General features: G+C 41.2%; 7 protein-coding genes across 14 annotated transcripts in view; 2 read left to right on the forward strand and 5 right to left on the reverse strand.

Annotated features, from left to right (window-relative positions):
* itpr2 (inositol 1,4,5-trisphosphate receptor, type 2) overlaps positions 1-47,933 on the reverse strand; it is a 55,033-nt gene extending 7,100 nt beyond the window's left edge. The window contains exons 1-55 of the mRNA XM_056386710.1: positions 47,560-47,933; positions 43,069-43,139; positions 42,601-42,719; positions 42,426-42,512; positions 41,245-41,403; positions 40,320-40,418; positions 40,041-40,124; positions 39,766-39,912; positions 38,864-38,959; positions 38,455-38,499; positions 36,415-36,566; positions 35,001-35,100; positions 34,703-34,863; positions 34,467-34,608; positions 34,083-34,241; positions 32,707-32,879; positions 32,099-32,218; positions 31,661-31,843; positions 31,251-31,502; positions 31,021-31,168; positions 30,732-30,879; positions 29,896-30,083; positions 29,673-29,796; positions 29,519-29,576; positions 29,247-29,412; positions 28,748-28,915; positions 28,178-28,264; positions 27,957-28,082; positions 27,702-27,824; positions 27,242-27,442; positions 26,590-26,841; positions 26,285-26,410; positions 25,957-26,085; positions 25,489-25,609; positions 24,987-25,168; positions 24,621-24,763; positions 23,942-24,050; positions 12,951-13,071; positions 12,474-12,661; positions 12,175-12,355; positions 11,143-11,396; positions 10,847-11,047; positions 10,608-10,718; positions 10,235-10,330; positions 9,988-10,107; positions 8,317-8,451; positions 8,019-8,211; positions 7,704-7,829; positions 5,543-5,718; positions 5,281-5,445; positions 4,992-5,175; positions 3,529-3,615; positions 2,269-2,390; positions 1,970-2,135; positions 1,722-1,882 (exon numbers count right to left, since the gene is read on the reverse strand). Coding sequence (XP_056242685.1) covers positions 1,722-1,882; positions 1,970-2,135; positions 2,269-2,390; positions 3,529-3,615; positions 4,992-5,175; positions 5,281-5,445; positions 5,543-5,718; positions 7,704-7,829; positions 8,019-8,211; positions 8,317-8,451; positions 9,988-10,107; positions 10,235-10,330; positions 10,608-10,718; positions 10,847-11,047; positions 11,143-11,396; positions 12,175-12,355; positions 12,474-12,661; positions 12,951-13,071; positions 23,942-24,050; positions 24,621-24,763; positions 24,987-25,168; positions 25,489-25,609; positions 25,957-26,085; positions 26,285-26,410; positions 26,590-26,841; positions 27,242-27,442; positions 27,702-27,824; positions 27,957-28,082; positions 28,178-28,264; positions 28,748-28,915; positions 29,247-29,412; positions 29,519-29,576; positions 29,673-29,796; positions 29,896-30,083; positions 30,732-30,879; positions 31,021-31,168; positions 31,251-31,502; positions 31,661-31,843; positions 32,099-32,218; positions 32,707-32,879; positions 34,083-34,241; positions 34,467-34,608; positions 34,703-34,863; positions 35,001-35,100; positions 36,415-36,566; positions 38,455-38,499; positions 38,864-38,959; positions 39,766-39,912; positions 40,041-40,124; positions 40,320-40,418; positions 41,245-41,403; positions 42,426-42,512; positions 42,601-42,719; positions 43,069-43,139; positions 47,560-47,651 — 7,827 coding nt within the window. The 5' untranslated portion in view covers positions 47,652-47,933. The remainder of the gene's footprint in view (positions 1-1,721; positions 1,883-1,969; positions 2,136-2,268; positions 2,391-3,528; positions 3,616-4,991; positions 5,176-5,280; positions 5,446-5,542; positions 5,719-7,703; positions 7,830-8,018; positions 8,212-8,316; positions 8,452-9,987; positions 10,108-10,234; positions 10,331-10,607; positions 10,719-10,846; positions 11,048-11,142; positions 11,397-12,174; positions 12,356-12,473; positions 12,662-12,950; positions 13,072-23,941; positions 24,051-24,620; positions 24,764-24,986; positions 25,169-25,488; positions 25,610-25,956; positions 26,086-26,284; positions 26,411-26,589; positions 26,842-27,241; positions 27,443-27,701; positions 27,825-27,956; positions 28,083-28,177; positions 28,265-28,747; positions 28,916-29,246; positions 29,413-29,518; positions 29,577-29,672; positions 29,797-29,895; positions 30,084-30,731; positions 30,880-31,020; positions 31,169-31,250; positions 31,503-31,660; positions 31,844-32,098; positions 32,219-32,706; positions 32,880-34,082; positions 34,242-34,466; positions 34,609-34,702; positions 34,864-35,000; positions 35,101-36,414; positions 36,567-38,454; positions 38,500-38,863; positions 38,960-39,765; positions 39,913-40,040; positions 40,125-40,319; positions 40,419-41,244; positions 41,404-42,425; positions 42,513-42,600; positions 42,720-43,068; positions 43,140-47,559) is intronic.
* Positions 47,934-51,058: 3,125 nt separating this feature from the next.
* plekhg7 (pleckstrin homology domain containing, family G (with RhoGef domain) member 7) lies at positions 51,059-63,798 on the forward strand. 5 transcript variants are annotated; one of them, XM_056388372.1, is made up of 18 exons: positions 51,059-51,332; positions 51,548-51,623; positions 51,951-52,741; positions 53,621-53,643; positions 56,070-56,188; positions 56,815-56,855; positions 57,208-57,309; positions 57,790-57,939; positions 58,198-58,293; positions 59,042-59,140; positions 59,864-59,977; positions 60,317-60,539; positions 61,505-61,620; positions 61,922-62,009; positions 62,104-62,183; positions 62,301-62,454; positions 62,730-62,827; positions 63,517-63,798. In XM_056388372.1, exons 3-18 carry the CDS (start codon positions 52,094-52,096, stop codon positions 63,625-63,627), a joined length of 2,262 nt encoding a protein of 753 aa, XP_056244347.1. In that variant the 5' UTR covers positions 51,059-51,332; positions 51,548-51,623; positions 51,951-52,093; the 3' UTR covers positions 63,628-63,798. The 5 variants fall into 5 exon arrangements, with proteins under 5 accessions (XP_056244347.1, XP_056244348.1, XP_056244346.1 ...); XM_056388373.1 differs by having other exon boundaries at positions 51,548-51,618; XM_056388371.1 differs by lacking the exon at positions 51,548-51,623.
* Positions 63,799-64,249: 451 nt separating this feature from the next.
* eea1 (early endosome antigen 1) lies at positions 64,250-82,946 on the reverse strand. Of its 2 annotated transcripts, XM_056386810.1 has the most exons (30): positions 82,793-82,946; positions 79,899-79,976; positions 79,657-79,769; positions 79,478-79,532; positions 79,292-79,357; positions 79,129-79,159; positions 78,942-79,046; positions 78,598-78,719; positions 77,779-77,934; positions 77,193-77,207; positions 76,785-76,901; positions 75,028-75,366; positions 74,361-74,510; positions 73,919-74,038; positions 73,384-73,587; positions 72,965-73,165; positions 72,695-72,808; positions 72,366-72,521; positions 72,063-72,202; positions 71,595-71,925; positions 71,338-71,439; positions 71,053-71,247; positions 70,699-70,881; positions 70,316-70,501; positions 70,097-70,228; positions 69,485-69,670; positions 69,132-69,370; positions 67,549-67,669; positions 67,298-67,396; positions 64,250-67,205 (listed from the first exon to the last, which is right to left on the reverse strand). In XM_056386810.1, exons 1-30 carry the CDS (start codon positions 82,814-82,816, stop codon positions 67,083-67,085), a joined length of 4,203 nt encoding a protein of 1,400 aa, XP_056242785.1. In that variant the 5' UTR covers positions 82,817-82,946; the 3' UTR covers positions 64,250-67,082. The 2 variants fall into 2 exon arrangements, with proteins under 2 accessions (XP_056242785.1, XP_056242786.1); XM_056386811.1 differs by lacking the exon at positions 77,193-77,207.
* A 92-nt stretch (positions 82,947-83,038) lies between these two features.
* Positions 83,039-95,073, reverse strand: nudt4a (nudix (nucleoside diphosphate linked moiety X)-type motif 4a). The gene is made up of 5 exons (XM_056386812.1): positions 94,582-95,073; positions 90,177-90,287; positions 87,859-87,903; positions 87,501-87,588; positions 83,039-84,829 (listed from the first exon to the last, which is right to left on the reverse strand). The coding sequence occupies exons 1-5, from the start codon at positions 94,678-94,680 to the stop codon at positions 84,603-84,605; spliced, it is 570 nt and encodes a 189-aa protein (XP_056242787.1). The 5' UTR covers positions 94,681-95,073; the 3' UTR covers positions 83,039-84,602.
* A 1,799-nt stretch (positions 95,074-96,872) lies between these two features.
* Positions 96,873-102,970, reverse strand: ube2na (ubiquitin-conjugating enzyme E2Na). Of its 2 annotated transcripts, XR_008828907.1 has the most exons (5): positions 102,802-102,970; positions 99,590-99,836; positions 98,961-99,101; positions 97,932-98,173; positions 96,873-97,811 (listed from the first exon to the last, which is right to left on the reverse strand). XR_008828907.1 is itself a non-coding variant. In XM_056387874.1 (4 exons), the coding sequence occupies exons 1-4, from the start codon at positions 102,829-102,831 to the stop codon at positions 98,127-98,129; spliced, it is 465 nt and encodes a 154-aa protein (XP_056243849.1). In that variant the 5' UTR covers positions 102,832-102,970; the 3' UTR covers positions 96,873-98,126. The 2 variants fall into 2 exon arrangements, 1 of the variants encoding a protein (XP_056243849.1); XM_056387874.1 differs by having other exon boundaries at positions 96,873-98,173.
* Positions 102,222-107,482, forward strand: c1qtnf13 (C1q and TNF related 13). 2 transcript variants are annotated; one of them, XM_056387872.1, is made up of 3 exons: positions 102,222-102,751; positions 103,800-104,004; positions 106,010-107,482. In XM_056387872.1, exons 2-3 carry the CDS (start codon positions 103,974-103,976, stop codon positions 107,080-107,082), a joined length of 1,104 nt encoding a protein of 367 aa, XP_056243847.1. In that variant the 5' UTR covers positions 102,222-102,751; positions 103,800-103,973; the 3' UTR covers positions 107,083-107,482. The 2 variants fall into 2 exon arrangements, with proteins under 2 accessions (XP_056243847.1, XP_056243848.1); XM_056387873.1 differs by lacking the exon at positions 102,222-102,751 and adding an exon at positions 102,884-103,020.
* A 167-nt stretch (positions 107,483-107,649) lies between these two features.
* On the reverse strand, positions 107,650-121,240 carry nr1h4 (nuclear receptor subfamily 1, group H, member 4). Its single transcript, XM_056387871.1, has 10 exons — positions 121,093-121,240; positions 120,125-120,300; positions 117,248-117,625; positions 114,250-114,390; positions 112,962-113,104; positions 112,709-112,807; positions 112,249-112,348; positions 111,965-112,111; positions 109,451-109,564; positions 107,650-109,372 (listed from the first exon to the last, which is right to left on the reverse strand). The coding sequence occupies exons 2-10, from the start codon at positions 120,219-120,221 to the stop codon at positions 109,134-109,136; spliced, it is 1,458 nt and encodes a 485-aa protein (XP_056243846.1). The 5' UTR covers positions 120,222-120,300; positions 121,093-121,240; the 3' UTR covers positions 107,650-109,133.
* Positions 121,241-121,896: the final 656 nt, after the last annotated feature.

Raw genomic sequence — 121,896 nt, forward strand, 5'->3', positions numbered from 1 at the left:
GTGGAGCAGACTGCTGCAGAGATCAACATCATGGATTCCTCTACTTTATAATTCAGCTGTTTTTTCCATTGCTGCTTCTGTCCTTGCACCAATGCTGTCTCATCCACTCTAACTTACTGTGTGTGAGCAGGTTGAGGTATTGACTCTAAAGTTCCTTGAAATGTACACTTTTTTTACACATTTATTCATCTTTTGTCACCTTTTATGCAGAGAATGAATAGTTTCTTTTTGCATCTGGAGAGCGTCTTCTGCTTCTTGTCAATGTGGGGTCAATGACTTGTGACTTCCATAAAGTTGGCTGACTAACCAAAGACAGATTAAGAATGCGCTGAAGTCATTTATTTTGCACTTAATTTCCGCTGTGTGCTATTGTTTTGTCTTTATTGCACTGTATGTTGTTTATACTGCATACCACATCACCATGATTTAAATTTTTTTTTTTTTTTTTTTAAACTAAATTCGTGACAGACTGTTCGAAATCACAGGGTTTCTCTTAAGTTTTCTCTATACTTATTTTATTTAAACCTTCTTTGTACTGACTGTGATGAAACCCACAAGCTGAAAAACACACTGGTCTGACAAGAAAGTTATGAATAATACTACGTGTTGTTGGAATTATGACTCTTTTAAGGACTGCTTTCCTTCTCTGTTTACCTTTGAAGTAGGTGAAGTTGATTACAGGACATACCCTTTAATCTTAATGTTGTTGTTGTAATATTGTACCATTTTAAGAGACTCTTGAAAGAATATAGTTTATATGTACCAGCTAGATATTGCATGAGGAAACAAAATTGACATAAAAAAGTTGTTTTAGCTTGAGTCTGTTACCCTCCTGCGTGTGTTTCTGCTCTGCAGCATATTAGGAGGTGTTAATATATATTCCTGACTCATCATTACCTCATCACACAGCAATACCTTGGCCTGGCATCAGAGAGTCGACCTGTTGGAAGACCCGCTGATGCATATTAATTCGATGTCTGTCACCTGTTTGTTATGCAAATTGTTCATTATAATGCAACCATTCTTATGCCGATCACGGCCGAATGTTAATCACAAAATGTGCCATTGTGCTCAGAGGCTTCATATGAATCCATTAACCTAACGGCAACACCTTTGGTTGCCCTTACATCCTTCAGCTTCTTGTCTGTGTGTCAGTGCAGCAAGTTGGTGCATTGATGATAATGGACCTGGATTGGGTTTAATTACTATTTAACCACACTGTGTCCCAGCAGGTTAGGAGCTCAGCAAAGTGAAGACTACCTAGGCACAGAGACCCATCTCTCTCTCCAGCAGTGAGGGGGAAGGAGAATAAATTGGGATGCTTGGCACAGGCCTAGAGGCTCAGTCTCGTCTGCTTCTCTAGCATACTGTGGAAGTCTGCTCACTGAGGAAGGCTGCACATCTCTGAGACTCCAACACTAAGACATCTGTATGCTGACTGGTGTGACTTGCCAGCAAAATATGAATTAGGGTGTGAAATGAATGTGTTTGTTTGTCCATATGTTCCATATGGAATAATGAGCAGAATCCTCCAGGCTGGGGTGTGTTCATGTGCTTGTCAGCCATCTTAAAACAGTTGAGTCCCAATTTCCTAAATTATTACACTGTTGTTGCACACATTGCAAAAACAAAAAGCACTTCATTGTAGCTAAAACTGCTTTACAACAGTTGTGTATGACCATTTCCTGTGTGTGTCCTGTATGTATGTTTGCTCTACTGACCGCGATCATCTGAGCCACGTAGCTCTCCGGGCCGGTGTATTCGGTTGGATCCTTCACCCTCACCAAAACCAGGAAGAAAAGGTAGTGCCACATGCTGTGCTCAGATTTGATGTGCTCCTCAAAGGACACCGTCTTGTTGTCAAATTTGTCCCTTTCCAAGCCTGAAAAACATTAGCTCGATTTATAAACACTGCTCTCTCACTTCCCATGTCCATACAGTACCGTGTGAACCACATGGCTGTACGCACCACAGATGAAACAGGTGGTTTTCAGGATCTCCTCCTTCCTCTGTTTCTCACTCCTCAAGTCAGCGAAGGTGTCGATGATAACACCAAAGATGAGGTTGAGAACGATGATGATGACGATGAAGAAGAACAGAAGGTCGTAAACTACTCGAGCAGCAAACAGAGGCTCCTGGATGATAACATATGGAGAAAATGCATAATTGAAAAAATAAATAAATAAATAAATCAAATATAATTCAAGCCGGATTAAACTGTGAGTGAACACAGTAATTCATTTGTTAATGTTAAGGTTATTTTTTTACCTTTTGGGAGGGTCTCCTGAGAATGTCTCCCACACCTCCTCCATTACGCAGTCCCTGGTTCAACACTGTGATTATACACATGAGCAGAGTGTCGCACACTCGCTCCATCCCATTATCTTCTTCTATAACAAGGCAAACACACACAGAACAACATGTGAGTGGCTAGTGACAAACAATAAAACAGAGAAGTCATTAATAGAAAAATAGAAAAAATACATCAGTAGTATTCAAGATTGTATGGGCAGTAATGGCAGCTTAATATCTTTGTAATGAATCAATGAATCAATATCCAATAAGCCAAAAATTACACAAGATTGGTCTCCACTGTACATCTGAACTTCTTATTTTTCTTCAAGGCCCCTCTGTCCTTTTCATTACTTTGATAACCAAAGAATCGACTAGATTTATATAACTCATAACCAAACCTTCCGATTTGATTTTCCATACCAATGAATCTGAATTTGACTGAAATGAGATAAGTCAAATTGAACTAAATAGGGTGTGGAAGATTTAAAGAAATGTTCAACATTCAAAAAGTTCAAGTTCAGGAAAAACAAACTCTTGTATTATTCAAATACAGTCTGACCTAAGTAAAAAAAAAATGACCACTCAGCTGACTTTTACAGCTGACTGATAATAAAATACTTTTTCATAGGAACAGCTGATAATAGTGTGACGAAAGATCAAATGGATATCTTCATCACAAATGTGAGGATAAAACAGAAAAAAATGAAAAGAATTAAAGCGCTATAACCTATGAGGAAAAGTGATATCATTTATATCACATATGAAATGTACATGTACAGTGCTGTAAATAGGAAAATGACTTGCACAGCATGACTGCTGAGGACAAAGAGGAGTTGAAGGATGTGGATGAGATCACGTGTGTGCCCCTATAGTGCAGGTGATCCATGGAGACGCAAGAGAACAAACAGGAGTGTGAGTCACCCCCTCTGCCTCATCAAGTTTTTTTTTTTTGTGTGCATGCCTCCAAATGTGTATGCGTGAAACAGTATATGGCAGTGTGTGTGAGTGTGTCAGTGTGTGGTGTGTGTGTGTGTGTGTGTGTGTGTGTGTGTGTGTGTTTGTGAGTAACCTTTCAGGAACTGACTACTGCCAGAAAGGTCACTTTCACACCCACAAACCGGAAAATCTTAAATTTTGTCCACTCAACAGTGATTTCCATAACAGGTAGGTTGTAAAGCAAAAACAAAACAAGATAAAATAAATTTGAATAAAATAAAATAAAATAAAACTTACCAGGAACAGAATTGGGTGTTGGAAGAGGACAGCTATCTTTCATACATGTTTCAGTAACTCCACTGTTACTCAGTAAATCCCTTTTTCCTACAAAGAAAATAAGAGAAAAAGTGGAAAAAATTGTGTAATTGATTACTGATAAAAAGCGCTGAGAATTTACAGTTGAAAGGATGTGATTAAATTGTGCTCTTGCATTAAAACTGCTTCCCAAAAATTCTCGTCAGCAGTGATAAAATCAGCAAGAAAGATATAGACAGACATTATGTAAACTGAGGCAGCAGCTGCTGGGTGGGCGGTGAAGTGTTGCTGAAAAAACCTGAACAAATCATTTGCACACCGGCAAAGCCTTGAGCAGCAGAGGAGCTATACTTGAGTGTGATCAGCTCCGGCAGACGGGCAGAGGGAGAACTGTACACATAGGCCACAGTGTCACCAAAAGGGCCTTCCTCCCTGATGGGCCGGGCAACAGAGGGCAGGGCAGGAAATCAAGACGCAGAGGAAGAAGAGGAGGAAGAAGAAGAAGAAGTGTGGTGGGGACAGGAGGGCCGAGGTAGGGCGCAGGGCCCGCAGGCCAGAGGCGGCGGCAGCGTGGACAGGGTGCTCCTCAGCTTTGATGGAGCTCCGGTTGTGTCTCCGCTCACCCCTCAGCTGACAGACAGACAGGCGTGAGCCCAGCTGGTTACATAACCCACCACTGCTCTGCTGTGTCTGCTGTGCTCTATTCAGCAAAACACAGGATGGCGCGGCCACCAGGTTATGCAACAGGTGCACATGTGCTAGCAGGTTGTCTTCCTGACCGTCGGAGCACTGTGCCAGAGCTCATTAACACACCCACACTCTCCACAGTGTTTTCAAAACATGTGCCTGAGTATGTATATATACACTGTACTGTAGTGAGTGTAGTCAACATTTTTATTATTAGGAGACTGTATAGGCAAACATTGATTTTAAAGTTTTTATTTAGAATTTCTTTTATTTGTTTGTAAACAAAATAATTAAGTCATAAAAGTGATTCATTTGGAGCCAAAGGATCTTTTGATCCTTAGCTCCAGAGTTACTGTCCAAAATGTTTAGTTGTTTGATTTATGTAGAGCCACCAACTGCCCTGTCTGCCAGTCTGTATCAGTCATCTTTACTTTCGCTTGAGTTTTAAACTTATTAAGCAGCACGTTCTCTGGGCTATAGATAAGGTTAGGGCAGAAAAAGAACTCACAAACCCCACACTGTAATAGAGAGCATGAGAAGGACATGTTTAGGTTTAATTCAGGAGCAGAGCAGCCACAAGCAGCAACGTTGCAATTACTTGGTCAGTGTCTTAGACCACTTGGACGCCCGAACGACCCGTGATTAATAAAAACTGTTATTTTGCCACAATAGGAGTCCAGCTATACTTCAGGTAAAATCTACTTTACATTAATGATTGTAATGATTAAGAGTCTTTTAATAAATTTAGGAGTTCAGACCTGGTGCAGGAAGGCGGTCCACCTCCATGCGGAAGTCATCCTTGAGGAATAGGAAGCCGATGATAGAGAAGAAGTAGACAAGAAAGATGGCCAGAACGGCGGTCAGAATAATGGAGCGGCCATTCCTCGTCACACTCTTTATCACGTTGAGCAGCGTCTCCTCTCGGATCACCAGGTCAAACAGCTGTGGAGAATCAACAGCCGTGAGTCGTCAGCAAATTGACTTTCTCGCTGCGCTGATCAATCGGTGTCAATGTAACAGGAGTGAAATGTGTAAGAGCTTTGTTACCAAAAAGCTGTAGAAGAACTCGTGCACAAAGAGGCCCAGGACGCAGATGATGGCATAGCCCAAATGGTAGATAAACAGCATGTCCATCACAACTGCTTTGTAGCCACGAGTGAATGTCCCCTGGTTGCCCACAAAACTTACAAGAAATACTATCTTGTTGAACAGCTGAAAGAGAAGGAGAGAAGTAAACAGCTTTGATGTATAAAGAGGCAAGAATGAACATATCTTTCTACAACACTGGATCAAATCTTCCTTTACTCACATTGACGGTACCCAGCAATAAAAGAGCAGGACCGAGGCCCATTGTGTAGATGGCACGCAGAATAAGGGAGACCAGGAAGAACAGGATGCCCCACGGCTTGGGTAAGACGGGAAGTAATGCAGTGAACACCCCCAGCGCCACCCACAGTGAGATATTCCAGAACGAGGACAAGGTGCCTGAACAGAAGAGTAAAATATCAATCAAGGAACCACACATCAATGCTCTATACCATTGTGGCATTCCTCTAATGAATTATTCACCTGAGCTAAGAGCTTAATTTAGCCCAACGCAGTCAGAGGCGACACTTTAAAATGTCAAACAGTCAGTTCACACTGTAGACCACCACACTGAAGCTCTGGATGATTTAGGAGGTGTTTTGATGATTTAATTGATAAAAAAAAGAGGCTTATCAGTATTATCATCACTTATCACTAAGGCAAAAGAACCACATATATATTCCTGTTTATGTCTGAAGTGAGGCTTAAACCATTTGATCACTCCATGACACACCAACAAAACTCATTTTGTTGACATCTGTGTGAGATTTTTTAAGCCCCCTTGATATATTACTGGTAATGGGATTCGTTCAACAAAACCTGAATTCAATCTAGCAACACTAACGAGATTATAAATGTCATGTAAAGAATCAGAGAGGGAGAGATGGAGTCCTGCATGCCCGCACAGGTGTTTTCAATTAACCTGACTGATTAGACCTCAGGGTGAGGATGGGCGGAGCTATGCTGGGTTTACATGACGTTACTAGACTCAATGTACAGTATCAATATCAAACTCCTGCTGACAAACAAACAAACCAACTGACAGACAGGGGTGAAAACAATCAAGTTGTCTCCCCTTGACAGATGCAACTAGAGAGTGAGGGAGATTTCAATGATGCACACCTAAACTATGGGCGAAAAGTTTGGAAGCACCTCCATTTTCCAGCTAGAGGGTTTTTTTTACGTCATCAACAAAAGTTGGGGCACCTGTAGGAATTGTTTGCATTAACTTTCAAGGCTTCATTTACTTCCATCGCTGCAGGAAAGCTGTAAATTAACCAGTTTCTTAATCCCTGACAAAGGTCCATTTCCAATTACATTTACATGATTTCTCAGTTTTTAGTGACCTAAACTTTTCACCGGTGTGGACAATCAGTGTATTTCTGTTTGAATTATTTAATCTAAAGGCAATTAGTTTGTAGAGAGGGCCACACTATCAGGACTGCTCATTACAGTGGAGACTCAGGCCCCTATATTATTAATTCTTTAATTAGTTTGAAAAGTCTCTTTCTTACGTTTGTTTGGAAATAAAATAGCAAGAGTTATTATTGAAGTTGGTGTTAAGCCTCAGTACAAGTCGTGGCTTATTTAGTAGTAGTGTTAGTGTGGCTGTTTTAGACTTACTGTATAGTTGTTTTAGTGCACCTCAACTTAAAATCTGAGGACACACAGAGACCGGACTTTATATGTTTTATTGATTAATTTTTCAGAATGTCTGCCATCAAGCTGGGCTACAGACTCAGTCAGCACAAAACACATCACATTTCTCTCAAATGGTGTAAAATAATGGTGGATAATGAAAACAGGTTTAGAATGTTTATCTTACCCTTATTTGCCAGTCCCTCTTCCTCATTTTTGTTTGTGAGACTCAAATGTCTTTTGGTCTAATAATGCTATTGATTTCACTTTGCATGTAAATTGAAGGTGATAATAGGCGATAAGGTTTTTTTTAATTATATAGCTTTTAATTTTGGTTTTGATTTTCATCTGTGAAGTTTATGATGCCGAACAAAGCACATATCAGTTTGTCTCCACATTGATGTATTGGTTAGTAGATCGTAAATGAATCTAACTTTAATTAGGCAGCTAAATAATTTTGATGGAGTGTTACATTTCACCCACAGGCCACCTAATTTAATCTATAGGCCCATCTATCAGTTTGACAAATTAAAAAAACACATGGGTTTGAGATAGCTAGACTTATCTTGAGAGGAAGCTGCAGCTCTACCTAGCATGAACAATACCCGTCAGTCAGACTAGCTGCAGCCGCACTGCATAACCAGGACACACTTTACACATGCTCACATTTGACATGAAAGGGCATCATGTGGATCAATTTTAGCAGAAAATCAAAAAAAAAAAAATATATATAAATGAGTTCTCACCTTCATCGCCGTCATCACCAAATGGGTAGAATACAGCCACAGCGATGTTGAGCAGGCAGGCCAGGTAGAAGGAGATGCTCCCCCAAAGTGAGATGTGGCGTGAGAACCAAAACATTGCCTTATTTTCTGCACAATCAGAACAGGAGGCTTACAGTAAGGACAGGTACACAAAAACACTGCAGGCCATTCAATTTATTCTGGACACAACAATAACCAGACACTGTGGATGATGATCATGATTTACCATTCAGCAGCCTGCTTCTGCTGCTACTATCATTATTTTCCGAGCGCAGGATTCAGAAAGTAGAGACTTACTGCGGATCTTCTTCTGCCACCTCATTTCATTGTAGAGGTTGTCAAACTGCTGGAAGAAGTCGTTAACCTTGCTGCCCTGGTCGTCTCTCTCAGTGGTGGTGAACACACGCACCTTGGACTCCGCGGTGAGGTACTCGCAGATGTTTGGAACTGGGAACACTATCTGCTCCATGCTGCGGTCATGACGCACAATCTGCCAAATAGATATCCAGTATATCCTTATTACAGGTTGGTGTGTGTTGCATTAAAGATTTTGGAGACTGAGAGGATAAATGGATGAACTGATGACGGGGTTTACCTCTATCTGAGCTGTGTGGTTGGCATAGTAATGAAGGGCGTCATCCTTCTCACTGTCGGGGTCCACCCCTGACCCCTGCCCCAACGCCGAGCCTGGCCTCAGGCTCTGCTGCAGGATCTTGCTGTGTCGAGCCAGCTAGGATCCAAAAAGAAAAACTCATTTATCTTAATCTGAATTTCCAAGGAACCTTGAATCATGAGAATCATGATTTCAGATGAAAAAAAATCCTTCCATAGCTACAAGTAAAGACATATCAAACCACTTCATGAGAGCGTAAACAAGAAAATGCCATTTGACCAGACAATAAAAAGACAAAAGAGCAACAAGAAAAAAAAGCCATGACTCATGAATAACTAAAAACCGCTCTTGATTCATTGTTCGTAGAGTATATACGATATAATTGAATTTAACAACAGGATCAATTTCACATATGCATATTGCCATTCCTGTTCTATATATGTAGTTCTTTTAGGTAATACTAGAAAAGAAAATAGAAGAAAAGAAATATAAAAGAAATACATACGACCTCGATTTTTGTTTTGCTAGATCAGTCTTTCTTTTTCTCTCTTTTGTCTTTACTCTTATGTATTTACATTTGACACGTAAGTTAACAATTCAGGGCATTTTGTATTCCTTTTTTTTCCTGCTTCTTTCTGCAGTTGATCAAAGTTTGCCTTAAATGTGTACCACAGTGCACTGGGAGGAAATTATAACAGAAGCCATACTTTGAGGTTGGATTTTTATTTTTTTTGGTTTTCTTACTCTTTTTTTCACTGTACTTATGTCTCTTGAATATATAATTGCCAAAACAGGGCGAAACATAAATCCTGTAAATCCTATTCGTGCCTGTAAAAAATACACAAAGTACTTCACTGTTTGCATTTTTACAATCTGCTGTTTATCATTCACTCGTCTATTTACTTGTTCATAATTTATTTCCCATCCCACACACTAAATACAATGAATATCTTCATAAACATACTTGTGTGTGTGTGTGTGTGTGTGTGTGTGTGTGTGTGTGTGTGTGTGTGTGTGTGTGTGTGTATGTGTTCAGACTCTGAGGTCAAAAAGAAATCATAAGTGGAACAGTAAAAAAAAATCATTTCCTTGTCATGATGAAACTAGTCTGGTTGTTTGGACAAAAATACCCTGTCTGACTCTTGGCTGTAAAGAAGCAGAAGTGAAAAACCTGGTAGACTCGGCTTGCCCTCTCCAAATGACAAACTGTAAAGGAAGGCAGAGACACACAAGATGCACACACACATTTGCAATACAACTACTTTCTCAGTGGCACAACACGCCCGTCTCATTTCATCACCGCTGTTACCCTGGTAAACCACATTTGTTTAGTAGTACAGTGGCTAACTGCCTCAGTGAACACTCGCAGCCTACCTGTCTGCAGAAACAGTGTCACATCCTGAAAACTAATTTAAGCATACCGGCAGAGCGGTTCACAGAAGAGCAGTCTTCCATCGTTTAGCACAGACAACACACTGTAATAGGAGTATGCATGTGGACACACACACATACACACCCACACACACACCCACACACACACAAACAAGCTCCTGCAGTAGAGGGCCCTGGGGTGAGCAGAAGGTCAGGCAGACGGACAGGAAATGCAGGAATGCCTCAGTTACAGACAAAAACAAGCGCAGGCATTTTCATTACCTGGTGTGCCAGGATGTAAATGTTGTGTCCGACGTCTTTGGGCTTGATCTGGTCTCCAACACTGTCCTCATCCTCTTCACTCTCCAGACCCTGAGTGTAGGCTTCCTTCATCACATCAACCTGAAGCACAAAGGGTATGAAAAGTCACTGCTTCTTAGAGTGGAGTCACTTGAAAACAGATTTTACATGGGACATATCTAGATGTAATCTGCATACATGCTTAACACACAAACATACAGACACTTACCAGTTCAGTGGGCCTCATCTTGTAGAGGATCTTCTCTGCGTTCTCACTGTCATGGCGGCTCTCCATGATAGCCAATAAGAGCTTGGAAGCATTGTTCTACAACAGAAGGCTCCACTAATGAGCTCAGACAACATCACCAGCAATTCAGGAAATAATTATTTCATGGAGGCAATTTTTTCAAAATCACACCACTCGCATGTTCTAATTTGATTAATCTTAACAGTTAAAAGATTGAAAACTTCAGCAGTTAAACTATGAATAGTAAGTACTGTGAGGAAATTCATAAGTAATGCTACAGTATAGTAATGGCTGCTAATGGCTGTGTGTCATAGCGATCAGAAGCTCAGTGCTCTCCGAGACACCTGCTGCTTACCTTGAGCTCCAGCACCAGGTCCAGGCGATGCTTACCCAGGGGGTTGATGGAGTTGACAATCAGTGCTATAATAATGTCAATCCCATTTGACTCATGCTTGGCTATACAGGTCTGGAAATTAAGAGCAGTACAGTTAGAGTCAAAGCACAAAAACTAAAAATTCATCAGAAAAAGACATGTCTGCACAATTTATTACCTTGTTAAATATCCACTAAACTAACCAGTCCCCCCCCCAATACCTGGTTTTCATGGCAGGGTCCCTGGCAGTACTCTGTGATGGTTTCCAGGGTTTGGCGAACCAGATCCACATTACTCTCATTGATATAAAGGCCCAGCAGCCCGAGGCCTCCAGTGGTGCTTCCACAAATGCAGTCCAAGAACTGAAGAGTCTCGCACACCAGATTGTAGTTAGTCTTGTTGTTCTGGTTTCGCAGAAAGTTCTGTACACAGAGTAGAAAAACAAAAGTCAATCAGAAGTCCATTTAACAGTGACTGGACAAGGGTCGTACTCTCAATCACAAAAGGGTGCCAGTACCTGCAGGTCTGTATTGTGGTTCTCACAGAGCAGCTGTAGGTAACGTAGGATGGGTTTCATGATGGTGATGGCTGGGCTCATCTGAGTTTCTTCTATGACCTCCTCGGCCCCAACTATCTCACTGTTCTGGCCGAGGCCCTCAAGGTCGGGATCCAGCTCCTTTCTGAAGGCGCAGAAGGCCTTGGAGGTCACAGAGGAGGCCTCCTTCAGCTGCCCTCGCATGTCCTCCCTCATATGAAGTCCTGAGTCTTTCCCTACAGTGCAGCGTGCAGCGAGAAATAAAGAAGCAAGAGTCAATTAATCAATTCCTGGACAGTACAGTAACATTTGGCAGAAGATTGGTCTCAGTGGATGGATTTTAACAAGTTCGCCTGAATCATGCAGAACCATTTTGCAAGTAATGATCAATGTCAGCCTGCACTGTGACATTCTAAACGTATTAAAAATTGAATTCAGAGACCCCCCTTTAACAAGAGGGCAAATATTGAGTGGGGTTCTGTAGCATGAAAGCATTCAATCTTGATACAATGGTCTTTTGATAGGCTTGTGATGTGGGCCGTCACATGGCCTCTGACATGTGACTGCAGGAGTTGGGAACAACAGTCTGCACAGAGGTCAGCAGAGCAACAACGATCATTTTGGATTTATCCGCCACTATTGTTTAAACTCAAGGCCGAACTGAACTTGAGGACCACACATACTGTAGAGGCAATAAAGATTTCCAAGTTTATATTTGAGCTGAGTTTGTGGCTTTTCACTCACTCCAGGCCCGTTTCTCAGGAAATGCTTAGCTGTGCTCAGGATTTGACTTCTGTGACTCAGTGTATTGCTTATAAATGCTCATCTCTGGGTACCTTTGACATCATTATCCTGTGGGTTAGCTTAAAATAAACCTTAGTCACATGCGTTCACCTCCATTTTGACACAGTGGTTTGCTGCATGTTCCAGACAAGACTCAAGCCATGGGAGCCAGGGTGTGCTTGATATAATTTCGGCACTGACACGTTAAAACGCATCATTAGTTGACTTTACCTTTTTTTAACCTGATGCTACTGACGTCACTGTCATCGTCCCTTTTTCTGCAGCTGAGCTCAAACATGTTGACGGACACGGTGGCTCGGATCTCTTGCTGGGCCGAGCGCATGCGGTCGTAGAAAACCTTGAAGAACCTCTCAGACTTCTTCTGCTTGTACAGTTGTGTGTAGAAGGAGTTCTGAGAGGGAGGCAGAATGGCGATGAGTATCTGAATCTGTGAGTATGTGCGTCGGTGTTCTTGGTTTTGCCGGTAAATGTGGAGAGGAATAAAGAATTTGGGTGTCTGTGTCGCCCACCTGTATCTGTGTGTTTCCACCCTGGAGAAGGGCAATGCCCAACAGGATGCTCTCCTCAAACACCCGGTCATTCTTGGTGTTGACAATGAGATCAATCACCAGCTCTGACGTCCCGACGTTGTCCAAGAGACACTGGATCTCCACCACATTGCTGCCCGGCTTGTCAGACTCCAGCATGGGAGAACCTCCTGCAGAAATATTACCATTTACCATAATTGTGCTCTGAAAACATATTCCTGCAGACATTACTGATATGTTTTGATTCTAATAACTATATTCCACAACTGTTTGGACAGAAATACTGTATATATTTATGTGGTGCTTTAAATCTGGCTAAAGCGATTCCTAAAGTCTGCCAGCGACTGTCAAACAGCACTTCTCCTAAGAAGCAGAGTGCTGTCATGTTAGCTGCTGTTGTTTCTTCTGCAGTGAGTAGTTATTGCAGCGTCTACTGGGTTTATTTGGGGTTCTCAGTACCTCCAGATGACGGCTTGACAAAGCCGCCAGATGAGCTGCTTCCACTCCCAAGCTCTGACTTGGAGAGAAGCTTTTGATTTCCAAAGTAGCGTGTGAGGAGAATCTTTCTTAACTCGTTTCCCTGTGGAGACAGAAATCATAATGTTAAATCCATATCACGGTCTGAGAGAGTACCAGCCTCAAACTAGGAAATTCACATTTTACTACATTTGAAGAAGCAGAATTTTGTGAGACACAATCATAAAGATCACCAAAATGAAGGACACATTAGGAATTGTCCCATGCAAGAGAATATAATATTATATATTATATAATAATATATTTGTGATGAGGGTGAGGTGTATTCACTGGCACGAATCCATCAAATCATCCCATAAGAGGACCGAGCAGATTTCATCTGCCACCTAAAGGGAATGATCACTGTCGTCCTATGATGCTTTTCTTCCTTGATCAGAGCGATGACTTGTAGAATTACAATGCTCTTATCAAAAGAGAAATTGGAGCCTGAAAAAGCATGAGGAGGAACATGAAAATATTAGTTTTATCCAATAACTAGATCCTAACTGAGTTTTTATGAGAGATTTTCAGCTGGCAGCCTAGAAAGATACAAAGCAGTTATATTTAGATTTGTTATAATTAGTCCTGGTCTTTCCTGAAATGCTTAAATATTGATGGTTTCTTTACTCTGTCTTGAAAATGAGACCATAATATTAAACTTTATTCATATTAACTCATTTATAACTTTTTTGGACCAGACCAGACAAGGCGTCTCATGATTTCATAACCTCGTAACCTAACAACTGCACACACTATGAAACATGTTTCTGTCAATTCAAAACACATACATTTAATTAGAGGAAGCTTCACCAACATTGATTTCTGTGATTGTGGAAAACTGCATTCAGCGAGTGGACAAAGAAGAGAGATGGAAATAACAAACTGAAAAAAAAAGAAGGGGAAAAAAAAATTTGAAAAATACACAAACATCATGCTGAAGCTCTGCAGTGAAAAGTGATAAAAGGAGGCTGAATATAGTATTTTTTTATGTGCTTATGTTATATGTATATGCAGGAAATACTGCATCACGAAATTACTGTGCTTTTACTAAACGTCTATTTAAAGACTGCATTTTCTATCTCTTGTGACATTTGACGCAGATGAGTAGAAATGAGATGAGAGGATACATGGAGATAATCTCCCTACTATGGTTGTGTAATCAAAGTGCGAGAGTGATTGACAGGTGGCTGACTTGCACTGTGCTTGTCACCACCTACAGTGTTTTCTATTGTACATCGGGAGAGGAGCAATGGATGGAAGGTAGATGGGATGGCACATAAAGAATGTATGGATACTAAAAGGTGGTCAGCATCAGTTTCTATGGCAACCTGACAACTCAAAATGGCCTTGTCATTATTGATCAACTGAGTGGCAGGATGGATGAATAGATGGATAAACAGACTGATTCAAGGGTGGAGCAAAGGGATTAATGGGCCGTAGGGAGCCACCTATGGTTTCCATGGAAACGTGTTGGTGGGACAATCAGCCTTTGCCTGAGATACTGTACAGGTGGTGGATAAAGTAACAGAAGCACCTGAAAATGATCAAACCTAAACTGTTTGAGGTGTTGAATCAATCCACTGATTATTTTTAGACAGTGGGTAGTGGTGTTATGAAGCAAATTAGTGCTAAGATGATTTTAATAGGTAATTAGTAATTCAAAGAAATAGCCATTTATCGAGCAAAAATGCCAAAATTTTGATTCAGTTCCACAAATGTAAGGATTTGCCGCTTCTTATGTCCTTATAGATTAAACTTGGAATTTGTGATGGGCAGACAGATTTATCAATAATAAAAACAATCTACTATTCCTCTCAATTAATGCATACTTTCTGTGTCTGGCATGCATTGTCATAAGTTTGGATCTTTATTACATTAAATAATGTAGTAATTTAATCAGTTTGTGACTGATGCATCAGGCAGCGATTATCTGGCCCCTTTGTCCGCTGCAAGTTCCCTTATTGTGATTGTCACACCTCTGTTAAAGCTGACGCATACTGCCGATTGGTATTCAGCTTAATATGACTCATTTGTGTAGCTGCCTTTGCAAGTGTTGTTATAGAGTGGTTGCTGCTTACGGTAAATTTTTGGTGCATTGCAAATCTCACAAAACTCTATTGTGGCACGGAAAACTTCTCTGCCCCAGACACCAAAACTGATTTGTCAAAGAGGAACTGGTCACTATTGATGGGTTATTTTCTCCTGCATCCTTCAAAAAAAGAAAAAAAAAAAAAAAAGACCATCAATATTTTCAGACAAATGAAGCTCCTTCACGCCTCATCATGAAGGTGGCCGAGGCACAGTCCAGCTGAAGAGCCTTTAAACTAAGTGCAGAAGAGCCGAAGAGCAGAGATGTGGAGGAGCACGTGTAGCTGATGCTCCCTGTGTCAGTAAACACTCCATCTCATCTGCAGTCAGCGGAGACGCTTGTCTGCCTGCACTGTCTGGCTGAGCTGTCTCACAAACACACACAGACACACACACACGCACGCACACTTCTTGAACTGAAGGTGAGGATCCATTGAGCCAGCCTCTCTCATTTTCACACAGCAATGCACAAACACAAACACATACACACACACACACACACACGCACACACACACACACACACACACACAAATACACAAACACACACACACAGTGTAACTACAAACTCAGCACTACACTCTATAAGGCAGTGCATCCCAGTGGGCGCTCTTTGACTGATTGCAGATTGAATCATGTTTGACTTAACATTTCCCCTTTTCTGACAGAGGACGTGTTGGTTTTGCACTGCTCTCAAACACCAATGAAAGAAACACTCTGGTGGGGGGAAGTCGAACGGGGGTGGTGGGGTGGGGGTGGGGGAGTGACAGGTTTTTGCTCTTGTTCGCCTCCCTTCTGGGCGATGCAGTCTGCTGGCTAGGTCTGCAGAGAGAGAGGAGAGGGGAGGAGAGGGGAGGCAGGATGGCTGTAGAGGAGACTCAGCCCAGCCTGACTCATCTGCTTGCTGCTGCATTGACAAGAAAAACTCCAGTCAGGTGATGTAAGAGCCACGAGAAAGAGAGATAGAAAGGAGGTAGAAGAACTGACAGAAGTAAGAGAAGGAGGAGGAGGAGGAGAATGAGGGGGAGGTGGTGAGGGAGAGGAGGAAAGGAACAAACAAAACCTAGCGAGGAGCAGACAGTCGTGGTGTTTTAAAATGTGCACCGGCACGCCACACTGCGGCTCTGGTGTCCAAGCTGGAGATGAGCTGCCGATCCCCACCTCCGGCATCCTCACACCCCCTCTTCTCCCCTCCCTCCTCCATCCCCCTCGCAGCTCTGCTGTCTGCAGATCTCTCCAGCGCCGGAGAGATGCATGGAGAAAGAGACAAAGACACAGCCTGCCCTATGCTTTTTTAGGTGGTCTGAAGACTCACACAGGCAGCGGAGGGCAGCACTAGCTGTGAGCCAAGACAGGCAGTGCCAGGAACAGGCGGGGGAGGTTTGATCCGCTCAGGTCAGACAAGGTCGATTATAGCAGAGTCTCGAGCCACAGAGGAGGAGAATGTTACCCAAACAAGGTTCTGATCGGTTGGGGGGGGAGGCAAGGCAATAGTTTTCTTTTCAGTGTTACTTTCTCTCACAACAGAAACATGAGAGGACTCTGGGTGTGTGTCTTTTGTAAACAGTGTGGAACACTGATCAAGTACACTGTGAAACAGCACAAGTAGAGTTTCTCCACTGGCCAAGTGAGGGCTGAGCTACATCTGACAACTTCACCACCAGGAAGCAACATTTAGGTCCCGGCAGAAACTTCAGTCAACATTTTATTCAGTACAGAGGTTCAACGTGAAACTCGACCTTCTCAGTATTATTTACCATCATTAGCCCATGATATTAAAAAACTCAGCCTGAAACTCAAACTGATCACATACAGTATAAAAGCATGTGATGCATGTTATCTAATAAAGAATTCAGTTGTCAGTTAGTGAGTTTGGAACTGGAGGGAAAATGAAGTGTGATCCTTATGTAAAATGATACATATCTATTTCACTGTTTGCAAGGTTTCCTTATCAAGGGGGTTATTTCATCTTGTACAGATGCTGAGGAGAATCACAAAACCAAGACCCACACAGTCACATTATCCTGCTGTTTTTGTGCAAACACTGTGGGAATCTGAAGTGAGGGAGAGCAGACAATGACACTGAGGTCATATCATTCGCAACACTGCGGAAGTTTAGATTCTTTAGTTTAAATGATTTTTTTAAGCAGATTCCAGTATTAGATCCAGGAGATTACTGGGACTCTATATTCCTCCACCAGTGTTACTCCTGGCAGCATAAAAAGCTATTTGAAACAGCATTTAGACATTAATATTTGAAAATGAAACAGTAACAGCTTTACTTTTCGGGTCCATCATTTCCAAATAATCCCCTCCTCAAGGAGTTTTTAAGACTCAAGGAAATATGTAATCTGATACCAATCAAAACGTTCTGAGAAAGTTATTACCTCACTCTGCCGAGGAGGTTATGTTTTCACCTGTGTCTGTCTGTTGGTTTGTTTCTTGGTTTATTTGTCAGTAGGATTAGACAAAAACTACTGAACTGATTTGCACTGAACTTGGTGGAGGGACGGGGAAGTCTATGGGAAGATTCAAATCATTTACTAGGAATTTTTTTTTTTTTTTCCTCTTAAGTCACCTATGAAGGTGTATGTTGTTTGATTTTGGCTTCTGTGGCAGTGCCATTATACTTGTAGTTAAAGGTTTATAAGTCACAAGCAGTTTCAGATTTTTTTTGGTTTGGTTTCCTTGGAATTTCTTTTTAGGAGAACTTATGAACTCATGACCATGGGGTTTCTAGAATCCCTGTAAACAGAGTGAGTAAACATGAGTTAGAGTTAGCATTACATGCTGCTATTGCTAATTACATTGTGAATTATTGCCAAGGCACTTTAATGGTGGGCTGTGCTAAGCTATGTTAGGTGATGCTGTTCAGGGAAGTTAGGTTTAGGCAGACAGAACTATTTCTGTTACATCTCTGCTCCTCTTCAACTCTCTTCCCATCTGCAGGATGTGAAACATTTCCTGTCCTATAGTCTCCACAGGCAGCTCTGTACAGAGGGACAAAACTCTGTCGTGATACATGCATCTGATGACATTTTTCAAGAGACACATGTGTGGACGTGAGCATCACGTGCCGCCATTTACAATGTTTTCAGGCTGCAATTCCACAGCACATAAAATGCTTTTACCCAACAAGCAAGCACATCAGCAAAACAAATTAAGCCCACATGTGAGAGCAATTGGTGAGACTGGTTCATGGAAATACAAGACCAGCAGCGTAAACAAGCATTCAGCAAAAGGCCAGCTGTTAGCTGGCGGGTTCACTGTGGAAGCATGCTTAACACTGTTAAGCACTGATTGTGTTTGTTAGGAAGACGAAGTGATGAAGAGGAAGTGATGTAGAGGATAGGCTGGCTGACAAGGTAAAAGTCATGTTTGCTCCTTTCTTCTGCCTCACTTGTGCCTGAGCATGCGAACAAGATGGACAAAATCAGACAAACTTACAACAAAATATCCCTGCAGTAAATAATGTTTTGCTGAGGGCCTGGCTTATAGCCATGCTAGTGTTGGGGCCATATGGATGAAAATGTCAGTCAGCCCATCACTTAGACCTAGACTGAAATAAGTCAACAACTATTAAATGGATTTTGTGTTTACCAAATTTCATGGAAATTCATCAGACGTTCGTGACACCCTGAACTTTCATCCAGCACCAAAAGCAGATGAAAGAAGTCACTTATCTTGTGAAATATCTCAGCGCCTACTATATGGATTGGTGATCATGTATCCAAATGACTTTGGTGATCCTTGACTTTTCTTCTAGTGCCACTATGAGGTTCACATTTTTGGTTCAGAGTTAAATGTCTCTAAAACTATTAAATGAATTGGCATCACATTCCGTATAGACATTCATGTCGCTCTGAATATGAATTGTAATAATGTTGGTGATCCCTTACCTTTAATATAGTGAATCATCAGGGTAAAATGTTCCCACTAGCATTTACCATAGCATCGCAGGGCAGCCTCACAGAACCATTAGTGTGGCTGTAGAAGCTTAGTTTTGATCATTTTAGGTGGAGAACTATCTTTCGTTACTATCGTTCATTTTTGAGTCTGTAGTTAGTGGAGTTTTTTCTGTCAGTGTTGGTGAGAATCTCTATGTTGCCATGATTTGAGACCTTTCCCTTTACTACATCACATAATTTTGCTTGTGAATGATGCATAACCAATTCATCATGATTAAATAGTGTACATAACATTAAATAAGTGAATATAGATTTATTTTAATAGAGGGGTGATCACTAATTGTCATAGGTGAGTTGCCACAGCAACATAAGAGATCTTACAGGAGGACACAATAGCCAGATTACCAATTTACCTATTACTAGCTAAATTGCTGGTGCATTAGTTACAATGTGGCAAAGTGAAAAGACTCCTACTATGATGATATACAGTATCTGCAAAATGCAGATAAACTGTGTAGGAAAAGAGGAAAAGTGGCAACAAGCAGACACTCATGACACTGACTGAAAGGTTCTTCGCAGGATATTTGCTTAATAGCATGACAAACCACAATCCAACAGTGTCAACAAAGATCAAGCAGTATGAACTGCACCAAACTGCTGACTTACTTTGGGGCTATTGTATTGTATTCAAGGGTGTTTCCTGCTCTATGCATTAGCTAAACTGAAAGCTAAAACCAAACAGCATTTTTACAAGTCACCTCTTTCCTCCTAGAGCTAAAGAAATTTCAGCAGGCACCATACTCTTAGTCTGAGGGCATTTCTACACAGGGTACACTGACTTCCTACGCCCAGTCAGGGAAAGACCAGACGGACAAACAACATGTGCTAATCCCTCATCGCTATGGAAACCAAAACATTATATTCAACTAGCAGACACCTGACTGATGGATCTAGGGAAGTGAGGGTGAGAGGAAGGAAAGATAAACTCAGCACAACCTCAGGTAGTAAAGCAGTAAAGCATAAATATTATTATTATTATTCTATGGTATCAGATAAAAAGTTCACAGATTTTTTTTTTTTTTTGATACTAAGTCCAACTTTATGACTTGACCCAGCATGCTGAATCAGCCTGAATACAACCAAAGGTGAAAGTATCCGAGGTATCCATGAGCTCAGCATGCTCTATGCCGGCCTGACCTGCTCACAGTGGATGAATCTAAGCCATGTTCCCCTGCTCTCAACAGCAGACAGATAAACAGGGAAAACCCTGCAGGATGAGCTCACACAGGGACAGCCAGCGTGGCACTGCATGCCTGGGAGTGTGAGAGTGTGTGTGTGTGTGTGTGTGTGTGGTGTGTGTGTGTGTGTGTGTGTGTGTGTGTGTGTGTGTGTGTGTGTGTGTGTGTATGTGTGCGCCTGAGTGAGGCTTTCCGTCTACATGCGTGCATGTGATGCGCTTAGCATCGAGAGAGTGGTAATCTGTAAATCTGCTTTGCTTTGGGCAGGTGGTGTGAAACTTGGCAAGAAAGAAAGGAAGCGAGGGAGAGAGGGACGGGAAGAGAGAGACGGACGGACAGACACACAGACAGCGTGTGAATGACAGGGATGAGTGTGAAAGGGAGCGAGGAAAGAGAAGAGCGTCAGCGTGATTTATATTACATAACTGGCTTTTCCAGTCATCTGTAAACAAGAAGGCATGCTTATGTATACATAGACATGACACGCATGCATACTATGTATGTAATGTGCTGTGTCTACAGAGACCACTAAAATATACACTGGTAAAAAAATTTTTTAATTTCATCTCAAGTTGCTGTCAGTTGCCATTGTGTTAAAGGATGTTTTATACTTTTCGTATTGTCAACAAATGCCATGAAAAACCAACAATGAACAATGAAGTGATCCAGCCAGCAAACAAGCCTTATATATTTTATTCACCTGAACCATAGACCTCCATTGTTGTCCAGCAAGTGTTAAAAACACATAAATGAACCACACTTGCTTCCTTCATTACAATGAATTTGGGCACGGTAGTTTATTTTGGGTCGGTCCAACAGACAGTCCTACAGCTATAAATAATCACTAGCATCAAATTGAAAATGAAATGCTTATATTTACTTCTGTTCGAGTGACATTTCCTAATAGCTATAACGGCAGGTCGTTTTAAAAATCTACTTTTATTTGCTTTTTTTTCAAAAATTTGTGGGTTTTAGGAGGTCGGTGGTTCGATTCCCGGCTCCTGCAGTTTCTATTTTGAAGTGTCGTTGGGCAAGATACTGAACCCCAAATCAGTGTGTGCGTGCCCTGTGCGGTGTGGAAAGAGTGCGTTATGAATGTGTGTGTGAATGGGTCAATGTGGCTTGTAGTGTAAAGTGCTTTGAGTGGTCGATAAGACTAGGAAAGCGCTATATAAGTGCAGTCCATTTACCATTTACATTCTCTGTAGCAACAATTGGCTTTGTAGTTTGAGCGCCACCGTCAATGTGGGGATGTCAGAAGGAAAGGGACTAACACATTGTTGCTTTTGGTCTTGATGGGATTTGTTGACAACAGGAAAATTATAGAATGTCAACCTTATCCTTTAAAGAACAAAGTGCATGAGATGAGATAAAATTGAAAATAAAAGTCTAGCATGCCATTTTATGGTAATTTCTTCAAATGTAATATTTGGATATAGTCTCAGAATACAGAGTCAGTATGCATCAAACATTCTTTCAAGTCTTTCTTCCCCCTAAAACCCTCCCTCACCCAAGACATCTTGAGGGCAAGTGGGAGCCCAAACATTTATAAAGCTTCCCTTATCTGACAGCCAAGACAAGTGAAGTGCAGAAATAAGAGCCAACACATCTCTACAGTATACAGTGACTGCTGCAGATCTTGTCCTCGCTACCCAACCAGCACCCCGGGCATGACCCAGGCAAACAGAGAGCAGGGCTTGGGTGGGACCAGAGGGGAGAGAGATAGAGAAAATAATTCAGGCCCGCAGATAGAATGCGAAAGACTGAGTCAAAGCATTGAGGGGGCAAAGGAGGAAGAGAGAGGCAGCGAGTGGACAGAAGAGTGAGAGTAAGGAAGGGAGGGAGGGAGGGAGGGAGGGAGGGAGGGAGGGAGGGAGGGAGGGAGGGAGGAGGGAGGGAGGGAGGGAAGGGAGAACGTGATGGTCCACGTGACGCTGGCTCAGCCACTGCAGGCTGTTACGTAAGCGCACCCCCTGCCCTGTCTCCTCATGGACTGAGCAGACTCTGCTTCTCTCCAATCCCTCACCCTGCAGCCGCTGCCCACTTTTTTTTCCCTTGCACTCACATGGCTCCTCACATGGCTGCCTCACTACCTCCCTCCTTCCCTCCGTTCCTCCCTCCCTTGATCACTCTCCCTCCATCTCTTTCTCTCACTCTCCTCCACCCACCAATTGCACCCCAGGGGAGCCACCAACCTCTGCTGCCGTTGCTGTCACTCTGTCTCTCTCTCCTTCTGTTTTTGTCTGTCTGCCTCTCCCTCTCTCATTATTTCCATCAATCGTTTTTTCTCTCTCTCTCTCTCTCTCTCTCTCTCTCTCTCTCTCTTTCTCCTGTGCAGTGAGGCTGCAGCTCCACGCTCAGGGCTACAGGGATATGACAAAGACAGGCCACAAATACATGCTTGAGCACACTCACGCACACCTACACAAACTGACATTTCACATATCGTTACCGCACTGTCTGGCTTCTCGAATGTGCCAAGCCGTTTTTAAAAAGTGACTGTTTTTTTCCCCCCCTTTGAATTCCTCTGATCTTCTTCCACACAACTGTTGAATCATTTGCCTTTCGAAAAACATCTTGGCTGACTGACACAAGATGCAAACACAAATAGGGAAAACAACACTCTGACTCCTCAAGCAGCTGTAAGTGTCACTGGCTGGCATGTACTATATTGAGAAGGATGGTCTTGACAGTATTACTAATGCTATTACACTGAGAGAGAGAGTAAAGGCACATACATACATTCTATTTTAATGCATGATGCAACAAAAACAGCCCTTAGTAGGACAGCCATCATCAGCCAAAAATAATCATATATGCATTAAATCCCACATGGTCAGAGGACAGTAACACATGCTTCCTCGCTGCTAACTTTCAGACAATGTTGAGTGCAGTAAATGGAGCTCCGAGCAAAGCCAAACAAGGAACAATACTTTCTTCTGGCTGAGATTTTTTTCTTGACTGGAGTAGCACTTTTTGTGTTGAGTGAAGTGCAGAGCGTCACCTCCTCTCACCACGCAGCTGGAACGAGCTCTCCTAAAACCTTCTAAAGGTGATTACAGACCTGACTTTTTTGTACTTTTTTTTTTGTACCGCGCCCCTCTTGTGCGCACAAACAAACGTACACACACACACACACACACGCAGCCACCACCTTAAGTCTCCTCTACCAACTCTTGTCATTCACTTTCCAGGTCCCTGCCGGAGAAGGGGTGCAGCAGGAGAAGGGCTTCTGCACCCCCAACTCGCTGCAGTATTGATTTGTTTGTTCAGTACTTGTCCCCCACCACCCCACCCTCAACCCCCTCCTCTTCCATCCCTTACTTCCCCCCCCGCCCCTATTCTCCGTCTCAGTGTGAGTGTGTCCTCAAGTGCCTCCCTGCCTTATGTAACATAGAAAGGCCCACAGCATACTGATGAAGGGGAGTCTGGGCTCTGGGCCGACAGACCTGGGAGAAAACAAGGACTGCACTGCACTGCTGATAGGAGCACAGCACTGCTGGCACAAGAAGACAGGGCTAAATCCACGGCAAACTTTTCAGTGATTTCACCTAATTAATGTGTTTTTATGTAACACTGAGAGTTTGAGAGACAAACACTGATTTTCTTGTAAAATCCTGAATTTTTACTTCTAACAGTGACAAATTATTTAATGAAATCATGTTTCAGTGACATCCTCCCCAAGCGGGTTGAAGTACTCACAGCCTCCTGAAAGCATTCCTTCTTGTCCAGCATCTCTCTGAGTGTCTGCAGGATCTTGATACACAGCTTTTCCTCTTTGTCCATAAGCTTCTTGGTGTGTTTGATCAGCCTGGCAGAGTGAGGAGAAGTGCTCTATCATTTACCATGGAGTCCAACTAATGCACTCACTGGCTCACAAGTAAAAACAAAGCAATATTTTATTGATCACCACAGGTGAAATCTCTTTTTCTGCTCTCTGAGGAGGTCAGACAGCTGCTGCAGCAGCAGCAGAGTAACAGCACCCCTGGAGGTTTGATCATGTATCAAATAATTAATACAGTTTGAGTTGTCTACTGAACATAGATGCATTGAACACATTTTTCTTTACTATTATTTCATTAATATATAATATTTTCAAATATGTTTCTTCCCTTTCAGCTCTTTTCCAAACCTTCCTGACTTACTCAATAAGTATAACAGTAAGTGTTGGTAGTAGTTCTGTTTAATGCTAGATTTTCCATCCTGACAAAAAAATACTTGTTCTTTGACATGCCAGTCTTTAATTTAGCACATGTTGAATATCATCAAAAATTAATAACTATCAACCACTACGTCAGGCATGCTGCTAGTGTAGCCAGAGACTTAAGACTTAAGGTGATGTGTTCTTTGCTCTACACACAGGTAAAGGACAGAGACTCACTTGGACATGAACGCTCCGCTCTCACAGCGTAAACGAGCAGCTTCTGGAAACAGCAGCTCGGGGCTGTGAAGAACATCCACCAGCACGGAAAACTCTGCCTGAACCTTCGGGCTGAACTGCTCCTCCAGGCAGGACACAACCCCCTGTATACACACACACAAACACGCACACACACACACACATAAAGGCTCAATCCGGTGCTGTCCTGGATGTATTGATACTGCTAAAGAGCATACATAAAGCCCTCATAAAGTCAACTTGGAAACTCCCGTTCATGTAGGCTAACATTTTAGCCATGCTACAGTACAGCCTGGCAAGAGCCACTTGCATGGCTGCAGATTCTTAGGCTTGTCTTAGTCTGCGCACCTGCAGCTTCTCAATGATGTTCTTGTAGTCAGGGCCACCCAGGGGCTCCTTGCGTGGTCGTGTGCGGGCAGAGATCCTCCAGTCCTTTGCTGCCCGCTGCACCATGTTGCTGTGGACCTTGAGAGACAAAGTGTTGACCTGACTGTCCAGGTCCACTGGGATGGCTATGGCTCGTGCCTTAGCTGGGGAAGAACATGAAGGGTTAAATGTCAGTGTGAGTTTATTTTTCCTGCTCTGACAGCAAACATGGCTCAGGCACCCAACACAAATTGATCCAGTAGAGCTTCTCGGTGGCCAGTGTTACTGTGCAGCTCACACTTACACTGTGACATGAATATGTTAACAAGTGAAATGAAATACAGCAATTCTCTGAATAAACGCTGGTACAAAACCAGTACAACTAATACATTTGCTATTATATTTATTATATTTTTTTACTTTTAATTACATAGTTTAACTGTATTAAAATGCCTCTTTCTCCCAGCAGAGTAGCAGCACTCACCCACGTCAGCCAGTGTTTTGATACAGCTCTCAATATTAGCCTTCTGAGCTGAGTTGATCCAGGTGCAGTTGTAGATCCTGAAAGACGACTGGAGCAGCTTGATGAAGACAGACTGGTTTGTCTGTGAAATGAGACGACAGAGCAGGGGATATTGTTTTTTTTACGGGTATAACTGTTAAGACGGACAGAGATAATCCTTATGGGAACACTTCTATATTGTCTCTGATTGGAGGCATTTATACAGACTTATGCGTGAAACACCTCAAGCAGCTGCTCTATGTACAACTGTCTGCAATGAAACAACATGGTCTCAGGTCAGGGTGCAGTGAAGGAGGCAGTCTGCTGTCAAATATTTATTTTTTTTAACTTTAAAGTAGCTAAAAGTTGGCAAAGGATTTGGATGTGCCATGAATGAGCCTCGCTCTGCGGACACATTTCACCTGCTTGTCAGGGTTGGGAAAACAATACCTGCAGGTTGGAGTGGTTGACAGAGAAAGGTGAACTGAAGAAACCCTTGACAATGGCCATCACTGTCTCTGTCACATACTTCTCCAGGGGCAGATCTGCATGGTTACGGTCTGTGGTCGTGTTGCACACCTTAAATGCAAAAGTCAAACAGGGGGTAATTTCTGAATAAGCAAACCCACACATCACATCTCTATCATTTTCTCTGCATGCACAGTATGTGAGTAGATTTAGCATATAACTAAGCCCTCATGTATCTTGACACATACACTGCCTCATTAGGAAAGGATCAGGCAAACACACGTGACCTTTCAATCTGACAGAGACTTACACTGGACATGTCCACCAGGAAGTTGTCAAATAGCTTCCAGATATGGCTGGAGGTGTAGATCTCCTTCATTTCGACCTCTGTGTCCACATAGCAGTGATTCACAAAGTTCACATAAGCAGTTTTCACCTGGGGCATAAAAAAAAAAGAAAAAAAAGAAAAAAAGAAATGTGATGCCTGTTCACTTTGAAAAAAAGATACAGCTTTAAATTGTTTCCAATTTTTTTTTTTTTAGAAAAGTTTGCATAAATTCTTTATTCATCTTTACCATATAACTCAAGCTATATTATTAGTTTTTAAGAAACTACCTCTGGTATACAGCTGACATCAGTGACAACTTTGACTATGTCATCCAGTGGCAGCAGAGAGTTGCATTTCAGCTCTGTGTAGACGTTCTTGCCCTCGGTGCAGGCAGCCAGTAGCTCCACGAGCGTGTTGTGATAGGCCAGAGCTCCGTCTTCATCTGTGCGCTCCCGCTCTGAGCCCATCATCTGCAGCAACACTGGGAACGAAGAGCGGTCGTTGTAGAACACCAGCACGTCCTCACCTCCGTTCACCAGCTGGTGAACACAAACACAGGTTACATGAGGTAACTGCAAGGTCTACCTGAGGTACTGCCACTGTCACCATTACAGATTAAACATAAACAGTTGCACAGAAGTACAAGTGCTTTTAATATGAAAATATCACTTAATGTAGCGCATGTGCAACATCATAACGAGCTGCATATTTCCAATTTTAAGAATATTGATTCATTGTGATTTAATGCAGCAAAGTCCTCCTGCAACTAAACAGCACTCATACCTTAATGAGTATAAGGTATCTGTGTATCGCATAAGATACCCCATCAGGAAGGTTTTCCATGAATCATATTTAAGAAAACATTTTTTCTTTATCCGTTTCTTTTCAACTTAAACAAACCGTAACCGATATTCATGCAGTGTGCTGTTTTTTGCTCACCTCTGTCATGACTTTGTCCTGACATTTTTTCACATACTTCCCATCAGCTTTCACAATGGTCTGCAGGAACTTGAGGTACTGAACATGCCTTCCATGTGTTTCAATGCAGTGGACGAAATGATGAACCACACGGTCGCTGATCTCATTGCACAGCTGGTAGTTGTTCATAAAGATGTGACGCATCGTCTCAGCTTCCAGCAGCTGGTGAAAAACAGGAGCCACGATTCAGTCTTTGACAGAGATTATTTTCATGCAAATAGAATATTGATTCATTTGTGTAATGAAAAACAAAACAGTCCTTGCATAAAAAAAAAAAAAAAAAAGAAAAAAAAAAAAGGACATCACATCACTTTTTCTACTGTCAGGCTGCTTTTGTTTGGGACCTTAGAGGACATCCCTAAAAGTAATGCATGATAAGTAATGCAACCAGGGACGACTACAGCAGTTCATATCAACATACCCCTGGAGTGAGGAAGAGGTTAAGATGTTTATGCAGCAGAACTTGGTTCTGAGGATTTCCTCTGCAGAAGTTCTGCAGAAACGTATGTGCCAGGGTCATGATCTCATTCATCTTCTCGTCACTCTGTGCAAAACCAGAAACAAACAAATAAACGTAAAGATGATTAGAGAGAAAGTCAGACAGACAGACGTCAAGATTTCACACCAACATCAAGTGGGATGAGCCTTTCAGTTGGCTGTTGTGGTTGTTACTCACCGTCTCATATGGGATCTGAAGCAGGTCCAGCACCACAGTGTGGGCCCCCATGTTCTTCAACAGCCTCTGCTGCTGCACACGACTCTTCTTACTGGGAAAACACAGCTTACTAAGCCGCAGTAAGATCTGCAGAGGACACAGAGAAATGTTTTGCAGATGCACAACAGCAGAAAAAAAGACATCTGATAAGAATTACCTGGAAATAAAGACTTGGACCTCACCTCTTTGACAATGTTGTAGTTGTTTGCCTTGTTACTGTCAATCTGAGGTTTATTATCACCATCTTGAACTGGGCTCAGAACAACCTCCTAGTAAAAGACAAAAAACATCCCTTTAGTGACGTTCACCCACAAAAAGGTTTTATCTTTGGCACAGAACAACCTCTGTATCCCGTCTCTAATTACTGGGCATTTGCAACAGTGTGGTGGGAAAAATGCCTGAACTGATCCTAATCAGTACTTTTCTTAAACAATACAAGCACGAATAATGTTTTAAAAACAAAACAAGTTACAGGTTAATAAAAACTGATTCAGCAGGAGCTTCCTGTTCTGACATAGATTATTATTCATTATTCCTAAGCTCCAACAAAACAGTTTGCACCGTTTCCTTTCCACCAACTTTGATTAACGATAACAACAAACAAAGAAGCCGTTCACCGTGCAGCTGAATGACTGACGGGATGTTTAAGGCAACTACAGCAACTTCCTGCAGAGCTCTAAATGTCACAGTAGAATCTGAAATGTGAAACTTTGCTTTCAAACGCTGGATACCATTAAATGATGGTACAGCACCTCAATGATCTGTTCTTTGCCCTGTCTGACCCCCAGGTCTTCACTGCTGTAGACTCCACTCTTCTCCACCCACAGCTCTGACTTCTCAACGGTCAGACGCAGCTGGTCCAGATCTGTCTTGATCTGCTTGTAGTTCTCGACATCCTGCTCTGACACCAGCAGCTGGACCTGGAAAATACACAGACGCAGACACCGGATGACAAATAAACCAGACATGGAGATATTAATCGAACAAATGTGTGTGAAAGCAAATCTCTGCCAAGAAATCTCAGTGCACCACTTTGAGAAAGCCAGTGTGTTGGTAAAATGGGAGCTTGTGCAGTTCTAGATTCCAGCTGAGGAAGCTCTCTGCTGCTCGGCCCCTCGATAACTCTCATAATCCAAAATGATTACATCAAGCATGACAAAAAAAAAATCACTTCACTCAGGAAGTACCAAATGCCACACTCTGTCAGCTTACCAGGTATCAAATGCTCGAGTGTGACTGCTATGTCGCTACCTGTTTGAAGGCCTGCAGCACTTCAGCTCTCTGGCTGAAGTGTTTGAAGATGAGTTGCAGTGAGCCAGACACCAATGGGGGGTAATCTTGCATGATAAGGTGGATCAGAACCCTCAGAAAGGTCCGACCGCCCTCATCGTCCAGCTCCACCGCACTTAACTCTGAGCTGAAATCACACAAATGCACACTTACATCTTTGAGGTTCCTTTGGCAAGTGCTCCGAGAGTGTATAAAAACACTGCGAGTCAGTAAACAAGCACAACTTCACCCACCTTCCTGCAAACATGCTCTCTGCTTTGGCTGCGATCTCATCTATGTCAGGTTCAGAGGCTATGGGCAAAATATAGTGGTTAATTCAGTATGGTAAGCTGCTAGAATGTAAGAGGATAGCTTCAGTATTTGTATCAAGAGGGAATAAAGTCTCACGTGTCACTAGAGGCATTTCGGCCAATGAGACAGAGCTGTCAATTATGCTCTTCTCCCCAAACTCTTTCTTGTAGATGGACAACAAGTATGTGATCCTGTAATCTAACCTCACGCTCAGGATGAACTAAAAGGGAGGGAAGAAGTCACAGAAACAGTCACTCAGGTATGAGATAGGTGAAAAAATGTGAAATAGCACCGTGAACATCCAGAAGGTGGCGCTTACTTGCAGGATCTCGATGATCTTTAGCTTGGTGTCCATCACCATGACGTCCTCATTGTCCGGCAGGAAGTGTCCTTTACTGTAGCGCAGGGAGGGAGGGGTGTCAGGGAGGCTGTGCAGCACACCTCGACTCATCACCATCTGAGTCATCATTTCTCCAACGCCGTGGATCGTGCGCAGGACATTATTGCCTAAAGGAAACAGTCGTCATATATTTTGCTTTTTGGGTGTGTTTGTGTGTTTAAAGCCTGTCATCATAAAGATATACATCAAGCCTGTGAAAGTATCATACAAGCTAAGACAAATGCTCTGAGGACATCAAATGCCAGATGGGCCAGAACATTTTCTGTTATTCTTTCCAGTCCATTAAATCTAACTACTACTTTTATTCAAACATTCCCAAAGAAAGGTTTTGTCAATCATGATCTGCAGAAAATCATCTTTAGCACCATATCGACATGTCTCTATTTCTGTAACTCCATATTTTAGTTCCACTGATACCTAGACTTCTTTATCCTTCTAACAAGATGTAAAAGCAAAACCTTTTCTACCTATGCTAGCTCCCTATTACTGTCACAGTTGAATTAAAAATCCTAAAGCTTTTCTGTATAGCTTTGCTTCTATCTATATTTTTAACTGCTGCATCCATATTTCCCATCTAAAAACCCAAGGACTCATGTCTGTCCTTCACTCAAAGAATATTATCTGTCCCCTCCTCCCTGTTCAATGATCTTGCTCCCAAAATAACGAAACTGCAAAATACAGTTGTACTCATTAGCTTCAACCTTAGTTGACCAATTCAAAGAGATATTGCACTTATACTGTGTAAGTGCACTGACCAGCCTCTGGGCTCTTGTTGAGCTTGTTCATGAAGGTGAGTGGGTGCTGGACAATATCCAAGATGGCCAGCAGGGTGCGTGTTAAACGCAGCAGCTCACTAAAGCTATAGAAACCAAAGTAAACCAGGTTACGAGCCAGATTCACCACCTGGAAGAGAGAAGTAAATTGAGCACATCGTGATTAGAAAATTTATTGTGGCAAATAAAATGAAGTCCAATTTGAAATAGCTTATGTGATAAAATGAGGATGAATTCTAAAAATAAATACAGCATACTGAATTTATTTTACCTCTAGTGTGAGTTCATTCTTGTCTTTATCCCCAAATGGAAAATGCTGACTGACGACGTCTTTGAGGTATTCTTCCACAAACTCCATCGTGGGGGCAAACTTCCTCTTCATCTCCTCCCTTGAGCTGTCGGTGGACTCGTACTCAAACCTGTAGAAACAAACAATCACCATCTGAATGAGGTCATTCTCAAAGTATCATACAAAGCACAGTCACACGGGCAGACGCTCACTCGTGGATGGTAATCTTGGAGGGGATCTCGGTCCAGAGGCGAGCGTAGCGTACAGGCACCACAGCCTCCTGTGGGTCACGGTCCACATGCATGTGCAGCATGAGGCGGCAGAAGGAGGCTCTGAGGTTGTAGGGCAGGCAGTCGTCGAACATGCAGCGCAGGATCAGATCCACAGGTAACTGACAGGTGATCTGGTTGATGGCTAAGTACTGACGGTCCAGACACATTTTCGCAAACAGGTTCAGTTGGTATCTGCAGAAGAGGTGAAGGACATGGAAGAAAAACACGTGAAGGGATTTTTGTTTTGCAGATTGAACATGGAGGAAAAAGGGGAAAACATTGGCTCCCTCTTGCTTGTTTCAGCTATTTTTGTGTTACTATGGAAAGAAAGTTTAGAGTACCACCATCACCTGTAGTAGGTAATGATGTCTACATCCATCTTGTGGTTGCCCTTAGCATCCTGGGCCAGGTGGCGGATGGATTTGCCGTGAGGCTCCTTGTGGCTGTCGATCCAGTAGAGCCAAACCTCCTCCTCCTCCACCTCCTCCTGCAGCAGGGAGGACTCCAGGGTGGTTTCTGTGTTAGAGATTAGCCTAGGGAGGGGAGAGGGAGAAAGTGTGACATAAAACAGTTACTCGAAAAAAAAAAAAAAAACTACACACATTACACTTTGACGTAGAGCTGCTGCTGAAAATATCTATTTCACAAGAGGCGCACTGGAGGGAACAGCAATCTCTCTTGCTGTGGAGAGCATGTGCATTTTTAAACATGTTTTAAAAATGAACGAGTGAAATATGAAGGGATCAACCAGGATGCTTTAAATATAGATACCACAGGTTGTGACTCACTTGGTCTGGATGAGGATATCTGCGTTGGTGGGGTTCAGCATAAATTTACAGATAAGCTCCTGTGTGACGGGGATGGCAGTCTTGTTGGACACACAGAGATCAGAGAGATAATCCAAGAATCTGGAAGAGCAGATCAAACATGAATCACCAAGTTTCAGCACAGAAACACATGAACTGATTGTACACATGAAAGTGTGTGTGTATAATTGACTGTACATACTTTCACTCTATGCAAGAGTTTTGGGGGAAAAAAATGTGTGATTTGAATAACTGATTTTTTCAAGTTTTCTGTCTCTCACAATAAATTCTGGATTAAAATTTGACATGTAAAGCAGATGGACACAGTGACAGCAACACATTATAATATACTAATCATTCATTCCAATACAACACCCCAAAAATAAAGTTAAGTAGGTATGATTCACAGCTTGTATTGGATTGCATTATACTGCATTATTCCGTGTTCCTGTGAAGTGGTCAGTCCCTTTATTTCAAAAGTAACCAGTCACAACAGAAATCTTATGTATGTTTATTTTGTATTCTGTATTTTCTTTTACTAAATTGTGTCCTTGGGGTCATCTAATCTAAGGGAGGTGTACATGTCTGACCTGGGCTCTCTGTTGCGCCTCAGCAGGCTGACAAAGGTCTCGATCTCCCTGGCTGTGATGTGTTTTTCCAGCAGCTTGCGGTTGTTGTGCAGCAGGGCAGTGATTGTGTCCTCGGCCAGGATCTCATACCCAATCTGAGACTGCATGATTGAGAACTTTTTGGCGATATATTCCTATGTGGGACGGGAAACATATGGCTTTAAACACATGGTAGTGAAGTCAAGAGGAGAAGTCAAAGAGATGCGTAAAAATGTGCTGAATCACTGCATCTAGTTTGCAATTGTTTAACTATTATTCAGAAAGAACTTGTTGAACAGGATAACTTTTGAAAATGCGCCCTGATTCACATTCATGAAGCTCCCCAGTTACACTTGAGAGCTGCCTGTCACATCCACAGCCTTTTAACCACTGAGCAGCTCAACAGGACTTCTTTTGTGGTTAGTGAAAACCTGCTTCTTTTCATCAAGGGTGAGGGGTTTTATCAATTAATCTACTGACTTGACTACTGATTAATCCTTTATAAAATGGCAAAAAATTATGAAAAGCATACATAAAACGTATCAAAAGCCCAGGTGAGGTCATGCAGTGAGTTTGCTTGACAAGTACAAAAGAAAATATTTAATTTGTAATTAAATGAAATCAAGAAAAGTGAGAAAATCTTCAAATGTTTGGCATTTTTACAAGAAGATACAGCAAGTATATATAATTGAATGTCTCCATACAACTTTGAGTTTCTTGAGTTACTACAGGCCTTTTTACAGCAGACTTTTTAGCTCGTCATAGCCAGCGAAAAGCTCATGTATTACTGATAACATGAAGGCTCTGTTCTGTTCAAGTTTCCCAGTAATCCATAACCAACATAAGGACCCTCAAGCAGTTAAATGGAATTCAGCAATCATGTGTGTGTTTACCTCTTGTTATAAAACCAGACAAATGTTTACCTGCTAAAATGCAGCATGGCAGTAGCACAAGTAGAGTAAAGATCTCAGTCAATCAAATGATTCAGTTCAAGCAGTTATCCTGGAGTATCGAGCTATAGTCAGTTTAGGCTAGCTAGCTAATGTCAACCTCTTCATTTGTGACGGAAAAAGTTCTGCGAGCTCATTATTAAACTTGTGAATTATTTCTGTTGATCTACTGATCGATTAAAAGACCATTTGAGCACTACTTAGGTTTTTTGATTAGGCGAATCATTACAGCAGCTGTGGTCGATTTTCCCAGACAGCCTGGAAGAAAATACTGATAAGCTCCCAGTTAAAAGCCACCTCTCTAACCTAAGACTACCCTGCATCCTGTTGATAATGACCATGTCTATCACCCTGATGACTACTCAATGACCAGTCAATATTAGACTCGTGCAGAAGATGGAAACATGCCTGGTTCTTGCGATAGTCCTGTTGGGAATGTCGTAACACCCTATAGCAGAGTCTCAACATGTACTTGAAGTGAGCATAGCGCTGGTCTCCCAAGTCCTCCAACCTCAGCATCGGACCATCACCCTGATCGGTGAACGGTGCCTTCAGGATGCCAAAGATCTGGAGGAACAGAAACCCAGACACAGTGATGAAGAACCAATAGAGGATCGACAAATAGCAATAGCAGGAAAATGCTTCAGTAAGTACACTTCTTGAGGCCAATCTGTAGCTATTGTAAAATTTCTCACTAATGGTCATTCAGTAAGATTTGCTCTGGGATTCACTTCATTTTGTGCCAACATAAGGGACAGACGTGTGTGAGTGTGTGTTTGCACTCGTGCTGACCTGAGCAAGGATGTTCTGTTCCCTCATGAGTTTCTGCCTCTCTCGGTTGGGTGTAGAGGTGACCACAGATAAAACTTCCTGGCCGTTGTTCGGTACCACACACACAAAGAAAACCAGGTCCTCCAGGAGCTTAGTCACAAACCTGTAAACATATATGAAGGCAAAAAATATCATGAAATCATAAAATATGCACAACGCTCTGTGTCACCTCTGTCATCACGCTCATGTCTCTGTACCTCCTTTCATTCTGAGCGATGTTGCCATACTGAAGCTTCCTCACGGTGGACTCCAAGACTTTGCTGGCATCGTTAGCGAAGTCCAAGTCCCTGACCTCCGACAGGGGAACAGACACGATGGCAAAAGCCTCTTTGTCCTCTTTAGTGGGGCAGGTACCAATCTATTGTTACAAAACAAAGACCCCTTCACTTTTTGCACACTTTATTGTGTTGTAGATCTCTGAATTACCCTCTAAAGCCACCGTATATGTGTGTAAGTGTGTGTGTGTGTGTGTGTGTGTGTGTGTTTAGATTAGACCTTAAGCATAACTGGTCGCTCCTCCTCTGCATCAATGGGGACGTTAGTGCTGGTGACCCAGGTGTTGGTGCACAGGTGCCTAAGCCTCACATATGAGTTTCTGAGGAGGGATGGGACAAATTATTTACAGCAAGTATGATTTTTAGTTGCTGTTACTAAACTAAAAAAAGAAGCCATGATGGTAGTAAATTAGCCTCGTATTCAGTATTACAATATGATGTTCTGACTGATTCTCTGCCTTTTCATTTAGCGCCACCACCAGCTTGACATTTTTGTTTTTTTGGAAAATATTTTGACAGCTATAAGACGGATTGCCATGTCTGTACCAAATTGGCACAGACATTCACGGTGCCCAGAGGATGAATCCTATTGACTTTGAAGATCCCCTGACTTTTCCTTTAGCTCCATCATTTGATCAAACTTTGACTTATCTAGTGACATCTACTGGATGAACTGGCACAAAGTTTGGTACAGACATTCAAGCATCCCCTGTGCAGAATCCTAATAACAGTTCCTCTAGTGTGGCCATGAGGGTGACATTTTCAATTGGTTTTTGATTAATTTTAAGTAAAATTTCTCAACAACCACCAGATGAATTGCCATGAAATCTGGACATTCATGTTCACGTCTAGAGAAATTATAACTTTGGTAAACCTCTTATTTTTCATTTAGCCCCATCATTAGGTCAAAATTTCAATTTGTCCAAAATTAGAGTTTATGACTCACTCAAATATGAGAATCAGTTCTGCTTTGCTGGTGTGAATGAACATGCTAAAATAATGTGAGCATGTAAAATCATTATACCTGCTAAATATCAGAACATTAACATTGTCATTATGAGCATTTTAGCATGCTAATGTTAGCATTTAGCTCAAAGCAATGCTGTGCATAAGTGCAGCCTCACTCGCCTGCTGGCATGGCAATAGACTGTTTGTCTTGTTATGTTGATTTTCACTTGTTTGAGAAATGATCCAGTAACAAGTGTAAGTATGTTTCAGACTGCTGTTTTGCCAACAACAAAATGGCACATACTTGGCGTCGAGTAGCTCAGTTGGATGAGCGTCCGCCCCATGTGTAGAGGCTACAGTCCTCGCTGCAGATGGCCCCGGTTCGGGGCCGCATCGGACAAACCCTTACCTGCATGTCATTCCCCCTCTCTCTGCCTCCCCATTTCCTGTCTCTCTCTACTGCACTATCAATAAAAGGCACAAAAAGCCAGAAAAAAAACATACTCAACTCAAAAAACACATTTCTGTTTCAAAGTAAGTGACATTATCTCACCCTAATGGGCGATTTTCTGACAAGAACTAGACCTACTGTGCTCTGCATTGTGAACTCTGGTGAAAAATGCTCCCCGTGGATTCAACCGCAGCAGATGTAACATGTTATTGTTGCCCCCGTGTGAGTGACTGACCTGGGCACGAGACAGTCGGCCCGCTGCAGAGTGGTGGCATCCAGCTCAAACAGAGAGGCAATGTCATTCCCATGGGGAACAGAAACCAGGGTGAAGGCAATCTTCTCTGCTGCTTGATGCTTTCTCTTGGAGAACACAGGATCTGTCTCATTCTGCAGCACAAACACAAGGACACCCGCAGACAGACAAATATGCACACACACACAGAGGCAGTAGACATTAGTGTCTGCTGTTTAAAAGCTTACAAGGCACAGACAGTTCAGCAGTTTATCAATATCTCAGTCTTTTAAAATACCGTACACGGTATTACAGTATGTTATGTATATTCAGTGTATACTGTAGTCTATACAACAAAAATAAACAGATTGGTCACATAACTATTCAAAGCCACTTAGGCCTGCAATTAATTACTACTTTCATTATTGATTATGAACCATTTAGCATGAAATGATTGCAATAATTGTTGGGTCTGTAAAATGTCAGTAATTCCGAGTGTCCTTAAAAAAAGTTATCAGAGCCCAAATAGATGTCTTAATTCATTAATCCATTAACCACCACCACTATTTTCTGATGATTTATAAACAAAAGTGCTTGACTGATTAATGAAGGAAATAGTCCAATATGATAACAACTGTTAGTTGCAGCCCTAGTTGCCCTAAGATACAGAGAAACTGCAACCAACAAATATCTGGTAAATTACTTACATTACTAGATTACACATGGTAGACCAAAAGATATAATTTCCATTGATAATTTTTCGCATCTCTACTTGAATAGTTGACAAGGCACTACGAGCAGTTCACTCAGCAGAAGAGCGCATTCTCTCCTCTTCATCTGCAGCAGCACTCTAACTCACCACAATTTTAAACTGCAATCCCATACTTCACATTTTATAGTCTTCATAAATTATCTCTATCTTGCTGTAGTGTAAAAATTCAGCCTATTTTGAATGAAAAATATTTTTAGTGGGTTAGTAAGTCTTTGTGACCATAAAAATGGTTGCCATATCTTTCCACACATGCTCCTGTAAACACTGATAAACAAGCTCAACTGTTGATAAAATCTAAGAATCCTGAGGGCAGACGGATGTGAGCCAAACTATACTGTCATAGAGTCTGACACTAATGAGGCATCACATTACATAGAGATATAGTCAGAGAGCCATGGTTTCTCTGTGTGCCGTGTCAGACACTGCAGTACATAGGCTGGTACGGTCTGCACTGTGCAGATGCAGCAGATAATGGCGAGGGTTAATTTCTCCCACTGTTCTCTGCATGTCAATGGGAAGCTCCCCAGAGCTGCCTCCACGCCTCAGCTTCTCTATCCTCCCACTCCCTCCCCTCCTCCTTCCCTTCCCCTCCCCTTCCCTCCCCTCCCCTCCGCTGGTGACTCACCCCACCAGCTTAGCACAGGCGAGTAGAGCAGAGCAGACAGCACGTCTGCCTCCCCTCCATCCCCTCTCACAGGGCACCCCCACACCCAGACGTTATGTAAGGAGCCCCCTGTGTGTCTGAAATTCAGCATGTGCATGAGAAAGTGTGTGAGGCTGAGAGAGTTTGTGTGCGTGTTCCTTGCATTGCCAGAATACAAATGTGCAAGGAAGAGCTGAAAGAAATGTCTAGATATAGATTCAGAGTTTGGCAGAGTTTGTGTGTGTCTATGTGTATGTCTCTGTGTGTGTGTGTGTGTGTGTGTGTGTGTGTGTGTGTGTGTGTGTGAGAGAACTGGTGGTATTGCATAACCAAAGGATGAGGAGACAGAGAAGGGCCTGAAGTTGGACAGACAATGTGTAACTGATAAGATAATCGTTCTTTCCACTAAAACATAATTTTATCTCCTGTTCACTAACTCATTTTACCTTTCAGTCAAGTGCAAACTGACTCACCGATGGTGTGAAATGACAAAATATTTCCATTTCTGATATGTTTAACTACATATATCAGCCTTGTATATTAGATGATGTATAATTCTGTCTATAATTCAGTCTGAGGTCAGATGGGTGTGATTATGTAGCTAACTGTTTTTGTTTGACTGACTCACCTCTCCTTTGGTCTCCACCGTGTTCTCTTTGAATTCAGGGTTCACCTGCAGAGATATTGAGCGGTCAGTGGCCTCAGTTCTACAAAAGCTCAGATGATCATCCTGTCATTATCATCCCAATCCCATCACCCAAAACCAAACCATTCAACAGCAGAAGATGGGTGATAGTGGCCATATCAGTGGGAACACTGCCACCTACAGCACATCACCTAAAGTCTCTTCAACTGTGCTCATTCAGACACTGAAATGTAGGTCCTCTCAATTTGGAAAAATTAAGTGACTCAGGCAAATTGATCGTAAAGAGTGAGCTACTTTTCTAAGAGTACCGAGTAGTAAAAACACAACGATGAGCAGCTACAAAAAGAAAACTGAAAGTGAAAACTGACACAAGCTGAACAGTAAAACTCACCTCAGCTGCAAGGTAATTCCCAGTCGCCAGGTGTTTAAAACGGAAGAGACTGTTCCACTGGCCGGCTCCGCCTCTGCAGGGGTCATAGTGCACGACCTACCATGGGAGCACAAAATAATAAATGATACACCTACTGTAGAAGCATCAGTTTTTGTACACTGTTAATCATGTTTTTGTTCGTCAGCTTGTCCCTCAAACTGTTCTAATATAATGCAGAAGGACGTTTTCAGTTTATGTCTGTATAGGTATGACAATGCCAGACACACATTTGGATTGGTTTAAAAATCAGTCTAAGGATTATTTCGGCGTATTGTTCTCTGGTCCTTCAGAGCCAGAATAAGTTCACAAACCAAATGAAACAAAGATGCATGTCTTCATTTGCAGCACTTGGTACAGCGACGTCATGTTAAGCCTATCACTTTGGTGTCAGAGTGAGTGAGAGTCAGCCTATGTGCTTAGTACAACAGGAATTTGTTTGTCACCCTGGCACAACAACATGTCAACAACTGATAGGGTGACATAAGTACACTCTAGCACAAACAGCAGAGGGACAAGAGGAACTTAAATTCAGTACAAGCTGATAAAGAGGAACATCCAGTACAATAGACAGTGGATTACAAAGAACTAACGTTTGAAGTGTCCTTACTTATCACAAAACTTTAGATTTAAGTAAAAAAAAAACAAAAAAAAAAACACATCATGTTTATTTAACTGAGCTGGGCAAAATTTACGATTCCGCCGCCTTCGGTAGGGTCTTTATTTTGTTGACATTACAATTTCACCAGTCATCACATGCTAAATGAGCATCATCTCCTTCTAAAAACAATGATTTAAATAAAGCAGCATCAATCATATTCTGAAAAATTACAGAGAGATACTTATAATTCTTGTCTGTGTTTTACCTCAACCTCCCACAGAGCCTTGGAGCTGGTGGCAGAGGTGGCAGATTGCCTCAGTGTGGTCCTGAGAAAGACGTGCTGCTGCTTCTTGTACTCGTCACAGGTCAGAAACTTCTCCTGCTCAGCGTGAAACAGCCTCACCACATCTCCCTGACAGAGGACACACACAGAACATGGGACTGCTGCTTGCTGCTCTGCTGTAAAAATGTGCAAACTACAAGAAATTCTGCTAAAAGACAGACCGAATAAACAGACCTAAAAGCAATAAAACAACATACCCCCTTAAGAACATCTTCCCTGTAGTCGCTAAACTTCATGAACAAGGTGACCTTCCAGCTGGTGTTACAGTTGACAGCATTGACCTACAGCAAGAAGCAGTTTAGGGGACAAACATTGGCAACGTGATTAAATGCTTCTCTGTGGGCTGAGATGATATATAATTACATCAAAAACTCAAATGAACTACAAGCTAGGAGACAAGCTGTAGGTCTTTCTGGTGAAAAGGAAAGCTACCTGTTTCAAAACTGATAGAAACAACATAAATAAATTAGTCCCACCTCTTTGCAGCCGGGGTTGTCCAGCAGCTCAATGTTACTGGCGTGAAGAGGCTGCCCTGCGTTCACTGGCATTAGCACAACCTTGTCTCCAACCACCACCTTGAACCAAATTAGAGACATTCATATCGCAGCAGGAGTTTACCGAGGTTTCTATGAACTTCCAGCAGTTTTCAAATGGATTAAACAGAAAGAAAGAGTGTATCCATGCAACAGGTTTGTGTCAGGTCTGCAAACATCCACTCATTTTCAAAGGTGCTATGTGCAGCAGCAACAGGCTGAGATTCACATGAGAGAGTGGTTGAGCTGTTGACAGCATACTGGTTTATTTATACTGTGGTGAGTGGACATGAATGCAGCATAGAAAGACATGGTGACTGAAAAGTACACTACCTGTTATTGTATCATTGCTTGCACAATACATGCTCTCTAACACAGTCTAACATCAGTTATATCAGACTGTACACACTCGACTGCGTCTCGTGTTAAGCAGCTATACACAAGCACACAGTGGCGACTGAAGTGGGTGGCTCATCACATTTACTCTGATTCTGTGCTGCAATATTAAAAAAAACATTTTAACTATAATGAAGCAGTATTGATGCCATACAGTGGACAGAAAGTAACAACTGACTTAATACTCTTTAAGCTCAACCTGCAAGTCCACATGCAATGGGAAGACTGGTGCATCCATGCTTTGACTTTTATGATATTCTGTGTCTGACCTAATAATGCACAAACACCATGCACAATCAAGAGCAATACCTTTAACCATAGGATGCTAAAGCCAAAGGGGAAGGACAAAATCAGAAATGTTACTGGAACAGGACAAACAATGAACTGACAGTCTAAACAGAGAGGAATGTCAAGTTGTTGTACAGAACTTTGTATCTATAGTGAGGTGACTCCCGGCGGAGGGGAAACCTACATTATCTCCTTCGCTGCGGAGCTTCCAGAAGGGCTGAATGTAGAACCAAGAGCCCTCGTTCCCGGCCGGGTCCAAAGAAACCCGCATGGCGTTCTTCTCCAGCAAAGCGGGGAGACGCTTGTTGACCGTAAGGTACTTATTACTCTTAATGTGCAGGAGCTGAGAGAGAAGAATCAGGGTGTTTAGGTAGTTCAGCAGCAGTGGTGGAGGAATCATTCAGATCCTAATATGACATGGTAAAGATTTAACTAAAAGGTTTGTTAAAATTCTGAAAATGGATGCTTGTTTTGTCCAACCAATAGTGCAAACCTCAAAATTAATCAAATGAATTGAAATTATTTGAACAATTAAAAGGAAAAGCAGCAAATCCTCATATTTGAAAAGTTGGAAACATAAAATGTTTTTTGCACGAAAAATGACAAACATATATCAAAAGAAACTGATCGTTTCCGATCAACTTGCATACCCTGGGAAGTTTAATCTATAACAAAGCATCATACTCTATAAGTTTTACTGCGTAATGTAACTAGTAGCTAAAGCTGTTTGATTAATTGTAGCAGATTAAAAGGTACAATATTTCCCTCTGACTTATAGTAGGGGTATAAGTAAGTGTTAAGAAAAGTAAAGTACAAGTAGCTCAAATCTGTAGTTCAGGACAGTACTAAAGTAAATGTACTTAGTTACCTTCAACCACTGTACAAGAGTAATAGGAAATCCATTTTTTGGAAAAGAAGCAGAGGTAACTAAGCAAGTAACTTCTTATTTAACTCCAAAGCATTGCTCCACCATTTACAATCTGGCCTCATGGAAGATGTGTGTGTCCTACCACGCAACACATTTCCTGATTCCATTTCACAAACTGGGGGTAAATAAGCTAACCCATAACAAATTGCTTATTGATAGGATGCATTTACTCAAACAGCAGAGCAATGGCAACTGCTGTGAACACATTATCCAAAAGCAGTTAAATATGTAATTTCTTTTTCTCAATTCAACCTCTAAAATAGGAGCTTAGCAATCACTGAAAGGTAATACGACCACTTCAGACTTTTCCAAAACTGCCTGGGGTATCAGGGATTGGATGACAGTAACGCAACCTTGGTAAACAAGAAAACAAAAACAAAGCTCTGGACTGGGGACAGTCTGACGCCACAGGTGTTTGCTGAAGAGACGGGATGTACCTGGATGACATTGCTGTATTTGACGATGTCTCCGAGGAGCTTCTTGTTCTCTGACTCGTTCTGCTTCTGCTCCAGTTCTGCGGCATGCTGAATAATGGAACAGAGGTATGTTATAGCTTTCGTATGCAAATGAAAAATGAAGATGAAGATTCAGATTGCGATAAAAGAGCTCTACCTGTAGCTTCTTGAACAGATCTCCCTGTGTGTTGTTGTTTCCTTGTTTTCCCTGTTTTGCCTTCCAGAACTGCTTCTGGGCTGAGTATCTGTTCATGGGACACACCTTGAAGAGGCAATCTGCGGTGGAGGAGAAGCATTGAGGCACATGGGTGTCACTTTCTGTGAGTCAGGTTAAGTGTCACTCAAGGGTCTCAATGCGGTGAAACTGCATTTTTGAGGTCATTGGTTATTTACCCACCAGGGGCCTGTGGAGTCAGTTAAACCCATAAAAGCATTGTGAAAACCACAATGTTGTGTTAAACAACACTGAGCGCAAAGGCTCTGGTCAGCCTTGGCAGATTAAAAAAAGTGAGGGGTGTGTGTGTGTGTGTGTGTGTGTGTGTGTGTGTGTGTGTGTGTGTGTGTGTGTGTGTGTGTGTGTGTGTGTGTAACCTCGAACCAGTGTGACTTGTATACTCATACACACCTCTGAACTTTTTGGGTGGGTTTGCCAGGTCTCCAGCATCAGGCTGGACCACACACCTGTCATCGACAAGCCTGTAGAGAAGAGCACAAAATGATTTCAAAATAAAATTCACTCACCATAATTTCTTTCATCCATTTTAGTTGTAGCTAATTTCAACCTTTACGTAAACATACTGCATTTCATATGCAATGGCTCTACTGACCAGAAAATCACTTGTCCTCAAAAAGGTTTGCATGACACAAACTGTCTAATTGTTGTGTTACAGACAAATGTCAATACACAAAACAGAGTCTCAGATTACAGAGTCAGATTACTGCTAAAACTGATTATTTGAATACACGGGTCAAAACCACACTTGCTCTACAGTTGTATGGCCACCTGCAGGATGAAAAGCTCAGCTGGCAACACAAGACCGAGCTCTGTTCAGCATCATATCTGTCTCCTTACAGCTCACCCGATATCTGGACTGACGCTCTGAATGTCACTGGACGGAGCTCATTTAGTTGAACGCTGCTTTGATCTCTGCTGCCCGGCCCAGCAGGAGGAGATGTGCTAAGTCTTGTTGTTTGTATTGAGATAGATACAACAGGCTAAAATGACATTCAACTTTCTGTGGTTTTTCACATGGAGTGAAAAAAAGATGGATGGAAAATCTATCAAATATTATCCACAACAAAACCAGATGTCAACGCAGTGTGTGTAAAATGTAAAATGAAGCTCTGAGAAACAACACTGTTTTGGTCATTGAGGTAAAGTCAACTGTAGTCAGTGGGCTGCCATCACCAGAGGAAACCATGTGGCTTCTGTGCAAGGTTGATTAGAGGGCATTCAGAAGGCGACAAACTAGCTAATAACTGCCTTGTTACCCACATCCTTGCCTTTTATTTGCTAGTTGCTGAATGTTTTACACACTACAGAAGTGTCACCAAGAGATTCAGAGACGCACAGCAGGTCACACATTACAAATCTGCAAACTTGACAGTTGAAATTACAACGCTGATGATGACTGATATCCAGAGTAAATGATTCGGTTCACAAGACATGTCGGAGTTAATGTTGCAAAAGAGAATTATGCAATCACTGTATCAAGCACACACGCGGTTGTTATTCATTCACAGGGGCTTATTTTATCTCATTCATGAAACACCGCTTACAACTTGTATTCATCTCTCACATCACATCATGTATCAGTTCGACACATAAAGATGAGGAAGATCTGATGGCTGGAAGTTTTCTCATCATTGGACAGTTTATGAGGAGGGAAATGAAACCAAGAGCAGAATTTATGTAATCTAGAGTATTCAATCCTGGATTAATCTTAGTTTTATTTCAGCCACCTATGTTAGTAGTCAACACTGAGAGGACTGAAGGCGGAATGGCTGAGAGGCCCTCATTCAGTGGAAATGGGCACATTAAACCAGGAAAAACAATGGAGACTGGAAAAAAGAGCGGGTTCATGAACAGAATAACTAAAGCATTAAAGTGATCAGAGCGGGGTGCAGGCTTTTCCTTTTGTGGGACTAAAATGCCAGTCTGGCCACAGCAGTGAAACTGTATGTACTTCATTTTCTTTCTACATGTGAGAAAAGTGAACTGGACGGGTTGAAAATGTCAGTTAATCCTTGCATAGGTGGCGCCATTAATCCATTAATCTAAAGACACGCCTGGACGTTTTATTCAAGATTTCATTTCATCCTGGACTAACTTTAATCCTCCTCCAGGAAATTGGTTTAGTTAAATTTGAGATCATCTGGTGTCAAAGGTCAGCTAAGTCTAAGAACTAGGTGTGGAAAACCAGTTCTCTTAGGACAATTGTCACAGTGTTTTCTTGTCTGTTGTTCAGTGTTTGTCAGGATTCTCACAGCGTTACAGTCATGAATGCAACATAAACCTGCTGAAATATATTCCACATCACCAGCTACCAACTTCTATACAGAGGACTCCATCCCATTCCCTCTATCCCATTTGAACCAAAGGCCGAGGTGCACAAGCACATCCATTCATCCCGTCCACTGAAGAGAAACATAATGCAATGCACAATTCCTCCAATTCATACAAAGCTGGCAGCCCGGCTGAAGTGAGCTGAGCCATTTCCTATTTCTGCCGCAGCACTTGATCAGTGTGTCAATCCACAGGCTGTGTTTTATTTCCTCCAACTCTGTATCAGAGTAAAATCTAAATGAGAAACAATAGAGCCCAACAGGAAACACTATCGAGAGCTAAATGGCACAGGAAGGCTCTCTGGAAAGGTCTCTGGAGCTCATAAATAAGTAATCTTAAGTCCGCAGAGGGCCGGGGCGTAAGTTCAAACAGAGAGGCTTTGACGGTGCCTGACACCCACAGCCAGTGCGAGAGTTTGCTGTGTAACTGAGTTAAACATGAACCAAAGATAAATCTACCAGGCTGGACACAGACAAGCTAATTATAGCTCCTTTGCTTGTGTGGAGTGGACTGAGACAACAACGCAGAAAAACAGAGTAGGTAACACGGAGCAACAGGCCTGATATGTTTCATGTGTGCAACAGAAAATTACCTCATTAGAAAAATGAATATGCGTTTTTTGTTACTGCATGTTTCAACCTGCTGACAACAAAACCCAATAATCTAACTGAGTCATACACTTCCTCGCTAAAAATGCTCCATGATGAATTGTTGGCGAGAGGTGTAAATCCACAGGGAAATCAGCATACAGAAACACTTCAAATGATGGATACAGAATTATTTTTTATCTTAGAAAAATATCATGGATCTCCAAAATAAACCCTCCTGATAACGGGAAATATGGGAAAGCGCAATATCCAAAAGGTCAAGGTCACAAGGGGATATGGATCAGCCAAATGACCTTTACGTTCCTTAAAAAGGTCATTTTGGCTTCTTAGTGTTTACAATGTAAGGTGTGGAAGGAACTCACAGATTCATTGTTATCCTGAGCAAACATGGGCATGGGAGGCCTTATGCAGCCCTCAATAAAATGCTCAGTGCTCCTGTCAGACTGCATGAGTTATTGAATGCTGATAAGAATTTCACTACTTTGCTCCACAACAACAGGAGGTGTGAACAGTTTGCTGCTGTGAACTTTTGCATTTTGAAATTTACAGCCCCTGTGTGTGCTGCGTACATTTGCATTGGCACAGACCTTGACAGAAACGGGAGCTTTTCAGCAACAGAAAGTATGCCGGCTGTGTGCACTCCTGCAGATAGTGAGTCATGGAACACTGCTGTGTACAACCTGGGTGTGAGTCCAGGTACAAACATACTTCAGCTGCCATTTGCTCAAATGCTTGTAATTATTTTTCTAATTCCTTCGCAGTCTAAGGCATTAAAGACGAGGTGTTGACATCAACATCTGCAAGCTGTTGTGAAGTTACCGCTTGCAGGAGGAACTTAAGGCAGGAAAGGGAACAAGAGAGAAAGTGAGAAATAGAAAGTGAGGAAAAGGGAGAGGACACAGGCGGGGCCGGCTCATACTTCAGGGTCAGTCGATCTTTCCACGCTTGTTCTGCAGGATCAGAGGCCAGAGTGCACCTGGAACCACCGAGGTATTTCACCTTGCACTGAAAGCTTTCAGCTCAGGAGGAACTACAGCCAAACAAACTGCTCGTGTCGCTTTTTTTTCTTTTTTTTCTGCTGTGTGGAGAATGACACAGTGAAGAGCAGTTTCCATCACACCTACACACAGCCCTGAAAATGAAATCAGACCGACAACTGATTGGCTATGACATACTTCAAGACTGGTTGTGACCCATTAAAATGAATCATTTCATTTCCCTTGATTAATTATTATTAACAGGAGAGTATTTTACAAGAGAAGGTCTGACAAATTGAATTCAACTTTTGATAGTCCCATCACTCATCTTGTGACCCCTAAGCTTTACTTTATCTACCCCCAGGTTGGTAACCACAGCTTTAAACGAGAGACTAGTGGCTGAATTAAGCAGCAAACTTTTGATTTTGAGCTCCAAATCAAGTGATTCAGACCTTATCAAAACTTGGCTATGACACTATGTTTCACACTATGGACAATCACAAATACACTTAAACGTGTGTGTTACACTCAATGTAGAAATACTGTTGAATACGATTTACACAAGGTCTACATAACCGGATCTCCCACTTTTTGCTGAGGGCACCCCTGACACCCCTTCATGTCACCCTGTGGGTCCCAGGGCACAACTTTAGGGATCACGTCAAAAAGATCCGCTTGTAACCATCAGCACCTGGGCAACACGCTGCTTTGCATTCCTGTTACATTTGCCTAAACGTGAAGAGTTTCCTGAGAAGCAGTAGTTTGCGCGTTGACAGGCCTTGGCCACAAGTCCCGCACTAAGTTCCTCCTTGAGGCAGTTTACAGTGAAGGGTTCGAGATGAAGAAAGCGGCAACTCGTGTCAGACGCAAAGCACATAAGTAGTTAAAATAGTGCATACGTGAGGATCAACCCATCTGGACTCCCCAGTGAGTAACAAAATGAGTAGCAGACAGGAGGAACATACCCCAAAGTACTGATGAAGCCATTCACCGAGCCTTCCGCGTAAAGAGACACAATGTCTCCAATGTGAAGAAAACTGGATCTGTGCTCTGACATGTTTTTTTTAGTGAAGATACGCTTAAGATTTGTCCTGGTTTTCCATTTATGAACGAATGGCACTTCTCTTCGGGTGAAGTACAGTCCACACGTTACAGCGCCTCCAGTTTAACAGCAGTCCTCAGATTCACCTTCATTCTTTCACTTCTGCATTTCAGCAAGTCGACAGAGAAAACGCGAAAGTGCGCGAAAGAAATAAACTGCTGGCGAGTTTAAGGCTAATGCTGTGGGGTTTTAGACTTATTCAACTTCTTCCTGTATGTCAGACAGACTCGAGAGTGCTCTTCTTCACATCCACCTCAGGGGGAGGAGACTGCTGCTGTCAGGGCTATGAGCAAATTCCGTTCAATGACATGTTTTTGTTTTTATTCAGAGCAGGCCCTCTAAAAACAGAAGTCATTAAATTAGTCGAAACTTTACTTCACAATGAATCTTTAGCTGTAAAAGGAGATAACTGGTAAATATATAGAGGTTCTATGGGAGATAGAAAATAGATTATACCATAAAGTCCACTCTAGAGACTACAACACATGAAGCCCACTCGTTTCCATTTGAATACTGCATTACTTATCAATGTATGGACATTTAAACATATTAACACGTCACAGTTATGAAAACTATACTCATTTTTATGAATGTGTGTGTAAATCAAGAAGGGCGGGCCCCCTTGGTTGGGGGAGGGGGGGGTAGAGCCAGTGCAGTGGGGTGGGGGGGGCGTGATATGATTTATGTAGGGAAAATAAACTAGAGCTTTTAACTTTAACCCTAACTTAATCCTGTAAACTATAAAATAGGATTATTTCATAATTATATGGTTTCATCCAACTGAAAGGAAGCAAACCAGCATTTTTGAAGCTAGGAAAGGTAAGCACCTACTATCTCCCTTTAAAATATTTGTGATTAAAAATTACATTAAAGGTAACAGCTGGGCACAAGCCATGAGCAAGCAAGTGAGTGTGGAGGTCATAAATCACACATTAACAGTCTCCCTAAAGGTTTTCACATTACTTGTTTTATCTTCATTAAAATCCTTTCAGGTTGTGTCTGAATATTTCACACACTGACCACAGACATTGTCTCTCCCAATCATTTGGCAGCAAATCAAACGTCCGGCTGCTTTAGACAAAATATCCTGATTGTGCTTAGTTTTGGACAACAACAGTCATACATGGTCACAGTGACTCTGTTTCCCAGTGTGTCCATTACAGGTGTCCACACTGCTACAGGGGCAAGACTGACAGAGAAACAAAAACGTAAATGTCTAATTTTTCTTTCTATCAAAACTAGACATGTTCTCTGTTTTGGTAATTTGTTTTCTTTCACATCAGTATCTTCTAGTCTGGAATACATAATGAGCAGACGTAGAAAACATCAAAATACAGTAATCCAAGTACTGTAGTTATAGTGGCAAGAAAAAGTAAGTGAACACTTTAGAACTACCTGCATTTACACATAAGATAGTCTTAAAATACGGTCAGGTCTTGATCTGAATGAACAAACACAATCTATTTTAACTAATAAAAAACAAACTATTGTATTATTCTTGTTCATATTGAAAACAACATTCAAGGTGTGGAGGTGTGGGTTAGAGCTACTCAATCTGAAAAAATACTTCAACATTTTGAGTTTGCTGTTCACATGAAACATCTGCTGATGTGAACCATGCCTCGCAAAAGAGATCTCAGAAGATGTATAAATGGAGATGATTTTGTTCTGTGGCTTTTCTCCATAGAAGTGGGCGTCCAGCTAAGATGACGACAGAAGCACAAGGCAGAATGATCAGTAATGTTAAAAAGAACTCAGAGTAACAGATAAAGGCTTAAAGGAATCACTGGAGCTGGTTAACATCTCTTTTCATGAGTCTACCATAAACAGATCATGGTGCATGTTTACATGGAGCATGTTGTCCATGGCCAGACACCATGGAGCCGCTTCTCTCCGTATAAAAACATCATAATTTGGGCCTTTGCTGCCTGGACAGCTCGTGAGAGGAATATGAATTCCCAAGTTTGATCACATTTTACGACCAATTAATTCAAAAGTCCCAGTTAATTCCAAAGGGTCCACACCCTTTTTCTTGCCACTATAGTTTTGAGGTATCTGCACTTCAGTTGAATAATTGTAGATTATGTTACTTTATTCTTCTACTTTGCTACATTTTAGAAGGAAATACTGTATTTTTTACAGCTATAGTCACTAATTACTTTTCAGATCATGATTTGATAAACATCCAAAAAATGAACACAAATTTGAGTATCAGAACTTTTTTCTTCTTTTATCTCCCAGTAATCACCTCATGACCCTTGAAATGTATTTGGCGACCACACACTGATGCATCAGTCCTGAGGGAACAGAGTGAGTACTCTCGATACATGAAGTACATTTAGCTGCTAATACTATTGGTTATAGTTGGTCTTTGAATGCAGGACTTTTATTTGTGATAGAGTATATTCACATTGTTGATGGTGGTGGTGGTGTTTCTGTGGAAAAATGTATAGGTTTTTAAAGTTTAAACCATAAAACACACCAACACACCTGATTCATTGGAAAGCTTTGAACAGTATGAAATGGTCTGAATGATTTGCAGTGAGGCTCATATACAACAGGACGGTGGTGGTTTGTACTACATCTCTTGATACACCAGAGGCCGCTAGAGATCAAGACTCAAAGGGTTCAGACCATAGACTGGTTTACGACTCAGCTGCAAATGTCAGACAGGCAATCCCATTATCCGACCTATATCGCCCTCTAGCGTTCACCTTACTGAACTAACAGGTAATTCAGCTGTTCTTTTGGGTTTGCCTGTGTTAAATACAAACAAGTCCACCATAAAAGGTTAATTCATACTGGTTCCAAGGACTGGTTCCTCAGGCTGTACACACAGTCTGCAGGTGAGACAAAGTGAACAAAAAGTAAACTGCTAAATGTAAATTACTACTGACACTTAACTATAACAAAATAATACAGATTTTTTTTATGTTGTAAAATTACAGATTACGACTGACCCAGTAAAATTATTTAATGTTGGCAGACAAACTAGTTTATATCTACGAGGAAGTAAAATGTTTACAGCCTGGACCTGCCGAATAGTCACTCTGATGGAGAGAAATCTCTTACAAAAAATGGGAAGTTAAAGTACAGGACTTTACCGTCACTACTTTTTATTTTATATAGACTTCCACCATGGCCTACAAAACTATACAACTGTATTAATACAACATAGCATACTCAGTGCTAGCTGTGGTAATATATTTCCATCTAAAATGATAGTGTGTGTGTGTGTGTGTGTGTGTGTGTGTGTGTGTGTGTGTGTGTGTGTGTGTGTGTGTGTGTGAGTGTGTGTGTGTGTGTGTTTGAGAGAGAGAGAGAGAGAGAGAGAGAGAGAGAGAGAGAGAGAGAGAGAGAGAGTATTGATGTTCCCATGCAGGCTGAGCAGTCGCACCTTTACACCAGCTCCGGACAATGAACCGCCCCTCTCCTTCCTTCACTCCGCTGTAGCCTTCACTTGTTTTTTTTTCATACAACGAACACACGCCGTCGGGTCGGACGGAGACTTTCTCCTTGTAAACCTGTGAGCTGTGTCTTGAGTCTCCTCGGTTTGCCTCCGACACCAGCAGGACTCTCCCGGTCACCCTTCACTTCACCACCAGTCGTTGAAGACGTCGCGTGGCTTCGGCGGGTGTAAGTAAACCAGACTTCTTAAATTTGAATGAGTATCTAATCAGCTTTCACACAGCTGATGCTCGGTATAGCTGATTATTGCTGTAAACTTTCGGATATATGGTTTGTTCTTTTACCTTTGTTACCTCGTGGAGTTAACAGCTCGTTGAATAAACAATGAAATTAAGCTAATATGGTGGGAAAGCGTCAGTATAACAATATCTGTTGTTGCCTAGGCTACCAAAGGAGAAAATCGATACGAGCAGACAAACAGCAGCAGACACTAGTCTGAGACAGGAGAGCTGAAGTAAGGTGCATGGCCTCCTTTGCTTCTTTGTATCTCACACCACATTGTGAGACTTATAATGTCAAACTGCAGTTACTGTACACTGTAATATGTCTGCTGTAGCATCACTGTACACCCATTGACCAAGTATAGTACACCTGGTTTGTCCTCCTTCACAGGCACATATGTATTCATGTATTATAGTCATACTGTATCTTCATAAGAATTCTACACTGCCAATTTACCATTTCACCCCTAATCAAATCCCCTTTCAGAAGATTAGGGGGTAAGCCTGTGCCCAGCCTGCTTCATTTTACTTGTGTGTATTGATACATTTCTACTTTTTCTCCCAGAGGCTTGAGGAGTGAATGGTGTGAACAGTGTTGGAATGCAACAGGATTATCATCTGACTTTAGCTCAGAGGAGGCGAAGCAACCAGACCATTAGATCACACATTTTCTGATCTTTGCTGCACTACAATGCCTTTGAGGTTACGATGTCTACGCTGAAGCACGTTATTCTGCACGATAAAGACCAGGATGTTGAAAAGAAGCTCGACTGGAGTTACATTGAATGGGCTGAAAATGAAGTTATTACCACAGGTGTGGCGAATGCACAGACACAAACGGACTGGGGGCCCTTTGAGCACAAGGAGAGTCAGACCAGCAACCCGGTCATAATGCACATAGACCTCACACGGACACACTCCAAGCTGAGACACTCGTCTCTGGTGGACACTGATGGCTTGGTAGCACCTCTCTTCCAGTTTGATCGGCAGGCCCCCGCCCGCATCTCCACGTCTCCGACTTTGAGGAGGATGAGGAGCACCCGACGTCCTTTGATAGATTCTCGGGATCCTCTGAGGATGGGGAGCACACAGGAGGAGCCTTCCTCTGCAGGCACACCACCCCCTATAAGACCCCTGTCTCCAGTGCACAGAGTCAAGTCTCCTCTTGCAGCTAGCCCCCTCTCTGATGGAGAGATCTGTCATGATCATCAGCCCATTTCATCCTCTGGCCGACAGAGAACCAGATCATATAGATCAAAGACTTTTGACAGTGGTATCACTTCCACCAGACAAGAATGTCGCAGCGCTCATCCTACTCTTATTAAAGATTTTGGATTTCTTCATGGTGAAGTGCAGGTGAGCTTTTACTGTACTTATAGTGTAAAGCATTATTTTAACCGAGGCATGTCTGCACAAAAGCAGACCATAGTCCAGCAGAAATCATTTGTTTCTCTAATCATCACTCAAACCTCAATGCAAGACCACAAGTCATGTGAGTGGACTAGTGTGGATTTTATCCCAAAGCCTATAAATTAAATGGTTACACATTCCTTCCTTGCGGAAACTTTCTCTCCCTCATTCTGCGTTGCCTCCTGTGGTGGTCACTCACAATGCAGGCTTTTGACAGCAAATGAATCAGCAGTTACATGCACTGACAGCTCTGACCAAACCCACTGCCTGGAGAGCCCTGGGAAGTGCTCTCCTTGGGCCCCTATTCACCGCAGTCAGCAGTCACCCAATAATGGAGGGGTCAGTGAGCGATGGAAAAAGATAATGGGGAGATCTATTCATCAGCTTGTGGTATTCAAGCGAGCACATTCTCAATAGAGTCCCGACATTCTCCTCAGATATCAGAGGCTTTTGAGTCCAAGTGACCACTTAAAACACTGATTCAGATTTGAATGTCTTTGAAAGTGATATAGCGGTGTTGTTAGCAGTAGGAGGTCCCGGCACCCTATATTTAACGCTGAGTGTACAGTGAGACGGTGCTAGTGTGGCATGTAAATAACATAATTAGAGCTTTGGAAACTTGAGGTCAGTAAAAGTGAGTGAGTGTTTTTAGTCTGTAAAATTATCTGATTTGAACTTATTTTGATTTATGCCTGTGTCTTATTTTCAAGTTAATCATCAAGTATATCTACTGTAATTCTGTGTTTTCAGTGAACACTGATGTATAAGTGTGGTTACAATTGAAAGTTTTCCATTGACTGATGCAGTATTTTGGTCTCTTTGCAGGAGAAAGATCACTGCTATACTAGGTAGGTGTACCTTGAACTGCTTTGCATGTTTGCGTGTGTATCTTGTCAGTTACTGCCAAAAAAACACAGGACTTCACTTTCACGTTTGTGAGAACATATTTGCATATCAGGAATGTAGTAAAAACCTTTCCTCTATCTGATAAGCTGAGCTTTAGTGCTCACATTTTTTATTTTTAAGTCCCTCTGATTTGTCTCTAATTTGCATGATGAACGACTTTTTCCAAAATATCAGTCAAATCTTTTAGTTAAGGAAAAAATGTGACGCGTCACTTCAGCATCATGAGTTCCTCAGCCGTCTGTGCTCATGAGCAAGCGAGGATGACTGGGCCTTTGGTTTAGGGAGCCCCATTGTGCATTCATTGTCATTCATATCTTTGTTAATGGAGCATAAGCTTAAGTTTTGAGAGTCCCATGGTTATGTATGGGCTAGACAAACTCTCATTAAGGCTGTTTTCTCTTACTGCCACCCACACCCCTCCTAATGGAGCTGCCGGGCTCTTCCCCTCACTGGATAATTAGGCAGCTATTGTCCCAGTAATTACACCCTGGCACTGTGCCTCTTACAGTGACCGGGCCTTGCGAGCCATTGGTTGGGACAGTTTTGTTTTGGGGGCATCATTATTTCTCTTGTTGTGTGGGAACAAAGCATCCATTTTTACAAGTGCTTTCAGTGGCAGAGAAAGCTTTCTGAACAGTCACAAAGCAACAGGATGTCATTGTGAGGATGCTCTGGACTGCAAGGAGACACTGACCTGCTTTTTAGAGGAGTGCTTCTCTTACTGTCCCATCAGCCATGTATTCTCTTCAGTGCTCAGGTGATGCTCCTGACTATTATCTGTTTTACTGTTCAGCACTGCGTGCCTATAGATTGATATGTAGGGGGGTTGTATCAGTTTACTAGGAAGAACACGACCACGAACAGTTGGTGCTTTCACAGTTCAACAACAGTGTCCTGGAGGAAAAAACCTACAAGGTTACTCCTGTTCGTTTGTAGACTAACAAATACTCTGAGTGTACAGGTTGGACCCTGCAGCCATGTGGCCTACAAGTGCACCCGAGCTGTGCTGCTTCTGCAACTGTGCAGGCCCAGGAGCAGAAATGCAGCCACTGTATGAGGGGTTATGTTATGTGCTGTTAGAGGAAGACAGCCTGATTATTTAGTCAGCCTGATAACAAAGCAGATTTTACATATAATAGTAAACAGAAATTAACCAGTACAAGCATTGTTCCTCTTGCTTGTACTTCTGTTCCAGTTTATTGTATTGTTATCATAAACAGAAATATTAGCCCTCACCTGTAAGCCAGACTTCCTTATGGTTTGATCATGTCCTGATAATCTTTATCAGCCAGGGAGTGTGTTGATCTACCCTGACCTAATGTGGATGTGTTTACAATACACCAATGGTGAAGTGGATTTAATAACAGTGAGTTTTCAGATCCTTTTCAATGGACTTCTGAACTTCTTCTTAACCCTTCTTTTTAAAGCCCAGACCCCTCTAAAAATTTTGGACGTGAAACAGCAGGGCGATGACTTGGGTCACTGACCATCTGACAATCAGTGTCAGCATGCTGAAAGTGAACATTACCTTTGGCAAAACCAGCCTGTCTGGTTGCTGTGGGCCTTATTTGTGCTGACTGCAGCCATGTTAAACAACTGCAAGTCTCTTGTTGGCATTGGCTAAGTTCGGATTGTGATTGTTAGAGTCACACAGTTTCACTTTGTCTTTTTATTCTTGTAACACTTGAAAGCGTTCGTGTGACCGTGCCCTTTCTAGATATTTGGTCTACTTAACATTAGACACATTACATTACATATTAAAGTATTTGATTTTTCATTTCGACATGTGAATGGACTATTTATTTCTTTCAGCTGTAATCCCTAAAGTAAAAGAGCAAAGGATAAGTCACAACACTTGAGAACAGTGGTTGTTTGAGCTTTGCCTAAGGCTAAAAGGCAGGCCTGTGTTTTTCCAGCCACAGCCATGCCTTGGTTACTAACTATGAAAAGGAGACCGAGAGGATTATAACTGGCACACATTGACAGCTCGCCTCCTTCCACATAAATAGGGTGATCCATTAAGTAACAGCTATCCCCCCATAAGCCAGACTCATAAGACTTGTGCTTTATAATTTCCACTACTCATGTTAATCGCCAATTTGCTACACAATGCAGATGGTATTTCAGTGGTATTTCAACCATGTAAAATGACAAAAGGAATTCTGTCATTTCCTGTGGCTTGCACTAAGTCTGTTCTCTTTGTGCTGTATTATGTTGACAGCAGAATAATAATGGCTTTTGTAACAGTGAATCTCAGATGTCCAGTGACGCTGGTTTTAAAATGTCATTAATTACTACCAGTTTTAATGTTGGCATGTTTGGCAGCAGCCTCGCGAAGACATTCACCTGTCTGCCTCTTTTCCCTCAGGCTTCAGGAAAGAAGACGGAGTTCTGTGGTAGTCAGCTTGCCCGGATTGGATGTCTCACCAGGAGATCTTTTTGTATCCAATGGAGCAGCTGGCATATTAAGTGGTATAAACTTCTCTGGTAAAATTATGTGTCATACTATATCTTTATATTTTATGGTACTATTTCTCACACTGTGAACCGGATCTTGCCACATGTCAACATATCACTAACCCTAAAGAGCAAAATGAACTATGATGTTTGTCTGTAACCCATTCTTGCGTGTTGTTATGGCAACATGTATGCATCATAGTTTGGTTTTGGTTGTGGCCCACTTTCCATAATGAACAGAGGCTGTAAGTTGTTGACTGCTTAGGATGTTTCAAAACCCTCAGTCAGTAGTTGAATTACTGTTCTGCACTGAGCTTTTATACTTGACGTCAGAATTTTGAATGCAAATGCAGTTATTCACATTTTAGTTTTCTTCAACCAGTCTGATTAATTTTTAAAAGATAATGTGCAACACGTCCATATTTGAAGCTAATTAGAGACTTTGAGAGACAGATAAATGGAATTGGCATTTAAACACAGTTCAGTTTCTTTTGTGTGTTTAACCAGTCATATTTGTAATTCCTGTAAATTCAAGCAGTTTTTATCCTGTTCCCTGTATCCCTTGTTTGTTTGAATCTAATCCCACTTGTTGCACAGCACACATTTGCCCTTGGACCTTATGTTAATAATCTACATTTTATGTTTGATTCTCACAGATACAAAGAAGTCAAAGTGGCCTTTTTCAAGGCGTAGTACGGTAGGTGTGTTGTTTGTCTGTCAGTGGTTGTTGTGTGGCTGCCAGTGTTATGCTTGTGGTTTGTATTGATGTACATGGTTTTAACTGTGAGCAGTTGGTTTGGACATTGTTCTCTGACCCACTTCTCAAAGCAGATTAATGTGGTTCCTCTTATCCCTTTTGGCCCACACAGACTTTGTAATTGGTCAACACTTGTGGAAGCAACAAATATGTTGATTTGGTTTTTCGCAGAATGTGAGACTGTTAAAAATAACAAATCTGCAAATCCTTTCCTTTGATCAACACATGTCCACATCTGTTTTTTTTTTTAATCATTGTAATGTCACTGCGTGTCTTTTCCTTCATCTTTCAGACTAAAGGGAAGTTGCAGACAGGCACAGTGTCAGATATTGAAAAATATCTCTCAACAGCACAGATTCAAGACTGGAAAGACACTGACCTTCAGAAGTATAAGGTGAGCAATGAGTACTGTCAGCTAAAGCCCTTAAACACCTATGGTGTTTCTTATGTAAATCATCTTGTTGGCGCTGTCTGGACAGGGACTTTTGATCTCAACAAAGTCAGAGGTTCAACAACTAACAGATCCAGATTTCCAGTTCAAATACATCTCAATGTTTAACAAGTGACTCCACAATAACAGGACGGCAGTTAGAGGGAAGCTCCTGCAACGCTTAAATGACACATGTTGCGTAAGAACCAGAATTTCTAGGTCGTATTGAATCAGGTCGACCCTGAACACGCACATAAACAAACACTGACATATGCTTCAGCGTATCAGGGTGGTGGTAGAAACTTTACAGTGACAGAATATAAAGTTATTATACAAACACACTTTCTGAGATGGTTGAGGAAGATACATTTTCCCCGTTTGTGTCTTAACAGTTTTTGCTTCCCTCCAATGCAGTGATGTGTGTTTCCGTCCGTCTGTGTGCAGGACTACTCTCTGGCAGAGTTCCTGCGGGACCAGTCTTCCCAGGTGAGCGTGGCCTCTGACCCTCAGGGCTTCAAGAGGCAAGAAGCCCTCTGGGAGCTCTTCACCAGCGAGTGTTTCTACTTCCTGGATCAGCTCATGGTTCTCAAAGAGGTGACTCAAAATGGACACGCACATGCAAACACACAAAAACAGACACACACAAGTCCAAAAAAAAATAGACCAAACCCAAATGAAATGCAACACCTGCTGCTTTGTGTTTTTTGTTCTCTCACTGAATTCCTGTCACTGAGGTTCATGTAAAAGTCTCTTTAGGATTTCCATTCTTTACAGCAGTGGATTAGAAATTTAATGCTGGCACAACAGATAGCCTGAGCCCATTCTCTATGTGACTTCTTTTGTTGCTCTCAGGTGTTTTTGGCTACGCTCACAAACCTGCAGATGAGGAACTGCCTGACTGACGTCGACTCCTGGAGACTGTTTGCAAACCTCAATGAGCTTTGCCTGGTACGACATGATGCAAATAGGTAGCATGAGGCCTGTTAGATTCATGTGTATTATGCAAATAATTACAAACAACAGCAGCCTTCATGGCATTATAATAACGCTGTTGTGTAGCAACAAATTAGCACAAGAGAGCTAATGTTAACTCTGTCTAACTTTTGAAAAAGTGTGCAAAATAAGAAGATGACAATAATTTATTGATTTATTTAAACTTTATTTAACAAGGAAAGGATCGATGAGAGGAGAAATCTCTTTTTCAGAAGAGTCCTGGCCAAGATAGGGAGCAATAACAACAAATTACAGGCAAACAACAGATAGATAACAAAAAATAGAGTACGCCACAAAATCCAAATTTAACAGAAACATAATTAATGATATTTTATTACCTCATACAAAAGACCTTACAATTACATTACTTACAACCTAAGTAGCTCCTTTAAAACAACCCAAAGAGAAGCTTAAAATCTTAGAAATAAATAAGACCAATCTAAACATTATATTACTGTAACTTAATACATGACATTCCTCATATTAGCACCCAAGATGAAACTGAGGCGATGAGTCTGTATCCATCTATTTATTTATTCATTCATTCATTCATTCATCCACGTGCACAGCTGTCCGCTCACCTCTCTAACCCTAACCCTTCTTTTATGTAATCGTCTTCTGCTGTTGAACTGAGAGTGAGTGAGGTATGACAGAGTCTCTTGTCTGTGGAGTGATACTTGACACTGAGTGTTGTCCGCCGCAGGTGAGCTTTGGTTTCCTGAACAACCTCCTCTGCGTCATCAAGGACACGTTGGAGATTACCGAGGGTGGCGGGCCCACCCTGCTGGAGCTGCTGAACAAGGCAAGTGTGACTCACATGTGGAAACACACCGTCATACTGACTTTGACTAAAGTCTGCATTCAAGAATTTGTTCAGTTGTTTCCAATAATAATAATAATAATAATAATAATAATAGTGATAAAGATTGTGAGAATTACAGTACGATATGTCTTATTCATGCACACATCATATGATTTATGTGTTTTCGTATTGTATCTATACCATAAAGGCAGGTGACATTATATAGTGTGGTGGTTAATGTAATTTTGTGATGTAATTTTTGCAAAAGTAACATGACCATTATCTGTCACTAGTCTCATGTCACACTACAGGAGCCTTTTCAGAATAAAATATGAATAATAAGAATTCATGTGGACTGGATCAGGTGTCCTTAAAGAGCTTTTTCTGAAACTCTACAATCCGAGTTTAATATTTTGTTCTCTGACAATAAATACATTTTAGCTCCAGAGTTCGACAAAAAAGAAATCCCCTCAGGAAAATAATAAAAACGTCTTTGCCACACTGTTAAATTATGCATCACAAAAAGTAGAAGAGAGAAAAGCATTCATCTCACTGTAGCTGGAGAACATATTTCACACGCAGGTTATGTTTTTGCACTCGCTCTCAGATTGGCATCTTCTTGTTGCTTCTTTATGATTTGTTTATCTGCAGCTTAATGGCTGGTGCGAGCACACAGCAGTCTGAATCCCAGTGTTTGCATAACTGTCTGTTATCTGTTGGCAGGCTTTCCAGGAGAGCATATGTCACTGCCTGCAGAAGTACTGCCTCAACTACTCCACGGCTCTTCTTTATCTGGACAGCCTGAAGCCCAGAGAAGACTTTGGCTCTTATGTGAAGGTACAGGAGGGAACTCAGTGGGGGCAGCTAAAGTGTGTGTGTGAGTGGTAGCAAGGGTGCTGTGTACCTTGACAACAAGGCAGGCAACGTGGTGTCAAGTATGAGAGAGGATGCACACCAGTGTCACCAAGGCTTGCCATGAGAGGAATGTGACCATTTGTCCCTCGTGTAACCTTCCCTGTCATCCTGCTTATGTATTTGTTAAGGCTTTTATTGTATTTGGGTCTTTTGATTCTTTTCACTGCCCACCCCCCCCCCCCCCCCCCCCCCCCCCCCCCTCTGTTCCAACAAACAGTGTGACGAGGTCTTTCACCCCTCTGACCTTCCTCTTTTTTCCAGCCCTGCTCTCACCCTGTCCTCTCTCTGCCTCCCCCCTTTTCTCCCAAGTGGTGTGAGAGGAACGAGCAGTGCCGGAGGCTGCAACTGCGTGACCTGTTGGTGGTGCCTCTGCAGAGGCTGACTAGATACCCGCTGTTGTTGCGGAATATCGCAAAGAGATATCAGACGGAGGACGAGACCAGAGGCCTGCAGGCTATAGCAGAGCAAGTGGACACGTCTATATGTGAGCAGCATGCACATCTACACCTGAATTATTTCCCATTATAAAATGCATCACTACATAACAGAATACGCTTTTATTTTGTTATAACTGTCAAACAAAGCAACGCTGACTGACTTGTTGTGGGACTAGTTATATGACTGGAAGCACTTACCATAGATGTTCTCAGCTGCTGATGACAAACTGTGCTTTAAGTGTCAGATGTCTCAGCAGTGTCATGACTCAAGTGTTTCTTCAGAAGGGTGTTTGTTAGGAGGTGGTTCACAAACATATTCAGATACAAGAAGGATGTTAAGCAGGTGTAAGAGAGTGTTGAGTGTCCATCAACACAAACACACCAGGTTGTGTCTTTTAGAGTAAACAGGCTTTGTGCCTTGGACGGCCGCCAGCAGCCCTGACCGTTTATTCTTCACAGCATGCCTGTGCCTGCAGACCTGTTGTGGCGGTTTACTCTGTAACTAGATGGACAGGCTGTGGGAAATGTGCTACAACACTGCAACTCAATGTCATTCTGTTGCACTGGAAGCCACAACCTCATGAAACCTAACAGCACAACCTCACAAATGTGTAATAGCAACAATAACAATTAAAAAGGTGTGTCGGAGCTGCAGAGGTGACGCCACCACAGCCATGATGTGCAGGTCAATGTCCTCTGGGTGTGGGGGACATTTACCGTAAAAGCTGAGTGAGCTGTAAACTCTCACGATACCGTCACACCCATGTTTGGCAGGCAACCATCACTAGTGACAGATGATAAAGTAGTGTTTTATTAGCCATGGTCTCACACTGTAAAGAATAGTTCATCTGCTATTTAAAATAAAAGGTGTCATTATTGTGACTAATATATGTAATTATTCTTCGAAATAACTAACAATTTGTTCCTTACACTATGTCGCACTGATTTTTACGCAGCACACTTCTTGTCTGTTTTTGTCCCTGACGATTGAAACGCTCCCTCTCTTTTCCAGGTGATCTGGAGGGAAAGGTCAAATGGCTGGATAACTACCAGAAGGTGAAACAGCTGCGAGATGCCCTGGTGTGGCTGCCTGTGTGGGAGAGAGACAAGCGTGCCTTCGTCCCTGAGGTCTGTCCGGTTCTGTGCGTTTGTGTATATATTAATATTTGTGTCTGCAAGAGCAAAGCATAAAACTCACAGATACGCACCAAACACTTTATCCTCCAATACCGTCTGTGTGCAGATAAGATGATCCGATCATTTATCTGGGTGTGGAATCAGATATTGCGTAAAGCAAAGAAAACTATTTCAGAGTATTCACGTTTTACAAAACAGCGTGTCATTAGCTGTTACTTTGGTATCAGTAATGCAGATCTTGTGTCAAAAGCTGAGACTTTTCCTCTCACCTGATTGCCTGCTACTCTTTCAGAATCTGAAACATCTCCTAAAAGCTGTCACTCTGGAGAATCTCATTTCTCACAGAAGTCTGCTGCATGAAGGGAAACTGGTGCTCACAGGTGTGTACTGCTGGAACAAGTCCAACACATTTTACATGCTTGGTGTTTCAATTTGAACAGAACTGTAAACCGTCTTTCTTTGGTTCATCACCAGAGAACACCAAGCTGATAGATGTTTATCTGTTCCTGTTTGACGAATTCCTGCTGATCACAAAGATAAAGAGAAACAAGAAGGTACGTCGCCCTCTCGTCCTGTTCTCACTCATGTGGACCAATGAGAGATTTTCAGTATATTCAGTAACTACATAAGCCTAATAACCTGTTCACCTGACGTCTCGTCTTCCTGTGTAGAGGTCCATCGGCCCAGAACAGAATCCTCTCAGGCCGCCACAGAACCTGGAGCTGGATCAGCTGCTGAAGGAGGGATGCACTTTCATGGTTCTCGACCAGCCCGTCTCTCTGGACCGACTCCAGCTCAAGAACATTGATCAGCTTAATGCCTCAAGTAATTATAACAGTACTAGTGACTCAGACAATGTTCTTTTTTGATTTAGCTTTAAGGACTGGATGTATTCTATAGTGAGAACACATTTTATAGTTCTCACTTACTGACACATCTGATTCTGTTATGATTAATAGTGCTTCTGTTTAACCAAAGATCAGAAAGTGGATATGTTTGATTTAAGCAGGACAGACCGCAGAATCATGGTCTCATCACAGCCAGTACTGTTTGATTATGTTATTTAATGCAGGAATTGTTATTCTGTGCTTTGTTTGCAGCATCAGGGCTTCCTCATTCTTTCATAATCATGCACCAGAACCGCTACCAGCAGTGTATCGGTGCATTCATCCTGCAAGCTGCGTCAGAGTCGGCCAAGGTAAATCAATGCAGCTATGAGTTTCTGAGAAGTTTCAAAAGGCTTCCAGTTCTAATAAGAGCAGGCAGAGCACTGCCTACATTCTGTTCAGAAAGATATTATATACATGCCGTGCATATGTGCAGCATCAAATGTGGATTGGTTAATTATATCCAAACATCTGCTTTGTAAACAGCAGCAACATGAGATTTCAGTTCAAATCTACAAAGAACCACAAAAATAACACTTTAACTGTATGTATTTCTAAAGGCAGGTTTGTATGTAAGTCACTTACATACGTATTTAGATGTACTCTGGATGCTCAGTTAATTATAGACACAGAATCTCATTGTAAATCCAGTCTTATTCTATAAAAACGTGCTATATCTTGATATTGATATTTGTCATATCAGGTTAATGAATGTTATGAATATGATATGTTATGAATGTTACAGTCTAATTTCCATTAATTTCTCTATATGCTCATATCTTAAATAAATGAACTACTTTCCGTAAATAGAATCACTGGATTGGCATAATTTTAAGTTTTAGCAGTTTACTTACAGCTCCTATCAACACATTGAAGCAAATGAAGAAATGAAGAGCTATACAAATAAATATTCAATATCATCTGGGCAATCAATCCAAACAGCTGTTACCTAGTAAACTTGATGGTATTTGCTTCTGACACTTTCATGTGTGTTTTCCAGAGAGTGTGGATGTCAAAGATAGAGGGCGCTGTAATGGCGCTGCTGAAGCTGGACTCTCAGCAGCCGCGAGTCAAGAGCTCCTCACTGTGGCTGGAGTCTTCACAGATATGACCAATCAAACAGCACTAGAAGCCATCTGCAACATCTTTCCTGTGCACTTCACTGTCCCCTGAAGTCCTGTGAATGACTGTACTGTACTAGCACTAGGATCATTTTGTAAACTAAATGTTTGCCTGTAAAGGCGGCTGCTGCCATAGTGTACAATAAATGTCTGATTATGTAGTGAAGTTGTTCCTGAGTGTTTTTGGTTTTTAAGAGCACACATCACTTCATATACTTTCTAAAGCTTCTCTTCTGGTTTCCACCTGCACTCAGCCATCAGATATTGAGACATTCATGGTCTCCATAAAAAAAATCTCACCTTTAAGTTCACTTTCATTCATAACACATGATCATCATTAGCAGGTAGTTTTCCGTTTTCTCCATATGATGATTCCATCATATTATGACACCTGAACAGACTCCACCTGCTGTGATCATGTGATATGAGTGAGATGTGATTGTTTTCTACTTTAAACCTCAAATTTAAGGCCTTGCTGGGTGAACATTTTTTTTACTCCAAAGAGATAAAGCTAATTTATGGATTTGTTTTAAAATACATTATAAATTTCTTAAACTGACAAACTTTAAATGGCTGTGAGAGCAATGTCGACAAAAACCTCACGCACAAAAATAGAAACATACTGTAGATTTTATTTAGGTTTGTCATGAAGATGAATTAGAAAATCAATGGGTGCATGTGAACATAAATTACATTATTTCTCTTCCCTTCAGGTGAACTGAAGTCACCCCGACTGGTAATACACAGTGCACGTCACTGCTGACAGTGAGCAGTGACGCACAAAGATGTTGGCCTAAGGCACACCTTCACGACCACCAGATATGATGACTCTAAAACATGGAGAAAACGTGTGAGCCACAGGCCAGTTAAGTCATCATGCATGATAACTGAGCAACACGAAGCAAGCCACGATTCAGTGTGTATAGATCTGTGGTGCCATTTTGTAAAAATGAGTAAGACACTGATGAATCCACACACAGTTTCACTGTTGTCATGTTTCTACATCCACAAGTGTTATATATTTCCTTTTTCTCTTTCATTACAAACATTTACAAAGATAATTATGACAGACTTCGTATTAATGAGCAGTTAAGTACATCGGGGATAGAAATGCTGAAGCCTGTATAAAGTTGGTGGTCCTATGTTTGTGGCTGGGTTCTCATACAGAAGAGCCCAGAATACAATAAGGTGCAAATCATCTCTCTGGGTTTCAGTGACTGTACAACTTGATAGATCAATCACAAATTCTTGATCAAATGCAGGCAATGATACAACATTTGTGAAGTCTAAGGTTTAGAAATAGTGCTTTTCCTGTGCCAATCTGAGGTAGACATAACAAAACCAATGCAACATAAAAAGAGACAGGTGTTTTTGAGAGTTTGCAACTGAGATGGACATTCTTTTGGAATAGGAATACAAGCATAAAGAACTAATTTGGTAAGCCTCTGTCTGAAACATGCTGCTTGTTGCAAAACGCCAGAACAGCCTGAATCCTCGCCTGGCTTACAGTGTTATCACCTGCTCCAGTCTGTAGACAATTGCACAAAAAGATCTTACCAATATCTGTCAACAATTATAAATTAAAACAAAGCAGGAATTAACTTTTACAGTGTTCTCAGCTGCAGGCGGGCTGGACAGTAAACGCTGCACCTGAAAGCAGCACCAACGTCCCCGGACAACGCGAGGTTCTGAGCGGCCGACATTCGCAGCAGGTAAGCACAGCAGGCCTAGACACTAAAACACACACACTCTGTTACAGCAACATCACACACAGCCCCAGTTATTGCTTCAAAGCAGAGCATGCGCACACACGCGCTCACACACGCTCTCACTCACACACACACGCTCACACACACACACACACACACACACACACACGCTCACACACACACACAGCTTGAGCAGTAGTCAGTTGCTGTGGATGAGACAAGCAGCAGGAAAAAACATTTAAAAAATAAACATGCAGGCACCTTCGATGACTGCATCACCAGTCTGCAGAAAGCACCACTTTTTTTTTTTTAGAAATTAACACACAAAGAGAAATGTGGCACAGCAAAAACTGAGTGTACATAAAAAAAAACCACCTGTCAGATCGTCCCACGTGCCACTTTGCACCGCTGTGTTCAAGATAAAAATGTCAGACCCTGTGATTTAAAACTCAGAGACGCTTAGAAAAAAATACTGAAATACGAAAACAAACTCAGGGCTTTCATCCGGCCTGTATTCCTGCTGCAGACATTCTTTGGTCATGAAATAGGCTGAACACGTTAATTTCGACAAATTCACAAACACGCTGCCACACAAAGGAAACATGCAGTAACTTATTTAACCTCAAGTTACGTGCAGAAAAACGCTGGTGCATAAACTGACTGATGAAATGTTTTCTTTAAGGAAACAACAATATTCCTACTGTTGTTTCAGTTGTAGATTCATAAATCGAAAAAAAAAATTGCTCCATGAAAAATCTCAAGCTGTAATTATTTCCCTTTTACTGTTATAATATACAACACAATGTTAGCGAAAAGGACCTGGTGCTCTTTAGCTATGTGAATTCACACAACATAATGCATAAATATGAAACCCTGTCCATAAACATCAAATTAAAGCAGCTGAACTAACAGGTTTTGGTAGCCTTGTTTTGGAGGAAATTAAGTGTTGACGGTTGAAAAACTACTTCAGAAACACCTTTCTGTTCAAAAGTAAAAATCTGCATTACACACATTAAATACAGTCTCTCAGTGAAATTGAAAAGTTTTACAAAAATATTTTTGTACTTATTGAAGTTAAACTTTCTTGCTATAAAAATGAGAATTTCATTTATCTTAACTTTTTCTGTTTTCAGTTATTGATCAAATTGATGTATATATTGAGTTATACACAGAAAATATGTTACATTGGGCATTTACAGATATTGGTTTTGGACAAAATAGTTACCTGCATTTACCTTTGTAGGGCAGCAGTGATTTTCAACAGAACTATTACAATATTTACTTCCCCATTCGCTCCTGCAGTGTCAGACCGACCTTATACCTCCTGACAACAGACGTCACAATGCACAAAAGCAGCCACCTTGCAATTGCTAATGATGCCAAACAATGATGGAGATGTGAACAGGAACTTAAAGAGATGGATGGTGTTTAGTTCTCACTGTCTCCGCTCTCTGGCAGTCCACAGGAGTAGCAAAGGCACAGAAACAGATACAGACAATCCCAACCAGTCCCACCCCATCCCGTCACGTGACTCTGGCGTCTCTTCAGTTATTTCCCTCCGCACCAGAGCCACTAGTCACATGCAGGTGGGAGTCTTTGCACAGGGTCTGTCCTTTATAGTGCACATTAAATATGACAAAGACACGCCGCCTTCTGCCCACTGGAGTAGGAAAGGGAGGGAAAGAGCGTGGGGGGGCTGGGTGGTCTTGGGGTTAGGTAAAGGGGTCAGAGGGAGATCAGCCTTGGAGCTCCTCGAAGCACGTCTCGCACACCCGTACTGGCTTTTTAGAAGATGGCGTGAGGGCGTTCCTCGACGAACACTCGGCGCAGAAAATGTTTCCGCAATGTCTGCAGTGGTGCTGGAGGAGAGATAGAGGGCAGACACTCAATAATGACATATTACATCCTGTTGCTTTTAAAACAAAAACACTTCAAGAAAACTTCATACTACCTTCCTGACAGTGACAGTGAAGCCTTTCCCACACGCCATGCAGTTCTGCACCTCGTGATCCTCGGCCCACTTCCTGGTCAGACTCTGTGACTGCTTGATCTAAAAGCACCCGAAGAGAACATCTAACTTAATTTGTGCAGTAACACAATGAAGCATTCGGAGACAAACTATTGACAACTGCTGTACATACTGCCCAGACGTATTTGTACCATAGTGCTTAACAACAACACATCTGGTGTTTTGCGACTGACCTGGAGCGACTGGTTCTCTCTGCCCAGCTCCTGCATGGCTGCTGTCGTATCGTCCAGCTTCCTCCTCAGCTCCACCACCTTGGCCTGCAGCTTCTCTATCTCACCCTCACCCTTCACACACCTGGAACACAACCGCAGAGCAATGATGATTTGTGTGGGCTCATCTTAATTAGTGGCCCAGGAGAATTTCCTACCACCATTACTTTGGCTTGCTGCGGAATAGGTCTGTTAATTAATACTTTCAAGAGCACAGTTCTTTGGGGAATGATAATGATGATGATGATGATGATGATGATGATGATGATGATGTCCTCTGGGTAATTTCTATTTACCAAAGCTCTGTGCTACCAAGGCACTCTGTTGTTAAGGTGTTTTTGCCTCATTTCAATTCAATTTTGTCTAATCACATTACACCCATTCACTTAAGCATGAAGCACATCACTTAAAACAAATGAATATTCAGTGAATGAAAGTGAATGCATGTTTTCATAGGTAACTTTTTTTTCTATTAAAAGTTAAGATAAGAGGAGCAAAGACCAAAACTAAACACACCAGTACTGTAAGGAGTTACACACCACTGTAGTTACTGCACATGAACAGGGTGGACTTTCACAGTATGCACACAAACAACAGGCTTCATTCAATGCAGCCTTCTTCTAATTAGTTTTTCCCTGTGAATTTCATCTGTGGGCAATCTAACACTCAGCTAACTACAGCCTTGTGTAATGCAGTAGCGCAGTCAATGCAGATTAAAAAAAAAAGTAATTCCCTATATCTGGAGGATCATAGCAGGATTTAGTTACAGCAAATACAAAAGGGACATATTTAGACGTGAACCTGCTGACTCATATTCAGTTTTCATTTTGCGTGTGTGTGTGTGTGTGTGTCTGGTACATTCAACAGCCTTGATATGTCTAATATATGATGAATTTCATGTTTAATTATCATTTCTTATGTACATGGAAATGAAGTTCTTTAAAAATTAAGATTGTAAATGAGTGAATTAAAAATTGTCTGAAAGATGTGGGCAAAACTTCCAGTTCAACAGCTCATGGTGATAATGTTATAATGTAGTCTTGTAATAGAGGGGGTTTTTTATCAATGTGTTAACCGGAATTAATTTGACAGAGCCTTATTGTTTTTTTTTTTTTTCTTTCTTGGAACTGAGGGCGGGTAATTGTTTTAGAGGAATGTGTTAGATTCACTGGAAAACCTCACCCTTCACAAAGCTCAACATAACATCTTCGTCGACTGTGGCGGCATACACTGGATGTGGATCATTTCAGTAATGTGACTGTGACCCAGTGGAAGCACATGTGCAGCAGAAATCTGACAATGGAAAACTTTGCCGACTTATCTTTTGAATTAACCTTTAAAGGAGCTGACTCAAGTCACAAACTCAGACAGCGGGAATTAAAGCGCTCCCTTTTTAACAGCTGCTTGCTACTTACCATACACTTCAGTGAGCTTTTAGGCCACTCGAGCACATTCAAAAACCTCATTAGGCTTATTGTATATTTTAAAGACAAAGAGTCATTATCTGCAAGGTGACATGTTAGTCGAATGAAAAAATATCAACACACCTTTCCAAAAGAGCCCGTCTCTCGTCCTGGTTATTCTGCACGGTGGCCTCCAGCACGGCGATCTCTCCTCTCAGCTCATCTGTCTGCTTCTCCAGTTCACCAACTCTCCGCTGGCTGCCCTGCCACTCTCTCTTCAGTGTGGCTACATTTTCATTCAGAGCCGTCACCTGCACGCCCAGCTTAGCTTCTGCCTCCTCTCTGAGCTTCACCTGCTCCTCTCTGGCTCGCTTCTCTGCCGCCTTTAGAAGGATACATTGATCATGTCACAAAAGAAAAAAAAAAAAAAAGAATCGTGAGGGGAGTGAATGACATCTCGTCTGCTCATTTTAACTAAACTTGGTGAGTGAGCCTACCAGCTGATCCTTGGCATCCTTGGTCTGGCCGAGGAGCTGTTCCTCTCTCTGGCTCCTGCTGTCCCTGGTGGCCTGGTGCTCTTTCTGCTCTTTGTCTAGGTCACCCTGCGCCGCCTCCACCTGACCCTGTAACTCCAGTTTCTGCTGGATCAACAGCTGTTTGGCCTCCTGCAACTCACCCAGCTCCTGAAAAGCAACAGAAAAAGTTAGTGCTTGGAAGCAGTATTTCTCATATGAAAATGACATTGCAGATTTCAAACAGCTCGAGCAGGTTTGAGCTTTGGAAGTTATTGCTCTGACAATAGCTTCAGATCAATTTTAAGACAACTTTGAAGAAATGAAAAATCCAGGCTTATGTCAAATTGCCAACTCAAGCATGCCCAGTTATACCTTTGAAGAATGTGGCCCTGATGACCTGCAGTCACCCTGAGTTAAGCTGTTTATGTAAGACACAAGCATGGGAAGCAGGCCATGTCAGTGTGAGACAGAAAATGGTGGTCATTGTCTACATTAGCCCAGTCTTTAACAGTAGCACTATTAAAGATTTCTGTTTGGATTTAGGTTTTCTCAGTTTCTTCTTCCTCAAATGAGAAAAAAAAAGAAGACACTGACCTTCTCACTCTTCTCTGTTAGTGCTTTTAACTCGGAAGTTAATTTGCTGTTATTCCTTTCCAGGACAGTCTTGGCTTTGTTCAGCTCCTCCACTTTGCTCTTCTCCTTCTCTAGCTCCTCCTTCACTTGATTCTGGGTGAGCAGGTACAATTTATTCAGAATATATTAACTTAATCAGATTAAGTTGAGTGTGTATGTGTGTTAATCCGTTTGTCTGACCTCTTGCTTCTGCAGCTCCTTCAGTGTTTGTTCCTGCTGGTGGTGCTTCTGGTTCTGTTTGGCTAGCTCCTGCTCCAATGAGCCGCGGCTCGTCTTCAGTTCCTGGATCTGAGCCTCTAAACCAGTCTGATGGGTTCGGTTAGCAGCCAGCTCCTCCTGGGCTAAGCTCAGCTTCTCCTCTGATGCCTACAGTCAGAGGAAGGTTAGAAGTCACTTACTTAGGGTTGGTGAGGAGAGAAATCATTAAAACCAGAAATGACCTTGTGAGAGCTGCTCAGAAGAATTAGTTCAAATAGATGTCTGTGAATTCAACATTTAACATCCTCATCAAATCAAGTCATTACCCGTCTCTAGCTCCTCCAACCCTTCGTGCATTAACGTACCTTGAGGTCTTGACGCACTGCAGAAACCTCAGACTCTTTGCCGTAGAAGTCAGACTGAAGCTTAGTGAGACTTTCCTGACTTTGCTCCAAGGCCTTCTGCAGCTCTGCTGTCCGGCTCTTTTCAGTGGCCAGCTCCTGGCCGAGCCCTGACACCTGATCCTTCAGCTTACTCTCCTCCTCTGCCTGGAGATACGAGTCAAATACACACATTTCTAAACATATACACATATAATCATTACACAACTTCTTTCACAACAAACCTGTGAAAAATAGTTAATATCAGTCCTTTAAAAAGAAGCAGCTGTGTGGTCAGGTATGTCAACAGTTGTCCACAGGATAGAAAAGGCTTCTTACCTTCTTGACACTGACTTCCTGTAACTCTGTCACTTGACCCTTCAGTTTCTTGATCTCCCCTTCAAAGGACCCCTGGGTTGTCTTCAATTGTGCCCGCACTTTCTCCAACTCATTCTCCTTTACCTTCAGTGCCTCCTGAGCCTTGGAGTGCTGCTGCTCTAATGAGGTCAGCTGCCCTTTCAACTTTTTCTCTGCCTAATAATTTATAGACACAGAATAGTGCTTAAGCTGTTAGGTTCAAAACAATAATGCTTGATCTTCCATTTTTTTTCCCCAGACGTTTACCTCTCTCATCTGCTCCAGCTGCTCTTTAGATTCTTTCGCTGCCTTGGTGATGGTCTCATTATTCTTCAGAAGCTCCTGTCGCGACTTCTCATTGGACTTTTCCTGAGGATTGAGACGGATTAATGTTGTGAATGTCCTGATGTTGTAAATAGGTGTCTTTGTGCTATTCCTTGTTGCGAGTTGAAAAATGGAACAGTAATATTGAATTTGCCTGAGCTTTGTTTGGTTTGTCGCTGTCTGCAGATTAATGAGCCTACCTTCTCCTCCATGGCTGACTTGTGGCTCTTCCTCTCTGCGTCCAATTGACTCTGGTTCTCTTTCAGTGCCTTCGTAGCATTTCCTAGGCTCTCCTGAGTAGAAACAAGCTCCTTCCTCTGAGCCTCTTTCTCCTGTTGGGCTTTCTTCAGGTCTGCTGCCAGACTCTGAGCTTTCCTGTCCAGCTCTGCATGCTGAGTCTTTCCCTCCTGGGTCACCTTGTCCAGGTTCACCTTTAGAGCAGCTTTATCCTGCTCGCAGCACTCCAGCTGCTGCTGGGTGTCACTCAAAGCAGCTGCCTTTTTCTTTAACTCCTCTTGTAGTGTTGAAGCCCTTAACAGTGAAACAACATGTATGATGCATTTGGAGTAATTTATTAAAATACTGTCAAATAAACAAAAAAATCACTTCAATGTATGAATTACATACAGAATTTATCAAAACCAGTGCACTAGAACACATTGTCTCACCCTGTTTTCTCTGTGTCCAGCGAGTGCTGCAGCTCCTTAGCTTTCCGCTTAACCTCTGACCCTTCCTTCTGCAGCTTCTGTACTTCCTGCTGCACCTGATCTCGTGTGGCCTGCAGCTCCACAACCTGTGACTCCAATTTCTGTCAATTTAACACACCAGATTCAGTTTCAGGCATTAGAAACAAGAAGAACTAACAAACCTAAAGACCTACAAGATGATCACACAGTGTACATAGGGTTGTGCAGTCATCGTGCTCTTGGGAGTCCCATATCAGTCACTCACTATAAAGACTCAACACAAACCTTATTGAGCCCCTCCAGCTGCTCTACACGCTGCTCTGAGGCCAGTAGTTTGTCTTTGCATTCCTTCAGACCGGTTTCCAGCTGCGTGCACTGCTCCTGTCTCTCTTTGAGCCTTTGGGCCTTCTCCTCCATCTTCTTCTGAACTTTATTCAGCTCCTACGCAAGGCGGCAAGAGAGGGTGCAGGATAAAAGTGATATATAAGTGAGGAGAGAAAGGGAGAACACAGCACAGAGAAGTTAAGGAGTGAGTTAAGAGAAGGAATGAAAGAAATATGGTATATCACACAGGACACTAAAGTGCTCATTAGTTGCACATAGAGGAGGCTCACCTGCTGCTTGTCCTGCAGTGCATGCTGAGCAGTCTCCAGGTTGTTCTCCAGGTTGGCTTTCTGTGCAGCTTTGGCTGCCTCTGCAGAGAGCAGCATCTCTGTCTTTGCCTTTAGCTGCAGGAAAACAGTCCAACAAAAACTGTTACTCTCACCATCAAAAAAATTAACCAGCTCTTCTAATCAGTCTTTTAAACATTATCAATGGCGCCACTATATACATTTATACATTTTTAACATGTATTACACAAACGTGCTCATTTAGAGGCTTACCTGAGAGTCCAGCTGAGATACTTTCTCCTTGCTGTCTGTGAGCTGGGCAGTGAGCTCAGTGACTGAGGTCTCTAGGGTGTGGGCTCGGTCTTGAGCCGAACGCAAGAGAGTTTTCTGCTCCTGGACCTGCTCATGTAGGTTATCCTGGGCTTGCTTGTTGCTCTCTGATTGGTTCTTCAGCTTGTCAGTTAACTGTGTCACCTTTAAGATCCACATATACAAAAAAAAGGTTTAAGGCTCAAAAATGAGCAATTATACCTTGTGAGTACTGAGGTAGACAAGTGGTCTTTCTAATTCATGTCAGTTAACTAGCTGTGACAGTACATTTTCAGTTGTGTGGGGGGTTGGCATGCGTCTTTTGTCATGCCACTTTTACACCACAGAGAAGTGACTGCATGTGTGTCTGTGATTTCATCCACCTGTTCTTGTAGTGCGTGGTTTTTCTCTTTTAGCTGGTTAAGAACCGCCGTCTCTCCCTCCCCAGCCTGGATCTTGGCACATAAGTCCTCTCTCTCGGCTTCCAGCTGACTCACAATGTCTTTACTCTTCTGCAGCAGAGCCTCCAGATTCTGGATCTTCTGGTCCTTATCCCCAATCTGACGCAACACCTGCTCCAGGTCATTCTACAGAATGAAGATAAGCCAACGCAGGCGAGAGGTTACAGCAGATTTTTTGGCTGTCTTTCCGTCAGTTTTATTCATTTATTTCTTGTCTGGGTTTTATGTTGTGTTTGAGGTGTACTGTAAACACGGGCATACTGCACCAGCTTCTTTCCTCTAAAGCTTTGACACACAGAAGAAGGAGCTAAATAACTTTCTACAAGGCTTTGTTACACATTATTCCAGGTAAAAACTGATTTTAAAACTCGTTGTGCAGGATAGCTGCTCTTGGCTTCATGCTCACCACTAATATTATCACTGCCTCAGATGTGAGGGTTTTTCTTGTGAACAGTACCTGTGCCTCGCGGAGTTTGCCGTTGGTGTTTTGCTGCAGCGCCTGCAGCTCCTGGTGCTGCTGCTTGGCTTTCTCCAACTGGTGCTGCAGGTCTGTGTTCTTACTGGCCCCCTCCTTCAACTGAAAATGAAAACCACAATTGTTTTTTTGAACCACTAAGGCATTGTTGATTTCAGAATCATTTTGTGAACCTTACCACTTCTTTATTATCACACTACAGTTTTACAAATCTCATCTGCACAGATCATTGATTCCCCTTTAGTTTCTCAATTTTAGCCAAATACTGTAAATGAACCTAAACTACATTGTGCATTATAATACAAGTATCGTACAGTGTACATTATATCTTATCTGGCACACCTGAACATCAGATGTTCAGACTGTTCCATTGAATTAATTCACTTTCCCTGCAGCGATCATTAAAGTTTCATCTGATGCATACCTGCTCTTCTGCACGGGAGAGTTTGAGCTGCAGGTCGGCTGCTTGCTGCTCACGGTCTTTCAGTTTCTCCCCAGACAGTTGCCTCTGTTCTTTCAGACGACCTTGCACCTCGCCCAGCTGCCTCTCTGCCTCCAGCAGTTTGGCGTGCAGCTAGGAAGGCCACAGAGAGAGAGGTGACGATTAAGATGGAGAGCAGACGATTACAAATGGTAAGAAATACAGTAGAGACTTCAATGAAGATGGTGGATGTCTGAAATACTCACATTTATTAACATTATTGTATGACACCTGTTCATCAGTTATTAGTGATTTCTTTCTTTGTTATTTTGAATGTTTTTTCTGCTTCATCCTAAACTTATTTTATGAAAAACCGGGTTTGCACGAGCCTCTGCCTTTGTGTTCTATGAACATATTTTTTTCATGCGAGAAAAACTAGTAGGCTTTGAAATATACTGAGCAGAGTTAGGACTGTGGTTTTTGGCTTGTTGCTTTACAGAGATGTAAATGGCGCTTTTGGATGTGCAGATTCTGTTTGACTGTTTTGGCAACGTACTGTAAATTCTGTTGAACTGAGTAAAGCATCTTCAACTGAAACGTTTAGGCAACCATCAAAATCCTTTATGAATCATTTGATGTTGTACTGGTCTCCTTTGACGGTCACACTCACCTGACTGATCTCTGTCTGCTGCTGAGCACCTTGGCTCTCTTTTTCTTCCCTTTGCTGTTCCAGCTGTTTCCTCTCAACCTTCAGCTCTGCATGCTTCACCTCCAGCTCGCCAATCTCACTCTTCAGCTTTGCCACCTCTTCAGTCCTCTCTCCGAGCTCCGTGTGGGTCTTCTGCAGGGAGGCCTCAGCCCCTGTGGCCCGAGCCTGGAGCTCTTGGACCTCCAGCTCTTTCTCCTTCAAGCTGTCTTGGACTCCCTTCTTTGCAGCTTTCTCAGCTCCCAGACTCTCCTCCAGTTCCTGATATTCCTTCTCCTTACGTGCCAGCTTTTCAGACAGGCTCTGTGAGGATAGGAAATGACAAAACAACATGGGTCAGATGAACACTAGTTGTCCAGAGGTGTGGGAGTTATTGAAGTGAAAGATGCCCTGAATAGTAATGAAAGCCATGAAACTAATAACAAAAAGAAAACAATAAAGTGAAATTAAATACATTTTTCTCTACACAATTTTAAAAGAATTGTTTTCCAATGTTTCAAGAGGGAGAAGGGTCTCGTGAAAAAGGATAAAGATCGACAGCATTTGAAAAGTTCATCAAGAATTATGAGTCATTAAATAAGCCGTCTTTTTCTAAATTAAAGTTAGCGTGATAGAAGCTGCAACAAAGCACGAACACCCGCACACCCTGTGATATAAGCTATGGAAAAGAACAGTCGCCTGTTGAGAGTCAAGAGTAAAGTGAAGTATGGCATTTCTAGGGGAAGGTTTACAACAGAGGACTTGGAATACAGTGGCATGTGTACAGCACTTGCCCTGTCGTGAGCACTGGCAGTAAACTTGGCAACAAGGTGATAAAGAAAAATATGTTGTTAATAGTGGGGCGTGCTGCTAACTAGGGACTGTGACAGGGCACCTGGACTTCACAGACGTCCAATAAACCTCTGCAGGCCACCGCAGCAGCTGGCCAACATTTACAACCCGCTCTAGAGACTTTGATTTTCCCCTCCTCTTTTGTTCATCCCTCTCCTAGCCTCGTCGTCGTCCTTCTCGTGTCATTGTCACAGCCCCTCGCTGCTGCCCTTTAATCCTGGAGTTACAGACCATTTGTTGTTCACCTGTCTGTTCTTAGTCCTGATCCTCTGTGTCCCACTGTATGTTCCATCACTTTTGTCTGTATTTGCATGAGATAAGTATCTGTATCAGGTCTCAGGGTATCCTGCTGTGAGGAGAGGCATGGGGTGGGGACATCGCACTGGAGATCCAGTCCTGTAATCCCTCTCTTACCCGGGAACCCACTTTGCTGCAAGGACACTGACGTGCCTGATGTTGGAGGATTTCATCTCTGGCAGGAAGCCTGTGCCTCTGTTCCCCCAGTTCCTGTTGTACCTCTGTTGTTACTTGTATTTGTATTTCACCCTAAGTGACAGGGCTGGCATGACAGACACCCCCCCTGCTGGTTTAATTATAGAGCTGCGTGTGATTTCTATCAACATCTCTGGTGACAGCTGGGCACTGTGATGGTCTGATGTTGAGCAACAGAGGAAAGTTTACAGAAAGTGAGGCAGTGTGCTCTGTTCCTGGGGGGCAGCTGGCAAAGCTTGTTAACATTTCTGAAGTATAAGTAAATCCTACACAATCTTATATTGTGTAACAGATGGCAGACATGTTAGTGCCTGTAGTAATCTCTTGAGAATTATAAAACTGTCATGTGACTATAATAATTGTATCTGTTTGGTTCTGCTGGTGTGTGTGTGTGTTACCTGGCTTTGCTGCTGCAAATTATTCAGATTGCTCTGCAGCTCATGGATCTGTTGGGTGTAGACGGCTGCTTCTTGTGGACCCTTCTCCAGTTCTGCTTTTAGTTGGGATATGGTCAACTGCAATACAACAGACGGGCACATAAGACTCTGTTTGCAGGGAATTTTAATGTTGAGGAATCAAGGAATGGAAGCATCACCGTGAAGGACTGACAGAAGAAAAAAAAAAATCAAATTAAAAAGAAACGGTATGAATTAGTAACAACCAGGCCTGACTCACACAAAAACATAAAGAGTTAACACACTGTTAAAAAAAAAAATAAAAAAAATCTCTGAAAAACCTTTCAAACTTAAGTGAAACTCAAAAAGATGAAAGTAAATTTGGGGCCAACTTGAAACGGCGTGTTTTACCTCCAGTTTACGAATCTTGAAGAAAGAGTAAGTGTTGGAGAAGGATACATTATGTGCGAAGCAGAAGAAGGAGAAGAGAGACACGGAAAAAGGTAAGTCACCATATACCAGCAAGAGGCGAGTCTGTAACACAGAGCTGCTGGGCTCTCATTCTGGGATCAAAAATGCAGTAAATCAGGCTGAATTATTCACCACACATTAATTAATAAGAATTAGGCACAGAACCATCTGATATGACATAACTACAGTACCTCCAAACTATTTCATAAGTTGTTGTTTTACAGCTAATTTGAATAAGAATCTTAAGATCAGTTCTTTTCAAAAAAGTGCAGTGGGTTTCCCAAGAAAACAATGGGTGAAAAGGAAGTGGGGTAACATTAGAACTAAACTTAAAATATATTTCACTTCAGCACAATAATATTGTAGATGATTATATCAACAGTGGGAAACAATGTGCATGTTTGTGTGTTTGTCAAACGTTAAATGAGTGGCAGCTTATGTTGCAACACACTGGGACATAATAATAGTTCCGATTCATCAGAATTATATTTGCTCTTCAAGACATGACTTGATTTGCCCTCCTCACCTCTGAGGTAGTGTAATTAGCCTTCAGTTGCTCGTAGTGGTTTTTCAGGCGTTCAGACTCCTCCTCCCTCTCACACGTCATACGGTCCATTAGCGTCTGCACCTGCACCAGTTCCTTCTGCAGGACCTCCACGTCCTCCACTCCTGGTCGCTGCAGCTAGGGGGCAGAACAGAGGCACTGTGTTGAGGACATGGAGACTAGGTGACAAAAAGTTGAGCAAAAGCTGTTATGGTATCAAGATAAATCAAAAGTCAGTGTCCTTAGAAATGGCTGCTCAGGTGTATATAGAAACCTCAATACAGATTTGGGCAATGGCAACAATGTGGTGCTCTACCTCCATCACAATAAATCCAAGCCTGTTTTAACATAGAGTAAAACAGGAGATGTTAACTGGCGGTGCTGTCTCTGTTTAAAGTTTCAGTATGAAGCTTATATTTTATGTGAAGCCTTTTTAAAATACTCTGAATAGTTAAGAACCTTTCAGACCAGATAACAGGTCAGTGTGCCTAATTACAGTATGTACTTAAATGCAACCCACAAGGCTCTAGTTTTAAGTACGCTTTAGCTTTTTTCATATAAATTCTTTGGGTAAAGTTCTGTTTCTCATTTCTATATCAACGATGAAGGGATCTGTCTGGATAGGAGCTGTATCGACTCTTCAGGCACACAGCTCAGAGTCAAGCTGATTTCATGGTGTCGTTCCAACGTTATTCTCTCCAACTCCAAAGCACAACATTCATGGATCAAACTACAAAGTACGTCTCTCAAGCCTTGTGAGAAGAGAATAAAAACCAATATAAACTTAAGTCTGTGTTGTACCAGCTCAGTTTGGAGTCTCTCATTCTCCTGCTTCTCTTTCTGCAGTTGTTCGGTCACTTTGGCTAGCCTCTGGTCAGCAGCCTCCCTCAGGCTCTTCTCCTCATCATAGCGGGACTTTAAGTCTGTCGGATTCAAAAATTAAAAAAAATTCCCATTTAATAACATTCTAATCAAAACCACACATATACCTCAATCGTCATCAAATGTATCCAAACTTAATCCTATGCAGGACTGGGTAAAACACAGTCGGCGGATTGAGTTTAAAAGTGGTCTGGCAAAAGAGAACTTCAGTGTTGTTAAATGATGTAGACACAGGCCTTCCAGTGTCACGGCCCAACACTAACCTACTATCTCTGTGGCTAGCTGGGCAGCCTTCTGCTCAAACAGGTCTTTCATCTGCTTGATATTGAACTTTTCTGTCTCTGCTTCATTCAACTTCCTTTCAAGGACTGAGGAAAAAAAGCACCACATATTAGTGACTGACATTTGTATATCTTTGTCACAGGTATATGTAAATATAATGTAACCAACCTGAATCCTCTGAGCCCATCGGTCCATCGTTCTGTGAAAACCAAGGAAAGAGAGGAGCATAGGGCACAGTAAGAGTAAGCATCGCCATCATGTTTTATTAAGCAGTTCTATATTTAGAGAGCCAACTCTTCTTGAATCGTGTTAAATATCTTGAAGGAATTACTTGCTTCAGTTGTCCTTGGACTTTGTCTAATTCCTTTTTGAGCTCACCAGAGAACCATCTTTCCTCCTAATAGATGAATGAACACACACACACACACACACACACACACACACACAGTCAAGTCTTTGTGTTAACTGACAATTTACACACATCTGTAACAGCCACAGTTCAGATACTCAACCATACCTTGAGAGAAGCATGCAGGTCCTGAACCTCTTGCCGCAGCATTGTAAGGTCTTCCCTAAAAGGAGGAAAGAGCGCATTAACAAAAACACACAAAGTAAAATTCTGTCGAGAGCACGATGAGGTGAGACTCTGTCATAATTTATGCATTTATGCAATTTATACATTAATATCAGTCTCACCGAGTGGGGGCCACATGAGCAGGGAGGTCTCCGGTATCGTGGAACAGCTCATAGTGCTTGAACAGCTCCTCTGCAGAGTTGTGAGACTTCATGCACTGAGGACAGATGAAGCCCTGAACACAGAAATACACCATCAGAATCAACCAGGTGACAGTAATTTATCAGACAGCTTCAATTCTGCACCTCTTCTTGCAGGTTCAAGTTATCAAAAACAAAAATACAAAATCAGACATCCATGTTACCTCAGATGTCTGATCATGGTTGAGGTCTGTGCTGGGCTGCTCTGACTCTGCATTCTGGGAGCCTCCCTTCCCAGGAGTCTGGAGAATAGAAAATAGATTTGATCAGTCTGAATGTATGTAGATACATGCCATCAGTGCATACACACTGCACACTGTGTGTGTGTGTGTGTGTGTGTTTGTGTGTGTGTGTGTGTGTGTGTGTGTGTGTTAAATGACCTGATTGCTTGCCAATGCCAATTTTTGCTACTGGGTTTATGTTGGATCAAGTGAACAATATGTAATTTTGGAGAAAAGTGGGACTACTCAGAAAAGGTCTCATGAACAACTATGCTGGGTGTGACTTATGAGACCTTTGCTCTAACCTATAACTCTGTTCTATACTCCTTTTGAAAGCATGTTTATTTAAGACAGTTGTATCATAACAACAGTATGTGGGGTTACAAGTTCATTTGGTTGCTGTACACTGTCTATAAAAAAATCATCTTCTACCAAATTGCAATTCAGTTGCAGCTGCTAGGTTGCTCTGTAGTTTACCATGTTTACTTTTCTCTATACCTTCACAACCAATTCAGGACCTCCAGCAAGGAAGCATCCCCACGGAATGATTCGGCCTCGACCATGCTGTATGGTATGGATGGTGTGGGACTTGAGATGTGCAGTGCATGGCTTACACCAAATTCAGCATTTAGTATGATGACCAAAAACTTCAATCTTGATCTCATCAGACCCCACAACCTTGTTTCACTTTGTTTCAGAGCATCCTGCAATGTCTGGCAAACAGCGGCCTAGATGTCATATGTGTCTTTTTTCAGCAGCCAAAAAGCTGCAACTGGTGAAGCACCCAGGCAAAAGTATGCAGTCCGATCGGGCATGGTTTACAGCTGTACCATATCTTTTTCCATTTTATATAACTGACTTTATGACAGGGATATTCACTGCTTTTCAACTTTTATGTGTCCTTGACCTGACTTCTCTCCCATGTTACTTTTAAATAAACTTGTTTCTTATATATTTAAAGAGTTCCTAGAGTTTTAGTAAACAAAATGACTTACAAGCTGTTAGACCAGGTTGGCCAGGTTACATTAAACAACACACCCAGGCATTGCAAGGGAGAAAGAACAAGAAAGAACAACTCTTTATATAGCTAAGAGGAAGGTTGGAATATGGTCACTGGAAAACAGCTCAGTCTGCTGGCCTGAAGCACAAACACATGAGTGGATGTGCCATTGGTGATCCATTCACAAAAAGGGTTTGTTTGGGCTGGTTATCTTCTGCATGAATGAACAAGGTCAAAATATGTGTGTGTCTGTGTGTGTGTGTGTATGGTGGGAGGGGGACTGGTAGCACTTTGAACCAGGCACCTCAGAGCCTATTGGAGGGTTAACAAACACCACTTTGAAGACAGGCTGAACTGAACATTTACGTCATGGAACAAACACTGACCTAAATCAAACCTGCTACATACATAAACCAGCACTGACTCTACCAAAATAAGAATATTATTTCTAAAACAAGCCAACACTATAAAACATTTACTTCAACACAGGCCCTATACATAAATGAGAACTTTACTCAATTCAGGGATTTACTATACTGTTTTGAAATAATCTACCTGCCAATACCATTAAGCCTAAATTGTAGAACACACTGAAATCTCCTTCATCAGTACTGTAAAAACAAGCAAATATTGGTCAAAGGTGAGGAAATGATACCGTATTAAAATGGACTGTCAGCATTATCTTGGCAATGTGGTCTACAGCTTGAGGAGGTTTTGTGCCCATGAATGACTCATCTGTCATACCACATTGTACACCAAGTCAGTGGCTCCCAAGCTGTTTTATACGGCAGATGTGCATTAGAAAATGGAGCCTGTTTAAATCAGGGTGTTTCCTACAAGCCCGTGATAATATCTGTGTTGTTTACTACATGGTGTGAGCAATTAATTTAACAAGCTACTGTACTGGTCGGTATAGCTTTATGTAAATAGGTAACGGATCAAAGCGGCAATTCCACCCACAAAATGTTTTACTTTCGATTTATCTTCCTAAACGTTTGCAATCAAATCCCTTATAGGTAACGGGTCCAAGTCTGTCAATTCCTGACCTAAATGCAAAGTGTTCAGAGATGGATTTTCCTGGTTACCAGGCCGAGACTTCAAAGTGTACACTATGACGCAGCTAGCAACGCACTGTGGGAAATGCAGTCCTGAGTAGAAGCTAACATAGTAGCTAACCACTCTTACTACCACTTGTAACGTTAGTGACAAGCTGATAATTTATCCAAACAACCATGTAGCTATTAATATTAGTACAAGCACACTAAATTAAAACACTTGTTTTTTTTACATGTTGCGGTCAGCCAGCTGACACAGGACTTCCCCACACTCTATCTGAGGCTAACGTCAGCGTTAGCATGTGATGACTGGACGATGAATTAACCTACCGCTATAACACAGCTAGCTAACGGAAACCACGAAAATAAAACGATTCAGTGACCAAGGTCTTCAGCTAGCTAACTTATCGTTTACTCGGCTAACCCTGACAATGTGGACACGTTAACTTATGAATTCACCAATGCGTTATATACACAGCTTGCTACATCCCCTGCCAAGGGTAGCATCAATCAAACGTACCCAAGTTAGCATTTGGTGGCTAACTGTGTCAACCCCACGTAAGGAGCGCTTGATATGTTCACTACGATCTGACGGGGTAGCGGGACTTGAACTCCCGTTGGTTTTAAACTAAGAACCCCGCCCACCTGCGACACGCTGTGCTTTAAAACGCGCATTCCCACCATGAAAACAGACAAGGATAGGCCCCGTGTCTCCCAAGGAAAAAGACTCGGTTTAACCAAACAAAAGCAATATGGTTGACTTTGTCGCCCCAGAAGCTTACCATTTGAAGTATCCGTCTGAGCATGGCCTCGACTGTGTTTGTCCGAACACAAAATCCAATCAGTTTTCCAAAAGCAAAACCTACGTAGCTGTACAACGAACACCTGACCAAGCTCAGGGAGCAGCGGCGAATGGGCGGGTCATGGAGAGGATGGTTGAGCAGGACAGTCTGGCTATATTCAAGATTATACACAAGTGCTGCTGTCCTGTTCTGCTGCACTGATTAAAACACTTGGGGCAATGGGGATAATCAATAAACGTTTTTTATTTAAAAGGTTTTTATATACAACATAGTGGTGCACAACATAATATTCCAGTCACACATGCACAAATAGAAAAAAAAAATATTAGATGATCTTTCCAGTGCTCCTAAGTACATGAGTCACTGATATAATAGACTGAAATTATAAGATAATTTGTATTCTTTCTGAGGTGTTGACAAAAAAAAAAAGAGTCTGGCCAGTGACCGTGACTTACTGTCCTAGTTTCCTATTCATCATGGAAGAAGGGGGTATTTCCCTATGAAACATAAATCTTTTCAGTCACTGCATACTAAATACTGTACATTCAATTGTAACATGAAATCCAAGTTTCCTTCAACATCCTATAGTTCAAATCTATTCACTGTAAGGGGCTGGTTTCAACAGTTGTGTGTAAGGCAGTCTGCACTGCTTCCCATCAGTGATGTAGGATGAACAGTGTTTATGAACATAACACACTTTACTGTTGTGTAGGCACTTAAAAGAATCAGACTAAAGCACAACATATTGTACCTCTACTCTAAAACCAAAGCCTCCTTATTGTATTCTCAGACATTAACAGGAGTTCACATTTGTCAAATGCACTTAATAATGATAGTGTCTTCAGAAGATATGTATGATACAATCTGTGTGTAAGTGTTAAATACTCTTTGGCACATGTGTAAGTTTTGATTACTTGACTACAGATCTGCTCCACTACACAGAAGCCAATATTTATTTTAACTGTGCCAATATGCTGTAATTAGTTTGATTTAACAGTCAGCCTGACAACATTAAAGATTTTTGCAAATAAAAGGATGTTTTAGGCATGACTCCTTTAGTGTAGTGGCTGGTTTGCAGTTATTCCCCTAATCTTTATTACAGTGTTACGCTGTTACTAGTGATTAGATATGATAATGTATGTACTTGTAATGTGGAAATGACCAGAAGAACAATGTTGTTCACACTTGTTGCATCAAAGTAGACTTTGCCCTAACTCTCTTTAGGGGAAATACCACAGAAGATTTAAACCATGGTGAGGCGACAGTAGTTTACTGTCAGAAAAGTACACAAAAAAAAACTTAACTGATAAAAATATTCATAAACATGTATCTACTCCTCTTCGAAATGTCTTGCAGAATGATAACATTTGGCACTGAGTCACTTTGGGGATAGGACTTCCTCTAAGAGCCAACACTTCCCAGTACTGGCCTCCAGGAAACCAACCAAACACTCTGTGCACTGCCAATCAAATGTTCACAATGTAAGACTAAGAAGGATCTTCACATTGCATAAGCAGCACACTGAGAATATCCATCTAAAGCTGAATGCTTTCAAAAGGAACACATTTGCTCTATTAGCTGGTGATGGTTGGTAAAAAATAGACATATAAAATCTTAAATATACATTTTGGCACTCTTCAAGCCCACTTCAAAAGGGTTTCAAATAAACTTCAAGAAGTCTGTACTGTACATATTAAGAGGCTGCGTTAGTAATATAATGAATGCAGAAGTCTTTTTCAGATCATATGCTCATCCAGGTGTCCTCTCAAAAGAACTGCTGGTGATGGTCCTATCTGTTGACTAAATCTGAGCCCTGTGTGGAGCAAACAACATAGTGAGGAGCGTTGTTGTCCATCACTTGGGAGCTCGGACTGTTGCCGTTTGTCGGGGTACACAATGGACCGCAGGTGGGATTGGAGGTGTTTGTGAGTCTGCGCAGGTACTCTGCGTGGACAGGCTTGTGGCTCTGCAGAACCTTGATGGCTTCATCAACCTTGAACCATTTCCGCTTCCTTCCTGCAAGAACATCAAAGAAAGTGCAAACTGTCAGCATATGGTTTACACTGGCCAACAGGTAGAAATTTGGTGTTGTGCTGAATGACGCTTCAGTACATTTTGCCCTCAAGCAGAAGCCTGCCATCCCTTTAGATGCCTAACAGGAAGTAATTTTAATAAAACTGAAAGATAACCAGATGAAACTGCCACTGTACTGCAGCAACTAATATTCTTCACTGGAGCTCTTTAGCTGTGCTACTGGTCACCTGACCGAGTGGTGAGTAAGACTGCTCAGCAAGCAAAATAGTTGCAATTTGCTATACCACAATATTACACAACACACTCAAGAATAAAGTGCAGCACGTGTTGCAGCACTAAAGTCAGAGTGGAAACAGACATTCCTGACCTTCTTCAGTTAGTTTATGAAGCTTTCATGTCAGCAAACATTACTAAAAAAAAAAAAAAAAAAAAAAAAAAGGATCTTTCATAAAAACAATGTACACAGTAAACCGTCAGCTGGGGGTTATTTATATTTTCTTCAAACCCATTCCCTCCCCCTATTCAACTTGCATCAGCATTTTGCTAAAGGAATTCTCTGTAGCCTGCGATAATCAGAGCGCGGTGTGAGAGGGGAGGATTCACCCACTTTATGTTGACATCGTGAAGCACACCACCACTGGTCTTTCAACCGAGGGGGAGAGTAAATTAGACCAGTAGTGCCAAACCCATTCTGCTCAGTCCGAGCCTTCGCGCAGGGTAAGGGAGGACAAGTAAGGAGGGGGCTGTGGTGAGTGATGATAACTGAAAAACAACTGGGCACAGCGAACATTCCTCCCCTTTGTGAACAGGCTCTATTTCTGTAGGTGAAGGCAGTAAATGATCACAACCACTTTTTTTCTAGACCAGTTAGAACTAGTTTATGTTCTGAGTTACTAAGTCCCCTGAGAAGCATTAGGTTTAAAATACCAAACACACTCAAAACAAATAATAGTAATTATTTCCGGCAAGACTTCATTACATGCTTGTGCATAATCGACATCAAGAGCAACCTTTTCAATACTGAGACTAAAGATGGGCAGTGGAATATTAATTTATGGGCTGCAACTAATGATTATTTTCATTATTGTTTATCTGGTGATTATTTCCTCATTATTTCCTTTATCTTGTGATTTATGAAATGTCAGAAAATTCTGATCTTGTTTTCACCAAACAACAGTTTGAAATGTTAAGATATTCAGTTATTATCGCATGAAAATAGCAAAGTAAATCCTCATCACTGAGAAGCTGAAACCAGAGAATGTTTGGCAGTTTTGTAAAATAAATTACTTAATTATCAAATTAGTTACAGATGAGTTTCCTGTTAATTGACAAATTAATCTTGTTATTTACTAAATATGGAGATTTGTATCATAACATTGGCGTAGCGATGATTCACTTTGTCTGCACCTCCTGCTGTTGGAGGGAATATGGTCAAAATATCAATAATGTGGAGCACATGTGGAGTGGTAATTAATTTTAACCCCACTAAACTACTAATCTGTGTTTAAGGGAGGAAGACAAACTGTTGCTACACTTTCTCTGTCTGTATTTTAAGAGTGTAAACACCACAGGTCAGGTGGTTTGACTTCATCAATAAGTATGTGTCCCAGTTTCTCAGCTTACAAAGTGATGAGCGGAGGCCCAAACAGTCTTTCTGAAGTGTTATCCTTCATTGGGATCTTAGTGAGTCACTACAATATGAGCAAAATGTGAAATACTGGTTCACAACCTTTTCTGGTGAACAGTGAATATACAGACTGATGCTTAATCAAAACAAAAATTCAAACCAAAGGGACTTATCTCTTCCCTGACTCAACCTTCTGACCTCCTTCTGACCTGTGATGTACACATGGGCTTTTTTATTGCCAAAAACAAGAGACCAACATGGGTCAGAATAATTTCTGTATGCTCTTACAACTGCACACAGAAATATTTTGATCTATGTAATAACACGATTTATGCAAAAATGTTTTAATTTGCCCCAAAACCCTCCGCGTTCAAGTTTCCATCTTGGTGCTGTGGAGCAATGTTTTTATGAGTTGGTCCCCGCTTTCTATGCATCATGAATGTGTTAAAGGCTATTCCACTGATCGACCCGCAAAGAAACACCATCAAGTGCAAGGAAAAGGAAACTTCAAGCTAGGAAACATGCATTTCATGATTCATAATATTAAAGCATGGCTTTGCAAGTGTTCTGCAAGGAAGAAAATAAACTCAACATGTTTATTAGACCTCAATGATACACACAGTGTGTTCTGGTGAGGAACACTCGATGTAATCATGAACTTCGTCTGTGTCAAGAAACCTCCACATGGCACCTTTAATTTTGCTCTATGCAGCTGATTGAACCGCCTTACTTACTTACTAAACAGAGAAAATTATCGAAGTGCATGTGACTAAGAGGACAAAAACCTCTACAAAAGGAAAAAATGGTAGTAAGGGGGTTGATGGCCTCAATAAAATTAGGTCAGTTTGAACAGGCCCCTGAAGAAGTACAGTGACATGATATACAGTCTGACTGTATTTCAGTCTGTGTAAAAGGCCTATGGCTATGAATTAATATAGAGCTTGTTGCTTAGTTTCTGTATATGGGTAAAAATACCTTATTTTAATGCAAAAATATTAGTAATATGACTTAAAGATAGGTGCGTACCAATGTTGACAGAGTCCTCCCAGTCTTCCAGTGTCTCAGTCACAATGAGGGTGTAGACGTACGTCCGGTGCTTTCTGTCTTGATTGTGCTGCAAAGGTTTAGATTAAGACACTACTTTATATTACTTCTGTAAAATGTATCAAAGCTATGAATGCAAAGCTTTTATATAAACAGAAGTTTCTTTTATAGACATTATGTGAACAAAACAACTCAATGCAATGACTGACTGTGAGGACTGGCACATGGTAGGTACATGGTAGGGTTACCAGCTATGCTGATTTTTGAACATTGTGAAATATTGTATTATGTACCACATGAGAATTCACTACAGTTTCCCATGACAGTTTAACAAGCTTACCTCAAAAATCCCAAGTAGTCTGCCAAGCTTTCCCCTCACACCAGCCTGCACACACATGTAGAAAACTTATCAAGAGTCATTCAATTCATTTACATTCCAGTGACTACACAGGGTCGTATACTGCCAGTACTGAACATTGAAAATTTGTCCTTCCAGCTCTAGCAAAGCTGACTGAAAACACTCACTGTGCGATATTTTCATACAGCTGTGACACAGCAAGAACGCATGACCTGGTGTGAGGAACAGCTTGTCTCTGTTCTAATGTGAACATTTTTCTCATTTAGTAAAGGAGACCCTGCGGCGCGGTGCCATCCTAACATGGCCACGTGACTGTGAGACAGCATAGCAGAGAGGAGCAGGTAGACCTAAACATAGTCTGAATCACAGGATGATGACAGAGAGGGGCTTGACACAAGTGCACTATACCAGTCAAGATCCATTTCTGCTTATACACAGTTTGTTTAGATTTTTTTGGCTCTGGGAACATCATCAACACACATATCATAGAGTAGTGGAGGTAATTTGTGTGAGAGTGATAGTTTAACCTCTTCAGACCACTAAAGAACATTCACACTCATTCTTCAGTTTAACTGGTGAGAACTCGTAGACATACTACTACCTGAGATGAGGGGGGCAGAAGTGGAGAGTGCTTTCAAGAGAGTGTGTGATTCCAAAAAAGATCAAGAACCACAAGTGAGTTAATGAAGCTTGTGCAGCTTGCTTCAAGTCAGCAGATACTGATGACATGTATTAGCTTTTTGTCAAAAATGATCCATGTCGCTGGATGGTAGAATCATCCCAGGAGCTAATGGCTTTGTTTAGCGCCTTGCTGTGTGGCATATTTCAGACTTATCCTCTCATTTTATAAGTTAAGATCCAGAACCTCACAACAGACAGACACAATTGCCGGGTCCCAAATCCATTAACAAACCAATCATGTGATATTTCCGAGCACTTTTGTCAAACCTCGATCTAAGATTGCTGTAGTTCTTAGAGAAAGAAAAAAAACTAAAAATTACACACAATTTCCTAATTGATAAATATCACATCTGTGCACAAATTAAAACTATCAAATGGATGTGATTTTGATGTTGGTTGATGTGTTGAACTTGACAGCAGCGTATTAAAACATGACGTTTTGAATTGTTAGCTTGCCACAGCAGTTGGTTTGCACATGTCTGGTCTGGGAGGCGCAGGATGTGGGTAACTGGAAACCCTTCCCAAATGTCACTGCCATGCTTCAAAGCTGTCAGCACACAAGGCAAAAGCTCACAGCTCACTCTGGACAACTACCAGCAACCCATTTTACTAAACCACAGAACAATTAACTGGTCATTTATGCATCACAGCCAAACATTTCTATCCCTCATCTGGATTTTGGCTCACAAAACAGTGGGAGCATTTCACACTGTGAACAGTGACGACAATGACCGCCAAGAATTTCTGCTTATGACAATGATTATTTGTGTCTGTGCCTCTAGCCAATGCAAATTAATAGAATATATGCTGATTTTTTTTTCTAGAATGTGCAATACTGACTTGGCAATAAAGATGATACATGACCTGTGCGTTTTTTTGCTTGTGTTATGGTTATGTAAGGTTGAAGGGTCAAACCAGTGGTTTTGCAGAGCTTAACTGCATTAAGACTATCATCACATGGCAACTTAACTATGAGATGAAATTTTGAAAAATTTCTCTTTTTCATGAATTCATGTGACTGTGGAAAATCCCAATATCCAAAACTTGGGGAGTTGGCCTCCACACCATAACTTTTCAACACATGAAATGACCTAGTTCGCAATGTTCATCTTTTTTCTTGTTGTTTATCTTCCACTTTCATTTTATGACAACATAGCTTGTGAAAGCAATACTGCTCCTCAGCTGACCCTCACAACTCACATGTTGGAAATTCCCACAACCAAATGAGAACACCAACAGTAAAAGTTCCAACTCACACCTGCATGATCATGCAGCAGTATCATGACTTTGACCCTCTTCAGGATAAATTACCACCATGCGAGTCTCTGAAAAAGGATTTTCATATTGCACCAAGAGAAACTGAAAACAGTGGTCCCTGTTTTTCAGTTTCTCTTGGTGCAATATGAAATCCTTTTTGGTACAGTGGTAGAAAATCCATCTAAATACAGAGAGTGTGTGTGTGTGCGTGTGTGTGTATATATATCTGTAATAAAAAATGCAAATACACCAGTATGAACAGTTAAAAGTTTTTACTGGCTGTTTAAACACCAACCATAAAGTGTAAAACATGAGCACACACATAAATTGTACCCCTCTGTAAATGTGTCCAACGTGCTCACCTCTTCGTACACCTCTCTGACGGCGGCCCCGCAGGGCTCCTCCTCAGGCTCCATTCCTCCTCCTGGCACAATCCATTGGTCTGGATGTCGACTGCTGCTCACCAGCAACACCTGCCAAGGAGAAAGGCCTTCATCAGGTCTCTGCTGCTGAGGTCAGGAGGCCAAAAATCACGCCAACGCCATGCCCAAGTTTAGAGTCCATCATCACTAAAAGGTGTCTGGTGGCAGCTGAGTGCGGTGCTATTCATTTGGCAGGATGCGTATTGAACATCTCGCATGTCATGCCAGTCATTCACTTAATGCAACATGAGTCTGTGGACTGAGCTCTTGTGCATGACACAATCTTCACCACATAAATAAACTAAGTGAATGAGAGTAACTAGTGTGATTTTTCATCACTCAGCCTTGTTGTGATTTGACTGATAATCAGAAAAACAAGTATATAAGTAATAAAGTACAGCCATCTTTAGATTTGCTATTATTGTGGGTATGAAACATTATACTCGATATCATTTTATTTGGCATATAATTTCCCGACATGACAGCATAACTCATTTAAAATATGACTACAAGAAGCCACCAAAACCTTATGATATAATGCAAAACAATGAAATATCATGAACAACAACCTAACTATTTAATACTGTTAAAAGTTAAATCAAAACCTAATTTTCCCAACAATTAATTAATTCAACTGACAATGATAAAACATTAGGAACTGGAGGAGCTATGAAATATGACAAAATCAGCCACACACTATGTTTAACTGACCTCAGACACATGCAGTTTGGTCTTTTTTCAGCACGGTGCCCCTCTGGAGATGCAGTCATTTGACCTCAAACCATATCTGGCATCACACTGACCCACATTAAGTTCACATGTGAATACTTTCTGAATCCTGCCTTCAGCTAACCGGACTCGTGAAGTCACTGTATTTTCCAGCGCTTCAAACCTTCTTATGACTCTCCTGACAGCAAAGGTTGATCAAAAACTAGGACCAGAAATCAGCTCTTTGCATATCTAACAGCAAAGCACAACTGCTCCAGCCGAGGTTTCCCGACATTGAGATGTGTCTGCATACCTCCTGAGAACTGATAGTGGAAGTATGGAAGATTTGTGAAGAGCACTAATGATAACATCTTCACTGCCGTCAGAGCTGGTCTCCATTGCACAAAAATTACTGTGATGAGTGAAACTTTATGCTAAGTGACCCTCAGCTGTAACCGGGTCAAACCCAATGAAATAAAACCCACAAGAAATCTCAGGAATCAGAAAGTACTTAATTCAAAATTTATTTTTGACAGTCTCGCTGTTACCTGAGCTTATGAATACACCAGCCACATCAAGAACAGCTCATAAAGAGCTCCTGTTTGCACGCTTTGGATCATTGGCTTAAATGCATAAATGCATGTGGTGTGGGTGTGACAAAACTCGTTCCCTGTCTCTGTTCCTGCATTTACCAACTCTCTGGAGACCATATGATTTACTCTTAACACAGGCAGCTATGTCAATATTTATGTATGGATAACAGGCCTAGTTAGAAGGTACAAGTGATTTCGCTGTCATGTGATATCACATTCAATGACCTGAATCTGCAGTAGCCACTTACTCTCTGAAAGCTGCTGAGTTAGCTTGAGTCTTTACTCTTACAAGTGCCTTATTAGGTTAGTAGGACAAAACAAACATTAACTTTTATGCATGGTTCACATTATGATTAGAAAGTTGTTAAAATATGGACAGTAATATAAAATGAAAAATATAAATGTTAAATCTATAGCAATCCTAGAGTACAGTTCCTATAAAAAGTATTCTATCTGTGTCCCTGCACACAGTCCCTGAGGACTGTAGAAACACTGGCTGCTGTCTCACTGACACAAATGCACACAACACACACATGCATGCGCAATTTCACTCAAACGCCATGTGAAACACGTAGGCATTGCACGTACGCAGCTACTGGCGCACACACACACACTCACTCACTCACTCACAAATTCACAGCCAAAAAGGCTTTTCAAAAAACCACTGGATCAGCAGTTGCCTTTCTGTATGAAAACAAAAGAGCTTAGCAGAGAAGGTTAATGACCCCAATAAGCACTGCACACCTCATTGAGAGCTCAGAATGAGGAAGAGCTTTGAGTGAGCACATCCACATCAGCTTAAAAGGTGATCACACCTGATCACAATCCAGCTGAAATATTGTTGACAGATATTGTACTCATACTAAGATAGATGAATCAGGTATCATGAGGGCAAAAAGTTAAAGCATAAATGGAAGTTGTGTTTCTTTCATGTTATTATATATTTTATACAGTGATTGGCCACAATAACACAAACACCTATACAATATAATGGAAAATGATACAAATACTTAAATTTTTATTTGATTTTTAGCAGAATCAAAATTACTGATTAATGCATTAAATGTATAATAAATGATTAAATGATTTAAAAAAAAAAAGTGTTGCTAAAGTTCTTGTTTTTCATTAGCATCTTGTATGATGTCATGCAAAAAGTTTGATAATTCATTTGCCATCTCATGTTAATATTGTGATACTGATTTCAACCACATTTCCCAAACCCTGCCACTCATTCTAATTATGGAAACAATATGTGTTTAGTTAATTGAGACATTTTCTCATGTACAGGATAATTACCCACAACACTTATTTGCCAATTACAGCATGTATCACTACTCAAAGAATAAAAATAAGCTATAGTATAAAACTGTAATTTTCCTTCTATTATAACAAAAGGTGGAAATGGACTGATTGCATTATTATTCCAAGTACAAATAACATGATGCCATCCTGTCCAGCATTTTGCTGCAGACCTGTTCCTGTCCTGCTGGACTCCAGCTAACATATTGAGGAAGAGACTGTAAACCAGGCATGAAGACTGGATGGAAAGTTTACCACAAAGTGTGACGTGACACAAGCAATCAAAGTGAAGACAGTGAGGATGAAGGACAAGACGATCAATGAAGGACAAGATGATCATGGCATATAACACGAGGCCGTTTCAGCATCCTCAAGTGCAATCAACAACATTCAAAGTGACTTTTAGCGTATGTCAGCACGTACGTCTAAGAGGAATAGCAGAGAGAGAGAGAAACCATGATGAAGAGCCACAGAGAGGGAGAGAGATGGGAAGGGGAATGCGTGTGTGAGCACGAGGAGCAGGAAAGCAAATCTCTCAGGGGACAGCAAGTGCCTGCACCTTGTTTCTATAAATTGCAGCTGATAGGTCACTTGGTGTTTAGCACACAGTGTAACACTCAACCCCCTGCCCAGCCCCCTACGACCCCACTCCTCCTATCACATGTGGTCCTGAGATGGGCTGCCGTCACTAGGCAGACACAGTTGTGATCTAGGACACCACCACCACCCCCTCCCACCACACACACACACACACACACACACACACACACACACACACACACACACACACACACACACACACACACACACACACACACACACACACACACACTGAGTCTGTGTGGGAAAACTCCTGCCTGTGCTAATTTTGCTTTATGGCCTATAATTAAATACAGACTAAATATGAATGAATGTGACAAATGTTTCAGCACTCCAGAGCAATTATACTGCAGTTTAGAACAGGCAAACACATTAAATGGAAATGCAGGAGGAACAGAGTGAAAGAGTTGCACGGTGCCTCTGCAAAGGATTAGTGATCACAATGGCATGTGTAGATATGGAAATGATCTTGTATAATAACCACATCAGCTGATACCAGTATATGAGTGAATATAGATGCAAGATTTTAAAATGACAAGTGGTAATTATAGGCCAGAGCTATAAATTACATGCAATATTATACCTATGAAAAGCATCTGCAGTTAACAAAATATGACAAATAAATTCTTGTGTGCAGGGCTTTCGCTGACAGCAGTGCAGCCAGCACAGTTACTATCTGGGCACAGTGAGGATGCCTTGTCTTTATGAATTATGAGTTATCTGGATTTCCTCTTGGACAGGAAATGAAAAATGATGGTCTCCTGCTAGGTGCAGGTTACAGTGGGTGCCAGCTTGTTAAGACGCCCTGTTGTTTAATAGGTCAAATATTTGGCCCTTCAGCCAAGTTAGGTTCACCTCTGCCCAACACCTCAACTAACATCAAACACGTGAATGCACTCTGTCTCACACACACAAACAAAAACACACACACACACACACACACACTATTAAACTGAAACTCAGTCTGTTTATGTGCGTGTCAGATGATAAAACAGGATACTGTATGATAGTCGGCGAGAGTTCAGGAGTTAAACTCGGACTGTGTGAAAAATAAAAGCCTGGTTGGTAAATGCTCTTTTCTCATGGCCACCACTGCAAACAGTTTAACTACCAACTTCAGCCGTCGACAGACAGACACATCTTACCTCGTCCTCCTTTTCGGTTTTGAAACACAAACACGCCGCTCTTCTCTTGAACCCTTCGCCGTCGTACGTCCTGGTCTGGTTGGGCTTAAACTTCATCATATATGTTCCCAAACGTCGAGTGTCAAGAAACGTAAAACAAAAAAAAAAACAAAAAAATGTTGGGAACTGAAAAAATCTGGCTTCAACCAAACGCTAACGAAAGCGGTGTCTTCTTCGGCGGGAGACAGCAGAGGCAGTGTATCCCCACAATATCCCCAACTCGGCTTCTTCAAATAGTCCCAGTTAAAAAGTGTGCCCTCGGTTCATTCATTCCTGTGCTATGAGACAATGTCAGGCTGCATCTGGTCGTATATTGTGCCTACCATAGTGGTTTAGTGCCGCTGTCAACACGCATGATTCAACAAACTCACTCACATCTATGGCCGGCGAGCCGCCACCAGCTGACCTGAGAGCTGCGCAACAAGCTGCCAGTCAGCTGCGCTACGGGGAGGCTTGTGTTCATCATTAACGAAACGATTTATAAGCCAAACGTAGATCCAGTATCTTTATTCAGCCCGCAGCTGCACGCGGCATAATAATCACAGAAAACGACGAGTGAGTTGGTTCAACCCTAAACCAAGGCGCTGTGAAGATCAATTGAGTTCAAGCCATTTGAGACGATTAGTTTGCGATGACGGTTGTTGTAATTCATAAATTACTATTTCTTTACAAATCTTTTCATCATCAATTTTCTTACAAACATTCAACCCACCTTCCATCCATATGTTTGAACAGTATAAAACCTTTATGAATGAAAAGTTTAATTGAAATATGAACAAGCAAATATGCCCCAAACATTCAATGAACACAAAAATAAACCCTGACTTCCTATCCTTGTAGCACATTTGCATTACATTTATATTTATATAAGCTATTACATTTTTTGGATGGTTTAAGTGGAATGAATGAATTAAATCTCATATTTGTAGCAAGTTTTTTAATTTTAACCAATTAAGGTGTTTTTAATCAATTTGGCAATCGGTTATTGTTTCATATCCCGCCTAATATGAGTTGCAAAGGTACATATTATAGCCTATTATGTATTTAAGTCATGTCACGATTGCCCAATTTCCCATAGTAACCTAAGGAAACATAAAGTAGTTATCTGCTGTTTTAAGGTCAAACAAACAAAACAACATAAGTCTGAAACAACTTTCAGTGCAGTGAAGCAGCCTGGTGGTAACACTCTGGTTATTGACAGTAGCATGTTTCTTGTGAACTACTTAGGTTAAGCCTGTATTGTACTGCTGAGTCTAACAGTTACAGAGCTCAGGGCTTCCCTCTAGTGGATGAGGACAGTATTTAAACCGCAGGATGTGTTCAAATGTGAAAATGTTCAGAGGTGTTTAAAAGGTTTGTGAAAAGTCAAAGGGCCTTGCTAAGCTCTGCTAAGATAATATGCATACAGGCCACAATCTTCCAGGCCAGTGGGACAACTCTGAAGAGCCTTAGTACCTTTAATTTAATCTGACTGAACCAGATCCATGTGGCTGAGAGGACCCAGAGTTCAGATTTATTCTGTTCACTGTGTCAAAGTTGTAGGGTTTAGATTTAGACAACGGCATCAGTTTCTTTAAGTACATAACATGAGAGATCTGATTTCTTAATGGTTTGAATAAACAACACGGTACATAGTAGTATCGTGTGTATAAAGATGTGTTTAGTCAGAAAACATGATAAACTTAGAAAGTCCTGTGTACCTGCACAGGTGTTTTCACTTATTGTGGCTAATTAGACCTCATCAAGCTGAATTTGTGCAAAGCTGTGGCACATGGGTCTGATCTCTCCCAGTCCTGCGAAAAGGTGTAATCAGGCAAAATAAGAGACACCTGTGGGGGTGGCCCATATAGTTTGAAAGATAGTATATAAACTGGCTTTACCTCAAAAAGCTACATTAAAAGGTTGCTTACACTTGGTCACTTTAACACATAAAGATAACGTATTTATGTATGTGTTCTGTATAATAAACTTAAAAGGGGCATTCTGCATGATGAACACTTAATGTGGCAGTTTTTTGCTGATAACACAACTGTACTTTTATTTAAGTGAATTTTAATGTTAAGTTTGTAGGATTTTAATGTTTAACAGAAAACATTTACATCTGAGTACTTCTTGCACTACTGGTTTTGTTTATGACCCTTCTTACCAGTGTCTCACAATCTGCCAGCTATCCCCATCAAAATTACAATATACATCAGCAGTATGTCACAATTGTCTTATATGTATCCCATCAAGAATCACACGCAGGCAGCTATTTATTAATCAATAGATTTTATTTACAGAACATAAAAGTATGCAGGTGAAATGTTTCATAGCATTCTGAGAGCAGGAAAACATTTCCTCCCCACGTTGATAGAAAGAATGAATTTACAAACAGTGAATTGAATATAGACTTTTCAGCCACAGACCAATTACAACAGTCGACAGTCACAGTCTTCATTGATCTTTTGGAGTTTGATCCCGTAACGCACAGCATTTGGCCTTGCACAGGTCAGTCCCTCAACACCCCACCCCAACATCATGTCATCAAACAACTGACAGCTTAAATCCTTGCTTTGTGAAATAAATGCCATTGGAAAAAGTAAACCACTGAGGCTTGTAGAATTAGACTGTGATCACGTACAGGGAAACAAGCATAGTAGTTAGTATGGCAATAGCAAGAAAGATTCACACATAAAAGACTGGATATGGTAATAAAACATATACTATGTTCTAAAACTAAGGAAAGGTCCACAATGTCCACCTTACCCTCCACATTCTCTCTCATTATCCCCAAGCTTACAGTACATCTACACTGAGAGTGGTTCAAAGTTAATGCGGCAGGCTCAGTTTGTTTTTTAGTCATATTATTTTAAAGCCAGATGTGACTTAATGACGACGCATGGCTACGATTGCTTATGTGTCCTGCTGCACCATCTACACAGGACAAAACTCTGGTCCATCTGCAGGCGAGTGTCTACATACAGTGGGTTAGTAGTAGTTAGCTGCACGAGAAAACCAAGTTAAAAAAAAAAAAAACAAACAAACATAAAATGTATACCATATTGACCACATCTAGCCAGTCTCTCATCCTCACCCTTTCCACGGCTCTGGGCTCTCCAAACCCATGGCACCCTCCCCCAAAACAATGTGGGACATAGGACACCCTCTTCCTAAATGTGCCGGTTCAAGCAGCAGTTGGCAAAAACCTCCTAAAATCAATGGACAAAGAAAGCCAGGTGAGAAGATCTAAAACCTCTGCCCATGCATTTCAGCAGTAGTGAGTTGGGACAAAGACGAGTCATTTCATTACTAGTGTGCATTTAACTCACCAACTGTCCGTAGTTGTTTTTTCCTTTACATTATATTCATGTTTATTTTATAATATACATATATATATATATATATATATATATATTTAAGACTGTGTCCTTTAAATGCAAATGAAGTAGGAAGAGGTCTTGGCAGAACATGAGGAGTTGCGTTCACACTTGAATTCAATTTGCATCTCCACTTGTTAGGCTTCTCTACACTTCATTTTTGTTTCCAGCATAAAGCCTGGTCCATGACTTGGCTGTGAACAAAAAAAAAACACAGAATAATAAGATGAGTTGTGTAGAATTTACTAATATGGCTATGAACTACAATTAGCGTGTATTGTGAAAGATAAAATTGTAAAGACGTCTCCATAAACCATCTCACCACCTGCAACCGTCTTCATTCATTAAATAAAACTTTATTGTGAAAATGGACATTGAATTCTGACAAAATGCTATAAATTATAAATCACAATTTTCACCTTCAAGACTAAACTGGGAGACACATACCTGACCACCTTATTGCTGCTTGCAGCTTTTATTTTAGTTTTGATGTCATTAATGCTGTAACTACAAATGACCACAAGGGACCCCTCTTAAGTCTCTTTTATGCCACTGTATTGCAGAGTAAGAAACAATGGAAGAATTTATTTGGAATTTGAGAAATGTTACTGTTTTTAAAGCCCTTTTAAATCTTTATATAATAAAATAAATTAATATATAATTAATTAATTAAATAAATAACTAATATAGTTTTGGTGTCCCTTATATATACATTATACCATATAGAGATATGGAATAGATAAATCTGGTCAAGATAATTGAAAAACAATACAACACCAAATATAAAAATCTGCCTGGAAATGCAAAATAAAGTGTACACTGAGATTTGCTTTTGTGTATGTATGTATGTATGTATGTTTGTATTTAGGCTGTATATTCCTTTATTCCAAACGACAGAGGGGGAAGTGAATGGCCCACTAGACAAGCTGGATATAAAGTGTAATAAACCCCTGTTGAACCTGGACAAACCACAGTTCTCACCTGTTTCTATGGCTTCAGCTTCATTGGACTTCCACTTCTCTGCAACATCATTTGCTAGGGGATCATCAGGGTTGGGTGCACTTAGTAATGCCTGGATTGATAGCAGCACAGTACGAATCTGCAGAGCTGGTGACCATTTGTCTGAGAAAAATAAAACATGTAAAGTAGTGAAAAATGAGTTAAGCTGTATAGTGTATCTATTTTTTTAATGAGGAGACAGTGGTGACACGCAGCAGTAGTGACAGAAACCTCCAGTTAGAGGTCACAAGTGTAATGTAAGAGGCCCTTGATCTTTTGAGCAAGATGAAATTGGCAAATCCCTCGCTTCAAAGGCCAAACATCACAGGACAAAATACATACAGGATTTCCTACAGTAACAAGCCAGACTCAACAGAGCGAAGATACAACAGATACAAAGCACCTGCTTGGGAAGACACAGACTTTCTCTCAATTGTTATTTTAAGCTCTTAGAGGAAGAATACAAGTTTTTTGAGGTAAAACACACTGTATATCACACATTACAGCTGGAGACATCTGAAAATGGGTTCCATGTCAGACAAAAGGTCATGAAACACACAATCTTCTATGTTCCTAAGCAGTAACTGTGACATTATTATGTAGTGACTTACCTTTCAAAATGTCTAGACATATTCTTCCCAACTTGTCTACATTGGGATGATATATTTTGGTCATGAAGCGTACTTTAGGAGCTGCCATGGGATATTCTTCTGGTAAAAAGAGTTCAAGTTTAAATGTGCCCCCCTCAAAAGGCGAGTCCTGAGGTCCAGCAATGACCACATGAAAGTAGCGGGCGTTGCTCTCATCTGGCTCTGCCTTGATGCCTGGGACAGGCTCTGCAAGCAAACGCTGAGTTTCCTGGTATAGAAAAAGAAAAAGAAAAATTAATTGGTGAAAAAAAAAAAAAAACTCCACTGTCACAACTATAAAATCTTATGCAGACATTAATTAATGTTAATGTTTTTAGTTAAATCATGTCAGGAGAGCTACTAGAGATGCTTCTTTTGTAAATTTCAATGTAATGTGACCATTACAAGACAGTTCTTTAAAAGGATAAAACCATTTTCCAACTTTCTGTCTATCCAAAAACTTTTGAGATAGTTACTATTTACCAGGGCTGCAGCTTACGAGTATTTTCATTATCAATTAATCTGAAGATTATTTTTTCCATTACTCCATAAGTCGTTTAGTGTAAGAAATGTCAAAGAGCAGCAAAAAGTCTTTAAATGTCTGGTTTTGACCCAAAAGCAGGAAAATTTTCACATTTGAGATGCCTTTTGCTTGAAAAACAACTTTCACAATGAATTGATTTTTAAAATAGTTAATGTTTATTATTCTGTAGATTGATTAATTGATTATTTAACTAATCATTCCTTCTCTAATATTTCAATAATACTTCAGGATTTTTAGTATTTGCAAAAGCATATTCTTCACATAGCAGTATCTTAGCGGCAAGATTTCAAAGATGTACCAACTACAGAAAAGGCAACAACCAAGATATCTGACAAAGATCTATTATGTGTTACATGTGTTATGCTCTTGTGTCTGTAGTATTTTGTGTCCTTTGGTGATTGCAGACACTTGGAGCCAGTGTAATGTCTGTTAAATTACAAAGCTGTGATTTACACCAAGCTACACCTGTACCATGCAGGATTTTTTTTATTGGATATTGGTAGAAACCTGTTTAAAAGTAAAAGATTTTTAAAAGCCCTCACCTGAGAGCTGTATGCATCATTGTTATTCTAACAACAGTGGTGGAAGGCAGGAACTGGACTATAGTGATCTTGGCTTTTATACTTAAACACAGAGGGGAGGGTGGCGTTGACTGCAACAGTGACTCAATGCTGTGAATCTGAAGACTCTCTCTTCAGTATGTAACTGTCTTCTAGAGGTGACACACTGACTCAGCCACCAAGCCACAGGAGACCTTATTGCCATTTCCATCAGCCACTGCAGTAAGGTTACTCGCAACTCATACTGACAGCCAAGTGACTTACAGAAACACTCACCTTTACTGTAAAAGAGGAGCAGATATCTGGCTTGTGAAATGCATGAGGCAGCATGAGTGACACACCTGAGAGATGCCTTCAACAAGGAAACTACATTCAAACTCACTGCTTTGCATGTCATTATATTGACTACAACACTGCACTGTACAGACTATTCTCCAAACTGCAGTACTGATAACACACTCTTCCTGCTTTTCCTTTGATTATTTACATTTTAAATTTAAACCTAGTATCCCTTTGTGCCTGTTTCAAATGCAGCCTCATATAATAGGACAATTAACAGGACAAATATGTATGACTATGTGTAAAAAACAAAGCATCAAACAGAGCTTGTCAACAGCCGCCACTCTTGTTTTCGAACCTCCTCTCCTGAATACAACTGGGAGTGAGATTCCTGAAATGTTTCAGATAACCCACAGACAAAACCATGCAGTGAAAACACAGACGGTAGAGGGGCTCCCAGTCCCAGTCACACGCTCTGAGGGCTCAAGGGCTCGGCCCGCTAAGTACTGTTCCCAGCCTTCCCACCTTTTCCCACCAACAGCCTGTCTGTGGTTTGCATACTCACACACCTGTGCAACTTTCTCATAGATACCATTCATGTTCCTATAATGCATTTTTGATCAACCTCAATGTAAGGTAGGCCTTTACTAATTAGACAAGCTGCAATTTTTCAATAGTAGGGTAGATAAAGAGATAATGAATGTTATTTATATAGGTAATGCACTGACGGGTTTCCTAAGGAAAAAGAAGAGAGTGATGTTGCTTCAGCATGGCTTGTCTATAACCACTTAAGACAAAATTAAGACTCTATTACAGTGTCAGACTGGTATTACATGAAGAGACAGAAGCAACTGAGACAGAAGATGTTACAACAACCTACCTACCAAAGGCTGGTTACACCAAATATTGATCTAATTTTTTTTTTACTGCACTTTACTTTTAGTGCACAAAACTTTTGGACAGTCATGCGCGTTTTCGCTGAATACTGCTACTGTCACAGTGCGGAAATGTACTCGTCCCTTAAAGTAATGGTACTATGGTTTTGCATTTGGTGGTGCAGAATATAAGACACCTCCCCCGAAAAGCAAAGGACTAACAGCTGCCAAACGGCAGTGACAATACTGTATCACCCTGTTTGAGCAAACTGCCCAGCCCTCTTTGGTTAGATAGCTAACATCACTGATGCTGATGCTGCCCCACAGTCACGGGCCATGCGGCAAATGTCTGATCAAGTATCATCCTACTTTATTACTTAGCTTCTATTATAGCACATCTGTTATGATGCTATGGTGCAGCTCCTGGCTAGTAACTCACTTTTAAACTTTCTACAAGAAGCAAACATACCATCTTAATTTCACGTATGGCTAAATTAACAGCACAATACAAGGAGTATCAGACAACATTTAACCTTGTTAAATGTTCCTGTTTTAATCATTCAAATATAAGCAAAGCTAACAAACTAGCCGGGGTTAGCACAGTTAGCCTGGTGAGCCAGTCCTTTAGTTAGCACCACAGTCTGCTCAGTAGCAACTTGAGAACAACATCGTGCTTCTGAAGTGCATTTGGAAAAGACAAGCCCGGCAAAGAGCACATTTATCCGCCATTTTTACAAGGCGCTGATGTTTTCTTAACCCACCCTGTGTCGGTGTATCTTGGCACGGGAATGAAACGGAAGTTACTTTAGCAAAGTAACGTTAGCGAGCTGGATGCTAACGTTAGCACACAAACCTGTCCACCAGCAGAGCATTGGGAGTTCAGACTGTATGTGTGTGTGGAGTCTCCAATCGTTGTTTTAAGTGTGAAATAATTACCTTAACAATCCTGCGGGGCAGTCCTGCCATCTTGTCTTAAATGCGGGCTTTTAGCTCTCGATGCCTCCTCTCTGTCGTTGGCATTGACAGCAAACACACGTCTTCCGGGTCCTTTGCGTCCTGACAGAGGATAGATAGCCGAGAAGAGCAGCAGCTCATCGGATGTACAGTCAGTGTTTAACACAGATATCATGTAAAACTGCATCAATATAAAGTTTAGTAAGTGTAACATCAGACGCATCAGACTTATGCACCACAGCCCTGCAACTTATCAGGATAGCACTACTGGAGTCATCACTGACAATTTTGAATGTGAATTAATTTGGTCTTATAATAACAAATATTTTGTCACAATGTCAGAGAAATGTATTTAAAATTCTACATTTCATTTACCCAATTAATCAATTTCTAAAGCAATGTATTAATGGCATTTCTGAATTCCCTGGATATTGTGATATTAGTAGGCTACAGAAACAAATACATTTATTTTATCACAACTGATGTGGAATATATTTTTGAAAATCTGTGTGGGACAAAGATTCTTTTACAGGAAAAAAAATTCAAATTATATGAGAACAATGCTTCAGAAATCAGAATGTCATCAAGAAAATGCTCATCACATTCATTATTAAATAGTTTGAAAAGGATAGTAAGAAAAGGTATTCTTAATCATGATTTTACTGTCCATATTAATTTTCATCTAAGTTTAAATTGTCTGCATGACTTTCACAGAGTATTTTAGAAAGTATCCCCACTTGGTTTACTTGGCATCATATCGCACTTTAAGAAGTGTATTTTTTTGTGGGGCACTTTTCCAGCACTTGTTTGTCTAAGATTGCTTCCTCTGTAAGCAAATGTTTCTCTGAAGCTCGCAGACTTTGTGCTATTCTACCTGTTTGAGACAAAACAAACCGTGAATTAGACGTAACACTTCCACTGGCCAGTAAGGCTGCATGATACAGCTGGATTTCCCTTTTCTTTTTTCTTTTTTTTTGCAGTGCAGGTTGGAATGGGAGCTATAGATTGGAGGGAGTTTGGAGCTCCTCCCTGACAGATCTGTATGGACAAAAGCTTTGTCCCTTTGGGTGTCAGGCCTGTTACGTTGACATCAGCAGTGCAGCAAACTAAGAAGAACTTTCAATCTTCTGACTAAGAAGACTAAGAAATCCAGGATGCCATTTCTGCCCCAACGTCAGCAGACAGGTGGGTTTGATATCTCTGTAATTCGTTAATCTTTTTGGCACAATTTGTACATAGAAACAGGAATGAAATAAGAAATCTATGTTTGATCTGATTTTTATTTGCTTTGGCAGGAGTATAGTAAATTTTACAAGTCTCTCGACACTACAGAGACTGTTGAATTTTGTCCTAATTATGATTGATTCTCTGATCTAGTTCATAGTATTCATGCTTTATTTTATAATATTGTCACACAAACATGAAATCTGCTCACTAAGAATACATTGTGTCAGACTGGAGATTTTGGAATATTTAGAGGTTATTTTTGAAAAGTTTATTCCAAACAAAAGGTGATAGTATCCGAGTATACTACTATGTGTAATCCTGACCCTGGGTTTGCCACCACACTTTAGCACTAAACATCTATTATTAGCATTTTGTAAAATATGTGTATTACAGGCAGCCAGGGAAACAGCCAGGTGTAAAATCTGAGCCTAGAATATGACTAATGTTTGTTGCCTTTACAGGTGCAAGGTTTCCGCTCATGTAGTCATGATCATGGAAGCTCTTCTGACCAATCTGACCTTGTTGGATTTGAAATTGATCTATTTCTGTACATATATGTGAACATCATAAAATATTTTTATGGCTTCTTTAGTATCTTTGTTTAAGACAAAGGGGTTTTCTAGCTGAATCTGAATGTGTCTTATATGTGTCAAGGTGAAATGGCAGAATTTTAGGAATGCAAAAAAGTCCCTTAAAAATGATCAAAAAGACTACATTTTCACAAAAAATGTAGTCAAAATAACACTGACTGATTCATGCAACTTATCCACACTTCTAAGTATTGGTTCATTTATACTTACCAGTGGTGTCTTTTAGCATTCTGCCCTGCCCCACCACACCAACTCTCCGAAAGTTTCCATTGTTAACACACACAGGAACAGACGAACCAGCGGTTAATCTGGTCCCTTCTCTCAGTGCACAGAGAGAACAGACAATATCAGCCACATTACAGGGGCTTCTGCTCACACTGCTTGATTTGAGTTGGAAGATCTATTTCGACAGGGCTTAGCCAGAGTATTTTACTTAGATACATTATGGGTTAAGCTCTGGCTGATACACAAGACTGAGTCTAAACAAAGTGAAGACTGACTGCCAGCGGTTTTGACTTGTGTCCCCTTAAAATGAAGTGAAGTCTACTTGTGACCCCTCATCACAAGTTGTGCCCTGTGATGGACATGAGCTGTAAGCAGTTCAACTAAACAGTGTTTTTTTTTCTTTTCAGATAGTTTCACTGAAATGCTTTTAGATGTATATCGCATTTTATAAGAAATAAGCAACGATTGTAGAAAGGACATTGAGACTAAAGAGCTTTCTGTATCAGATGTTTTCTTTCTCATTGCTTTAAAGCAAAAGCTCCACATTTTCAGAAATATGCTTTTTCACTTTCTGATGGAAAGTTAGATGAGATGATCAATGCTGTTCTCCTATCTGTCTGGTAAATATGAGGCAACAGCCAGCAGCCAGTTAGTTTAGCTTAGCACAAAGACTGAAAAAAAGGGGGAACCCCAGCTTTGTCCAACAGTGACAAAATCTTCCCATCAAAACTTAGCACCAAGAAATAGTGCGGCACTTCCCCTCCCATAAAAGGGCAAACTGTTGTTTTTACACTTCAGTTTTTGCACAAATTGAACAAACAAGATAAAATGTGTTAATTTGTGAGTTTAAACGTGCTGGTAGGGGGACTGTGTTACTCATGGACAAAGCTAGGCTAGCTGTTTCCCTCTGTGCCCAGCCTAAGCTAAGCTAATCAGCTGCTGGCTGTAGTTTCACACTATCATAAAGGCATGAGAGTGTCATCAATTTTCTCATCTCACCCTCAGAAAGAAAGTTAATAATGTTGAACCAATCCTTTAATCATCCACTGACCCCCTTGTTCATTTTGAACATCACAATCATCTCACATACTAACTAACTCACTGTGTCTGTCATCTGTTACTGTCCTTTCCTTGATTTTCCTTTTTAGCTCAATGGAGCACACGCTGCTACCTGGCATGTTTATTCATCATGATCACCCACTCTGGACCAGTTACTCCGCTTACTGCCCCTCCGGTGACAACAGGCCTCCGCTCTGCTTTCTCTGCCACACAAACCAACAGTGTAGTAGGAGGCAAGCAGAGGGCAGTGACCTTCAACAGGCTCATGGTTAACATCGGAGGGGATTTCAATCCAGACACTGGTCACTTTCGCTGCCGTATCCCCGGGGCTTACTATTTCTCCTTCTCAGTGGGGAAGTTTCCAAAGAAAATGCTTTCTGTCATCCTGGTGAAGAATGGGGAGGAAGTGCAGGCTATGGCCTATGATGACTACCGCAAGAAAGGAAGGAAAGTTCAAAGCCAAAGTGTGATGATCACTTTGAAGGAAATGGACACAGTGTGGCTGCTTTTACAGCAGAGTCCTCAGTATGCTTTGTACAGCAATGCTGGTCCTTACATCACCTTCTCTGGCTACCTCATCTATCCTGACAACTCCCCAACCAGCTACATCAGCAACCACCTGGCCCCACCAGGGCTGTCCTACCCAAACTGCCCCCCTCAGGCTGATCCCCAGGCCAGAGGTCAGGCATCAGAGCAGCCACGGTCTGCCTTCTCTGTGGCACGGACATCCACACTCATGGGTCAGAGTAGCAGGCAGCAGGACAAGCCAGCTCTGAACTTTGATGTGGAGTATGTCAACATTGGCGGCCACTTCAACAAAACCTCAGGCCTGTTCACCTGCCACTTCCCGGGGGCATACTTCTTTGCCTTCACTGTGGGGAAACACCCTCGTAAGGCTGTTTCTGTGAAGCTGATGACCGGAAAGGGCGAGGTGCAGGCGATGGTGTTTGATGAAGACACATCGAAGAGACGGGAGATGCAGAGTCAGAGTCTGCTGCTGACTCTCCGTCAGGGTGACAGTGTTTGGCTGTACAGTCAGCAGGATGAGCGTTATGCTGTCTACAGCAACCAGGGAAGGTACACCACCTTTTCTGGCTTCCTAATTTATCCTGAAGAAGTACCGCTTACATCCCCAAACAACCAGGACAGAACTCACTTCTAAATGTCTTCAAAAAAAAAAAAAGGAAAAAAAAGAGAGAAGATAGCAGAAAGAACTCAAAATTTGTTTATGCAGAAAATCTGTAGGTTATTTACATGAAGAAGATAAAAACTTGAATCAGTGGTCAGTATAGAGTAAGTACATTTACTGCTTTGTTTCTTTGCATATTACATTTTTTTTAAGTAAATAATGTAATTGCAGGCGTAATATTTCTTGCCAGATTACTCCACAAGATGGTGCCACATTACAATTATGGACACTAACTAGCATGCAAGAGAGTTTATTTTTGTTCTTTAAGTGCAATTAGCCGTGAAACAAAAAGAATATTCTGATTCTGTAGTAAAACACACACACACACACACACACACACACACACACACACACACACACACACACACACACACACACATATACTTTTAAAATCAAAATTCTGTTTTGTTTGTTTATTTTACATGTAAAAATTATCATTGTATGGCATGAGGACAATTATGTAAATGCTGTAAAGTTTATTTTCTGTAAAGTGTTAGTTATAATTTACTTACTGTAAAAATGAGACTTTGACATACATCATGAATGGTGATGGTTAAGTTTAATATGGAACTTTTATATTGTGGATATACTGTATCTGAATCTGTATCTGTATGATGTTCGTGTGCATTTCAGGCTAATCTAATAAATTCATACATTTTAATGAAATAAAAAGGGTTTTTTTCATCTAAGCCAAATAATACAAAATGTTGCATTGAATACAAAGGTAAATTATGTGTCACTTAAGTTGGGTAAATAAGGAATGAGTGGATGCTACAATCTGTTACAGTATACTTGAACACATTGCTACTGCAACAACTACAATTAGCATATTAACAAATACAGCTATTACTGCAGTATGCCAGGTATCACAATGCCAAAGAAAGAAAGAAAGAAAAAGAGAAAGAAAGAAAGAAAAAGAAAGAAAGAAAAAAAGAAAAAGAAAGAAAATAAAATGGAAGAACCAAATATTCAAAATTTAAGACCATTAAGTATAATAGTACACATTAAAATGGGGCATTAAAGTGCTCAAACGCAATGTTAAATATTCTTTAATTATAGAAAATTGGGTAAAACATGCAAAAACACATTTATGGTCCTTTAACTGAGGTCCATTTGTTCTGATAGCCCACTGCAATGAAATATTAACACAGGTTTAAACGTAGACATAAATAAGGCACAAAAAAATTGTGCTTTTGTTAGTTACTGTTGAAATTTATACAATTGGGAGACCGTATTTCATCAGTGAAAACCTTTTGACTATTTTAATTTTCATTATTTAGTCAATATTCTTAAGTAATTTGCACATGTCAGTTTAGTTTATCAAGAAAAAGTTTCAGAAAGAGGAACAACGATCATGATTTTCCAGATGTACCAGATGATATATCTGTATGTCCTCACTGAACAGCTGTTACCTTTGTGCTGACCACTATCTACGAAAAAAAGCTTAAACATTAACTTAAACCTTTTTCCCTGTTAATCAGAACAGAGGCAGAACATAAAACCTTTGCATCTTTACGTACATGTAGCAAGATCTATGAGTTTTACAAATAAAAAATAAATGAAGTCATTATTAAAACTTAATGTAATCTAAACCTTACACTTCGTATGAGCACCATCTTTGCTTTGAATAAGTTCCAGTGTTTGTACTTGCCTGACTAATCGCGCTGGGGCTTCAAGATTTTTTTACATTATGTTCACAGTAATGAGAAATCTGCTTTACCTTTGAATAGTTTCCTCTTTGTGCTGAGAACACTACCATAATTTCAATTGCCTCTACAAGTCTGAGCTGACTAAATCGCACAGCAAATAGACATGCTGATGATGGTGTGAGCCATGAAAAAAAATCCATGAGCAGAATAAACTCAAACAATACTCTAAACCGAGTCAATATATGACTAATGCCGTCAAGGTCAGACAACATAGAGACACACAGCTTGTGCAGTTGGACCATGACTTTGTCTTGCGAGTTTAAATGTTCACGTTATCATCCCCAAGCTATGAATTTCTTCCCTTCTCCTGCTGTGTCACTGCACGTCCCAGATCTCACAGAGCAGAGGGGTAAATTTGTGGTCGTTCATCCTCCACGACGTGAGCATCTCTGCGTGGTAATGGTTGAGTGTTCTCAGCTCCGTCAGACGGCCCAGGAGCCGAGCGAAGTACTGAGGCTTCTGCGGGTGCTGTAGCCCACACAGCTTCCTCAGCATGTCCAGCATGGGCTCCTGAAGTCTCTCAACAGCCTGCTGATCCTTCACGTAAGGCCGATCTGGAGAAGATAGGGTATCAACAACTGTAGGGAGATACATAAACTATGAGGATAAGTGAGATGTTGATACTGGGTTACCTGGTGTCAAGATGGTTATGGCTGTGAGGAGAGCCTGTTCCTCCTGTACCATGTGGAGTTCACCAATGCTTTTGTAAAAGTTGAACATTGGTGTCATGAATTCCTCTGATATACCTGCAGAAAAAAGACAAAATGGATTTTTGGCTTCATATTTCAGTTTTCGAAAATCTTGACAGTGCATTGATACAGCGAGCTCGCCTTAAAAGCTCAAAAGTGGAGTACAGACCTTGGATCAGTGATAACATAAACAATGTAATGAGCTGTCTTTAAGCCTTGGTTTAATTACTTACAGTAGTTTCAGCTCATTTATGGTACCACAATAACAATGCCCTGGTTTAGATGAAAGATAAGATACAACACACACAACAGACAAACAGCAGGAGGATTGATTGATTGTTATCAACCATCAGATTCTGACTGATGAAGTTAAACAGTACAATTTTAAATCCACTGCAGTGAGTGTAGTCCAAACAATCTATTTAACCGCTTTTAAAATGACCTTCTAAGATGATTACCTTTCAAAATAAGAGATAATCTGCAGGAGGAGAAGCAGGAAATGTAAGAGCAGTAGTCAGAGTTTGTCTTACATAACAGTCTGGACTTTGCACCAGGATATTAAATCAACAGTCCTCCCTGATCTGCATTATTGTTCACCCATACAGTACATTTCTGACTGAACATTATCTACTATTCTATACTATATAATCATTTAAACATCTGGCAGAGGTCACTTCATTCCCTGTATACCAAGAACAAATTTCATTAGCCAGTTTGTCATCTACAGCACTATTCCTTACCTATAAATGTGATGTTGAATCAATAATGACATATACACAGCAAGACAACTAATGTTGTTTGAAAAATGTGTATTTGCCTTTTATGTTTTTAACATGTTTTCCCGTGGAACCATCTCCCGTGGAGTCAACCATCACCTGAAATTCACGGCTCATGTGATAAATCAAAAAAAAAAAAAAGACTTCACAAACACCTTACTGCAAAATACATGAAGGGCTGTCAGGGAAAATCAATGGCACCACAGTTACCAGCTGGCCGCGCTGACTTCTCAATAGCTCAAACACTAACTATAAAACCCTTCAGTTAGAAATCAGAGGGTCAAAGGTGATCTGTGCTTTGCTGTATTATACTGAGGTGGGTGTTACAGATAAACTGGAGAAGAAGAGGAGAGAGTGGGAGGAAGAAATGTAAGAGGTGGAAGATAAACACGAGAGCACAAGAACACACAGCAAAACATTCTAAGGCGAAGAGCAGCATTAAAAGGGAGTGAATCTGAGTGAATCTTACGTGCAAAATCTGTTCTATCTGTTCTAGTTATGAAAGAATGGATCACAGTCATAATGTATACTATACAAAGAGAACATTGCAACTGAAATACTTTGATTGCATAATGCCTTAACTCAGCTTTGATGGTATATTTCCTGGTCATACATTTGCGCATATTAAAATACTGTAGTCGCAGTGCAGCAGGATCTGCAGAGCCCTTCAGCACATTACAAATATCAGCTTGTCTGCTTTTGTGCTTCAGGTAATGATTCAATAATAAATGAGGATGAATATTAGGAACTGCTCTCTATATGACTTCAAATGTTTGCGCTCACTTTTCAAACTAGCAGAGGGTGTCTGTCTGCTCGGACACTCCATTGAAGCATTCAGAAATGCCAGTGAGGCTCAGAGGGAGAGAAGTGGACAATAGCACTCTTGATGTTTTGATAAGGAACAATGGTCTCTTCAGACAGCTTTGCTCCCTTATTCTCCCTGACTGGCCTTTAGTGTGAATATCTCCTATCCCCACCATTCACACAGGCGATGCGCCAAGGGACCCAGCGACGCACACACACACACCCCTGACATCGCAGCCACTGTCTGTCTAACTGTCCATCCTGGTTGACATAATGACACATATAAATATACATGTAGGTGTTTTTTTTTTTTTTTTAAAAACCACCTGCCAGTAAAACTATTTGATATGGCACATATGTATAAATACAGAGGCGGCAAAAACAGAATATGTGAGAAAAACCTTCCCATGGCAGAAACAACCAATGTGTGTGTTTTAATCCATTAAACCCAGTGCAACGACAGCGCTGGGTTTACTTTGAACGCTCTCCTTAAGCTGCAAGCATGCCCTCACACACACCTGAAACGAGTGTAATTGAACCCAGCGAGGGTGTGTGTACATGTGTAACCTACACCGAGCCAGAGATCAACAGGTCAACACGCATCTCCCAGCTGCATCACACAGATCAGGCTGATCAATTAGTAAAGGAGGATCTGACTAGACTTGGCTGCAGGTGGGGCTACAGATTTCATGATACTCTTGAAGGTCACGAATCAGGAGTTAATATACTGTAGTTCCAAATTCAAGAGTTACATGTATTACTAGATTTTGGATGATGAACGTTTAGAAGGTCACAGTTATTTACACTTTGATAAGTTAGAAGTCAAGTACAGAACAGAAACACACATTTTTAGGGGGGATTAAGTCAGCTGACTCACCACTCTTGCGTATTCTCTCCTCTAAAACTTCTGTGTGTCCGTTGGGCATCTTCCTGCTGAAAACCTGGGCTGAGCGCAGAAACATGGCTTCCACGGCCGAACCCTTCAGCAGAGCGATCTGGTCTTCATGATCTAGAGAGAGAAAACCTGCCAGAGGAATAATACCATTCATTACAACAAGCAAGGAATAATGAGCAATGTGTGTACCAGTGTGTTACACTACCAGTGTGTGTTATGCCTCTGGCCATCGTCTCTTATTCTACAGGATCTGCCAAAAATAATACCTGGAATATTTTTTGTAAACTCCACCAGAACTTGAACTTGACTAGTTGCCATTTCTGTCAACAGGAGGAAGTTTTCCTCTGCACTGTATTGGTCTTGTAGCTGTGGGGGAAACAACAACAACAACAACAACAACAACAACAGTAAATAGCAACAATATAAACAGATCACATCATCTGAGAGGAGCAGTAGATTACACAGGCGCTGTGTTGTTGTTCTTGGGCTCAGCTATGAGGATGTCAGGGCATGTTGACAGCCCATTTCTAAGAATGTAATATTGCAAACTTTAGTAGATGAACCTCAGATAGATGTCAGCCTAGTCTGACATCTATCTGGCACACATGAGCTGCACTTACTGCTGCCAAATGTAAGCGACTCATCTGTTGAAATGAAATTTTTGATGACAGCTACCTAAATGGATTAAAACAACATGAAGTTTAAAGAAATATGAATGTAACATACCAGTTTTTTGGCCATGTCTTGAGGGATTTGATGTCTGTTATAAGCATCTACAATGATTTTTATCATTGCCTGCTGCTCTTTGGTGAGTTCAACTTTTTCCTGGATTTAGAAAGAGAAAACAAAACCACCCGTCATCAAGAGGTGACACTGTTTATAAGACAAAATCAGTGGATTTGGAGAAAAACATCAAATAAATGTGAAAAAAAAAAAATAACTGCAAACTTCCAAGACAGGTTTGACAGGCTGTGATTACCTTTGACAGTTTAGTGGTAGAGGTGACCTGTTTGCTGTCTGTGTTGTCTGTCCCTTCTGTCTCGTCTCCAGTCGACTGTCCCGGGGAGGCCTTGGTGTTCTTCCGTAGCCTTTTAGATTTACACTGGATCTCTGTCAGAAGGCCTGCCAGCAGTGATGAAGGCTTCACTATGTGTGTTGAATACCTCACAGCTTTTTATTCAACAGCCATGCCATGCAGTTATAAAAGCTCATTTTCATTTATCATGAGACCATATTAATGTTGTATTAAATACTGGTACCAACCTGCACAGAAAAACTGGTGAAATTCCATCATACTTTAGGGTTAGGGTAATTTTTGCCATTCATATTTCAACATGATATATTATACCTAGTGTAACTTGATCCTTATCCTGAATTAAGAAATTAACTTATCATATAACGTTTTCTATGATTGTGCATGAATGTAAAACCTTGTCATTCCTTCACATCTATATTTCTCCCTCTGCTTTGTAAATTCAGCCAAACAAGAAGCGATATATCTTCCCTCTTTGTAAAAGACTTGATTGGACAGTGGAGACAGGCAAGTCATCAAAGAAATAAGACATCAACCTCTGCAGTAAATTAGCATATTTCTTTTCACACTATATGACCGAAAAGCTCTAATTTGTTGAGCCCTTGTTGCGCCTGCAGGTACAGTCATTAAAGCCTGCCACGCTGCAATATTCATCACACCTTCCCTGCACTATTTATGAGCAACAGGAGTCCAGTCCATCCTCCTGCTCTGTTCTACTGACAGCTCCAAATAGACCCAATAACTAATAATCCTCTAAAGACTTCAGAGCAAGTACATTTTTCACATTTATCATTTCTGTCCTCTCGTTTCCTCACAATGTGGCATGCTTTGTATTTAAAAATACCGATGACTACATTCCCCAAGAGACAAAGGCGTTAAGAAAACTTTTAAGACAAAAACTCTACAGCAAATTCCTTCTACTGGCACTTCATATTTCTTAAATGAAGCTTCTATTCCTGTAACAGTAACAAAAGCTGGACCTTTCCTTTGTCTGTTATGTGATATTCAATCCCCCAGTAAAATTCAACACCCCATGTCAGAATGGAAAATGAGGGTTCACCTATGCAGCCATTGCCAGCCTTTCTTGACACTACTAAATACACAGCACAATGTGTGCATGTGATGCTGCCAATCAGTTTGAACTGATGCATGATAGTAGGTAGAAATATACCTACGATTTCACTCCTCATCGTATTAACAATAGTTTCAGCGCCCTGTCAGAAGTCATACTCACATTCAGCCAGCATGCCCATCTCTTTGCACTTTCTTAGCCGACACTCCTGGCATTTCCTGCGCATGTACATGTCCATCTCACAGTTTCCACCACTCTTGCATTTGTACACAGCGTTCTTGGTTATGCTCCGTCTGAAGAAACCTGAACATAGTAAAAACAAAGGCATTATCATGTGCAAGGTGCAGAGGATGCTGATACAAAGCCAAGACATTTTGTACTTTGATGTCACTATGGACGACACCGATCACATACAACCTGCAGTGCATGTAGTATGTTCTGTCGGGCCACACTATAGTATACTGGCAAATACTGTACTTAAGTGTAATTTTCAAGTTACTTATACTTATTATTTTCCTGTGATGCAACTTTAATCTTCAACTCTACAACATTCCAGATTGTACTTTTATTGTAAGCTACTCCTATCAGGACACCCCTGATAACTCCCCTGATTTTTAATATAAAGGCTAAACATATAGAAATATTTTTGGTAAGCATGCATTGAATTTGTTTATTAAAGAATAATAACCAAGGTATGCACTGAGCAGGACATTTTACAGTTACTGTCCAAGACAAACTGTAATGGAGACACCGTTTTCAAATGACAGGTGACAGTTGATTGGCGGACAGCGACAGGGAGAGAGAGAGATGACAACAAAGTTCCCAGGCTGGACTCAAACCATAGATGTTATAGTTACATGGCATGCACTGTAACCACAGGGCACTCTTAATTGCTTATGCAATGCAATGGAATATTTTTAGATAATGATTCTTGATAATGATACTTTTCAGTAAATAAAGGCTCTGAATAATAATTTCACCACTGCACAGTGTGTCATGCAGATTCTAGCTTTTTAACCATGATGACTGACAAGATATGATTATTATCAGATAGAAATAAAATTACAGCTTTACTGCACACTGTTCTAATTATGTCACACAGAGAATCCCATGAACCCAGCAGGTAATGATACAGGCAGGGCAAACCACACACACACACACACACACACACACACACACACACACACACACACACACACACACACACACACACACACACATACACACACACACACACCAGACACACACAGAATAACTTTGGAACAGTTATTAGACATTCTGACATACAACATTAAACACAATGACATGCATTAGCGTAACTGAGCTCAGGTTGCTCCTGCATTGTACAGCAGAAAGCTGAGAGGAAACCCAATCTGGCAGCAGTACCAGGCAGAACTGAGCTTATTCTCAGTCAAATGGCAGGACAGGCCAGCTGCTGCACTCCTGGCATTGTCCAACCTCACAGTGTGGAATTACACTCATATCCATTCACCCTGTGGTTTGGCAGGAATCACAGCAAATTCACAGTGTCATAAAGGAGGAGGAGCTGCTAAAGGCCATGACTTCACTATCACCAGGTGGATAACTTTTACATGTGGGTTGTAAAGTGCTCTTGCTCTTACTGTGAAATTCCCTTACATATCCTTTGTTCTCATTAAACCAGCCTGAATCCTTTCTCAAGCTTGAGACGTTCCTGTCAGACCTGATCATATACATATACCTATATAAAACCTCTGGGGTTGGAAATTAAGCTAGCACAGAAGTGCCAAAAGCTGCAGTTCCTGAAATGGCCACTTGAGGCTGGCATCAAAATTTCTCAAATCATGTTTACGGATTGGTACAAAAAACTGTTTTAGTCTCTATAACTAATTCCCTACTTCATGACAACTGTACGGAGGGTGAATCTATATATATCTCACCTGTTTAATTTCATTAAGGCTTAAAGTTGTGCATAATTGAGGGCGTAGCTGCTTTTTTTAATGATCGGTGGGTGCAGACACAGCTAGCTAGTTTTCTGCTAGGCCTCACCTCAGCTAATTCAAGTAACTGAACGTGACCTCTCGGCCTTCTTTGTGGTGTTTGCGGATTGAGGATTTTTCATACTAATATTGGACATAAAAAATATGGCTTGTTTTGCGGTTTATTGACAAACAGAAAGTCATGAAGTCTGGGTTCTTGTATTACAGCATCGGTAGCAGTAGATAAGTACGATTAAATAATCCCTAATCTGTTTTTACCAGCAGCAGGCATATACTGGGTCATTTGTAGCCTCAGAGAATATTCATTTTAATCGTTTTAAATGACACATGCTCACATATTACTTTTCACCTGCTGCTGTTTGGACTGTAGATATGAACATACCAGTCATGGGTGGCATCTAAAAGTCAACAGACACTTTTGCTATGTGGGCCAAATGTCACTCTATGAGTATCCTGCCAGTTCAAGCGACTGTGCCTGGATATGTACTTTAAACCCAGACAAAACTTAGCTCAAATAAATACACTTTAAGAAATCTAAAAAGCTGAATGAAAGTAGCTTTTTATAGAGGACACATTTCTTCCTTGTGTACATTTTTATTTTGGATAAGTGCTGAAATTATTTTCCTTGTATTCTGACAATTCATAACCAAAATGATTGTAATAATTGAGAGAGAAAATAACTGACCAATGATGAAAATAATAGTTAGTTGAAGCCCTATTTGGGATGTTTAAGATCTCTGAAAAATACAATTCCTTTAGATAAAGACTAACTTAGATGTAACTTTTGCTGAACAACAACATAGCAGCCTTGACAGCCTTTAAGGGGTTATTGCAGGACTCTGGCGCATTAGATTTTGGCTCCGGGTTTGAACGGTTATAGATGGAAGTAACACTAAAGCCTTAAGCACTTCTCGCGGGAGATCCTACCTGCTCAACCCAAAGTGCACAATGCAACAACAAGCATTCAAGTCTCATTCAAGTACTCTCCCTATTACAAGTCAGTGTACCATCAAAATGATTTTGAAGCTGTTGTTTGAAGGTAAAATAGTTGCATAATGTTGTTTTAACATCAGCTGCCCTTATTACAGTTACAGTCCAATGTATCAAAACACAAACTAATCCACTCTAACTATAGAAGAGATAAAAATTTACATACAGTATGTTATGATTTCAAATCTCACCTTTACATCCCTCACAGGTGAGAGCGTTATAGTGGTATCCAGAGGCCTTGTCTCCACACACAACACACAGTTCCTCCCCTTTGACCCTCCCAGCTTGAGACATGTGCCGCATCCTCTTACACACGGTAGGCACCACGGCAGACGTCTCCTCTATCTCAGCATCATAGCTGACCTCCAGGGGTCCTTTCCTTAGTTCATATATCCCTGTGTGTGAGTACCATTCATCTCCATTGTACTGAGGGTAGTAGTTCTGATTGGAGTAGTATGGTGTGGAAGACATGGTTGGCTCCATGGATGGGTACTGCATGCTGGGGTAGTTGGTGAAGGGTAAGAGGTCGGGATCCTGCAGGAGGGGGCTGCTGTGATCTGCCAGAATATCTAAGACAAGAAAGAAGAGGAGAACAATTAAACGTCATGTAGAGGCGTTTGAACAAAAATAAATAAATAAAAGAGAGAGAGAAAAAATCAATGAATCAATGTCAATGTCGATCACTCTCTTTTTCAGACTTCATCTCAATGCCTTCCTTACCAGATAGAGATACAGCTCAGTCGTCATCACATGACATAAATTTGGAACCTAATGAAAACCTAATAAAAATCTCATATGTCAACTCAGCAAATTCAATCTGCAGAGGAAGATCATGAGATGATGTTGAAAGCTTTTAAAAACAAACTAGTAAATGGACCCTGAGTAAACATTTAACTACCATTTTCAAGGTCAAGAATAAACTTTCACAATTAGTCGCACTGACATAACATAATATAACCTGGATTTAGTCAAATACCAAAGGAAGGTCATGAAATAGTGTCAAGTCAAGTCACATTTAGTTTTGGATCCCAAAGTTTGTTTTAGAGAGATAAAAAAGACACTACATACGTAAACTTGCCGTAATTTATTTATTTTTTTTAGCCACTTGGGGACAGTGTAACAAACAGTGGCTGAACTGTGTCTTTGTGCTGCTTGATGCTGGACAGTGAGTGTACAGTGTATTTATCTGAGCATTTTAGCTGAAAACAGCTGTCCTCTGCAACTGGAAATGAAGATACTGAACCAAAACTTTAAAGTTGAAGGCTGTAAAATCAAAACACTGATGAGTCTGCTGATGATTATGTGTAGGAATATCACTACATGTGAAACCTTTCACATTACAGGTCGACCCTTACAATCTATAACACTGTATCCTTAAAATCTTCAGTTTTGATAAGAAAAAAACAGCAGAAGCTCATTGGAGTATAAACTGGCTCAGCAGTAGGCAATGCACACAACGCATACTGTAAACCAATAAATGATTAACGACTCGCTTGCACAGCACACTGTGTCTTTTGGGATGACATGCAACTCTACTCCAAACAAGTTGGCACTTTTGAAACTGATACAATAATGTTAATGGGATCCTACTGTTTCTTCCTCATGACTGATTTCCTAACCAGGCGTAGTATATTCATGACATAACATTTCCTTTAAAAACATCTGTGGTGTGATAAGTACAGTTTCAAATTGTAGTCCACGAGAATCGTCCGTCAACTGCACTGAAATTGTTCTCAGGCGCTCAAATCTGTCATTAAAACAAGCGGACTGTAAACTATAGGCAACACTGACCTCTTGAAGACTTGGTCTGGACCATGGCCACCTCAGTGTGACCAAACACACAGAATACTCAGAGATTATACTCTCTGATCGCCCGACAGCACAGCTCGGTTTTGTAGGTCAGTCCTTCCTTCACGCCTGACTAAAAGAATCATCTTCCATTTATTTCTTCTAATTCAAGGCCATCCTCTGAAGACGTGAGAATGGCACATGAAGAACTGAACTACTTGGCACTTGCTTGAGAAATCCCAAGGGGAGCAAAGGTTGGTACAGCTACTCATTAACCACAAAGTCGCCTTTCTTTACATCATTACAAGTAGCTGGCTAATATGTGAATTCATTTTCAGATTTGGGCAATGGTTCCAGCTGACTGCTACTGGGCCAGAGATGGCCATGAACCTGTCTACGCATTTGTTAGAAGGAACATGGGAATTTATGGATCCAGATTTTCATTTTGTTGAATTTGCTTTTGAATTGTAGGGTGTTAAACTGACAAGTTTTTCTGTTACTCCACCCCATTTATATCAATGAGGGTAGGTTGAATAACAGAAATCAAGTTTGTCTGGAAACTGCTTACAGTAACAGGCATCTATTACTGTATTAGTTTTCTCCTTTTGTGATTAGGTGTCTCTATGCTTTTGCATTGAATGGATTTCAATGAAATTTTTTACAGACATTCATGGTTCCCAGAGGATGAATCCGAGAGATTGTGGTGATGCCCTGACTTTTCCTCCACCATGAGGTTGACATTTGTGGTTTTGAGTGAAGTATCTCAACAACTACTGGCTGGTTTGCCCTTAAACCTTGTACAGACATTCATGAATGGTAATAAATTTGGTGATGTAATGATTGTTCATCTAGCATCATAATGTGATCAAAATTTCAGTTTGTCCAATTCTTAGTCAATACCAGATAAATAAAGCATCTATCTATCTATCTATCTATCTATCTATCTATCTATCTATCTATCTATCTATCTATCTATCTATCTATCTATCTATCTATCTAATTTGGCTCATGATCAAATCCCTGAAAAACTAATGGCACCCTGTTCCCATCAGACTCCGGTGTGCTTTGTATTTTGAGCAAATTACCAAATTTTAGCATGCTAACATGCTAAACTACGATGGTGAACATGGTAAACATTATACCTGCTAGCATAACATCATCATGTTAATGCTGCACTGTGAGCATGTTAGCATGCTAATGTTAGCATTCATCTCCAATCACCACAGTGTGATAGTGTTGTTTTGTCTTTCTGCGAGCTAGTTCCTGCTGAGTAGACTTACCAAACAAGTGGGAGCTCTCTGAGATGGAGAATTCATCGTTGGGTGGGATTTGCAGCGGTCCCACCACATTGATGTCGGGGCCCACCCACTCATTCATTCAGGAGGGTCGTCAGTTACCAACTCAGACAACACAGGTTCGGCTGGGCCACAGAGTTGTTGTAACCCTTTGTTTACTTCTGCAACAAGCATAGAAATAGTGTGACTTGTGGACCATGATGAATATCTCCTGAGCATCCTTATAGGTCTGCAGGATCCTATGAAACCTGCACCGCAAAGTAATTAAACATCAGCCTGGGAGTCTCTACAATGATGCACCTGACAGGTCTCCTCTCCCACACAGGGATGACATGTTCGGTAGCTGCCTGCAGGAAGATGGGGGATGAAAGTCAGGCCACTACAAGGCCTCCCTAAGAGCAAGTCTTTTCCTTCTATGTCCTGTCAGAGCAGTAATTATATATCCTGTCTCATTTCATATTCAAGTACACATTATGTCATTAGCGCTCACTTGCCGGGATGTATCACAGGATCAGTGTTGTCTTTTTTCATGTAATTCTACTAAACATTTTGTGTGCAAACCTTCAGTCTTTATATATAAATATCATTTAACAATATAGTAAACCTTGACATGCTTGTAAACTATCTCATGAATAACAGACATGTTTTTAAACTTGTCCTATGACTTTCTGGTTTCAAGGCCACAACATGGTCAACATGTGAAACATTACTTTTATAGCCCTCACCTGCTACATTTTTTAATTAACTCAGTGTAATTTCCCCTGAGATAAAAAAAAAAAAAAAAAAAGCAACCCACAAGGATTCAGAAAGCTCCAGTCCACACTAACAGCCCACACAACAGCCAAACATACCTCTTTACCCGTCAAATACAGAGGCTCACCACGGGCTCATAAGAAGTCATCGGTTCACCAGTCAACATGAAAAATGTTCACACTCCATTTCATAGGTCTTACCTGATCCTGGTCCCTGGTCAGTTAATGTTGAATTCCTGCCTGGTAACAGTTTTCTTGTTTCTGATATCCACACTGAGAGCTACAGCTCCATCATTATTAGCTCATGAAGTTGCTTGTGTCTGGACTCCAGTGAGAGCATGTGAGACCAGTTGAGGTCAGGGAGAGGAGGAATGGTGGTTATTAATTAAACTGTTCATTCCTGTCCACCCGCCACCCCCCACCCCACCCCCCACCCCACCCCCCACCCCCCAAAAAAATCTCTCTTTATCTTAACAAGACAAGTGGCTGCCTCATGAATTCTCCAGCAGAACAGGGTCAGACACACTCACACACAAACACCACATGGAACGTGGAACATACATCCAGTCGTTAGCATGATGCAAACATCTGGAAGGAGTCTGAGCAATCTGAGCAGAGGAGCTGCAATCAGTCCAGTAGTTTATGTTTTTTTTTTTTTTTATCTTTCAGTAAAAAGGATCATGGTGGGATTTTGTGTGAAATTATCTTTTGACTGTTCTTTTAACTAATAACGTTGTGCTCATATTGTTTTCATAAGTACAAAAAATTGAGGTTATCATAGAAAACCTCTGAAAACAGACTGTGTGGAAATCGTTGCCATTTGTCCTTGAACTGATCAAAGCCATTTTATCGTGTCACTACAATGTGCGGTGCCAGCTTACACCAGATTTGTTTATATTGGCACCTTCATACCTCACTGTACCTGATTTGTTGTCTTTGTGTACTCTAAGATCAACATGCTCACAGAAATTGAAATCCCTAATGTCTTTATTATCCTTAATTTGG

The sequence above is a fragment of the Seriola aureovittata genome, chromosome 10 (assembly GCF_021018895.1).
Source record: "Seriola aureovittata isolate HTS-2021-v1 ecotype China chromosome 10, ASM2101889v1, whole genome shotgun sequence".
NCBI lineage: Eukaryota > Metazoa > Chordata > Actinopteri > Carangiformes > Carangidae > Seriola > Seriola aureovittata.

What these genes read in the sequence shown, in the direction of transcription:
- plekhg7 (XM_056388372.1), top strand. Translation starts at nt 52,094, where the DNA reads ATGTCTACGCTGAAGCACGTTATTCTGCACGATAAAGACCAGGATGTT. An exon ending in AAAGATCACTGCTATACTAG is followed by an intron (nt 53,644 to 56,069) that starts GTAGGTGTACCT and finishes CTTTTCCCTCAG; the next exon opens with GCTTCAGGAAAGAAGACGGA. An exon ending in GCAAGTGGACACGTCTATAT is followed by an intron (nt 60,540 to 61,504) that starts GTGAGCAGCATG and finishes TCTCTTTTCCAG; the next exon opens with GTGATCTGGAGGGAAAGGTC.
- eea1 (XM_056386810.1), bottom strand. Translation starts at nt 82,816, where the DNA reads ATGCTCAGACGGATACTTCAAATG. An exon ending in GATGGGCTCAGAGGATTCAG is followed by an intron (nt 79,047 to 79,128) that starts GTTGGTTACATT and finishes TTTTTTCCTCAG; the next exon opens with TCCTTGAAAGGAAGTTGAAT. An exon ending in CAGTGCGTCAAGACCTCAAG is followed by an intron (nt 70,502 to 70,698) that starts GTACGTTAATGC and finishes CTCTGACTGTAG; the next exon opens with GCATCAGAGGAGAAGCTGAG.
- nudt4a (XM_056386812.1), bottom strand. Translation starts at nt 94,680, where the DNA reads ATGATGAAGTTTAAGCCCAACCAGACCAGGACGTACGACGGCGAAGGG. An exon ending in TCAGAGAGGTGTACGAAGAG is followed by an intron (nt 87,904 to 90,176) that starts GTGAGCACGTTG and finishes ATGTGTGTGCAG; the next exon opens with GCTGGTGTGAGGGGAAAGCT. An exon ending in GACTACTTGGGATTTTTGAG is followed by an intron (nt 87,589 to 87,858) that starts GTAAGCTTGTTA and finishes AAACCTTTGCAG; the next exon opens with CACAATCAAGACAGAAAGCA.
- ube2na (XM_056387874.1), bottom strand. Translation starts at nt 102,831, where the DNA reads ATGGCAGGACTGCCCCGCAGGATTGTTAAG. An exon ending in TGCCCCGCAGGATTGTTAAG is followed by an intron (nt 99,837 to 102,801) that starts GTAATTATTTCA and finishes TTTCTATACCAG; the next exon opens with GAAACTCAGCGTTTGCTTGC. An exon ending in ATGTCTAGACATTTTGAAAG is followed by an intron (nt 99,102 to 99,589) that starts GTAAGTCACTAC and finishes TATTTTTCTCAG; the next exon opens with ACAAATGGTCACCAGCTCTG.
- c1qtnf13 (XM_056387872.1), top strand. Translation starts at nt 103,974, where the DNA reads ATGCCATTTCTGCCCCAACGTCAGCAGACAG. An exon ending in GCCCCAACGTCAGCAGACAG is followed by an intron (nt 104,005 to 106,009) that starts GTGGGTTTGATA and finishes TTTCCTTTTTAG; the next exon opens with CTCAATGGAGCACACGCTGC.
- nr1h4 (XM_056387871.1), bottom strand. Translation starts at nt 120,221, where the DNA reads ATGAATGAGTGGGTGGGCCCCGACATCAATGTGGTGGGACCGCTGCAA. An exon ending in GATGGGCATGCTGGCTGAAT is followed by an intron (nt 113,105 to 114,249) that starts GTGAGTATGACT and finishes CACTGCTGGCAG; the next exon opens with GCCTTCTGACAGAGATCCAG. An exon ending in CTACCACTAAACTGTCAAAG is followed by an intron (nt 112,808 to 112,961) that starts GTAATCACAGCC and finishes TTCTAAATCCAG; the next exon opens with GAAAAAGTTGAACTCACCAA.